Below are 139,579 nucleotides of genomic sequence, written 5' to 3'. Positions count from 1 at the left end.
CCAAGAGAGTGAAGCAAACATTAGGGATTATCAAGAAGGAAACAAAGAACACAACAACAGAAAGAAAAAAATATGGAAAGAAGAAACAAACCCCAAACATTCTGCTGTTGTATAAACCTCTGGTGAATCCTCCTTTCGGTTATTACCCTTGGTTTTGTTTCTCCCATCACAAAAGATAGAGAAGCAGCACATGCAGGGGCTGGCTGGGCACAGGAATGGCTTCTGCACAAGGAAGGAGCAAAGCAATATGAGACAAAGTCTATGGTCTTGGCATCACAGGTCATACAGGACCAGGGAGCCCAGAAGCACTGACTCCTTGGGTAGTGGATTTACAGCACTGTCAACCCATGTTGACTAGCAGGAAGTTTGAGACCAACCAGCAAAGTATCTGTTTGTAAACTGCAGCAGGGAATGGGGGAACTCCTTCAGCTGAGCGTGTAATTTGTGCCTGTACAAGAAGATATCAGACAAGTTGCTGGGCTCCTGGCACCACGGGTTCCTGCTCTCCCCTTTAGCAGGTGCCTTACCTTGCACCTGGGGTCTCTAGGGATGACCTGAAGGTGGGATCAGTGCACTCCCAACCTGCAGGTTTTATCCTGATTCACCTTGCTCCTATGAACACCAGATAAGCCGAACCATCAGATAGGAAGACATTTATTTGTCAAGGCTCAAGGAAACAAGACTGTGTGTGTGTGTGTGTGTAGGGGGGGAGGGGAGGGACAGAACATAAAATGCAACTCAGACAGCCTTTCCTGCTCACATTCCTGTAGGTTATCCTACAGGATAAAAAGGAAGAAGAGTCCTGGTCATTTTAATGAACAAAATGGAAGAAGAGGAAGAAGTCTGGTTATCTAGGAAGGACAGAATCAATCTATCCCTTTTCCGGCCAAGCCCTATGCAGTTCTCAGCTTACACCTGGGCATACTCCTTCTGTTCACTTGTCAGGTAGGTTGCCTTGTATTTGTTGTTTCTATTCTGCACAGCTGGAGTCACTCTGAGGCCATCAGCCTTGCTGCCCTGCCTTAGGTTTCACTGTCCTCCCTCTTCATTACTCTTCCAGGCTGCACGTATACTATCACAGAAGCTGTAATTGCACACGTCTCCTTTCCACCTCCTGTGCCTTGTCAGCTTTTTGTAGAGACGAAGATAACTGGCAGTCACAGACACTGGAGGACAAAAGGTGAATTTGTGGGCAAGCCACATTGGATGCGTAGTCAGGGAGTGCAGTGGGTTGTGGATCGTGGCCTCATCCAACAAGCCTGGCATGCAAGTTGGAAAAGCAGAGCAGTGTCTTCCTTCACCAGGTTTACACCAATGTGCCCTTTGTTGAAATGGGGCCTCTTGAAATATACAGCACCAAGCTTCTGCTCATCTTGGCATGCATTGAGTTCAAGGCACAAAACTCCAACTCTCCAGGGAGCTTTTTTCATCCTTGGTAGCACAAGACAGGGTGTGCTCAAGTGGATGTGCCTTAGGAAATGCTGTCCAGTCTTGGTTTAGCCACAATCCTCTGGGGAGGGATGATCTCTAAATGCCTGTGAAAGGATTTATTCTAAGGAAAAAAATATAATTCCTAAGAAAATTAGCTCGGATAAGGAAAGACTTGGATGCCCAGAAGAACTCTGTGACTCTGTTCCTTATTAAAATTGGAGCAGCAGTCCTTTCTCACAGGACATACAAGTGAATTTCTGAGATCTTGTGCAGTCTGACTTTTAATCTAACAGCAGCGGGCATCACTTCGTCAGCGCTGTTATGCCCCTTCATGACTTATGGGCTTGATGGATGACTTCTGCATGAAACCTACCTGTCTGTGTGAGTCCCATACACAGTATTTATTCTATTACTGACATTTGAGAAAATGAGCTCTCCAAAAATGGGAACCACCATCATAATGATAATGACCTGGTGACCTTCTTATTGTGTATGCTATTAAAACAAAACTACCTGAAGAGGTGCTCCAAGGAGGTACATTACCACCCAAGCCCTCTACTGCTGCAGTGCACGGCTTATCTCCAGCAAGTAACCAACATGCAGTGCTTAGGGGTAGGATGGTGAGGAAGACTTTGAGGTGAGAGTGATAATTAGTTTGTTGACATCCCCTGATTTTCTAGGATAATGCTTCCTGATTTCAGAGTAACCCCAGCATGCCCTTGTTACGGGGCTCTGGACCCAATGTGGCCAGTCCCTGGAGTGGTCTACTGCTCTGTCACTGGGTGGTAGGAAGAAGAGGAATTGTTTCCCCTGGCAGCTCCTGAACCAGGACTGTACCTGTGGTGCAGCTGCTGCTTTGGAATGATGAATTCCAACAACTCTAGCGGGGATTGTTTAAAAATATGTACTTATGTGTCTTAACAAACAGTTAAGATATTTACATGTCTATTGCTAACTGCTGGATAAAGCTAAAAAGAAACTGGAGTAAGGAGAAACTGAATTTGGTTTTAATTTTAAGGATTCACTCCCAAATCTGAGCTTCAAAATAGCAAAACTTTTGGGAACTATTAAGTCTGGCTTTGGGCAAGGTCTACATACAACTTGGCCCCTGTGTCAGAGTGTTTCAGGCAGGCAAGCATCCCAGAACATGCTGTCAAACAGCATGTATGGTCCCAGCAGGACAAAAATGTGGAGACTCACAGCTGGTGAGCACTTCCAAGAGCACTGAGCTGCAGCATGATCTCTCTCAAGCAGTGAGTAAGTCAATCTCTTTAATTACAGAAAGCAGAACAAGATTGTACCTATAGTTTTGTGCAAATCAGAGCTAGCATGGCTTGCCTGCTCACCGAGTCCTGTCCTACTTGTGGAAAAGCAGCTCTGTGACTTCCCTCGTGACTTGACTGAGCTGTGTGCGGAGAACAGGAGTGTGCCTCCTCCTCTGTTCTTCTCTGAGTTTATTACATAGGCTCAGTGCGTTTCTTTGATTTTTTTCCATTAAAATATATTTATTTGTTTCTAAGTAAGGCTGCCCTTTCGGTAGCATTTATTCTCTCATTTATTTATAGACAGCAATTCAATCCCTCCACAAACCATGTTTTGAAAGGTTAAGCAGAAGTCCACACCAGCTTAGCTTATCAGAAAACAAATGTCTCTGCTACTCCTGATCACATTAACCCTCTGCACCTCATGTTTTAATCAAACTTTCCTGTACATACACACACTAAATTATATGTTTACTTCATAAAGATGATACTTCTCCAGCTACATGTGAAACCACTCATTGTGAACACATGATCAAGTGCTTTGCCTGCTTGTTAATTCTTGTATACCATGAGTTCTCATTAGCAGCTCATCAGCACTCATAAGCATGAGGTTTTGTGCTCCTTCAGCTTTCACAACCCTTCTGTGGTGGCCTGATTTTCAGCTGCAGTGGCAGGACTTCCTACCTTCATCCTTTCACTTTGTAAAAATCCCTCCTGATATTTTTCAAGAAGGTAGGTCCCAAAGCCAACCTTTGAGGAATTTCAGTCTCATCTTTTTATGGAGCTTCATTTTGAGTGGGGTGGCCTGTAATTAAATTTGCTTTCTGTTGGGTCCCCTGCTTCTATTACTGCATCTAGCAACATGGAGGGAAACATCGTTCATTTCTGGAGTCACAGCTAAAGCTTATTTTTTTAATCTTCACATGTTAACCATCTCCCCTGTGCTGTTCCATCAGACTCTTAAAACTACTAAAGATCCTTCTGTATAGTAGTAGAGTTTCCTCTTTAGTGTCTTGACTGGTGGCAGTTCTCAAGTTTTCCACACACGTACTCACCACCAAGCTGCAAACTCCTTTCTCAGCTTTTACTGCTGCTGGCAAATTCTTTGTTCATTCTCAGTGCCACTCGCTGTAGTTACACAACCACTGAGGGATGGAGTCACCCTCTAAAAACTTTGCATGTTATTTGGGATACAAGTATCAAACATTTCCTGTACTAAATGAACAACAACAAAAAAAAATCCATGCCACTCTAACTGTTGTCCTTGGAATTAGGAATCTTCAATCTTTTTATCACTTGATGTAAGGTAATTTTCAGTAGCCACCTATTATGTGGTATTTTCCCATTACGTCCCATCTAAGAAAATTTGTCAGTCCGCTATGGGTGGTGCCTTGGGTGTTTAAGTTGAGCAAATAGTGCCTGCTGCAAGTAGGTGCTGTCAGAAGCTACCAGCAACTTCTGTAGTGTGTAGCCACGGGAAACTATGACGTTACTCTCACTTCTGCTGCCTCAGTGTGAAATGGCATAAGGGAAAAAGAAACTATGTCTCAATTAATAAGAAATGAGCATAGTTGGGGATCTTGCCTCTATTTTACAGAAAGTTGTGAAATACTTCCTTCTGAACATTTACCATAGCAAAGCAAACCAAACGTGATTCATTTCTTTGGAGATGTGTGGTGATTGGTGGTGATCAGGGTACTTTGTCCTACGTGATGAATTACTCCTCCTAAAGACCTCCTCCAAAAAGAGAGACTCACTAATGAAAACTCCCTGAGGACCACGCATCCAGGAGCCAGACATCTAAAGGAAGGGAAATGTGGCATTGCAAGTTAAAAACACCAACTCTAAATTCATGCAGCAGTGTCTTTTTTTTTTATGTAAACCAGCTTAAACAAAATCGAAAGCATCTGGGATGAGGGGCAGGATGCCCCTGTGGCAGAACAATTGGAGGAGTCTGTGGCTGTGGACTCGCAGCTGCAAGGAGCAATAGTCTCTGGAGTATTCTGTCTGGCTGTGCATCACTGCACGCAGTCACCCTGCTACAATGCTCAGCAGCCTGTGTGACTAAGTTGCTTGTGGGATGAGGAAACTTCAAATGACAGAGCTCCAAAAACTCAGAGGCATAAGGTTTCCCATAGGAATCTCCTCTCAAGCGCAGTCTCCCTCAGTGCTGGAATGTCAGAATTTGGATCCGTTTTTCTGTAACCAAGGCATTGGTTCCATCCACCTTGCTGTCAGTTCACCCCCAGTATTTTCCCATATCCTAACCAGGGATGTCTCAGCAGCCACCTTAAAAATTTCATCACCTGAAGCCCTTTAAATTTCTCTCTAGAGGGCACTTTCTCTGCCTTACAGCAGCCAGTAATTTTTTCCTGTGCGCTCTCCAATTTTCCACCAAAGTTTCTTCTAAATGTGTATACCAGAAGCAGATCTTTATGTCAGCCTCAGCATCATGAGAACTGCACACAAAAGAAATGTCTCTGCCCTGTTGCAGTCATTGGTGCAGGATTCTCAGCTCGAGAACTATCAGCTCATACTCACACATCATCCCGGTAGGAACTGTTACCATTCCTCTCTGAGCATCCAAAAACATTTTTCAGCACACAGATTTTCAAGAAAAACTCCCTCGATTCTCTCAGCCTGCTCCATGCCACATGCATGGCTTTCCTGAGTCACACTTTCAAAGAGGTCACTCAGGTCTTTTGGTTCACCACAACTTTGCAAGGTTTTGAGAACCAGAGGTCCTGTGTACTAAGCTCCAAAAGGGAGACTGCCCTCAGCCAGTACCATTCTCTGCAGAACAGCCAGCAGCAGCTCCCAGCGGTCAGCCCAGCAGTGCCTTTCCTATGGGGAGGTACATGCTCAGCCCCCCCATCATCCAAAGTCTGTCTGAACCAAGCAGAGGTGCTGCTTAGGTGGAAACCCATAGACAGAAAATAGGAAGCTTCTCTAGCACGTAGCAAGATGCTGTAGGGGAAGGGGAGATCCAGCACTGCTTCATCTCTGTTCTTAATCATCACTTTCAGAGATAAGATGGCAAAACTTAAGCTGGGGAAAAGGAAGTTAATCTCACAAATGATGAGTGTAGAGTTGTGACACGGGAAGAGACCAGGAGCACATCCAGCAAGCAGTACAGAAGTCATGAGGCTGTGCCATGTGCTGAACAGGCTGCCCTGAGGCAGCTTGAGCACAGCCCAGTGCTTGCCTTGGGGTGCTTGGCACCAGCCAGCTGCCCATTGCCTACCCTGCAAATAGTGCCAGCTGCAGATATGCAGCCATTGGACAAACACATTTCGCTGCAGGGTCAGATGCAGAGAGATGTGGTGCTTCAAATTAACAAGCTCTTATTCACTGCCACCCAGCTCGGTTGTCTGAGTCAGGTTTATAAAAAGCTAGTAGGTCTCAATTCCCATCAGCACGTGCTGGCCTTGATCTTTTGCAGATCAAGGAACGTCAGGCCCTCCTGCATGCCATGACAAGCAGTGGGAAAGCAGACAGGTTGTGATATCAGGAGGGATTTGCAGTCAAAGATCCCCCGGCAAGACTTGCTGCAACATGGCTTTAGCTGGGTGAAGCCCTTTCCCATGATGGCTGTGTGGCTGTGCAAAGAGAAAACATCTGCACATCACACCAGCTGAGCAGCTCTGCCCAGCACAGTGGGCTGGTTGGGGCAAAGTGCATCCCCTTATACAGCAGGATGAAACTTTTCTCATTTTGCTAGATTTGAGGGAGAATGCAGCATCTGATGTATGGACTCAGATGTGAACAATCCGAATCGTTCATTACAAGTTATCACATTACTTACTTGCCTTCACAAGTTTCCTTTTTCTATCTTTCCCATTCACCTCTACATCTTTCCTGTCCACCTTTACATGTCAACAAAGCATCCCACAAACACTCTTCAACTGTTCAAGCTTATCCAATCTGAGCCATGAGCCGTTCTTTCTTTTCCTAGAGGTGTCCTTGATTCTCATGCTATTTATCTTGCTCCACAGATGCTGCTCTGTACAGTCCTTCCTGTATTCTCATAGGAGAAGAGGAAGTGAGCCTGCTTATCACAGCCATGCAGCATTACCTGTCGGCCATCCTTCCCATTGAGGGCACTGTGGGTCTGCCATGTATGACACCTGCAGTCGGTGTCCATGCATAGATCAGCTGGAAACAGATTGTCGAGGAGAAGGGCTGGGAAGGAGCTCCAAGAGGCAGCAGATCCTGGGATCAGGCTGTCTTGATGAGTGGCTCTGGGATACTACTGAGCAACAGTGCTGCAGGGAGAGCCCTCAATGGAAACAAATTTCTTATAGCACAAGGAATATAACAACAACAACAACAACAAAAAGTCTCTTGGGCCAAAAGTAGCCTGTTCTGAAGACACTGTTCCCTTACTTCCCAACTCTTCAAACCATTAGACACTTCATAAAGACTTGGCTAAGGCTCTACAACAGACTTGTTCCACAACAGAAGGATTCCAAACATTTCCATCTTCTCTGTTTTCTATCTGCTGCTAATTATCGGCACATGGCAGTGCTTCACCTCTCACTCAAAGCAGTGCAGCTCTCTTAGGCTTTGGACGTGGGGGTCCTGTCCAAACCAGTCCCCAGCCTGAAGGCTGATGTCTGCTGGGAGCACAGCAGGGTTCCTTGTGCCTCCAGGGTGAACCCCTTGTACCCCTTGACATGCAAGCAGGTCTGTGTGGCCAGACCATATTTGTATCTGTTGCATGACACTGGGGTGCTGTTTTAATTTAAAATGGATTAGGCTTTGTTTTCTTTCTAGCTCAATAACATTGCACACATTGTTGGGCGATAAAACCCACAGATAACCATGCCAGCAGGCTGTTGGGGTGGACGTGATCAGCAGCACAGCGTGAGCTGAAATGGCAAAGAATAGGGGGAAAAACTGCATAGAAACATGCTGCTGGTAACACAGACTGCACAGTATGTGCTGCAGCTCCTGGAGACACTCTTGCACAACCTCAAAGGGGCATCTTCCTAAAAGAGAAGGGTGGAGGAGACAGAATGGGTGAGCAGCTCAAGCACAGCTTGGTGTTTGGTGTGGGATGCAGGACGTGAGGTGCAGGGCAGCAGGGAAGCAGATGAGCTTCTCTCAGTCATGAAATGCTGACGGTGATGATGACTCCCAGGAGAGGAGCTCCTCCCTAAGCAGTGAGGATGTCTCAATTCACCAACGTTGTACACTGCTGTTTTTCCCAAGCTGGTTCTGCCCCTCCCTGCTCTCCTCTGGCTTTCTGTGAGCTTAAGATTTGCTCCATGTCATACAAGGCAAGTACTGCCCTACCAACAGGCTCTGGCAAAATATTTATTTTTTTCCCCAGGTTTCTTAGCAGAGCTTCATTATCATATACACTAGGTTCCTTCACTACCCTAATCCATGCCTTCTGGCTGGCAGCAAACATGACCCTGAATGGATGGTACTGGGCAGCACTGACCATGAGCTGCAGGAAACACTCCCTGAGCACAAGGTCTTATGTTGTCCCAGAGTTTGATTTGGAACTCCCCAGTAAAAGCACGGGGTCTCTGCAGAGCTGAGTATGTGGACACCTACCTACACCCCACTATTGTGCTAGAGCAGAGCTAGAGCTAGACCAGCATGGCTCTCTCCTGCAGACTCAAAGAGCTCCCTAACAAATACTCCAACAACCACACTTGCACACTGAGCCATCACTACCAACCAGGCTGGCCCCTGTGGCCCTGCCTAGATCTTCATTCACATTGACTCCCTCCACAAGTGATGTCTGAGGAAGCTGATGCTGCCAGCAGAATGCACCAGGAGAGCTGTTAGGAAGGTCAGATAGCAGCTGGGGACCTGACCCCATACAGCTCTCTGTACACTATTTACCCAGAACTTTCTTACCTGAAACCCTTTATAACCTCTCATGACTTTTTTTTTAACGAGTTTTGCTGCTGTCATGCTCCAGACCAGGCATCGCTTACTTTGAAAGCTAACAGAAGGCACCAGGATCCCCTGGGATTCTTTGTCAGTGCATCTCTATGTGGACAAAGATGACAGCAGCTCACACAAGGTATGGTTTGATGCTCAGGTTGTGCAGCAGTACACCATGGTAAGCATTCAGAGCTGCTGCCCTGGGCAGGAACATGGAGGGAACCAGAGGCAGAAAGAGAAACAGCACAGCCCTGCATAACATCAGCATCCATCTGCCCTGATCTGCCAGGCAAACAGCAAAGCCCCAAAACAGGACTACAGATCTGTGCAGGTTTTGTAGCAACATGTTCAATGGGAAGAGAGGTGTATGGATGATAGGAACACAGCTGTCCCAGAGAGCAGGAGTAAGGCAGATGCTCTGCACTGCTCTCATAGGAGAAAAAGACAGCTCATAGTCACTAAGGCAAGACACTGGTGATCCACATCACCTGATATGGGATGCAGCACCACTGGGGGCTGGTTGGTGCTGCATAGAGAAAGACAGCAGGAACAGGAGTATCCCACACCTACACTACAGCTTCTGTGAACACCCTGGGCTCTGTGATTTGGTGTTAAACTCCTGCAAAACTTTCATTAACATGATAATTTTAAAGGTTGCAAGCAAACCTACCCACAAACCTTTGAGACCTGCAAGTCTGCAGCAATTGCTTGCCCCAGAGGGCCCTGCCAGTGGCCCAAGAAGCAGTCATAGACAGTCTGAGAAGCCAGAAAACTCAGCTGCTGTGAGCCATCAGGCAGCAACAGAGCTGACAAGCATGGCTCAGCCTCAAGGACAGGCTGGCCTTGCTCGATGTGGCAAGGATTGCCTGCAAGCTGTCCCCTCGGCCTTATGAGGGCTGGCCAAAGGATCCCGTATTCTCTTTTGGGCTTCTGGCACCATGTCCATCAGCAGGCAGAGGGGAGCGGAGGGCAGCTCTGAGCTCTGCTCTGTGTGACAGTGATGGGGCCCGAGGGAACGGCATGGAGCTGTGCCTGGGGAGGGCAGGGGGTTCGGGAAAGGCTCAGGGGGTGGGTGGTGGCCATAGAACAGGCTGCCCAGAGCAGCAGGTGCAGCCCTGAGCTGCCGGAGCTCACAGAGCATTTGGACCAAACTCTCAGTCATACAATTTTGGGGAGGTTCTGTTTGGAGCCAAGAGCTGGACTTGGTGATTCTTGTGGGTCCCTTCCAACTCAGGATATTCTATGATTCTGTGAACTGATATCTTCCTTCCTGGTGGCAGTATGAAGCTTTTTGTTACACAGAAACTCTTCTCTGTTAGGTGTAATTACAGCAGGAATGCAGAGAACGTGGATTTGCCTACATTAGGTGCTGGTAATTCTTTCCTCCCACAGTCAGTCTTCCAGTACTTCATGTGTCTGGCATGTCAGATCCCATTTTCTTAGATCCCATTTTATTTGCAACAACAAATTAAGTGTTATTAAAGCAGGCAATCACAGATCTTCACTTATCCAGCTCTTCCCTATGGAGAATTACTCAGTGCAATATCCAGCCACCCTGTTTGACGTACATATGCATCCAGCATTCAAGAGAAAGTGGGGCCCTCTGCATTTTGATCCAACCTAGCCCTTCCATTGCATCTGACAAGCCACCATCTCACTCTCAGTGCAGCAGAACCATGAGAGAAAAACGGGATCAAAGGAGCAGTGACAAGCCCTTGGAACTCGTCAGACAAATGTGTTTTTAGCAGAATCCTGAGTGAGCCGATGAAGGGCAGCATTAGTGCCGTCATGTGAAGCACATGATTTTGGAATTCACTAAGCCTTTGATGCAGTGTTAGCACTGCCGTCTCCATCTCAACCATTAACCATCTGACTGAGAAACAGCCAAATTCTCCCCATCCTGGGATCACAGAAATGGAAGGAGTTCGCCACATGTTGCAGGAGACATATGCTAGACAGGCTGATTGCACCAGCCTTGATGCTTCTGTAGACTTCCTTTCTTCATACTCTAAGTTAGGTTGGAAAAGAAAGGAAAAATATAGTTATGGAAAAGTGGAACTTGAGTTGGAAGTCCTGCACTTTGAACAAAAGCACCTCGATTTGGATAAAACCAGGAAAGAATTGCAATTGAAGGCCATTGGAAATTGTCACCAAATCTTGCTGGCCATGGCAAAGGCACAGAGTCTGATTTTGCAGCACTATCTCAAATACAAAGTCCCCTCTGAAACTCCAGCTCTCCCTTGTTTGAGGATGGTTTGCAAATTAACTGCACACTGCAGATGTGAAGATTCAGAGGTGGCCCCATCCACAGACAAGGCTAAGTAAACATCCTTATATTCTGTGTTCTAGGCTAGAAAAAACCCAGCTGCTTATTTACAAGAGCCCAAACTAAGAATCCACTGAGCAAGCCTACAAGCTGAAGCAATTCTATCTTAAATCCCCACCCACAGGTGCACCAAAATGCCCGTCCAGCTCTGTGCAAACATTCTGCCCCTTACTCCTGGCTGATGTGAGCAGTGTGTCAGAGCCAGAGCAGCACTCACACTGACACCTGCCCTGTGCAACTTCAGCATTATGGAGCACATCTCCCTGGTTTTCCCCCTTCTCCTCTCCTTTTTCCTTGCAGCAAGTTGTGCTGCTGGGTGAGTCTGACCAGCCCTTGCTGTATGGCTGCTGTCATTCCAGCTTGAACAGTATTTGGATGAGACTGACTTTGGCAGATAGTCAGCAGCTGAGATGATGCCTGCCACAGCAAGCATAGCAGGTACTGTTGATGGCAGACATCTCTGTGACACAAAAGCATGAGGAGAAGCCTATTGAAATGCTTTACCAGGTCCTATTGTGCTGTGAAGTGCTCTTTCTTCATAATTTGCCAGTTTTTTTTGTTTGTTTGTTTGCTTTACATGAAGACAAGTACAGCTTTGGGAACAAAATCCATGTTGCATGAGGTTCCCCAGGCTGTTAACCATTAGAATCTGTTGTACTCAGTGCTCACTCTGCACAAGGCAAGCTTGACACACAAACCAAAACATCAGCTGAGAACCCTCCAGCCCAGCCTGATAAGCCTGAGAAACACAACATTTCCTCCAGGGACTGGATAGGCTGCAAAGGGCTTATCCACAGATCTGTAGGCAGCAACATCCCAAAATGCAGTGACAGCAGGATCAGTAAATGCCCAGAGCTTCACTCAGGTGTGAAAGTAGGGGCAGAATGGGCTGAGGACTTTATGGATGGGACTCTGAGCAGCCTGATCTAGCTGTAGATGTCTCTGCTCTTTGCAGAAGAGTAGGACTAGATGCATATATATGTCAAGAGTAGGACTAGATGGCCTTTAAGGCTCCCTTTCAACTCAAATGATTCTATGGCTCCATGGTAATTTTTATTGTCCAGTGCAGGGCTACTGCAAAAAGATTTAATCCTGTTCCTTTTTGAATGCTTCACCTCCCACCTTCCTCTGAATATAAATTCAAGGTGAGACTACTGAACTTTTATATGGTATGTAGCCTGCCATGTAAAGCTGCCTTGAGGAGTCTGGAAGGTGTCAGGACTGGATTTCCTTCTGGGTTTCCAGTGAGCTCCAGGTTACTTCTAAAGAATCAAATTAGCATGCAAAAGGATAAATGAGACATATTTTGAGAAACAGTGTGCCCTTTGTTGTACCTTGAAACTTCCTGCAGTTCTATGAAGGAAACTAACCACAACAAAAATGGAAAGCCATAACAGAGCCCATTAGAATGACAAGTGACTGAAGATAAAAAACTGAAAAAAAGGGGCTCACTCAAAACCAACAGAAAATGAATTCACACTGGAAGCTTAGCAGAGAGTCAGTAGATAATAGGGTCATGAGAGTCATTCAGTGAAGATAGTGGCACAGCAGGAAAACACAGCGAGTTACCCACACTATCAAGCAGTTAAGGGAAGCTCCCATCCTGAAACCAGTTTCTACAGCACAACTTGCTTCAAGCGAAAGTGTAGTCAGATATGTTTCAAAACAAATTAATAATATAAACATTAGGTGACATAGAAGGCATTTGTCCAAGACCTTGGAGGAACCCAAACACAGATCTCTCAGCAGCTTTGGGGATGCAACCTATTGCTTAACTCAACCTGAAACCAGAGGAATGACAGGAGGCAAATGAGATGCCTGGGTTGGGCTTTTGTTTTTTGCTCAAAGGGGTTTGGGTAAGTCTGTGGATCTGCAGCTTCTGGGAATTGGGAACAGCACTCCTGGGCATGCAGGAAAATTGAACTAAGGGGGAGGAAACAAACTTGCACTGGAGACAAAGTCATAACAGTCGTTGAAGGAGTTAGGAGACCATTTCCATGGATGTGGCTGGGCAGATGTCTGATCCAGATATACTATCCCTGGATGCCTAAAATATTTTTAGCAAAGTCTTCCACCAAATGCCTTTAATCCTTTTTCTCTATAGCATGGTCATTCTCATGGTTAATAACAGGGCAGGAGATACTGAATGGATAGACTTGCCGCACCAGGATCTGTATCTGGGCTTGTGCTTCCTATTTGCTTCGTAAATGGTCAGGGGAAGGGTGTGTGCAGTGACGGGACGAGGCTTGCTGGTCAAAGTGAGGTACTAATCTGAACCGTCAAATGGCACAGTCAGTCCTGGTAGACATAAAGTAATTTACATGGAGAAGTTCTAAGTACATGAGGAGAGAGTTCAGACAAATTACCTCACTCAGGGAGGTGTCCTGGGGACTGGCTCCGTGTTTCCTGACTTTTTTATCAGGGAAGAAGCAGTAGAATTAAGAAAGGCCCCCAGCTGCCCCCCCCACTCCTTGCCCTCCAGAGCCTCAGCGCCGTGACTGCACTCCTTTGGGTGCTGTGTGACAGCTTTGTGTCCATATTTGTGGCACCCAGCCTGCACCTGCTGCTGGAGGTGAGGCTGCTCAGCACAGAGGGGACAACCCCTTCCTCACCTGGTGGCAGTGCTGGACCTGAGGCACCCAGGGTATGGTCAGCCCTCCGAGCTGCCAGGGCACACTGCTGACTCGTGTCCAGCTTCCTAGGAACCAGAACTCACAGATCCCTTCCTGTGGTGCTGCTCGCAGTTGGCCTCCCTTGGTCAGCCTAGGTGAATAACCTTGTCGTAAGAAGAAATCAATTTAATTAAACAGGACTTTCCCCTTGTGAACCCACGCTGGCTGTGACCAATGTCAGTGCTATTTCGAGGTGTTTTCAGTAACTCCCATAATAATCTTTTCCATAGGTCTCACTGAAGTGAGACTGACGGGCTTGTCATTATCACGTCCTCTTTCTTGCCCATCTTAAGAACTGGGACAGTGTTTCCAGCTTCCATCAAACAGGTTCTCTCAGTGGAGAGTTGCAAAATAATTGAGAGGGTTCTTGTGATGACATCAGCCAGATCTTTTGAGTTGCTAGCTGCGAATCCCATAGGACACCAGGGGTTGAGATGCATCCATCTGGAGCATCAAATCATACAAGTTGGGGGTTGTTTGGGAACTGGTTGTTACTGCAGCCCTGGTCCTCCAGCTCCAGGGGTCCCAGAGCCGATAATTGATGTTGAAGACAGGAACAAAGAATGCACTAAAGGTCTCTGCTTTGTCTGCATCCCTGTTTGTAAGGTGACCATCCTTGTCAAGTAACAGACTAATGTTATCTCTCTATATGTGTGCTGCTAACATATTTAACAAAGACCTTTCTGTTGTCCCAGTTTGGCATTCTTCAACTCTAATGGAGCTTTGGTTGCATGTGGGAATACGAGGAGGACTGTACAGAGCAGCAGCTGTGGAGCAAGACAAACAGCCTGAGAACCAAGGACACCTCTAGAAGGAGAAAGAACGGCTCACAGCTCGGACTGGATAAAAAGTGTGTGTGGAATACTCTCTTGACATGTAAAGGTGGGCAGGAAAGTTGTAGGGGTGAATGGTAAAGCTAGGAAAAGGAAACTTGTGAAGGTATGTAAGTGATGTGAGAACTTGTAATAAATGGTTTGGATTGTTCACATCTGAGTCCATGCATCAGATGCTGCAGTTACATGTATCCTAAACTCTCTAATCACAAGCAACAGACCTAGGAAAGCACCTTTTCTTGTCTGCTGCCCTACTACTGGCACCAAGATGTTATCATCAATGTATTTTAGGGATCTCCTGGGCCTGTTTGTACCAAATGTGTGGTGTTCCCAGTTAATGTCTGGCAAGCTGAAGTTTCTCATACACTGATAAGTACACCACTCATAAGGTGGTTGATCTAGAGATTCCTCTTAGTTCCTTAAAGAACAGCAGGCCTGGTGTTGTTCAGACCAACCCATAATCAAGAAACCTCAAAATTCTGCCAGCAACACCAGCCTTGGAGCCATATAATGACATCACAGGTTAAAACCCAAACAGGTCTAAGTACTTCACTATGTATCATAAATCTGAGGAATTAATTGCCTAGGGTTGCTATGGAGGCAGATAGCCTAGAATTGATCAAAAGCAATCAGATATTTTCATGGTTTGATCCCTATACACCAGATGGTGGTTTGCAGGATCTTATGATGCACCAGGATGAGCTAGCTGAGAAGCAAAGCTCTGGCGAGGTAGTCTGACCTAAATATTGCTGCAAAGCAGTGACATACCTTGCAAGCACTTGGTCTGCATGTTGGTGTTAAATAGAAGATGGGAAAGACTGTATCTCAGATGTGCTGTTACAACACTCCACAGTCACTTGACGTAATCCAGCATGATGCTAAGGACCATGCAGAGAGACTGGGCTGAGGGCCAAATGGGACCTTAAAACATATCTGAGGAAGGAAACATATCAACATACACCATGACGTTTTCCAGGAAGAAAGTAAGCAACACCAGACTTGCCAGTCTTGTGAAAACAGATTATGAGCCGTACTACTCTTCTACGAAACCAGTAGGGAAGTTCTCTAAAGGCTGCACTGAGGCACACACACAGTACCAAGCCTCAGCCAGGGACCCTCTAGTTCCTCCAGCTGTGGGATCTCTGCAATGGTGTTCTCCATACCACCATACAGGGAGACTGCTGTCGGAAACTGCCTCCAGCTGTGGATCTGACAAGAACAGAGGAGGGGCTGGAGAAGAGTATTGAGAAGGTTGTATGGGTTGGAAAGAACAGGCTCTGACATGAAAGAAAACAAAACGTGCATAGATTACTACAAAGAAGGGTGAACAGAAACTTTGCTGCAATACGTAAGCAAACACCTGTTTAATCACCAGGTATTTAACACAACTATTATACGGAACAGTGAAAAAATAAAAATGCAGCAGGCACTTTGTCTTCTCTTTTAAAGCAAGTACAGCCTTCTGTTTACCAGGTGGTGCTGTCATGCATTCTCCAGTTCTGCCATCACTTTTGCAATGCTGCATCCCAACAAGGGGCCACATATTATCCAAGCTACTGGCTCAGACCACTCAAGCACTTTTTCCAGCTCAGATGATGCTCAACTTCATGGTCATTTAAGGTAGGCAAGGACCTTGCCTTACATCAGGATCAGGTCTTGATGCTGCACAAAGTACCAGCTCTTGCCCAGGCAAACATCTGAATTTATCTGAGGACATCATCATCTTTCTATTCACCTTCTCTTTTATGTTCAGGTGATTAAATTCCTCCTCTGCCTCCAAGCCTTCAGGTTCCTCCAGCACTCCCTGTTCTCATTCCCAGGGATGGCAGACCTTTCTCAATGCTCCCCCTACCTTCCCCGGGTGCAGTCCCTGCTCTGCTCCCCCCATTTGGGCATCTGTTCTCAGCCTTCCTCTCTGAGCTCAGCTCCAGTTCCCTGGGGCATGAAATGAAGTGTTTGGATGATCTGGGGGGCTGCCCCCATTTGCACAGCCTGGCACAGCCTGATATTTACCTTTTTATGTGAGTACATCCTGTGCAGCTCATCACGTCAGCTGAACTATAACATGATATGACATGAATGGCCTTCCCACTTTGGCTTACACAAGTTGCTCTTTGCTTATTGTAAGGTATAATTTCTCAAGTTCCACAAGACAAGCTGGTCCTGTAGGGAATGATATAGGGCTGCTGGTGCAGCTGCTCCTTTTCAACAGCAATCTTCTTGTTGAAGCACGTGAAAGAAATCCTCAGCCTACGTCACCTTGCAGAGTGCTGAAACTCCATTGCCGACTTTGGTTCTGAGCTAAAAGCATGGAGGTGAAGACCATGCTAGAGATGTCTAATTTATATTTTCTGCACCAGTAACCAACTGTATTTCCATCTCTTCTCCCAGCTTTTTCCCCATTTCTGGCACACATTTCTCCCCACAACCTTATTTCGTTCTTGGGTTTCGCTGAGTTCACTTTAACACTCCTTCAAACCAAAGCCTCATAGAAACCACCACAGCGCTTCCAGTGCTGCATAGCCTCCTCAGCACGGCAGCTTCTCACCCTTATCCTCCTTTGGTTTCCTCCCACCATGCCACAGAAGGAGCAGATGTGGAAGAAATCCATCCTGCCAGCCCAGGCGTGCTGCTTGGGTCTGTGTCAGGTCCCCGGCTGCCCATGTTGTGATTCCACTTTCCACCCACCACACCAAGGGCAAAATAAATCTGTGATCCATCCACTCTGGTTTTGGGAAGCTTTCCATCCAGACATGCCACTGGATCTCAGCCCTGGGTTTACACAGTGTTCTGTGGCACAGGAACTAGGAAAGTTACACAGCAGCTTGGTTCCTGAAGTGCACTTCTCGTACGTCCCATTTCTGTGTACGAGCAAGTTCTTAGAAATGCCTGGGTTGTGCGGCAGCTCTACGTGCTGCCCAGAAGGAAGGCACTGAAGCTGCCCAGTGGTGGAGGAAGCCAAGGAGAACATTGGTGTAGGGGCCAAGGCTGCCCAGAAAACGCCCCTGGGCTTAGTCAGGAGGACTCTGCAAACAGCAGCCTTGGACTGCCTGGACTGGTTCTGTCCTGAACAACCTCAAAGCAGCTGCCAAAACCCAGCATGAGGAAGAGAAAAGGTGTGTTAATGCTGTAAGGCAGAGCTGGGAAGAGCCAGGACACCAGGCTGAAAGAACCACCGCTTCCCTCACGTTCCCAGCAGCGCTCCCTTGTGACCATCGCTCCATAGAGCTAAAAGCTGCTGAGAGCACAAGGAACTGAGGAGAAAAAGCCCGGCGGTTAAAGGCAGAGCCACTACACCCTGCAACACATAAACAAGCTTCTCTGGCTGCAGCTTAAGCCTGTGTAACAGCAATGAGGCAGCACTCGTGACCCAGTGAGGCCGCACCAGGCTGCACAGCTCAGCTGTCCTCCTGAGCACAGGGGTCTGCAGGGTGTTCTTGCTGGAGGGACTCATGAGATGTGACATGGTGGGAGAGCATTATTACTGCTGGCAGTTTTGCACCAGCATTACTGGCCAACCAGCCTTTATCTTCTCCTGCTTTGCTTGTTCAGAAGATGCCCTGTGTCTCAGCAACTATGCATGTCCTTATGCAGGCATGGGCAGGCTAACTAAGCAATTCAGGGGCAAAGCCCTGATGCCAATTACTCTCCCGTTTAGAAGGTCCTGTACCTGCCATTCACAAGAGCTGTGAGCTGATCTTCCTTTGCAGTTCATGGTGAAACTGACTGTAGGTAACTGCCATGAAGAAAACACGGAGCTTTTTGTAATAACATTAAGAGATATATATATTTTTAAGGTAGAAAACACATAACAAGCAGCATTGTCCTAAATCTTCGCAAACTCTTTTCCCACAGCGTGAAAAAGCATATTCTGCAGCCCAGACTTGCAATGCTTCCCAGATTCACAGATGAACATGAAGGTTTCACCTATGATTCCCTAATTTGAGCTCTGGAGGAGGGATGGAAAGCAGCAGGCCAGGGGCAGGAAATTCCATGTGCAGGAAGAGCTGGTCTTGTGTCTGTTCCTATTCAAATACTGCTGCATTCAACAAATTGGACAAAGCACTTTCACTCCTTACCACTCAAGCCCAACTTCCCTTAGCACCCAGTGCAGCAGAGAGATAGAACCATAAGAAAAGACAGAAGACCTGAACAGAAACAGGTAGCAAATCAGTAGAGGTAGCTGTAAGTGAACACATTATTGCAATATCCAGTCTGTGACTGTTAACAGTTGAGGGGTCCCCAGGCATGTCAAGTAATGACATACAGGCTGTCAGGCACCGTGAATCTGTGCAGTGTGTGACTGTTCCCATCTTATCCCCTTTGCCAGGATGGTCCATGTACTGCAGTCTCAGCCACTGAGACCATCCGAGTGTTGAAGAACATTCACTTCTGCAGGAGTCCTGTCCAAAGTTGAAGTCCCAGCTGAGTGCAGCAAAAAACGTGTAATAGAAAAGGCTGCTGTATGTCTGGATACATTCACCCAGCTCTGCAAGGCCCAGCAACACAGGGAGAGGATACGGCTGAGCCATTCTGACCTGCAAAAAGTCAGGAAACACAACTCAGTGGAGGACACAGGGACACCCCAATCCAACATGCTTGCATGTCTCTGCATCTGCACTTTCCTGTTTTCCACCTTATCTCAGGCCCTTCTGGGTACATTAATACCCATATAAAGGAATGAAGCAATTGAGTCAAATACTTCAGGGATTTGCCTTTCTCAGACACCAAGAGAAAGACAAGATAGATCCCAGCTAAAACTCATTGCTGTGACCAGCTCATGAATTTCTGTGGGCTGAAGCACACAGGAAGCTCTAGCAAACCTGTGCAGTGCTGAGTCCCACATTGTGTCTGTAGCCAGTAGCACATTTGTTTGACCTCTTTCACAATGATCTGTTATAAACCTCCCTTTCTTCAGAAGTGTATAATAGCATCAAGACTGCTTCCTCTGGGCTTCAGCAAACAAACAGGACAGGGGCAGAGGACCTTCCTGAACCTCTTTTATATACTTCTTTAACCTGCTCAGATTATCAGAGTCTCAGTAACCAGCTGTGTCTACAGCTGCAGAGACCTCCTTTAAAACCCTTACTTAAAGTCTCTGTGGATTGCTGCCTTCTCTCATGTTCTCAGCCTTCCCTTTGGTTCACTGCCTCTGCTACCCCCAGGGCTCTCCATCCAGCATCTGCTTCTGACACGTGCTGCTCTCCAAAACATTAAGCCATTGCAGATGATTACCACAGTGTGCAGATATGCTTTCTGATAGTACCCCATCCAGCCCCAACCCTTTTAACCACAGCCTCTATCAAACTGCGGTCTCCCTCCAGCAGCTTTGTTACTGTGCTGCAAGTACACCATGTACCAGAGGTGCTGGGAGCCCAAACTGATTCTGATTGTTTCCATTTTTTCTGGTCTCCCTGTGCCATTGGTCTCTGCAGCTCTGGGACAGAAGATAGCAGTTCCCCTGTTTTTCCTGCTCTGCTTTTAGATAGTTGGTGGTCAAGAGATCCTCTAAGTGGACTTTGTAGGACAGGAAAGAGTCCCTTAGCTCTCCATTTCCTAGGGAAGCTGCAGGTGCTGTCTGTCCTTCTGTGCGTGGTCCCCTCTTACCTTGTCACTCGGGCTGTACATCCTCAATGCGGAGCGCTTGACTGCAGCTCTGTACAGGAGCCATTCAAGGAAGCAGAAGAGGACTGCAGTAAGAAGAAGAGAAGGTATTATGGGAACACGAAGTGTTCTTAGCCCCCTGTGTTGTGGGCTTCTCTTAGGGCACATCAATAAGCCAGGCTCTCCTTCAGCCTAGCACTTTCAGTGAACACAGTTGTTATCTCAAGACCACTGAATAAAACCCATGACCCAGGAGCACAATTTGTGGAAGTCTCCTCTTTCCTTCTACCAGACAGGTCAGCTTCACACATCCCACAGTGGCTGTAGGTGCTGGAGCTATGACACCCCTGCTCACCTTCTGGATTTCTTGCATTGCCATGCGTATGGAAGAGTGAAGGCGAGGAAAAGCCCGCTGGCTGTCTCCCTCCTTGCCTGACTTTTGCTTTTTTCTGCTTGTGTCCAGGCTCTGTTGCTCTTGGTAATTATTTGTCCTCCTGAACCACAGTGGTCTAAAAACTGTAGCTGCTTCTGCCTGCGGAGTGGACTTGCCAGTGGGATGTCCTGGATGCTCCTTGGGAAGGCTCTCCTCTGTGCTCGTGGAGTGTGTCAACGTGAGGCACTCCAGGTCTTTGTAATCCAGACTCTCGCTGCTTTTCTGAGGGAAAGAAGAGTGGATTCAGCAGCAGCTTGCAGATGTTCCACACAGCCCAAGCAGCACAGTTCTGATGAGAACTCATCTGTGGACAGCTGTGATCAGCATGAGGCAGAGGGTATCATCCATCCCCCAGGAACTGCTTCAGATACCCCAGGACTCCTCAGCACCCGGCTGCTTACATTTGCTGGTGTATATGGAAGAGGCCGAGCTGCTTGGCTAGCATTGGATACCCCCATCAGGATCTCAGAGCAGAGACAGTGCTGCTGTGACTTTCTTAGCTCAGCACATGGTCCATGCCCCTTTTCCTGCTGGAGATCCTCACCACTCACCTGTTCACAGGGAACAGTCAGTATCTCCATGAAGGGCTGGATGCCTACAGACTGATGATACCGAACCAGTTCAGTGAGTGAGGCATGAGCCCGGTCTTCCCCCAGGATCACATAGCGCGCATTGGGCTGCATCTCTATCATGTAGTGTCTGCAGCGGCCTTCTCCTCTGGGCAGACAGACAGGCAGAAATTGTCATGGCATGGAGCAACAATCTCTAAGAGCCAGTCATCACTTTCTGCACTTGTCTTTAGAGCCTACGTGTGACCAGAATCTACAGTAACAAATACTGCAAAGATGCAGGAGATCCTCTATGCAGGAGTGTCATGCACTCTGCTAACAGTTGCTGGAGAAGCAGCAATTTCCCTGAAGTCAGTGATGGGCTGAAGAACCCAGGCAGCAGAATCCAAACCCCAGCAGACCCTGCTGCTTCCCACGCTCATTGCCCACATTACACTCCACACCACCCCTTGCCTGTGGCTGTATTACCATTCTGACCTTGCAGCATATTCTGACTGCTTCTCTCATGACCTTCCCTAGTCTTCTGTGCTCCAGTCACTGTTTCTTCTAACCTGGTTTCCCCTCTCACCCACAGCAGGACCTGCACTCTGCATGCTTTGGAGAAGTGACAGTGCACCCACAGTTTCTGGCAAAAGACAAGACTGCAAGCCTCCTGTCTGCTACTCCATACTGAGGCACCCACAACAGGAGATACTGAGCACCATGCCAAGTGGATTCTTCTCCACAGAATGCTAACTCCTCTATCTGTGAATAGCTCAGTTTAGAGCTTTCATATTCCTTCTCCACAAGGTTCATTACCTGTATGTCAGGGTGTAGCCTGGTCGGCTCTGGCTGATCCGAACAAGGAAGCAACCCAAAGGCTTGTCAATCAGCAAGTTTTCAGCTTCCCTGGAAGCAAGAAAGAATTTTTCAGCAGGAAGTGCACAGCTGCCTCTGTGCAGACATTCCCATTCTATCTTATTTGCTACCATTGTATGTAGTGTTCCTTGTCCACAGGGCAGCCGGCATCTGCCCAGGAGTTGTCAGCTAGAGGTTTCCAAACTCAGGCTTGCTGGTACAGGGATACGCTAGCAAGCTCATAGGATGCAACACTCAGACAAAGCCTTTCCAAGCAGTGCTGCTCCAAACCTGCTCCAGCAGCATGCTATAGCAACAACTGCTTTCCAGCACAGAGCATATAACAAAGCATCGCTGAGATGAGGAGGTTAGGCACACGGGCATTTATGAGGTTTGAGGGTCAGTGGAAGAAGTCATGGGTTAGTGGTGCCCAGCACAAGGTAAACTCAGTGCCTTGGAAAAATACCAATTGGGATTACAGTACTGGCTCTCCACTTCCGGCTGGAAAGAAGTCTTCTCCCTCTCTGCCCAAAGGACAAAGCACTACTTTGTGCTTGCTGTGTGCCTTGCTCTGGGTTAAAGGTGACTGCAAATCACCAATGCAATTTGAGACTGCTCTGATTGCTCTGTTACGTGTTATACTACTGCACAGAGATTTAAATCCAGCACCAGGAAGCATCAGTTAGTAAGAATTTAAAACCTCAGTGTTTTTGGGAAGGATTTGCAGGCAAAGAACCTGCTATGTCTTCCATTGTGAAGTACTTGTTGCTAGCCTGTAGATGAGCTATGACAATTTAGTCTCTCATGTGCTAATTGTTTTTGTGCATTCTTGAATCTGTGGACAAAAGCAGTTACACAGATGAGAGCCTTGTTAATTAACTATTAAAAAAAAGGCAGATACTAAAGAGCTGTCAGCTACTGCCAGTGTCCTCACTCAGCTAATAAGCTATGTTACTTTACGCTTCCTTTTGATGGCCTGAAGCTCACAGTCTAGAAGTGAAAGGTTTTGCATGCCGTTCCCATTCCTTAAGGAAACAAATCTAGGGGAACCCAACCTACACATTCTTCCTAAGGAAAGGGCAGCTTCTACCTGCCTGCCACAGCCCAAACCATGGCCAGAGCATCCAACATACTCACCTCCGGCTGATCATCCCATGCAGCCAGCTGGGAAAAGCCCCATCATCCTGCATGACTTTCCGGGCTTGTGTCTCTCTGAACCAGCGAAGAGTTGCTCCTCTCTTGAACTGTTTCATTTTTGCCTCTTCTCCTGCCTGTTCCTCTGTCCCCATAGCAGGACGAGGCCCAGGAGGGTGCAGGAAGTTATCAAAAGGAGTGAACTGAAAATGAGAAGGGGAAAGAAGTAATGAAAGCAAGATAAGAGGCAGGGGCTCTCTGAAGGGATCACTGCAGTAGATCCCATCCTATGATCCCTTAAGACAAAACCAGTCACAAATTAAGACACCACTCTCAGTTCCTCAAAGGTCACAGCATTGGAAAATCAGGTAGGGGTTGGAAGGGATCTCAGCAGATCATCCATTCCATCCCACTGCTAAAGTAGGCTCCCTAGAGTACACTGCACACAAAAATGTCCATATAGGTGCTGAGTATCTCCAGAGAAGGGAACTCCACAACTTCTCTGGGCAGCCTGTGTTTTTTGTCACCCTCACTACAAAGAGGATTTCTCTCATGTCTGTATGGAACTTCCTGTGCACAGTTTGTACCTATTACCCTTTGCTTTGTCACTGGGTACCACTGAAAAGAGCCTGGTGCCAACCACTTGACTCATATCCTTATTCATGTCCTCACCAAGCTTTTAAACTAATGATACTAGAAAAGGACTCTGACTTCTGATAACCAGCAAGACAACATTCTCCTAATAGAACAGGTGTGTGCAGAAGGTGGAAGCAGCAGGGAACCAGCACACCTGGATAAGAGACCACCAAGCACAGCCTGTAATACCTCTGTTAGCTTGCTGCGTGGCCGGGGCACGGGTGGCTGCGATGGCGTATCAGGTGCAGTCTGAGGACGGGGGTTAGGGAGAGGGCGTCTCTTCCGCGGCACAGGGACTGGGGGGGAGATTCTTTCTGCAAAACAGGAAAGAAGTAGATGAAATCTACAATGAAAGATCTGCGAGATCAGCCTGCCCAGGTATGCTGTTAACCTTGGAGGAAAGAATTCTCTGCACAGACAACAGAAACGTTAGGAAGAGAAAGAATCAAGAACATGAGTTTGTGAAGCTCAGTCCTTTCCTGTCTCTCTACAGCCAAGGAATCTGGGAAGGGACAAAAAGAGGCAAAGAGCCTGATAATCACTGTCAGCTCCCACACTCTGCATGCCACTAGGAAGCCTACATCCAGGCATACAGCCATGATCAAAGTTCTCCTGTACAGAGTGGAAGGGAAGGACACAGATTGGCATTCCTCCCAGCACAGCTAGGCAAATGACTTTCCCCCATGCAATTTCAGCTCCCCAGAAAGTCTCATTTTCAAGAGGCAAGAACGTCAGCACCTTTCTGCCCACTGCATCAGCTCCACAAGAGCCAAAGGCAGACCATCATCACCTGGAGCTTACAACATCTCTAAGTGGCCATGCAGGTGATGGTGGGAAGGGGAGGAGACTCACTCTGGGCCTCTGCTTCCATTGCCAGTTGTCGACATCTTTCTCTTTCTGCCTCCTCCTGTTGCCTCTGTGCCTGAGCTCTCAGCTCAGCCAGCAGATTCAGATAGCTTTTCCTGCATCGGAATCGCCTGAAAACTGTTCAAAGAAGAGCAGTGGTTAGAAAAAAAAGCCAGCAATAGTAAAGTTTCTTCCACACCCTGGCGGAAGCACACTTGGAAATACTCCTTCATTCAGCACAAAGCCCTCAACAGTTGAAGCAGAGAAACAAAGAGCAGTGTAGCCTGTTTGCTGTAAGTACTCAAAACCACGTGAGAACTGTCTTCTAATCTTTTAAGCAGCCAGATCACAGATTTAAAAAACAAACAAGTCACAAATCTAAGCTCTCACCTCTAATGTCAAAGCACAAGATACCTAAAAACAGTCACACAGAAGAGCCACAGACATCATATTATATTGCCTATTTTACCAGGTACTGAGGAACACTAACTGAAAGAAGCAACCTTCTCATTCTGCTATGGACGCTACCCACCCATCTCCCTGAGAGTCAACAGGGAACAGCAGGTGACAGTCAGACTGGATCAACGACTGGACAAAAATTCCTCTTGGCCCTGATATGAGACCAGAGTTGAGGGACTCTCCTGCTCCAGTGCTCACCTTTCTGTATGACAACTGCTGCTCTTTCCAGTTGCTCCACATATTTTGCCAGCTGATCCTGGTGCCAGTATTTAAAGAAAAGCCGTGACTTTCTGTGAGGTTGGAAAGAGAGAAAAGCACAGAAATATACTGTTTGTTAAACTTGCATCCAGTCATCCTTTGGACAGCCTAAAGCCATAAATTTCTCTCTGAAGGCAACCAGGTAACAGTTTACAGGTATAAAGTCTCTGCAGTTCAGGACTGGGCTGCCAGCAAGAATGATTCATACTTACCCACACAGCCAGCCTGTCAGGTCTGTACTTTGCAGTATCTCCAGGCAGCTGAAAGAAGGAAAGAAAGTGGAAAAAAAAATCATTTTCCACACATAGTGAACGCTAGGTGGCCTGTGTTTTTAGACATATCAAAGGGGAGAAAAGCGCCTCAATGTTCCTGCACTGCATTCTCTGTTCCCTGCTGCTTGATCACACTCAGTAACCCGCTGCCAATATGTAGAGCTACTTTGGGTAAAGCTAGAAGGTCCCATTCAGGAACATCAAAGCGGGGCCCAGAAATAGACTTCGTTCTGCTCCCTCAGGGGCAATTTTGCAGAACCTGTCTTATTCTCAGAACTACTCTTCCTCATTCCATTTCTATCTAATTCTGAAGTACAGAAGTAACAGGCTCAACAAGGCAAGACTTCCTAGATAAAGTCTGTTTTTCAATTTCAGTTTCATTTTGCAAGGTTTGGTGATAAGACTTGGGTCACACAGAAAGATTCCACACATAACTCCAGCTCTGTCAAGCAGCCTCCTCCCTCTGCCTGCAAATCTAGGCTGTGAAACTGCAGTGATGCCTTTTTGCAAGTGTCGTGCACAGCAAAACAGAAATACTTACCCTGCAATTTCAGCCAACTTCTGCTAAGCTACATGCAGGAGAACAAGGAACTACAATCAAGGTAATTTTGCTGGCTGCTTAGTCACCATTGCCTTTATTTTCATTCCCTTGTGAGACAATCAGAAAAAACCTAGAAAGGCAACTGACAGCTGTGCTGAGTCTTCTCATACTGAGTCCAATGGACACCAATACTGTAACTTCCCACTTCGAGCCCATTAGCCAGTCCTCCTTCTACAGCACTTCAACATTGGATTGAATTGCTACAGAGTAATTGAAGAAACATTTCATTTATCACTGTACCAAACTTTTAAACATTGTTTTGGTCTAGGAATTTGTGTTCCCTGCCACCACAAAAATGCTTCCTGGCTTTGGTGCTTCTAGTCAGTTTGCTTTCTCTCCTAAGAAGCAGCCTCTGTAGAACAAACTGGATAACACATAACAAAGGAAGGATTCTTACCTTCCTTTCGTCAAGGGAACATCTGGTTTAACTAAAAGAATTCCATATCTGTGAAAAACAAATGAATTCAGCGAGATAAGAGCCACATCTTTGATGTGCTGAGCTTACCCATGTCAGCCCCACAGCAAACAGTAACAAATCAGTCTTTCCCACTAGGGTTCCCACAGCAAACAACCTCATGGTCTCAGGTATGCAGACTTCACAGAAGTAGTTTTATTCCCTGCCCATTTCTGTTTAACAGTGTTGTTCCCCTCTATATCTAACTAGGAACATTCATAGGCTTTAAGATACCTTTCAGCAAATTCCTCAAACAACGGTCTCCAAGAGAAACCATTTCTTCGGATCCGGATAGTCTCCAGCAGTCCATTGTACCGGAGCTGGAGCAGCACCACAAAGACAAGATTAGAGAAACAAACATACGCAGGCCAGAACAGTCACTGGGACGTGAGTTTGTCCCTCTGCTGCACAAACTTCTTTAGGTTAAAAAAACAAACAAAAAAAAACTTTCTTTCTGAAAGTGTTTCCTTGATTAAAGTCTGAATTTACCACATCCTGAAACTCTGGTGATTAACCACCCCTAGCTGAAAGCTGGAAACCACAACATCCAAATAACTTCACCTGCCAGCCATGGGCACTACTTTGCACATGGACTCTGCTTACTTGTCCTCCAGAGGATAGCCTTCTACTTCCAAACCTGTACAAAGCAGTATTTGATGCACACATCTGCTTCCCTCTTCATCCTGATTTTTCTTATATGACCATATATCAAACAGGCCACAGATCTTTCTGAACGAACTAACCATTTTCAGTGTTTTTAAGGGCCTGGTCATCAGATCTGACACAGTATTCAGAGACAGATGTATCAGTACACATTAGCTCCCATCAAAGCCATCCCATCTTGGCTCCTGTACAGAGCTGCCCTGGAGAGGTACTGCATAGGAGATGCGAAGATGAATGCTACTACATGGCAAGCAGCTCTCTTACATTCATGAATATATGTAAAACTTGGACATAGCAATCTGTTTGACAAGAAAAACCTCAAATGTCCAGAACTTTCACATCCATAGAAGGTGTGCTTACTCTTACTCCTGCAAGGGAAGAGTCAGACCAGCAAGCTTCCAATGACCTGCACTGCTTTTCAGTAGGGTCTGTCTTTCCCCACCCTTCCATTCCTTCCCTGGACTTAGATCCACTTCCTACTGAGACCTGGCAGAAGTACCTGCAAATAAAACTGCTTTTCCTTACCTGCTGCAGCAACATTTGGCTGTCCACAACACTGGGCTGCTTCTGGCTGTTGGGCTTTATACAGCGCACAAAATGTGGGTTGGCAGAATACATCCTCTCCATGAGCACCATCAGGGAATGCTGGTTAGGGCAGAGAAAGATCAATAACCCAGCAAACCCAAGCACTGCCAGACTTCCAAGTGCGATACCCTGCAGCTAAGAGCTACTTTTCTTCACCTACTAACTCAGACTCCTGAAACAGCATCAGTTCAGGCTACAGCAACAGCCAAATCACTATTACAAGCTGCACCTGGCACCCCAGCTATGCTCAGTGACTGGTAAGCTCTCAAGTAAACAGTGCAGCATATACCTCAAGGGGTAACACAGGGCATCAATACTTTACCCGGAACTGAGTTCCAGCAGACTGTTTTCTTGTGCTGTTGAACTTATCCGCTCCCGGTACAATCTGAAACCAAACGCAAACAAAAGGATCACCTCTAGAAGACATGCTTGATTGCTACTCAGAGATCTCTGCCAGAAAGCAGATGAAGGGAGAATAAATTTCAGAGGGTGGGGTGGTAAAAGAATCACTATATTGCAATAGAGGCAAGCAGAAAACTGTGTACAAAACAGGGAAATTCTTGCAATCAGATCGCTGTCTGCTCCTACTATCAGCCAATTGCTGCCTGCTCTTGTTTTCAACCACTTTTTCCAACAGTAAACATCAGGTGCCTACGTCTTAATTTATCAGCTGCCACACAGGACTCAAGCACCATACCTTGGTTTTCTTATGAGGCATCAGCGTCCCCGTTCTGGAGATAGAGGCTGTAAGAACAGAGACAAGAGTTAATTTTGTATCCATCTTGCTCACAGTCAACCATTCCAAAACATTCCAGCCTTACTTCAAGCACAAATTTCCCCATGCATACTAAATCACAGACATTACTTTAGGTTTCAACATTCAGAAATGCAAGGGAAGAGCTAAAGACTGAGAGAAGAAAATGCAAGCATATTAAGCATATAATCCAAGTAACATTATTTTCTGTCATGGAAAAGACAAGGCATGTGGGTTACTAAGCAACCTTAAGTGAACTTTAAAGATCATCCAGAGTGGGCACTTAACAGTGCAGAAAAAGGTACAGGTAGAGAGCGGAAAGCTCACTAATGCACAATCAGTGTGGGAGGTTACAGTTATACAAAGCTAAGAAACTCAAAATTAATTCAGTGATAAGATGAAAAATTCAGGGAAGCTGAGTTTTCTGAAGGATCAAATGACAGCCTGGCATTCTGTTCATGCCATGATGTCGTGTAAATCACTGAATGATTGAAATCGGAAGGGACCGCGGCAGGTCAGCTTGTCCAACCCCAATGTTCCGCAGTGCCACCTACAGTCCCTTGATGGGAACTAAACAACCGAAGAACAGGAAAGCGCTAAGCAGATTCTCTCTGATGTTTATCAGTTTTCAGAAAGAGCTGAGACTACACTGTGTGTAAGCAACAGTGTGGGGGTGGCAACAGAGAAATGTACTCATGAAAGGCAGCCAGCTGCAACACGTGAAAGATGTGGAGCTGTTGGAGTAGTCCAGAGGAGGGCCACAAAGATGGTCATAAGGCTTGAGCACCTCTCCTATGTAGAAAGGCTAGTGGAGGTGGGAGTGCTCAGCCTGGAGAAAAGAAGGTTCCAGGGAGACCTCACTGCAGCCATCCTGTACTTGAAGGGAGCTAATAAAGAGGAAGACTGATTTTTTTACATGGTCTAATACTGATAGGGCAAGGGGGAAGTGGTTTTAAACTAAAAGAGAGGAGACTTAAGTTAGACTTGAGGAGAGAATTCTTTGCTCAGTGAGGTGCTGGCACTGCTGCCCAGAGAGCTGTGCTGCCCCATCCCTGGAGGTGCTCATGGCTGAGTTGGATGGGCCCTGGGCAGCCTGAGCTGGTGGGGGCAACCAGCCCATGGCAGGGGTTGGGGCTGGGTGGGCTTTAAGGTCCATTCCAACTTAAGTCATTCATGGATCCTATGAAACATGAGCAGAAGAACTGCAAAAACCAGTGCAGAATAGATATGGAATTCATCAGTTACTTGTAAACCCCAGAAAGTGTATTGGATTAATAATAATATTAAACAGAGAGAGCCCAAACAAGGGCTGCAAACGTGGAGAGTCTGGAGGGCAAGTTGTGTGCAGGGCGGCCAAGGGCTCTGGATGTGCTGGGTCCAGGACAGAGGAGCTGAGGGGAGCCTCATGGCAGCTCACAGGGAGCGGAGGGCAGCACACTGTATATCCTGGCAGCCCCACTCCAGGCTGCAGCCCTCTCAGAGGCTGTCAAGTTGAAAAAACATAGTACATGAGCCTTATCTCCACCCTTTGCTTTTGCTGAGGAGGGCTCCAGTTCACATGGGATGCCCTGACTTAACAGAGGGACTTGCCTGCAAACAGTAGGCTGAGCAGGGGGGTGACGCTGTTGATGAAGAGCCCACGGATGTTGGCTGGCAACGTGTCTCTGTTCTTCTCTAGGAAGCCCCCAGCAGTGTATTGTACCTAGGAGAAAAGGCAGAAAATCACAAAGTGCTCACAAGCTTGCTGTGAAAGCCATCTCCACAGCCTGACAGGAACAACTGTAAATCTGAAGGCACAGTGTCTTGGAGGTGAGTTCTGTAAACACACAGTGTTTATAATAAAACTGAAACTGTGGTACTCTGGACCTTGATAGGTAAAGGCAAAGCCATCAGGTTCCCTTCTGGGGCTGTGGATATAGGACTTTTATTTTATAAAGGACTATTTTAAGATCAGTGCTCTGAAGGGCCACTGATCAGTGTGACAGATTCCTCTAATACCATATATTTCCCAGAGGAAGTCCCACTTTCTTCATAGGTCCTTTTCCTATACCTTCTAATGAGATCCCAGGAAGTCTTAAAAGGCAGCTCCCAGGGAACACATTTCTGTTTTATAACTGTTGGAACACACATTCCTTAACATCAAAGCTTCATCTGTCAAGCAACACATTTTCCCTCTCCAACAAACATTACAACAACATTCTTTCAACAAATAGTACATACCTTCCCAGCATAGTGAATGATGCTAAAGCCCAAAACACATCCTCTGCTTGGCTGGAAGTGTGGGTTCCCTTTAAAACTGCTGTTTAGTTTATCCACAAAAGTCTTATCAGTTGCCTGCAAGAAAGCAGATTTTATAATCAAATTACAGGGCTGCAACAGAGACATGATCAGAGCACACAGGAGGAAAACCCAGTATTGGAAGTGGCTTTGGCTGTGCAACAGCTTCAAGCTGTAACCCCTGACACTCTGCAGGGGTCCCACTATAATCAGTCTGTCTGTGATTTGTCTGTCCTTCCTCATGAGTCACATGGGGACTCCTTTGTTCATCCCGCTTTTTACAGTCACACATCAACATAACAGTTTTCTCTGCAGACTACAGATTTATTGCTACTTCCCGCACATTATTCTCTCTGTTCCATTTCTCACACCTGAGGGAATGCACTCTGTTCATCCAGAAGAGACATCAGCCCAAGTGGCTTGGCCAGGAGCAGATTCTGTAGGGAAAGGAGAAACATTACATGTATCCAAAGCAGAATAGGGTACCCCGCTGATTTGTACCAAACTTTAAGCAGATTTTTCCCAATGCACCTCCCCCCAGTCATAGAAATAGCAACACTGCTCCCTTGGCTGAATGGAGCACCTCTTCTCTCAACTCTCACTCACCAGAACAGGTTCATTATTGGTGAAGGTGATAGTTTCCCAGGGCAGTTCTTCTACTCTATAGGCATCCTGCTCCATCTGGAAAATGTGCTGAGACAGAGAAAGCAGAGGCTTAAGCCCACAGCAAACTTGGTTAGACAAGTCTGAAAATCTCTCTGACCCTAAGCTGAGGGGACAGGCATGACTCTCTCACAGCATCCCTAAAAATGAAGCTGCTGTTCTGCATGCTCTGCCATAGCTTGTACGTAGCTGGTACATAGAGCAGGAATGCTTCTCAGACTATTAGTGTCCCTACTCTGCCAACTCAGGTCATTACTTGACCCTTCTACTTTCACTGATGGCTCTTTTGCCATGGCAGTGAAGGTTGCCACTTTTTATCCTGCTTTGCCCATCACTATTTCTGTCCTTCCAGTCAACAGATCTGTTTTCCAACAAGTTTTCCACCATAATCTAGGTAGCTTAGTGCTTTATTTTCCCTGACACACAAGGTGAGATAATCCATAACAGACTTACATGGTTGAAGAAGTGCTGAAGCTGCTCATTGGCCAAATTTATGCAGAGCTGTTCAAAACGATTCACTGCAAAGTTTTCAAACCCAAAAATATCCAAGATACCTAAAATAAGGGAAAATAAGCACAACAGAGCCCGAAGATCTCAGCACACAACTAAACATCCCATCACTCTGCTGTTACAGCACATGAACCCCTAGCCAATTAGCTACTGACTCCACTCCCATAACTTCTCTTGGAAGATCAATTCAGAAGATCAGTCCACTCCAATCTCCAGCCCCTCTGCAGAGCCAGCATGTCCTAGAGCTTCAGCCTCATTTGTTTCAGATCAGCCAATTGCCAGCACTTCTATACAAATTCCATGCTGCTCAATAGCATCTCCGGCATGATCATGTTCTGTATGAAACCTCCTTGACAACTCAAATTGTGCCTTTCCTTTGTCATGGCTGTGGGACATGCATTTGAGAACAGATGATGGAGCAATGCAGGTAGAACTCACCAATCTCCCTCAGCTCTACTTCAGGATCCACATTCTCAGCCAGCAGTTCATTGATCTTGCAAACGATCCAGCCGAATACTCGGCCATATGCCACCTTGGCAATGGAGTCCCGAGCATCTGCACAGAGAGAACAAGTGATGCACTGAAGGGCTGTGAGGAAGGTAGAGACCATAGCACCAAAGTTGCCTCAGTATATTAACCTCTAGCTACAATGTCATCAGTTGAGAGCTCACACAGAGCTCTTCCATTCAAAAGTTTTTACTATCTTTCTACAAGACCAAATATGGCATACTAGGGTATTTGTGAGACTAACACAGAAACAAAACTCCTAAAAAAGTCTCTCCACTTTTTAGAATACCCAGACTTGCTTCTCTGCCAGTTAACTGAGAACAGTCCTACTAAACAACCCAAAAGTTTGTTCTTAGAAAATCAGCGTGCAAGAGAAGGATGCCATTGACGAAAAACTTGCTGATGGTATAAAGAGGAGGGAGACCAAATCCATCTGATTGGCACCTACTGATGGGATATATTTATGTTACTGTCTAGATATAAGCAAGAGAAGATATTTGAGAAGCAGAACTGAATAACTCTGTTTCCAGATTTTCTTTTCCATCTTGTTTTAAGCAATAACCTGAAGTGCTGGCATTTTATGGTTGTTTTCTACTGAAAAGGAAAATAACCCCTTGCACTTAGTTCTTTAGCACACTTCCCTTTCTGTCCTTCTCTGACACTGTGCTGTCTTACTGATTCTCTGTATTACATCTCCAACAACTCCTAAAGCTCTGCACAGTGCCAGAACTGTGTAGCAGTAGCTTTTCCCTCTTTTGTACAAACACCTACATTTCTCTTCTAGCTTGGATTTTAGGGAGAAAGTAATGATGATTCCTTGGTCCCTCATTTAATCTCCGTGGTCTCCTAGAGGTCAAACAAAACCAGCATTCATGATCCCAGGTGTCAGTAAGAGACCAAGCAAATACGCTTGTCTCTGTGCAAGCAGAAGAAGGAAGTGGCACAGACAGGCATCCTTGTTCCTAAGAAGTTGCACATGTGTAGAGACACCCATCAAACAACTCTGGGTCAGTCTTTCAAGCCAGCACATCTGCAATTCATTATGTTTCTTACCTTCTGCCTGCTGCTGGGTGTGAAAACGCTGAATCTGCTCTCCCCGGGTCACTGACATTGTGCAAACAAGGCAATTCAACAGTTCATCCTCCTGCACTCCAAACTGACCCTGGGAAAGGGAAAACAGATGAGGAGGATTAATCCTTATTCTATATGTGAGCAACGTCCAATGTAATGGGGATGCATCTTGCAGAACCAGAGTCAGATGCATGCTCCGAGATGAGCATTATCCTATGCAGTGTGCAAGATCATTTTCTGAATAGTGGATCTCCCAGTGGTGCCACCTGTCACCTTGTTTGGGAGCCACATCAGTCTCAGCTGAATGATTTAATGACTTACAGAACAGCACCACACCAAGGTGACTGTGCACAGACACTGGTCACATGAACCCACAAGAAAACAGGAAACAAAGGGAAATCAGATGCAGTTGAACTCTCCAGTAATTACTTTAACAGGAATTCCCCCTTCGGTAGGCAAAAACCAAGGAGCAGATTTTAAAAACAAAGACAAAAAGAAGTTGGCTGCTGAACAGATGTATGTGGTTAATTCAGGTATGCTGTAGGAGGGACACAGATGAAGAGATGAAACACAAAACCAAGGGTGCCGGGATTCCTAACAGATCAAAATAAAAAGACACAGAAAAAGCAGAAATATGCTGCGTTTTCCTGTACTGTGCTGTTAGCAAAGCAGTATAATGCATCCATCCCACACACTACAGGTCAGATAGGCCTAGGGAATATATGCTTTTTAGTCTGAAAATTTCATGTAAAAATAGTAGAAAATTTAATTCAAGATTATCAACAAAAGTGACTGCAGCCAAGGTGTTACCCTGGGACAGGATTTACATGGTTACACAAAGCTGGTGTTCAGATACCACATATCCACATTTCTCCACGGTATCACACATAGTGAAACATAGAATATGACTTTAAAATATTTGCGTTATATGAAGTCATCAAGGCATGTATAATAACTCCAGATGAAAGGCACTGGTCCTAGCTAAGCAAGAAAGAGAGCCTGGGGTGTCTCTGGGGGTACCAATAGCAGTGAACACAAGGGCAACCATGGGAACATACATATGAGAACTGTGACTCACCGCTGCAGCCTTCAGCCATCCCTGTGAGCCTTCACTCACTTTTAGAGACCCATCACTGTCCTGAGGCTCAAAGGTCACATTGCCCAGTGACAACACACCAGCCAGGATTGCCTGCATGTCCACTTGTTCCTAAAACACACATGATGGGTGACTGAAAATCTCTTAGTATGTAATATACAAAACAGGGAGACCCCAGAAGAAAAAAAGGTGAAGGAAAGGCACCGGCAGGCTGTGGGAAAAGGCTCTACACAAAGCGTAACAAGTGGTTTGGAAACAAGATGGAAAATTCAGATATAAACAAAGCAGTCCCAGAACTGACCTGCTCTTGGAAGCCCACCATGTCAAGGGCATTGCACACCTCTTGGTATTTCTGCTTCCAGCGGTGAGCTACATCCTCTGTACCAAACCATTTGCTTATGTACCTGAGGAAGTGCATATCCCATATAAAATCATCACACAATCAGTGCAGCAAGTCTGTTCTGCTCCAAATGAACAAAGCAGATCAGCAACAGGTAAGATGTGAAAGAGTAAAAAAACTTTTCTGAGGCAATGCAACACAGATGAGACCCAGATCTATCAGCTTTCACCACAATTTGTAAGATCTCTTTATATACACCCATTCAGATTCCACTTCAGCTTCCATTAGTTTATTTACCTAAACCAGGCTCCATTCCCACTGGCAGAATTGTAGGTTCCATTTCACTACTTTCCCCTCCACCCCCCATTCATGGAGACTAAATTAAGGTCTGACTTTGAAGTACCTGTAGAGTAAAGGATCCAATAACCCATACATCTCCTTTTGCTCTGAAGATAGTCCAGCAAACATGTAGTAGAAGATATGAAAATTCCTCTCGCCAGTATCTTGTTGCACTACCCGTGACTTCTCCAACAGATACTCACTCAGCTTGGCACCTCGCACTGCACACAAGAAGGTAACAAGGTGTGTTTTGCACATAGGAACGTGAAGCTGACTGAGCTGCCCCACATCTCTGCACTACTGATAGAAGCATGGAGTTGCCTAATGCAAGTCCCACGTACAACGCCCAACACCCTGGAAACAGGCTCCTCCACACTTCCCGTGCTATCAAAGATGTCTGCTCACCTCCTTTAATCACAGCAAAGGCAAAAGGCACAACTGACCACTGGTGATATCTCCCCTGCATCATCACCCCAATATTATTCCCATAGTGCCATATAGTTCAAACCTAGGTCTCATCTCAAAGCTGTGGCTGCTATAGGATATTCTGTACATGCACACCCTTTTCACAGAGGATCAAGTAACAAAATTTTACCCTCCTTAAGTTCTGGGTACTCAGTCCACTCCCTCAAGTGCCTTTGAGTTTACCTGTATTATTCTGGAAACGCAGCTGTATGTATTTCCCAAAGCGGCTGCTGTTGTCATTCATCACAGTCTGTGCATTGCCAAAAGCTTCAAGCAATGGATTTACCTACAAGAGGTAAACAGGTAGGAAATGCATTCTTCAAATTAAGCGACCCAATCCAATGTGTTTGGAAAAGGTTTGCTTTAGCACTTGCTGTTTAACATTCTGATGGAATAAGAAACACTCCATGAACACTTGGAAATGACTTCCCCAGTAATCTGGTATGGTACCACCAGATTATTTGTCTGCTAACCAACAACAAGCAAATACACATGACACTCATTAAATGTAAGCATGATAAATTACCTAATGGCATCTGTAGAGAACATACAGATCAGAACAGTGAATTATGATGAAACTGAAAGAACAATCAGGCCAGATTGGGTCTGATTCCACCACAGATGTCTGAAACAGACTTTAAAATGGAGCAGTCCAAAAACTCGTTCTGCTTAATCTATCAGTTGGAGGGTTAGGATATGATTTGCTCAGAATAAAATGCCCCTGGGAGCGAGTCAAGACCAAAGAGCCACATTTCAAAATCAGCTAGCAAAAGTTAGGAAAATAGTGAAGATGAAGCCAGCGAGTGAGCAAGTATGTGCCTGACAGTAACAATGACAGTAACAACCAGCCAATGAAAGGTTACTGAAGGCTGCATAGATTCACCATCCCTGCCTTTCATTAAATCAAGATTTTATTTTTGTAATAAAAATATTGTTCCATCTCAAACAGGAAATGATTCAGAAAATAAGCCCCTACTCCCTTGTTACAGACATCATGCTGAACGATCACAATAGTTCTGCTCCATTTGGGAACCAAACCACCACATTCCCAGCAAACCTACCAACCCTTCTAACTTGTGGTCAGCTATTTCATCATCCTTCCCACTATTTTCCTAAAATGTGCCTTAATGTTTTGCTCTGCTGCTCAGTGGTGATGATTCACCAGAAGGCTCTCTGAGCTGCCTCACAGCAATGCTACTTCTGCATCTACAAGCAAGACCCCACCAGCACCTACCTGAAGGATCTGCTGCTCCAGCTGTGAGTTGCCTTTGCATAGGTTCATTATGTGCTGCAGCAGTAGCTTGGTACTCTCTGTTTTCCCTGCGCCACTCTCTCCACTGCAAAGAAAAAGTGAGGAAACTCCAGCTGCTCCAAAGTCTAACTGCTGTGACCCTCATGTCTCAGCGTCCTATTCCTTGAGAGTGCACTCCAGCAGTTTCACACCTCTTTTCAGCTTTACACAGTGGGTTCCACAATGTACTGATCCCCATGCAGGGGAATTTTTCCCCATCCACCTGCAAGCACATACATACTCCACGCTGTCATTACTAGATGGGACACACAGAAGAGTCCATTTGACCTGCTTCTTAACAGAATTACACTTAACAATCCCTTTCAAAAGTGCTCTGATTCACCAACTCTCTCATATACGCTGGGGTCTACAGGTTCTTGTTCCTACAGACATTTGTCCCATCTCACATCCAGAAGTGAGCAATTGATCTTGTGATACTGCTTCAATCTCAAATCTCAATTTTTTTCCTTATGTGCAATCTAAACCTCTTCTGATACAACTTGTGCCCATTTCCTCAGGTCCTGTTTGTTGCCTGGGAGAAGAGGCCAAACCTTCCTCATCACAACCTCCTTTCAGGTAGTTACAGACTGCAATGAGGTCTCTGCTGAGCCTCCTCTTCTCCAGGCTAAACAATCCCAGCTCCCTCAGCTGCTCCTCATAAGACCCCTCACCAGTGTCATTGCCCTTCTCTGGACACATTCCCCAGTGTCTTTCTTGTAGTGAGGGGCCCAAAGCTGTGCTGGACTGCAGAGCTGCCGTCACACCTACAGCAGCAATGCTGCACGTCATTTTGGCATCACACAGACTCAGCACTCCACCTCCAAGTTAAATAAGCAGTACTCGGAAAGCACAGCTTCCCAACCTATGGGAGGGGGAATGCCCAGTCAAGGACACGTTGCCTCATTGACCGATAGCATCACACCGGCTCACAGCTTCAGCATCTGCATAGTAAAATTAAAAGTGCAGGAAATGAGGCAAGCATACACGAGGGCAGGTCTCTGTTTATACATCTGACCTTTGAGCACCAGGTGTGGCTTCTCTGCTTCGCAACTCCCAGCACCTCTATGCTTGCACCTGTCACAGGCTGCTAAATACCTCAAGCTCTAAAATGAGTACCTGATCCCAGGCATGTAACAAGCCTCTATAAGGTCTCCCTGGAGCCTTCTCTTCTCCAGTCTGAAGAGTCCCAGTTCTCTCAGCCTGTCCTGTATAGGAGCTGCTCCAGCCCTCTGACCATCTTCACAGCCCTCCTCTAGACCTGCTCCAACAGCTCCATATCCCTGTTATGTTGGGGGCTACAGAACTGGATGCAGAGCTCTGGTGATTTCCTTCCTCCACAGAAGCACTGTCAAGCTTGCAAGCACTTGCCAAGCCCTGCAAGCATGCTCTCCAGCTGCAGATGTGTAAATGCCCCAGGCTGTGAAGAAAAGCAAAGTCATCTCCAGGAGACCCACGTGCTGTTCCACAGCATACTGAGGCTGTGACTAATACCAGCCGACCTGAGCCAGTGGAATCCGCAGCACAAGAACACTTGATTGCAATGAGCTTTTGCCACCGGAGGGCAGCTGCTGTGCTCAGCACCAGTTGAATGTCGTGCATCTCTACACTGTTCTGATAAACTCTGGTGTGACAGGAGTGACATCCACCTCCCCACCCCAAGCTTTGCTCAAACCAGGTAATCTTGCTACTGAGTGTTTTACCACTTGCAGATAGTAAAACCATCAACTTCCTGTTACAACAACACACTCAACAGGATTGCAAGGTGCATGGCAGTAGCTCAAGCTGTCATTTCTGAGACCACAAACTGCTCTCAGAAAATAATAAGACCACCACCTTACTGGGAAACTCCTACAGGTCTCTCATGTCGTCTTCTACCTCCTTAACTCTGTGACTTTTCTCAAATCCTACTAACTCTACCAGCAGAACCTTCCCCACCTGCAGACTCACAGCCACATCTTTCTGCTTTGTAACAGCACTTCAAGGTGATGTTGGCCTGCAGGCTGACCCTGAGTGCTCACAGTCCCTTCACCCTGACCTGGGGTGCCTCCACGGATGGGGCATCCACCACCTCTCAGGGCAACCTGTGCTGAGCACTCCAGCTGTGGACGCAGTGCTCCAGGTGAGGTGTCACAGCGCAGAGCACAGGGGCAGGATCCCATCCCTCACCCTGCTGGTTGTGCTGCTTTGAATGCAGCCAAGGAATGGTTTGATTTTATGATTTTTTTTTTTTTCCTGATCAGATTTTCTCACAGCAAAATAGTTCCTTCTCTTCCCCTTCCTCTTTGGTTACTAAGGGAAATGATAGAATCATAGAATGGCTTACGTTGGAAGTGAACTTCAAGGTCATCTAGTTCCACCCCCGTGCTGTGGGCTGGCTGTTCCCCCAACCAGCTCAGGCTGCTCAGGACCCCATCCAGCCCAGCCCTGAGCACCTCCAGGGATGGGGCACTCACAGAAATTGGTCCACTCCACCTCTCCTATGAAATCAGGCTGAGAGAGCTGGGCTTGTTCAGTCTGGAGAAGAGAATGCTCTGGGGAGATCTCATTGCAGCCTTCCAGTATTTAAAGGGATGTTATAAAAAGGAGAAATCAGCTTTTTACATGGGTATATAAGTGAGAGGACATGGGGAAATGGTTTTAAACTTAAGGAAGAGAGATTAAGATTAGATACCAAGGGGAAGTTTCTCAGTGAAATAGCAGTGAGAGAGCTGTGGTGCCCCTTTCCTGGAGGTACTTAAGGCTGTGCTCAATGAGGCCCCAGGCAGCCTGGTCTGCTGCCTGATTTAATGGATGGCAGCCCTACCTCTGGTGGGGGAGGGAGGGAACGTGGAACCTGATGATATCCAAGGTCCCTTCTAACCCAAGCAATTTTATAGTTGCATGATTTACAAGATTCAACACACAAATTACAGTGGAAGCTGTCTAGCCAACAAAAAGCAACGTACAGAGCTGGTTAACCTTCCCAGCATTACAACCCAACAGAAGCAACCCCTTTAGATCCCACATAGTTGCACTACCAGTAAAGGCTGGCAAGTGGCCGCATGAAACCAAACATCTTTCATAGCACCTCTCTCTTCACCATCTGTCTGCTTATCTGCCTGGAAAGCAGTGATGTGCAGCCAATGAAGGTGGGTTTGGACCCACCAGGGGCTTGGATACGTGAAGGTTTGAAGGGGAGTACAACACATAAGCCCATCAGCAGCTCCCTGGCCCCACGAGGTCCCAGAGGGCTCCGTCGTGCTAACCTAACCCTAACCCTAACCCTAACCCTCCTCACCTGATGACGATGCACTGGCTCTGCGGCCGGGCGCCGCGGCGGCCCAGCATGGCTTGGTAGGCACGGTCCGCCACGGCGAAGATGTGCGGAGGCAGCGTGCCCTTCTCATGGCACCGGTACTGCTCGGAGACCTGTAGGGTGAGACCGGATCTTGAGGACGAGCTGGGGGACACAGCACCGGCACCCGATGCTTCGTGGGCACGCGACGGGGCAGCCCGAGCGCGGTACTCACCTCTCTCCCGTAGAGCTGCAGGGGCTGGAAGGGGTTCACGGCCACGAGGATGTCCCCCACGTCGGTCTGGAGGAGGGGAGGGGAGAGAGGTGAGGGGAGAGCCGGGAGTTTGGAGCCCGAGCCCCGCGCCCGCACTCACGTAGATCTGCTGCCGCAAGAAGCGATCCCGCAGCGCGCCCAGCAGCGTCGCCTCGTCCAGCTCCGCCAGCGCAGCCAGGTCCCCCTCCGTCTCTACCCCACGCCGCTCCCCTGACGACCCCATGCTGCCCGCTCCGGCCCGGCCCGCAGCCCGGCTCGCCTTACCGCAGCCCCTCCCCGGGACCGCCCCGACGGGCGGAGCTCGGTTTGAACGCGGAGCGGCGACCGCGGAGCTGGAGCAGGTAACGGGCGGCGGTGCCATTGGACGAGGGGAGAGCCGAGGGGTGGCTGTACTGTACTGTACTGTTCTTTACTCTTCTCTACTTTGCTGTACTGTGCTGTACTGTGCGGTGCGGTGCCTGGCCGCCCCGGGAGCGCCAACATGGCTCCAGGACAGCCCGGGGGTCGGGGCAGCAGCAAACCGGGTCACGGTGCGGGGCGGCGGGCAGAAGGAAGGAGATGATGAGGGGAAGCCTTGCGGGTACGCTGGGGCCTCCTCAGGAAGGAGGGAGCTGGAGCAGGGCTGCTACGGAGCAGCACGTTCAGTGTGTGTGCATCAACTCCTGCTCGCTGTGTGAGCAGCCCATGGTAAGCAATGTAGTGAGTCTGCCATGTGCTCCAGCATGCTGGCCTCACAATTAGTCCTGATTGCTGGTTGTTTTTCCAGGATACCCCAAACTCTTTCACAAGTTTAAAGAAAAAAAAAACAGCAACAAAGAAAACCCTGAAAATTTCATAGGACGGTTTGGGGAGACCCTTGAAAATCACCTGGCTGAGCTCCCCTGTAGTGAACAGGGGTACCCACAGCTCCATCAGATGCTCACAGTCCCTTCGCCCTGACCTGGGGTACTTCTACAGATGGGGCATCCACCGCCTCCATGGGCAACCTGTGCTGAGCACTCCAGCTGTGGGCACAGTGCTCCAGGTGAGGTGTCACAGCGCAGAGCAGAGGGGCAGGATCCCCTCCCTCCAAATGCTTTGGATGCAGCCCAGGATCCGGCTGGCTGGTTGAGCCACAGGGCACACTGCTGGCTCACACCCAGCTGTATCCACCAGTACCCCCAGGTCAGAGGTGTCACTTGGAATATTGGCAGACCATCTTGAAGTCGTTAGTTATACAAGCTTTGACCAATAGATTTTATACTGAGTCTGAGAAGGAAGAAATGAGCTGGTGTGCTTTTGTGTTTTCTATTCTGCCCAGAGGTTCCAGGCAACTCATTACATGTAGGCTTGAAATAGTGAGATTTCATTAGATTTAAATTGAGATGGTATAGCCTGGTGGTCATTCGTTACCTCATTTGGTTTTGTTTTAAACAAATTGTGCAACCTGCCCTGGGTAAAGATACTCTCTGGATGGTCGCCTCTCAGAATGTAATTTGTGTGCTGATGCTAAACCATTGGTTAGCGTTACTGCAGAGCTGCCTCTCCAGCTCCCAGCCGCATCTCGTAGTGAGAAAGACTTGACCTTAGTAAGTCTTGTGGCTGTTTCATGAATAAGTGTGAGGAAAAAACCCAGAAGAAATGCCTGGTGCTACGAAACAATGCGCACGTCCCTCAGCCATCTGGACTTCTGCTAAGCTAAGGAGGCCATACTCTTTGCGTGACTTTTGATATCTGAAATGTCTGGAAGGCTGTATTTGACAAACGCTCTTCTCTGAGACAACATAAATTTCTATGCTAGCATAGCTTAAATGTTTGTGAGGCAGAACTTCTGTGGGGGCAGCCCAAGATAGAGCGGCAAGCTTACCCTGAAACCACAGCCTTAGCATCATGGCAAGCATGCAACAAGCCGCTCTTCCTCTTCATAAAAAGAAAGCTAGACGTAATGAACGCTGTGCTGGCGTCTGTTTCATTCTCTGGGAGAGGGTGGTGAGAATGTTTTTCTGTGTAAGAAAGCTGTGATGCTCTTGAAGAAGAGCAGCAGCAAAGCCTGCTAATAAGTGCACAGGGTGGTTCATGATGGTTGCTTGGGCTCTCACCTCTGAAATGACAAACTACTGTTAAAAAATAGCTGTGCAAAACACTCACTTTTAGGGGATTCTCCATGGGGGGGGGGGGGGGGGGAACAATCTCACTTGTAGCACAAATCTTAGGACTGTTTTCTGTTTTTATATGCTGTACCTCTTCAACCTGCCGATGTCTGTGCTGTTAGTGAGATGTCTGCATGAAGGATGGCCTAAAGCACAGGAAGCAGCAGCATGTGGGCTAGTAAAGCAGGTGGAACTGTGTGCATGAGTTTTGCTTAGGGCTGCATTGTAATGTGTTACTTCTCTTGCTTTCACTGTTGGGTCTTACTGTCATTTTTCCTCTGGTTGATGCAAGGTTCGTGTCCCCACAAGTCAGAATGCAGAAGAAAACTGAGGAAGCTGTTGTTGAATGTTGCTGTTAACTGACTTCCTGTCTTCCACAGAAACCATAGAGTTTGTGCCCTTTGGCTCACGTTGTGCATTTGTTGTGTGCCCATCTCTCCTGGCTCTCAGGAGTGGTTACCTTTCAGTTTATCAGCTACCATGAGCTACTCACCCCTTCTACGGATGCCTGGAGCAAACACAGTGGAAGAGCAGAGGGCTCGCTGGGAGAGAAAGCGCTGCCGCACAGCCAAGGAGCTGCTGGAAACGGAGCACAGATACCTTGAGCAGCTGTATCTGGTGGTAACGGTGTGTATTTAGGCCCTTCTGATACATGGCTGTCCCCAGGAAGCACGTGTTTATTTCTGTTGTCATGAGGTCGCAGGACATGAATTCAATGCATCTATGCAATATGCGACAAATCACAGCTCTTTATGTTGCTGAACCTGAAAGCTGGTGTTTTTTTTCTGTCTTCCTGTCTTTTACATCTTGTTATGCATCTGATGGCTTGTGGTTTTGGCCCTTTGACTTTGGTTCATACCTAGCCATAAGTTTTGACCATACAGGGGACTTGGCTTAAGCTGCTTGATAGGGACATAGAAAACACACAGATAGATGAAGAAGTAGGCAGTTAAAAACAGATGCATCTTGGAATACTGAAATAGACTCAGTCACGTGCTTCTAGCTATGGTCAAGGTTACCGAAAATACTTAATGTGACGATAGATATTTTAGATAGGTGCTCATGATACCTGCTGTCCTTCTGAGCTCGACTGTGCAGGCTGCAAATTCTTGCCTGTGTTCAGTGCTAAGAATGATCTTTGAATTACCTGTGATTTTTAACTCTTTCCTATTTAGTTCTTTGTGACAATTTTAAAGGCCAAAGGGACACTGAAACCTGCTGTAATGGAAACCATATTTGGAAGCCTGGAATCCATATATTCTGCCAGCCAGTAAGTGAACAAACTAATGGAAAAAAGCATCTTTACTGTGAGGGTGATGGAGCACTAGAACGGGCTGCCTAGTGAGGTGGGGGAGTCTCCTTCTCTGGAGATACTCAAGACCCATCTGGATGCTTTCCTGTGCAATGAACTCCAGGGAACCTGCTTTAGCAAAGGGTTGCACTAGATTATTTCCAGAGATCCATTCCAACCCCTACAGTTCTGTGATTCTGTAATGGTATGAAGAGAACAGTGTGTCAATGAGAAAGTAGGACTTGAGGAAATAAAGCTAATATCTTGTAAAATAGGCATTCATTTCTACCACCACTAGAAGTATGACAGTTGCAGATGTACCCATGCTGATCTGTGTCCACATATCTGGATGCCTCGTTGTTTGGGTGGAAACCTTGCCCACAACAGGGGGATGGATCTAGGTGGTCTTTAGGGTCCCTTCCGTTTGACGATTGTTTTCTGGATAGTAGCTTAAACCCAGAAAAACTACTCTGTACTATTTTTAAGGGTTGTTTTCTGCAGCTTGTTCTATGACCATGAAGCATAAGTTCTGGATAGAAAGTGAATGTGAGATGGAGGCTGGCAAATGAAAGTAAGCATAGGAATGAACCAGAAGGAGCTCAGGAAACGGTATCAGTAATGTACCCTTGCCTAATTATCTTTCCTCCCTGTGCACAGAGTTCTGTCATTTCACCTGGAGAGAGGCAATTTAGGACTAGGATTGGAGAATTTCTGTCAGAAATTGGAGCTTTATGGTTACTATGCTGAGAATTTCGAACAGGCAAATAAAACCTTGATGGTACGTATCTCCTTTACTCTTCCCATTGTCTTTTCCCTCTCCTCCATTCTTTGAAGCATTCTTTTGCTTTTGCTTCTGATTCTTGAGTGGTTGGTTTTTTTCCTTTTACTGGGCTGTTTCCTGTCCTTCTGACAGAATTCCCTTCTGACAGAAATGTACTGGGATATCTGTTCTTTTTTGCTTGCTCACATATAATCATATTTTGACTTTGGAGAGGTGCCTTGAGGTGATGGGAATGTGGGTCTGCATTGCTTTGTCTTGGAATGAATGGCAAAAAGCCACAGGTGGTGATACTAACTTGTGGTTTAACCCCACAGCAGTTCAGCACCACGCTGTTCTGTCCTTTGTTCACTCTTCCACTCCTACTGGGAAAGAACCAAACACGTGCCCAGCTGGTCCATGAGCAGTGTCAAGAGCATAGCAAACACCTGTCAGTTTTATAGTTTTGATGCCTTATGGTATGGAATATTCCTGTGGCCTGCTTAGGTCAGCTGTCCTGAATCTATCCCTTTCCAGCTCCCTCCTCAGCCCCTTTGCTGTGAGGACAGTAGACAGTACAAGAAATTGAAATAACCTTGGCTCTGTGCAGCACTGCTCAGCAACAACTAAAGCTTCACTGTGTTATCAACATTGTTTTTCTCCCATAGCCAAAATACAGCATCATACCAGACGCTACTAAGAAAAGGTTAACTCTGTCTCAGCTGGAACCAGGGCACTAGATTAGTACTGCTGTGCATGTATGAAGGGGGGATATAATTTAAACTACTCGCTGGGAGATAGTGGTCAGAAGAAAGGAAATGGCTTGTCCGTGGCCACAAAATAAGCTGCTGATGCTTGTATTTAGTACTGAAGTTCCATTTTCTAATTGCTGGTGCAAACTAGCATGTGTATTTCTTTTATACTCTCAAAACAATGTACCTTCTCTGCTGCATGCAGGAACAATTGAGGAAAAATAAATCATTCCGACGTTTTAAAAAGCTCCAAGAAACTCGACCTCAGTTTCAAGGGATGAAGCTCGAGGATTTGCTTCCTTTGCCTCTGCAGAGGGTGCACCAGTAAGTGAGCTGTTCTGAGTCCTCATGGTGTTAGTATGAGAAAGCCAAAATTCATGTATAGTGTCTTGCTAATAGTAATACCATGTGTCTCCAAATTGGAGCATGTAGTGAAATGGTCCTCAGGATGTGCTTGTAAAGCAGAATCAGTGTATCTGGATGGTGACTGATTCCTTTGTTTAGCCCTGGATCCTAAACCCTTTATTTAGCTCCAAGATAGAATTGGAGTCATCTCAGTAGGTGGCTTAAGTTAGGCTCTCAACAAAAGCAAGCTGTGTGAAGCACTGCAGAGGTGCTGCTCCCAGCTAGGGACTGTTGTGCTCTGCATTTGTGCAGGTTGCTGGTCTGGAGCACAACTCCCTTCTTGTAAATGGTCACTTTTGGAGAGAGGTGAGATGAAGTCAGGGGAGCTTTTCTCCTGTGTGTGATTATCAGGACCATGTGCTTTTCTTGTATTTGGTGCCTGCCACAGTTGTATGAGACCAGACAGATCCCATTGCTGCCCTCTCCTTGAGGTGTCCTTTGAGAAGGCAGGCTGACTGCATGAGTAGAGTGCTGTATGCACTCAGTGGCTGCCTGGTTTGGAGAAGGGTATGAAGGTAATACAGAACCTGGGTAATACTCTAGGAGCCCGTTTGCAGCTGCTGTAGGACAAGTAGCTGCTCTTTAGCCGTACAGTGCTACTACAGTGCATTTAAGAGATTAGAGCCTTGTTTATTTGAAAATAAAGGGTTGAGCATACCACTGTCTTACAGATACCATTTTTAATCAACTAGGTAAATGTAAGCAGTCTTTTTTACTGTAATCTTTTGGGTCATTCCTTTGAATTTTGAAGACAGTATATTTGTTAGAAAAATTAGGCTTTTTTAACAGAAGGTCTAACTTTTTCATTAATCATCTCTTTTCTATTCACTTTTCACTTACATGTACTGCAAGTGAGATGACTTCTACCATTTAATGAATCTGCTTAGAATTTATTCTGTCAGTTCAGACTGAAAATCGTTTGATTTTACTGGGAGAAACTAGTTGAAGAGATCTGATTCTTTTTGTTAAGACTGGACAGGAATGACTTTATTTTCCTGTGTAGACACGTGGCATGAATGCTTCTATTCAGACATAAAGAAGAAACAAAAAAACCCCAGTTGTTTAAGGAGAAATGTCTGTAATTGAAGGCATTTTTATGAATCTTGAAGTTGTCTCGGTGTCTCAAGAAACAATCTGTGAAGTTGTTCTTAACAGCACTCCAGGAAATTCCAAAGGCTTGCAAATGTATAAAAAATACAGGGTAATATAACTGATACATCTGAAGATAAAGTGAATGTGAGCAATGAATTATGACCCAAAGCCACATGGTTAGATTTAGAGGTGTGTACTCTGTGTGCTGATGGTGTACTGTTAATGGTTTTTACAATAAAGGTGATGTTTCTGTTCCTGGTATTGTGCAATAAAACTTCTCCTATCTTAGGTACAAGCATTTCCTCAGAGACATACTGGAGAACACCAGCACAGGCAATGCTGAGTACCAGAAACTTGCAAGTATGATACCATCTCTAAACACCACTGCTTCCATTTCCCCTATAAATACTAGCATTCTTATTAGTGTTAGTTTTCTTGCTAACATTTTCTAGTTTTTGGTCTATTTCCACAAGAAGAAAAATCTTCATCTGTTTGGATTTCTAACACAATCACCATCTTGATTGATACATATTCCTGACAAAGAATAGGGAATTGCAATGTAGAGTGACCTACTGGGAAACTGGCATAGGGGTTAGATTGGAAAAATGCCAGTTGTGTTGGTCACAGACCTCAGTTTTCTAGGATAATACGACATTATCTTCCTGAAGCCAATATCAATTGAAATTAAGGAATAAATTTGTTATCGATACTTGGTTTAAAACATTCGCTTCCTTAATTTCACCTTATGTTTTCACAGCTTGATAGTATACACACTCAATTGTGATAACCTGAAAATATGCTGATGTAATTTCAGAGGCTGCTAAATCTGTTTCTGAGGTGTCTCAGTGGGTCCAGGACATCGTTCGTAAGAGAGAGAACTTACTGGAGCTACACAGGGTTCAGAAACTCCTCAAAGGACAGAAGATCCAGGTGGTGGCTCCAGGTAGGTCTTATAGTCAGCTCTGTTTTCCTTCTGCCAAGCTGAGATAACTGGAGGTAGTTTTGCCTTCATCTCTGACCCTACCCATGTCAGTCAGACTTCCTCTTCTGACCTGAATTTCATAGGTAGTGAAGTAATGTAATTAGTAAGTTATTTAGGCACCTTTTTAATTTTTAAGTAAAGATAAGCAGCATATTAAGTGTCTGGCATTCAGATAAAAGGAGCTGATGACATGCATTCAGAAACTTAGTTCACAGGAGCCCAAGGAGGTCTGGAATAGAAGTCCTTGATGAGAATGAGAGAAAGAAACTGAATTATTTTGGAGCTCCAGCTCAATCTGTATGAGTCTGATCACAGCATGGCATGAGGGAAACGATGCCCAGATCCACACCAACACCTTCTTTCCATTTGTTTTTTAAACTCAGACTGATCCCTGCCCCATTCCATTCTGTTCTTCAGTTTCCTGTTCTGGTAGGATACACCATTTCTGTAGATTAAGCTAAGCAGCAGCTCTCTTGTCTCTGTGTTTTATAAGTGTTGTATACTAAGACACACAATCCGTACTTAAAATAGTGCTGTTCTCTAAAAATACACTTACAAGTGCAGCCAGAATCTGTGGCACAAAAAACAGTGGCTGAAGTTCTCTGGCAACTGTTTCCCAGACCAGGACAGGTGGTGGTATCATAATAAGGCTTTGGATTGTTATAAATAATATTCTTACAGGCAAGTGTCTTCACTAAGAGTTAATGGCTATTGTCTACAATCATGCTGGTTAGAGACATGGCCTTAATCATTCCATTTTTTAATGTGTTTTTTTAAAACATCATTGCCCACATCTAGGCTTTTTGATTATTATTATTATTATTTTTTTTCCAGCTGATTTCTCTAATTTTAACTTTGCTGTTCATTTTGTGGGTAAGAATACGCTGGACCCTCTCTGTAATCTAATAAAGCTGCCTATTGAAGCCCTCTTCTCAGTGTGTTATTTTTGTTTCCCTTTGCTGATTTTCATTACAGCAGCAATCTCTATTCTGTAATTTGTTAACTAGTAGAGGTTTGTATGCAGTTAGATGACCTGTGAAATAGTTTTTATCAGCACACACAAGCAGAAAAAAAAACCAAACAGGGGTAATAGAATAAATTTTATAACTTTAGGCTAACTTCTGCTTTGCTGTTAATGGCAATCAAATTGAGTAACCCCGTTTAAGACAGCTTGTGGAATCTGAAGGTTTGTTAGTGAAAAGCCATGTGTGGGTGTTGGTGCCTTCTAGTGGCTGGGATTGGTACAGAGCCCGGCAGTTCACAAGGGTAATGCCTGTATTCTTTTTTGTAAATTAAGATCCTTTCTTGTGCCAGTGATTGACAACTGTCTTTATTTTTCTTGCATGCTTAGGGCGCTGGTATATCCGGGAAGGCTGGCTTTCGGTTGTGCCTTCAAAGGGTGACGAACTGAAGCGCAGGATGTTCTTCCTTTTTTCTGATATCTTTATCTCAACAAAGCCCTGCCACCCGCTGCATCTGCTAAACTCCGATAAACTGGACTGCACAGCTGTCTACCCTCTTCATGAGTGTGTAGTGAATAAAGTGTTTGGCCACACTCAGGGCGATGGAGGACTCCTCAGTGTAAGTCTTCTTGCTTCTGCCTGGCAGAAATATCAGTGGGTGAAATTGCAAAGCAAGTCTTTAACTGTCTCAGCAGCAGCATGGCTGAGTTGTTAAGTGGTGACTATGGTAAATGCAAAGAACTAGTCTGAGTTAGGGCAGCTCTTCTCTTTTGGGGTGATGCAGGCTGTCATTTTCCCTTCAGTGTGGGCCCTGCTGAACCCTGGAATACAGGCTGCTGCTTGTTCCACATAGGTCAGCTGAGGAGAGTCTGATCACACTCTGACATGCCATCAGCTGAGCACATGCTTGTGGGATAGCCCCACAGCCTCATGTCAAGCATGTCAAGCTGTGACTGTGGAATTACTTGAGAGAGAATCCTGAAAAACAGAGAATGTAGAAGTAGGATGGTACTATCACAATGGGTATTTATTGTGCTTACAACTCTTTGAGGACTACACGAGCTCTGTCTGGGAGTAATGCCTTAGGTGAATGTTTTAAATTCAGGTTTTTCTAGACTGCAGCACCTGGGAGGCTTTGTTGACTCATTGCTTGAGCGTAAGCTATAAAAACGAATTATTTGTTAAACAGTGTGTCTGTAGTTGGTGGTAGTGGAAGGACCTCTAGAGGCAGCTTGAAATAACAGAAAACTGAAAGACCAGCGTATTCAGACTGGCACTGCTGACTTCCTAACACTGTTAAATGAAAGCAAGCTGACATCTCTATCTAGAAGTCTGGCACTTGCTGAGTACTTTCCAGCCCGTCCGTGTGCCAATGCAAAATGTTTCTAACTATCTGGAAAAAAAAAAAAAGGCAGAAATCAACATGCGGGGCTGAGTCTCTCCTGTTTGTTTTTCAGCTTTCCTTCCCATACAAGACACTGTTGTTGATGTCCACTGACCAGCAGGATATTAATGACTGGTACCAGTGCCTCACAACTGCAGTCAGGTAGGCCTTCATCTTCCAGAGGGAAGGGCAGAGGAAGAACAGAAGAATTATGTGGACAATCATATAGATGTGTATATTTGAATCTATTATAAGGTTGTAAGACTGATAGAGAAGATCTTAGTGACAGCAAGAATGCAAGAAAGTAAAAAGAAGAGACTTAAATTTCCCTTTATTTTCCTCTACAGGCAGCTGAAAGCTTGACCCATCCGAGTTGAAGACAACTTAGATCCATGGCTGCCTCTCTTGATAGAAGTCAACATAACTTCAGGAAACATTCAGGGACGTTCAGTAGGAGAGTTGTGTTTAGAGGAACTACACACTGAGCTTGTGAGGTTAGGAATGTGTTTTCAGCTCTTTTAAACACCCATGGCAAAAAATGGGTATGCACACTCAATTTGTACATTAAGAATCTGTATCAGGACTTTCCCCCTACTTACCTTAGTACCTTCTAGCTTTTCTACCCTTTTTCTTTTGAGATTATTAAATCTAAGCACCACTAGAAGAAACCTTCACTTGCTTGCCCTCATTAAATACTTTTTTACCCAATTGTATCTCTAAGTTACCACTGGCACATTTGTATGTCTAGCTTCTCTTCTGACTTATTCTTTGAATAAAATGGATGTTTTGGCAACCAATAACATAGACATAACAATCTTTTCAGCTAGTGCCAAAGGGCCACAGTCTTCCTCCCCTGACATATTTATTTTTCATCATTCATACCCTTCATTTTTTTTACCAAAATGTTTTGAATAGTTTGCCTTTCCTCCTCCAAGAAAGTGGCAAATGGGCAGATAAGGGAAAAAAAAAATGTTGTGCTTAAACTTCTACCTCTCATCAAATACCACACAAAAATTAATCTGCCGAGCTAACTGAGATGAACTGGTGGGCAACAGAGTCACACTTATCAAACATGGTTCACATTTCTGATATGAATCATAAGAAACAGCACTCTTCTTTGCCTTTGGAGTGTGCAGTTGCCTTATCACATTGAAACTACAGTGAAAAAACTGGGCAGTACTTCTGCTCCTAAAGCACAGTGGGAATGTGCAGAGGGATAGAGTCAGCATTCTGGGGCATTAGACTGCAGGTGTTGTGCTACAGTTCAGTTTGCTAGGACAAAAGACCAATTTAAGTATGTAGTAGTCTATTATTCGTGAATTAAAGCCTCAATATTAAATTTTAATATGGGGAACCTATGCAGCAACAGTTCATTCATTTCTTCTGTTATGGAGAAAATAGCTATAGATCACACTAGGTCATACATATATCTATATACATATAGATTACATTAAGTCATCTGTGCAAGGCATGCAATTTCTTATTTCTAATGACCTTACAACTGGACACCCTGAAGGTGATGACCTAACCTAACATCACCTTCCACCAGATTAAGGTCTCTGCAACATTCACTTCTCCTTTCCTTACGCACTATCTCATCCTTCCTATATTTCTCAGTGGATTTCATTAAAGCAGAAGTGAGTCTGTGGGAGAGTTCTGAAGAAAGCATGACTGAATTGTCATGAACTTTCCTATGATTGGATTTTTTCTTCCATACAGCTAACACTTCACTACTTAAGATTACTGGGTAGTCTTAGCTTGTAGACCCTGACAGGGAGAAAAGAACACAATGTGTCTGTTTCTTTTCCCCAGCCCAAAAGCTACAGCTAGGACCATACAAATCAAGTGCAAAGCCAGCAATTCCAAGTTTCACATCTCCAAGTTGTTACTATTGCCTGTAAAAGTAATACTGTTGCCTCCTAGTAATACACGTTGCTACAGTACTGCTGGTTTTATCAATTTCAGTGCTACTGTGTTTGTTTGCAGTCAGCACTGCTGGAACAGTGAAGCTAACTTGATTCTTTGAATTTCCAGAGCTGAAAGTCTGCAAGTGGCTTCTAAAGAATATGAAGTTATGTGGAGTCATTATGCTAGAGTACAGGGCTACAGAATAAGAAATTGTTTGGAATAAATGATTAACTCCTGCACACAATAACATAATCCAAACAGAAACAAATTCATTTTTCAAAGTAGTTTATTTACACAGAGAATATCAACCACTAGGGCGTATAGCTCGACTTCCTCCTTTTGCAAAGTTGCTACTAAATCACAAGAAGAGGAAGGTAAATCTTGAGCCTGTACCCGTTATGATCATTTAAGGAGAGGAATAAACCCTAGGCCCCCCTGGGACACCTTCCACCCCTGTGCTCCAGAAGAGCAGCAGGTGTGAGCTCTCTGCCTAGTGCACAGGCAGCTCACCCACACGGGACACACCAGGGGCAGAGCAGGATCCCTGCACGATGCTCTCAGGGGCCAGCAGCCCGCTGGGCATCCTCCCGGCAGCCCTTCAGCAGCTGGTTGAGCAGCGTCTTCTCACTGTCCCGACGCGGTTGTATGAGCGGTGGGAAGGGGTTCCCCTTCAGCTCGATCACAGCCATCTTGGCACGGTCCAAGTTGTCTCGGTTGGGGATGTGCAGCATGCGGGTGTAACTACCGGGGTGCGGCTGGTATCGGGGCGCCAGCACTTTGAACAGCTTATGGATCAGGTCCTTCTCCTGCGGGTCGGTGGGAACGCTCAGCCCGGGGTTCCACGGGCCGGGGGCGGTGCGGGGCCGGGGGTTACCTACCGTCAGCCAGAAGTCCGCCATGCGCATGGCGCGCTCGTCCGTGTCCCCGCGCTTGGCGTAGTCAATGAGCTGCGGGGGGAAGCGGGGCAGCCCCGTCAGCGGCCCAAGGCCGCCGCTCCCGCCCCATCCCGGCCCGTCCCCGCCACTCACCCGTTCCGCGTAACCTCTCATCTCGTCGGCTCGGGCCCACGGTGCCTCGATACGCTCGTGCCGCACCAGCGCCGTCACCAGGTTGCGCAGCAGGTCGAGCCGCGAGCGCGGGCCGTGGCCCAGCCGCCGGTACACGCGGCCGTGAGAGATCGCGGCCCACACCGACAGCCGCATCCCGCCGCCCCGCCGCCACAACCGGAAGTAGGCCCGTCGCACTGTAGTGACGTCACATATGCGCAGGCGCGTTGTATGCCGGAAGTGTAGTCTTAGCGTGGGATGTGCCGCGCTGCATGCCGGGAGGCGCGGATCTTGGCGCCGGCCGCCATTTTGTCTGCCGCCATTTTGCCTGCCGGCGCCTCAACGCCTTCCAGGTGCTTCCCCACCGCCCTTTCTGTCTGTGCTGGATCCCCTCATTGCCAGGAAGACACTGAGGTGCGGGAGCATGGCCAGAGAACGGCAGTGAAGCTGTGAGAGCGCAGTTCTTATGGGCAGTGGCTATGAGAATTGGGATTGTTCAGTGTGGAGAAGAGGAGGCTCAGGGGAGACCTTATTGCTCTCTTCAGGAGGTCGTGGTGGCCTCTTGTCCCAGGTACCAGCGATAGAACAAGAGGGGATGTCCACAAATGGCGTGATAGGAGGCTCATGGTGGGTATAGGCTTCAAAAGAGTGGTGATGCTGTGACCTGGGCTGCCTGGTTGGGTGATAGAGTCACAATCCCCAAGAGGTGGAGATATGGCACTGAGAGATGTAGTTAGTGGGCATGGTGGGCGTTGGTTGGATTAGAAGACCTTAATGATTCTGTGGCTGTAAGCTGTGTGTGCCAGCAGTGTGGGTAAGACCAAGGCCAGTGCTCATGAGGCCATTGCAGTATCAAGGTGGGTATGTGCCTTATTGTCACAAACACAGAACGCCATATCCCCATAGCTGTGCTTGTGGCTGTGCATATCATCTAGTTCCAAGCAGAATGCTAAAAGGCAGTGTCAGGCGTCCTCCTTGTTTCTTCTAACCAGCGCTTTAAGTGCAAGCAAAAGTACATGGAACAGAAGCAGCTACCAACAGTGTAAGAAAAAATATCTTTGTTATTACGAATACATCTTAAAATCACCATCATTTTATACACATTTTAGTATTTTATATATAAATAAAGCGAACAGTATACTTACTGGAATGTGTAATAGGAACAAACATACAAATTTTAAGTGAAATTAACAAGTTCTTGCACCCCCATCTTTTGTTGCTTCTCTGGGGCTTAACATATTAACTCTGAAACACTTCTAGGAAGTATGTTATTCAAACTGTGGTACCAGAAATAACTCCAGGGATGGTAATAATTCTGTTCTCAATCCATTTTCCTCTCCTTTTCCTGCTTTAACCTGAACATGTAAGAATTGTTATGTGTCAGTATTCTAGTTTTGCAAGGAAGACTAATCCCATACGTCCCTGGAAGCTTTTTGCTTGTGTTAAGCCTTTTAACAATCAGTATTTCCCCATCACTACACACTCTTTAAAATGTTTCCATTAAATATATTTCCAATATCAATAAAATAACAAACTCTTTATTATCCTTCTGCTTATAACTTGATGTCTTAACATCAAAATAATATTTCTTTCTAATAAAATTATACATAGTATTTATATGAGACAAAGTTGTCATGTGCATGAGCCTAGTAATGAAACCGGACATGAGTATAGATGTTACTGCATCCTTCTTAGGTTATTACTTTTGGAGCTATAGAGAAATGAATAATTTATAAGCCAATGACTTTCTACTCTCTCTCTGGTATCTGCTTAAAACTGGAGGTGACTCCTCTGATCTGTGTTTATAAAAAATGGTGCATGCTTAAGAAATCTTCATTTTTGTGAGCTGCAGCATGTGTTTCTCTAGAAACTGAAGTGAAATGATTCTGATGCAGTGTATTATGAAAGCTACCATACAATTAATTACACAGAGGTGTCAGACACAAGGCTGAACCTTCCCAGCTTTGCTCAGAGGAACTCTCCCTGCTAGAGGTTCACTCTGCCCTGTGGAGCGAACATGTCATTACCGCAGCATCTTCTCCCTGCTGCTGCTCAGCCAACAGCACTTTGGGGCAAGGAGTCCGTGAAAAGGAGGTAGAGGCACAAGGACAAACCCAAGTTGCTCTTTCCTTCACCATTTTTATGGAGGAAGCATGTATGCTGGAAAGAAACAGCTCTGGACTGTGAAAAAAAAAACCATGATGCAGACTATGAAAGAGAAGATATTGAGAAAGGCATTCAGAAGGGCATGTGAAAATGTGCCCTATTTTATATTCTCAAGTCTGTGGGACAGCTTCAGCTTCCTGCACTTACAACAAGGCACATATTTTACCTACTTTTCTGGTGCAGTATCAGAGTTTCCCTTCCCTAAATACTTACACAAAGCAGGGCAAGTACTGCATTCCCTTGAATTCAGTTGTCAGACTGTAGGAACTGGTATTCATCTATATTCAGAAAAGCAGAACTCAATTTTAAGTGCCTTTTTTTTTGTGTGTGTGTGTGGTGTTTTTTTTTGGGCGGGGGGAAGGTACCTTCTTGAGTGCAGTGGGCAATAGAATTTAGTCAGTATGGAGGAAGTGACTCATTTAATTCATTGTTCAATATCTGGTGGTTCAAGCAATTGCAGCTTCTGATTCTGTAGTGGAAATCAACCTGGTCCAGCAGGTCATGGGTGGTGAACATATGCAAGGGTTACATAATTTGCAACAGTTACAAATACATAATTGGACATTTAACAATTGTACTTATTGCATATTCATAATTTATACCTAGTTGCCTCTTTGAAATTTAGACAATAATACATACATGCCTCAGTTAATGCTGCCTTTGATGTTTCTTTCAGTCTGATGTATGTAAGAACACCCTTCCTTTGGCCATAAGTTCCTTCCTCAGGTCTCACTGATATCCCCATTACCTCCTTCATAAGATTACTTGGATGTGTAGCTGCTGGGTGAGGTCCTTACAGAGAAAAAGCCCAAAGACCAGAGAGTGAGAGCACTCATTTTTCCTTAGCTATACCAGCGGCTTAGTCATTGCTTTGTAAATACTGATATGCATGTAGTGTGAAGAGGAATAAAGAACATTAACATTCTTAAGCCTAATGCCCATGCTTGTGGCATACTGATAGTGAAAAGCTGTGAAACAATTACAGGAATGAAGAAAATCCTCTTCAGATAATATACAAAAGATATGGCAGGTCTTGACAGCCAGCTGTTTATACAGCGTGACCTGTTCTGGTGGTGTAGGGATTACACCAACTATCTTTTGGCCTAGAGAGTATGGAAGGGGTTCCAGAAATCTACAGACTATCTGAAAAGGACCTCCTTATTTTTTTTTTTTTACCAGTAATTATTCTACTGGAACTTGCAAGCCATGGAAAACATGGCAAAATAATTTTTTCTTTGCATTTGTGATGTGGACAGGACCCAGCACTAAACATCTTGTAGCAGCTACACAGATAACAACATTGAAATTTGGTGCTTAATATACTCCTTTATCTTCTAAGCATGGCAAAGTCCTCAGCAGCTGAGAAAATCCCCATAAAAAAGTTAACATACATCATCCATGAGGTATGATCTAACTTGTGCATCCCATTTTCCAGTGTAAAAAAAAAAAGGGCACTGCCTTTCATCCCTCCTCACAAATACAGGATCCCATGTGCAGTACCTCACCTTAGCTATCCTTGTACCACGTGAAGTGTTTTGTCATGTGCACTCCTGCACCTACCCATTCTCCTCATATACCCAGCCATATACACTGCAACTCTTGTGTTCCAGTTCTGTGAATGCCATCTAGGTTGCTCTCATGCAGTAGAGGAATACAACAGATGTAAGCTCTTTGCAAACGAGGCCTCTCTCTGGTCTCAGTTTTACTTGGATCAAGTGAAACTGAGTCAGCATTTCACCAAGGAAGACAATCACCTGCAGGTCAGAATCTTGACTTTCTGCAAGGTTGAGATATTTGCTTGCCAATAAGCCAACCTGATTGACATATGCTTGCTTTTCCTGCTCTATCCCTGTTCTCTTGCTCATCTGTGTGAAAATGTACCCAGTATGAACCTGCTGAGAAAGAGAACTTGGTTTCACACTGAACAGTGAAAGAAACAGTAAGGAAAAAGTATTGTTAGTTTAGGACAAGACGTCTTCTTGACTGTCTTTGTACACTTCTCTGCTAACAGCAAGCCACATAATTTCTTAATCAATGAGCATCACTGCTTCATCATAATTTCTTTTCCTGTCATGGTGAAGCATAACAGAAGGAGACTCCTCACACTGAACTGGCCTCTGCTGTGAAATGGAGATCCACTTTTCATGCTCTCCTGAGCTTGGGGACACTAGCAGAAGACTTGTGTCCAGTGGAATAATTCATTTACGTGTATAAAGTAAATGTGAACCTCGGCTTTCATTACTGATGTCTTTTGGGGATGATGTTCAGCTACCTCTCCCACCTCTCTACCCCTCGCAAAATTTAGGCACTGGGTCATTTGGACGCAGAACCACAGGTAGGCAGATAAGATGCTGTTGTCTGCCCCATTAGCTAGCTCTTGCTTGATTCATGCTAGCCCTATACATTAAGAAGGTTTTCCTGATAAACTGCATACAATGCACAGTGCAGGCTTGAAGGTATAGAATTACTGCAAGGAGGCCATCGTGAACTGGGAAAGCTACAGTACAGGCAGCATGGTTAGGGAAAAGCAAAGATAAAGATGGAAAATAATCTATATATATTTTACATTGTCAGTGCATTTTTATAACAAAGAACTCTAGAGGGCTCTATTTTTCAGTAGGCATAGCTAAGGATGGGCTGCCTTCTGTATCCTGGAGTCTCTTGGTGCTGCCCGTGGTTTGTAGTCTTCTCCAGATCCAAAATCTACTGTGTCATGATAGTTTGTAAATTCCTGAGGTAATGGAAACTCCTCTGTTGATGAATGAGTCCTCCGTCCAAACACTCTCTCCTGCAGCTCTGCGATGTCATTTCTGATGTCTGCCATCATCAGCAATAGGAAGTCGAATGAACCTGGTGGGCCCTGCAGTTACAAGGCAGGGTCATATCATATTTAAGTTTTCAAACAGGTTGATATAATTACCCTTGTAGAAGTAATTCACTGAAATACTGCTTCATATCTATTGACAGGTTCTGGCAGAATTCTCAGCTCTGTGTTACAAAACAATTCCTTTGCTGTATCTGCCTTTAAAGTGCATCTCAACACCATGTGCAAAAAGAGGATAGAAGTACTGGTTCCTTGTATTCTTATTAAACTGATAGAATAACTAATTAACAATTGGTAATATTTCTTTTAGAAATTATTTGGGGAATGCTGATGTTTGGAAGATAGTTTTCAGTGTTAACCCCACTGTTGTCTAGTGCTTACTATGTTAGTTGGTAATTACAATGTAGAGAGTATCTACCTGTTTCTATCTAATTACAGAATATCATTGCTTCTTTTTAGCAGAATTAACACAGTAGACTGCATTGTTCAATACTGAGGATGCTCTGCTGCACTTTCCTAAAAATCCATTTCCTCAAAAGTGTAATTCACTGTAATTTTGGCAGAGGAGAAGTTTATCTTCCTTTTGTCTGGTCTGCTGATAGCCAGCATCACTCTGCTGTCGAAGCACTTGCTGTGAGTGATACTTACAGGTATCCCTTTTGGTCCTGGTGCACCTCGCTCCCCCTGTAATCAATACCAGCTCAGTTAAGTTGCTGTGACAAAAGGAAACCAGAAAAATCAAAGTTTACCTGTGCAGACTCCCTTACTGGCTACAGATGAAAAATCATCAGCTTACATCAACTTTGCTTGCTCAGAAAAATAAAAGCAAGTGAAGTGGGAACAAATATACCAAGAAGAACCAGGAATATACAAGAAAGAAGACAGGAAATTGCCACCAACTCTAGCAGGAGCAGAGATGGTTGCTACTGATGGAAACAGATCCTAGGTCGTAACAAACAAACAAATGAATTCACAGGAGAAAATCACAAAAGAACAGTGTAATGAAATGGACTATTGCACAAATATTGCTTCTGCTTAGAAAAGCCAAAATTGTTGCAGAGAAAGAAAAAGCAGCTGCCCGATAGCCTGACAGGGCTATTATTTTTAAGACTTCAGGAATGGGAAGGACAGAATTGTGCAAGAAAGATACAAAGGAATAGGACAATAGAGTATTTTCAGCTTAGGAAGTGAAATGAGAAGGTAAAAGTCTGCAAGTGCATAAAAGGTATCTAGCAAGCCTGCACTTTACAAGGTACATCTGCACTTTACAAGGTACATTGTACCTCTCCTCACCTTGCTGCCATCTCTCCCTGGTGCTCCAGGTGGGCCCTGCAACAGAAAAGAAAGTGTTCACAAGGACACAATTGGTTGCAGGGCTAAGGTCAATCATACAGTGCATGAGAGGAGGTGAGAATACTGACCACGGGGCCACGTCTGCCCTGCTTAATGTGAGATATATCTGGAGATGGGCCCATAGGTCCCATTGATCCCCGGGGGCCTGGCTGTCCAGGAGGTCCAGGTGACCCAGGAACTCCTTGACTTCCTTTCGGTCCTGGTGCCCCTGCAATTGACAGCAAAGGTTATCTGCCAGGGAAAGCCTTCAGCACACTTCATCAGCACCAGCAGTGGGGATGGGCTATTTTTTGAACCACCCAATTGACTAGTTACCTTAACACACCCAAATCCACAATGTAACCAACATAGAAGCAAATTTAGGTAACATCACTCCTTGCCACAGTAACTACAAACAGTCTTAACAAAGCAATGAAATCCTGTGTGTTCGAAAAAAAGCCCACAACGAACGAAACCCAAAGAGCAACAACAAAAACAACCAACCAACCAACAAACAAGCCCCCAATCAAACAACAACATCAAAACTCAACCAGAAAACAAAACAAGGTTACCACTTCCAAGTGTTGGGTGACACAGACCAGGGATGAAAACAAAAGCAGAAAAGTCATTTTCGCACAACAAAGAAAAGGGGAAAAGAACAAGTCACATCTCAGAATCATCTCTTAAAAAGAAAGCCTCAGAAAAAGTCATGGAAATGTTGGGTCAAAGCCATCTACATGACTGGCACAGAAGCAAACCCTTTTCAGCAGTGATTTGCAGGTCTCTTTTTCACACTACAGCAGTCAAGAAAGTAGGGCAAGAAAAGCTCCGTTCTTGGATTTTACTTTATAACCTTTTCAGCTTCTGCTGGCTCAGCAGAAAATGTTAGTTTTTAGGAGGCACGCAGACAACAAAGTAGAGGTTTAGATCAAGAGAACACTGTGGAAACCTAAAAAAACATCTGTAATGAATAAAAGTTAATTAAAGTATCATTGGCAGAATTGCTTTGCAATTAGAAGAGAAAGAACTTTCCTGCATACTGAAGTCATGTGAAAGACCCAAGAAATGAAAGGCAGTAAGAAAAAAAAAGAGTTCATAAGGACAGAATATTCACAACTATGGTTATCACAAGAAATAAATTTAGTGATGAACCACTCAGACTGCTGCTCGAGTCTTGGCCATGCTGTTGGTAATGGCAGAGCAGGAGAGAAGGTCAGCGGGGATGAGGAGAGAATTCTACAGTACCTTGGACAGCGCAGTGATGGGAACCAGATGGAAGACATGCAGAGCCAGCCTACGATAGAGAGATTGCAAGACAGTGTGCCATACATTTCAGAGGCAGACGTAGAATCTCTAACCACATTGTCCTGGCATTTATGTTATAGTGAAGACTGAAGATACTCATCCTCCAAGAAAATGAGATAAAAACTCAAATAAAATAAAATAAAATAAGAAATAGCAAGACTGCAGAAGTGGCGATAAATGGAGGGCAGTTCTGCATGTAAAGAATCAAACCTGGTAAGGAATATCAGCTAGTCCTTGGTAAAAGTATTCCACAAATTCAGAACAGTACTAAAATTCCCTGCATTTACTGCTAGCCCAAAATCAGATTTACATTCAACAGTTAGCAAAACTTTAAATATCACTGCAGGTTGCAGGATATCTGGCTTAAGTTAGAGTACTAGCAACTCTGCTTTTCTCATTGTTTCACTCTATACCTTATAAAAGTGAAGGTAAGAGTGTAGTTATACTTTTCAGTTTTCTTTGAATCCCAAGCACAATATAAAATCAAGAAATGAATCCTTGCAAAACCAGACAAGGAAAAACAAAACATTTGGCACAAACTCCAATAAACTGAAAGAAAATCTGCTCTATTAACAATCTAAATAATGAGTATTTCTGAAATGTAATGCAGGGTGCTTAGGACAGAGTTAAGAAATGGGGAATGACAAGTGAAGCAGGTGCAGTGTAGTAGGGAGAGGGAGAAAATTGACACATGCAGAACAAAACCAGCTTTGCCCATCAAGAAATACATGGAAAATAGGAAATACAAGGGACTGTTGTTAGACAGTTGACAGAGGATGATTGAATAATGACCAGCATGTTTTTCAGTTTACCACAAATGAAGATTTAATCACAGTAGTCACAGAACATTAAATCCTATCATACTGGAAGATGGAAGCTTATTATTTTTTCTCATGGCATTAATTCATACCTCTGGTCTGTGTCTTACCTGGAGGACCTTGTTGGCCAGGCTGTCCTGGGGGGCCGGGGATATATGCATTAGATGCAAGCACTTTTTCACCAGTGATTTGCTTGCTAAGATCTGCAGCATTATTTGGTAGCAAAGCAACCTGTCAAAAGCAAAAATCACTGTAAGCTCTCCATCCTTCATCTCGATAAGCTGCACTCTTGATTAAGCTTTCATGAGGACAAATAGCATATTTATGTACTTCAGAAAAATTGTAGAGATTGCTGAGGGAACTGGCAGAGGTGATATCCGAGCTGCTTTCCATCATCTATCAGTGCTCCTTGTTGACTGGTGGGGTCCCAGAAGACTGCAGGCTTGCCAGTGTGACTCCCATTTACAAGAAAGGTTGTAAGGATGATCAGGGGAACTACAGGCCTGTTAGCATGGCCTTGGTGCCAGGGCAGGTTGTGGAGCAGATTGTTTTAAGGTTATGGAGCAGATTGTCTTCAGGGAGATCATGCAGCATGTGAGGGACAACTGGGCGATCAGGCCCAGCCAGCATGAGTTCATGGAGGGCAGGTCCTGCTTGACCAACCTGATCTCCTTCTATGATCTACTGACCCATCTGGTGGATGAGGGAAAGGCTGTTGATGTGGTCTACCTAGACTTCAGCAAAGCCTTTGACACTGTATCCCACAGTATTCTCATGCAGAAGCTGACAGGCCATAGCTTGGACATGTACACCCTTGGCTGGGTAAGGAACTGGCTGGTCATGAATGGAATTAAATCCAGCAGGTGACTAGCCAGGAGTGGTGTTCCCCAGGGTTCAGTGCTGGGGCCTGTCCTCTTCGGTATCTTTATTGATGACATGGATAAGGACATTGTACTTACACCCACACCCCAGAGAAATACTAGTTCTCTGAAAGAATGGTCAGGGGCTGGAATGGGCTGCCCAGGGAAGTGTTGGAGTCACTGATCCTGGAGGTGTTCAAGGAACATTTGTACATTGTGTTGACGGATGTGGTTTAGTGAGAGCTATTGGTGATCGGTGGATGGTCTTGTAGGTCTTTTCCAACCTTGGTGATTCTGTGATTCTGTAAAGTGTTTATACATTCTGGTACTTTACATCACTTGGGTTGTGGAGCCAGCATTCTGGTAGTAACCCTGACGTTACCTGTAAGGCTGTTCACCTTTCAAGTAATCACGGAAATATTCAAGTCTATCCAAATGGAGAACATGAGAAATTCAGGAGAGATATAGCAAAATCTGTGAAAAACTAAAGTAATAACTCCTTGGCATTTCTCAGAAAACTTTTTCCTTATTTGAGTTTTCTTTTGTTCATTTTCTATGCTTTTTCAGGCGAACATCTGCTCAGATATTTACATCTGAATTGCTGCACAAGCCCCTAACTTCTCAGTGGTTTCAATGGGAGACCAATATGCTTTGTGGATCTGGCCTTGTAATCACACTGTTTAACCCAGTGGAGCTTGCATCTGCTCTGAATAAAGACACAAGGCAAAAGCATGTAACAATGTAAGGAACTGCATACTGTGGTTTAAAATGTCATTAACCATTAAATATCAATTCCTGCTTGCCCAGACTGAATGCATTTAATAGTGAAACATATTTAAAAATATTCTGCAAATGCTTAGTGTCTCCAGAGGAAGCTGAGTGGAGATGACAAGCCAGAAGGCTGGTCTACAGCGAGTTTATTAGTGCTGAATGACTGCATGTGGAGTAGGGAATTCTGCTCTGCCAATCAAAACTGAGGAGCTGTTTTGGCAGAATCAGGATAGATCTATCCCTGCATCTCTGAATTAATTTGGCTCACTGGTTTCTGCAACATTTGCATAGGAGAGGAGCATCAACTAATATGTATAACTCCTGCTTTCAGTCATTTGAAATTTGCTGCACTGTTCTCAGGACTCCTCCCCGTTTCTGTAGTTATTTGATATATACCCTCCTGCCCTTTGCACAAGCTTCATGTTTCTAAAACACCAAAAAAATAGCAATGCTATGCACTTGAAATACCCGGTTTATACGGGCAAATTTATTTTGGCAAACAAGTTATTAGTGAATGAAAGCACATTAAAGAGCAGCCAGGGCTGCTTGCAGTTTAAGGCTGAATGCACCAGAACAATTCTGAAGGAAGAAAAAGTAAGGAAAGAATACTGGAAATGCTGAGCTCCCAGTGGCACTTCATAAACAATGGGATACAAAGTACGATGAGTGAAGTATAAGGTTACTTCTGACTTGTGCTTTGGAGAGCATTGCTGCTCCAAAGGCAAGGAGAATGCTCCGAATACAAATTAAGCAACAAGATGAAAGCCATATGGGAATCTCGTATGCTACCTCCTTCCCTCGGGAAATCAAGCACTTCACAGAAGCCCCACAGGGTGGTGATTCAGCATGCCTACTGCTCTGGTCTTGGCCTATTGCACTATCAGCTTGGATCTTCCAAAGAACATCTTCTTCATTTACCAGTGGCCCTGTCTGCTGATGAGTGTTGGTCAGCACTACAAATATGAGAACCTGACAGCATAGAAATTTCTGACTCAGTTTTTAAATGAGAATATTTACAGTGTCATCAGTGAGACTCAAACTCATCTCTCCCAGCCTTCCTCAGCAGGAACACTTATTCACATTAAAGAAAATGTGAGTATTTCTCCTTGAGAGCAGCCACCATTGAGTATCTTACTAATGGATCTCCTCTCCAGAGCCTAGACCCACCTGGGGGAGCTGTTAGTTACTGCATAGCCTCAGCTGTGAATAGCTCTTGATTATATTGCAAACAGCCAGTCTAGATTACAAAGATGCACTTAGTGGCAGCGACTCATCATGAAGAAGATTTGGAAGTGTATTCTTTTCTGTTGCGTAAATAAAATACTGAATTACTTCTGCCAGCAAGGCTGTTTTAACAATAACTTAGTTAAAAAAAGATCACATAGCTGCTGTGAAAGCATCTACACATGCTTCCCCACTGAGTCAGCTGGACTTCAGGCACACACTAGAAACGCCAAAATACCCAGGATCTGGTCTAGCTCATGCTCTTTGATACCTTCTGGACAGAACATGGCTGTTACATGCACTGCGGCCAAAACATGTGTTTTTGATATTGATTCACATCCTCTCAGGGGTTGACTATATACTCAACAGCCTAATTTGTGTTTCACCCTTTAACTGAACCAGGATCTTGATCCAGCGTGACTGTGGCTTTCTCCCTCCACAGCTCCAAATCTCAGTGGCCCTTGAAAAATATTTTTCCACGTGCGTGCAAATATTAGTGAGGGACTACTTTAAAGTAAGACAATGCTAGAGATAAGATCCTATGCATTGAGTGTTGAATATTTCATCTGGAGTCTGTGTGACTATGGAAGTGCTTCTTAGTAGAAATGTGGGATTTCTATCAGGGATTTCTAATTAAGATGTTTAAATATATCTGTGCCATAGGATCTAGCAATGCCCTGACTCCAAAAACTCAACTGCTTGATTTCTTAAAAAATGACTGTGTTCAGCATGTCAGCATATCCCCTGCTTTTCCAACTTTATGCTTTTCCTCCTTCCTAAAAGGCCTGAGGTCAGTGTAGATCTGCCCACAGCCCTCTGCCCTCTAGTAAATTAGGGAGACTGTGCAGTCCACTTGGTAACAACATAAGTTGAATTTCTGTACTTGGTCCATGAACTACTCTTATGTTAGATCTGGAATCAGTGGTGCAATGCTCTCAGAAGGTGCTGATGGCATCACCCACCTCCTTTAACCCAATAGTTTATGCACTCTCCAGAGGCAGCAGTGACATGCGTTCAATTCCCTCTTTTCCTAGGAAGACCCAGAACCAACCTCTGACTTCCAGAAGCACATTCCAGTTCCCAGTTGTAGCATTTGCTGTACTGAATTCTTCTGAGACTCTTCTGCTATACATAATTTGATGTGAAGTTTGTAAGCTCAAAATCTTTAACCACAAGAATAAAGTCTTAAAGACTTATTCCCATAAATTGTCTCTCTGGCAGCCAGTAATGAACTTTTATGTACAAAACAGAACAGCTTCAACTGCAGATATTGAGAGATGGCCACAGGGAGCTGTTAGTGAAACACAAAAGTTTTGTGTCTCCTTGGGCAGAAGAGCAGCATGAGTCCAGATCTCCTCTCTGCATGGGCAAAAGCTCTGTATTGTGCAGGGTAAGAGATGCTGAAGGCATGTAGGAATCATCTCTTCCAGCTCTGTATGAAATACAGCTCACTGGGCTTTCTCTGAGGATGCCAAATTGATCAAGTACCACAGGGAAAATACTCAGGTAAAATTTAGGCTGTGAGCTACTAAATTAGCATTAAGTGCAAAGGTGCAACAAGTGCACACAGGAACAGGTGGTGTCGGGCTCTTAGGACACAGGATTCTAACGCTGGAAGTCAGACACATAAAACTTTCCATTAATCCAGGCGATTCGTTTCCATGCATTCTTGCAGCAAACGAGTTGGCAACAGCGTGGACCGAGCACTCAGGCTGCTGCAAAGCCTCCAGCTGATGGACACGGGCACGCCGCAGTGCAGCTCCACTGTATCCCATTCACTGTCCGCTAGTGGGAGCTGTCTGAAAACCAGAATGTCTTCCACGTGCGAAATTCTATCACTTTTCACATTTGTCCTCATACAGATTCATAAGGAAAGCAAGTTTTTTTGTTGTTATTGTTTGCTTGTTTTCAAGATTTTTGAAATAGAGAATATGTCACACTTCAGTATATTTAATTTTAGTGAGGTAGATTTCCTTCTCCCTGATACAAATTACACAGAATTGAATAACATGGAATGCAGCAGGTGAACATACCAATTTATGTTTGATGCATTGAAATTAACTGATTGGCTTGGCTGAAATGATTACAGCCTGCCAACATGGACTGCTTACACTGTTCCTGCAGAGCATTTCCATTTCAGAGAACTTGAGTATTTGGAAGAAGTGTCACCAAAAAGGCATCTGCACCTGTGTACTTGGTTCTCCAAACCCTGAGTATCTGCATTCCTTAAATCCTACCAGAATACAGAAGGAGGTCACATATAGGAACAGATAAAGTTGAAGGTCAGGAGAAGTCTTTGTGTGCAATGTAATCAACTAAAAACTCATGGCTGAGGCTTTTTTTCTTTTTTCTTTTTCTTTTTAATAATCAAAGCTGATGTGTGTGCTAGTGATGCTTTTTGTCTAGCCACACACCTCCTATTTGGCAAGCACCCTGTATCAACAACTTGGTAATGCAAAATCATATTCTCCCACGTTCCCTCATCAGGAGAATGTCTTGCACTAATATATACTTGAGGTGGATCAAGTCCAAAATCCTGTGCATTCATAATGAATGAAAAGCTGAGGACAGTGCATTTTGCCAAGAAACCTGGGCTCACATTGCAATGGGTTTTTGCCAGATCCTGTTGCCATAAGCTTGGTTATCAATCTGTTCACAAGCAGCGCAGAAGCATATGGAAGAGTTGCTCTTCTTATGCAATTTTAAAACATCTTGCCATCATCTTCATGGGCAGAAGAGCCACTGGACAGTGACAGTTTCAAACACTTAAATTTATGCTTAGTTGTCATAAAACATGCAGGTCTGTTAACGTGACTGATCAATGTTCATACCTTTTGCTTCAGTTGTAAAACCGTCTGCTTTATTTGATGAAATTCCTTACAAGAGGCACAGCATGTCCCCGGTTTCGCCACGTTTTCAGATTTCTCAGAAAGTCCAGCTGAAAGAAAGCAGTTTCCAATACAAATATAAAGATCCAAGGAAAAGGTTCATAAAGTAATTGCAAAAGCAACTGGAGTCTGCATTCCCCCAGACTATGAAAAGAAGAGGCAATCTCACCATTATTAATGCCTTGACTCTGAGTTGCTATGTAAGGCTGAAAATTTTTTCAGGAACAGCTCTGAGCTCATTTTTAAAGCAGCTGTTTTCAGTTAACAGTCACTGAAGTATTTATTTTTTTAATACCTGAAAAAGTTTACACCCCTTCTTTTATCTTTGCATTTAGGGCAGACCATTCCTACAGGTCTGACCGGATTTACAGTGCCCTGAAGGGCAAATTTTCATGTGCTATAAATTACAGTAAAACTCCTCACAATGTGATCATTTCATTCACTTTGCATGTACTGCACTATCATCACTGCTTTTTCCCCACGTGATGGAATCAGCCTGATGTGAGACTGGGATTGAGAGCAGTGATAGGGATTTAAATCCACTTGAGAGAATGGGTCACAGCAGTTGATACGACATAAGAATGCAATCTTTTCAAGAATCCTTGAAATGATTCAAATTGTAAAAGATATTGCACATGCTTTTTTTTTATGCGTCCTTTTCCTGGTCCCATACACAGTGAATCACTTCTGCATCATAAACAAACAAGCGCTGTTTTGACAGATGTCCACTGAAAGAGAAACGTGGTTTCCAAAACACGTACTTGCAGACTCCAGATAAGCTCTTTTTTTTTTTACACACACAATTGCTGAGAAGTATGAAGTGCACAGAGACTGCATGTGATGTGTGGCCTTGTACAATGTCACCGGTACGGGTTATTGCACACGTTGGAACACTGATCCCTCAGAGTATGCTTTGCAATGGAAAAACTGCAGGTTCTCCTGGATAAAGCCAGTACGTCTTCACAAAGTATCAACTACAGTGTATTTAGTTATTGTGTTGTATTCCTCATGTCAGCTTTAATGCCCTTCATCTTTTCCTAACTGTGTACTGATTATGAAAAAGTCTACATTGTTTTTAATACAAACAGAATTTTCTAATACTAAACATGTCATGTACTACTTGACTTCAAATGTTTACAGTGTCCAGTAAGGGACACTGCACCCATCAGATGGTCATCTACAGACCATCAATGCACAAACTTATTTTCAGTAGTTTTAGTCCATTGAGCGTAATATTTTATCAGATAAGCCCTTCTCTTATCTCAGATAGCAAGTGGGACTGCAAGGGCAGGGTGCTGGAATGGCCACCAGCAGCATGGCCTTGGTGTTAGTTCTGAATCAGACAGATCATCAGGAAGCAAAGGTTGGGGGTTTTCCTGGTCACCACCTGCCTGCACCAACACTGCAGTCCTATGGCACTGTGGGAATGCACAGCTCTCCTCCCTGTTTCATTTAGCACATATAGGACAGTAAGCATCTTGCTTTTGGAGCTTCCCAGCCCTACTTGATAGCGCATGGCTGAACAGCTTTCACTGCAGTGCTTGGATTGCTCAAAGTTTATAGTCAAAAGGTACGTCAGGGACTTTTCTACTGACCTCCACGTAAAATAGTTTCACCAAATTACAGCTATTATGTCTCCAGGACCACTTGTTTGGCCACAGCATCTCTCAGAAGGACTCCATCATTGATTATATTGACTCTCACCAAAGCCTTTATGCCCATCTCTGATAGAGCTTGCAGCACATACAGTTTTTTCCATTTTTTTTTTCTCCCCCTCTCCCTTCCCCCCCCCAACAAGCAGCTGTTAAGCTGTTATCAGGACACCTCTTGATATTTCTATAAGGAAAATTTCCTCCCGACTGTAAGTCATTACTGTGGTTCTCCCATGGGCTCACCCTTCTCAAACTTTTTCAGCTGTCTTTAAAAAAAAGTGAGAGTGTTTTGACATATTTATCATCAGACCTTTGTAAGATTTACAGAGGCCCATATAGAGAGACGTTTGTAAAACGTCCTTTTTAAAAATTCCTCCTCAAAACTGGGTTTGATAATAGTCTTAACCAAATTTGTTTCAATAGGTATCTTACCAAATGAGTTCCCTCATACAGTGCACACACTGTGCTAAGAAATGTTGCTGACAGCAACATGTGGTCATAGAGAGAAACTGCCAGAGCCTCTGCTGTTTGAGACCCCCGGCAATCCCACTACAGTCAGTAGAATTATGTGCAGATTAAGAAGCAGTGAATTTGGCCTCTTGTTTCATCATAAACTGCGGTTTACCTTCCAGCAAGATGTGGTACATGGGGCTGATGACTGTAGATAAATAGGGCTGTAACGGCTTGTGGAGGTGAACAGTGCGGGGGTCAGCTAATGTTTGGAAAATATCACACCAGAGAGATTTCTGCAAACCCAGTTGGACTGATTTATCTGAGGAAGAAGTCCAACAGCGTCGCATAAGCGAGTGTGAGCTGTGTCCCAGGGGAGAGATGGAATCCCCTAACTCATACCAGACACGAGTGCTGATTTGCCCAAAGAAGGAGTCATCCATCAAACACTCGCTCTACCCCCATCTGATCCTGTATCAGGACCAAAATACCAGTAAAGCCAGACTAAAGCATGGACAAAGCCAAAAGCCACCTAGAATGGGCCAGAGGGACAGGCAGCAATCAGCCGCAGCCTCCCACACACGGTGCAGACGCTGAGGTCCCCCACCAGGGTCAGATTGGCCAGTGTTGAGCAAGACACTTACATAACCTGTTTATATTGTATAAGGAAACTAAAGTTACTGCAGAAAAGGCTTCAAGTAGCCGCATTTAGGGAGTGTTTCTGAAGCTCATGGGTGACACAGAGCCTTCCAGTGAAGCCAGGTACTGGTGAACCTTGCAGTGCCATCAGTAAGAGAGCAGCTCAGGGAGCAATGTGTTTTCTTTGCCCTGGCTCAAAGGGCTGATGCTGGATGAGAAGGAGATGCTGGCAGAGCAGAGCTCCGTGGGAGCTGTGCTGCGGGCGGTCTTTGCACAGAGGCTGCTTGGTGGATCATCTGTGTTGCATTATCTGGGCTCAGCCTGCTGGGATGGTTTAATGTGCCTGCTTCAGAGCGGGTGGCTAAATTGTGTCTGTCAAACACAGCATTACTGTGGATGCAGGAAAAACGTTCCTTGTTTTCTTGTCCCACTAACTAATCCAGAGCTTACTTGTCATAGCTCGGAGCCAAAAACAGTGCTCACATTGCAGCTTCCATGCATGGCAGGATGAGCACAAGTAGTGATCCCTTGGCAAACACACAGAAAATGTAAACCTGGAGAGAGGGACCCTGCATGTTTCTTGCATCATTAAACCTTAGAGCGCAGTTGTTTTTATAGCAATGTAAAATTGATGTTTTCAAATATTAGAATGATTTCCACAGCCCTGAATGTCTCCCATGGTCAGTTATCCCAAATGCTTCAGACATTACCCTGTCAGAAAATACGAATTAGCAAGAGGAAAGTTTAGCTAAAAATGCTATTTGCAAGGGGATTATTTATGCTATATGTATTTCCTTAATGACCCACACACACTTATAAAGGAAAAAAACCCAAACATTGAAAATGTAAAGGAAAAAAACCCAAACATTTGAAAATGACAAGGAACAACCAATGTTAATGGAGAGGCTCCAGCCACTGCATTTGATTTTCGGGGGAAAAATCAAAATTATAAATGGCTTTGGCCATCCAGTGGGATTTGGAGCACCCACTGCTATGTGTGCTCAGGCATTAACAGATGAACCTATGGTAAGAAGCCATTCATCAAAAGAGTGAAGTTTCCTTTTTCATTTCCCCCTGTTTTTCCTTTTTCTTTTCCAGAGTGCACACTGTTGTCTTCTTCTCTGCTTTTTAAACTGCCATATCAGTATTTAATCTTCAGTACTCTAAACGCTGTAATTTAATAACTGGGATGAGGTCAACAACTTTGAAGTCATTTACATTCAGTATACATTTATGCTCTGAAAACAGCAGTGAAAAGGAAGAGGAACAAGCCCTCACTCTCACCCCTTTTCCATCACAAATTACTTTCAATAGAAAAAAACAAACACCTAATCAAGCAGAGTCATGAAACACAGAGAACTCATTGCAGGTCAGCAGAATTCAGGTGTTATTCAACACAGTCTGGCCTTTGACTTAAATAATGCTTAAAAGTCCACAGAATTCCCAGGCACTCATTTTCTGAGTGCCTGAGCGCTAAGGGGCACCAGCCACCCAGCCCAGAGCCATGTGCAGATCTCAGACAAAGGCATGTAAACGCCAAGTAACCTCACTGAAGTCAATTTAATTATTGGATGAAATTAATGGAGGCTTCTAAGTGTCAGCATTTGGCAAATTTTCTTCTTATGTTTCTTGAGCTCTGGGCTGTTCATAATCTCTTTGGGCAAATAGTGCCAGTGCTCCATCATGCACACATACAGCAATGCTTCCTGATGGCCAGATGGAGCCTCGTGTGAAGCAGACCCTTTGAACCCAGACCTTTAACCCCAGTGGCACATACCTTTATCTCCCTTGGTGCATGTCCTGCCATCCTCCCCACGGGTGTAGCCTTCGTGGCACTCGCACCTGTAGCTGCCCATGGTGTTGATGCAGATCTGCGAGCACAGCGTCCCATTGCTGGCAGCGCACTCGTCAATGTCTGGAGAGGAGTGAGAGTAGAAAGCATCCTGAAGCTGGATGCTACAGACTTCAGTTAAATAAAAATCTTCCTTTTAAAGTACCAGGAGATTTGGGGTTTAAATAAATGAGTGGCTGCAGCATTGCTGCTGCTTCAGGCTGGAGCTCTGTGCAAACCAGCAATCATTAACGCACCTGTCATTTTATCAGTGACCACTGTGTGAGCATTCTGTGCACCAGGCAGCTCACTAAAAGCTCAGTCCTGCCGACCTTGGCTCCCTGGCATGGCAAACTAAGAGGACACAACTTGTGTCAGCCACATGAGCACAGCCATGTGAGCACCAATAGAAAACGAAATGTCCTGAACCAGGTCCTTGTCATCTGAATGGAACCCCAAGGATTGGTTGTCCTACTCAAGCATGGTTATAGTGCTTTGGGGGTTCCAGCTAGAACCATTCATCTCTTTTCAAACACTGCTCACAACCTGCAGGAGGAATTAATAAAGGGAAAATGCTTCAAAGCATTTGGGTGCATATGGATTTTTCTAGGTACTGCCCACCCATAATTTCAGGAGGATTTAGATATCTTAGTCATGGGGACCAACGCTTAGAAGAGTTAAAAGCAAAATTTAATGTGCAATCATAAAGAGAATAAGAAAGTTTTGAAATCTACACCGACCCCTAAAGAACCTGAAGAAGGAAAATACATCATGGACCAGAGAGAAGCACTTTTACCCACCGAGGCAATATGGCTTCTCCCTGTTTCTGTGCCTCTCCCGATCGTAGCGGTACCCGGGATAGCAAGTGCACAGCACCCGTCCGAAGTTATCTGTGCACTGCTGTTCACAAGGAGCTTCAGCACACACATCGTAGTCTAGGGAGAGAAATGCATGGTTAGGAGGCAGTATTCCAGCTGTGGCCTCAGCAGGGCAGAGGAGAGGGGGAAGATCACCTCCCCCAACCTGCTGGCCACACTCTTTTTAATGCACCTCATGGCAACTGGGCTATTTATTAAAATTGGCTTTTAAGCAAGGGATACTTGCTCAGTTTGCAGAATTCAAGGAGAATTTTCAGGAATTTTATGTTACCTAAAAGGTGTTTTTTTTGTTTTTTGTTTTTTTTCCTGTTTTCCCTCAGTCTTTTAAGTGCTGATATAAGCATTTTTCATACAAAGTACTGAGAAATACAGTAAAGTGAACTGCCAAATCCAGGCAGAAAATACATCACACACACAGAAAAAAAGTTAATTAAAATCATGCAGTAACTGTTCAGACTCAGCTATAAACCTCCTAGTGAAGAACACACTGCTGCAAAACCATCATCACCCCTAATGACAGCCATGTGAAAATCAGGGTACGTTCAGTCACTAGCCATGTTTGTCAGTGAGATCCCAGAAAGCTGCCTGAGGTCCCACTTCAAAACCCCAGGAAAAGGAAGGAGCAGGAGGAGCATCCAGCCTCCACACCAGCTCAGGTCACCCTGCTGAAGGCCGGGTTTTATGCCACAGCCACCCTCTGAGGTTATTTCAATGGAGTGTTGCCCTGCACACAGTGATTCACAGTTCTTGTGGCTGATAACCCTGCAGCAATGGGGCTCTGTGTGGCCAAGCAGAAGCATCCCACCTCTGCTCCAGACATAACACACAACACCCAAACCTACGTGTTTCAACTGAGTTCCCAGCAATGCGCTGTGTTTCCATATACACAGTATAAAATGATTAAAACCCCAACTCATTACTGACTCACGCTAATGACTAGCAGACATCTCTGCGTACGATGACTTTTCCAAACAATTAAAATGAACTAATAGATGGAAAAGCAAGTGAAACCACATTTGCTGTACGGAGTATTCAGAACACATGTGAAGCACCGTGGGCAGAAGTGACTGTGTGCATGGTTACAGAAGTGCTTCAAATGGGGCTTAATGGGCCATAGTGTGCCAGCTCCAGTACAGCACACCAGAGCTCCTTTGACTGAAAAATGCTGTGTCCCAGCGCCAAGCATTTCCTCTCTGGTGCTTGTTACCTTGTGAATAGCAGGCATCCTTTCTTTCCATTTGATTTCACAGTGGGTTGGCTTTAATGTACATGGTGCTGCGGTTGGGGTGGAATAGTGCAGATGCCCGAGTTTGGAAGGAAAACATGGCCACTGCCTTCAAACTTGGACAACCTTGTGGAATAGTTTGGGCTTTTTTGGTGATGCTGGGGATGTTTAGGACTAATAAACACTCACAAACATAAAGGGCTAGAGGCAATTCTTCTGCGCATGGCTGCAATTTCATTTTTCCACATAGATGTGGTTGACTTCAGCGACTGGCCCCAGTGCAGTAGCAAAGTTTGAGTGCTAGGTGCTGCATGGAGCTCCTGGCACTGCTGCCGGCTGCAAGTGAGGGATGGGGCTGTACAACATGAGAGTATGCCCTTGCTTAGCTGAGCCCACCTGTGCCCTAGCCAGTTGTTCCCACAGATGCTGTATTTAGCCTGTTCCAAAATTTGGCCTGTTCAGTCTATTCAGAGCTGAGGAAGAATGATCTCTGTCCTCACTGTGCTTCCATGAACAGATGTGCACTAAGAAGGTTAGAAAAAAATACTAAAAAAGAAAAGCAACAGAGCTGAACGGGGCCACCTTCCACCCCAAGCAGGATTAGATACATGCAAGACTTTCCTCAGATGTTCAAGTAACCCACACATAGGAAACCTTCAGGGATGGTGGCACCCCACATCCCAGAGATGAAATATCTTTGCAGGGGGTAAGATTTTTACTAATGCCTGTTCCAAATTCCCCTTAATACCATTAAAGCCCTTTTATTTTCCGTCTTACTCTCCCTGGCCATGAAGAAGTATTCACTTTCTCCTTTGCAGCATTTTCACACGAATACTGTTATCATATCTTCCTTCAGGCTCCTTTCCTCTGGAATAAGTAGGATCAGTCCTCACCCTGTGGGCAAAACTGGGCAAAAGGTGCTGTGGCTCTTGGATGTGCCACTCCACCAATGCATGCTCTGCAGTACTGAGAATACAGGCTCCCTCACATATCAACCCCTTGTCCATCAGCCCAGCCTCAGAAACATGGTTTGAGGATGATTCAAAGCCACATAGCAAGGATCAGGTTGTTTCAGACTTTAGGAAAATATGATGCACTGAAATAAAAAACATCTCTACACACACTTCAGTGAATTCAGGAATGACTGTGCAACACAGAAGGTTGCACCAAGTTTCTGAAATAGCATCAGTAAGGAAAGAGCAGATCTTATGAGTGTTTGTCTGCCATGGTGTCCTTTGCAGTGAGTTAGACTGAAGACAAGAAACTCAACTAACAAACCATTGGTAGGGAGTCTGCTCTCCAAAGAAGCTGTTTCAGACTACAGCTCTACTTTAACATCAGCAATGCTGTGAGACAGGACCTGCTTGGAGCTGTCAGTTTCTGAGGGAAAGAAGAGGAAAACTATTCTGGTCAAAGGGCAAGGAGCTCATTTTGACCTGATTTCTGGCCAAGTAGAGCACAAATTAGGCACACTGAGGAAACTCCTCTGTTTCCTAATGGTTGTGGCTCCCTGCTCTTGCAACTGAAACCTATAGAGAGACACTGAGTCCAAAGCCAACAAAACGCAGGACACAGCAGCATGGACTCATGTTCACTGGGCTGCACTGATATCTACTTTTCTTCAAAGATGAGGAAGAACAGGACAGAAATGAAAGACAGACATGGACAACCCTTTGGGGAAAGAGTATGTTCAGACAGCAACTGCCTAAAGGAAGGCTGGTGGACAAGGAAGGAGTTTAGCCCTTTTCCATCCCCCACTCTCCATAACCACTCCTAAACCACGGAGAAGATGAGGCTGGAACTATTTCTCTGAGCTTTACTTGCCAGCACTGGATTAAAAGGTGTAGATGTGCTTTAATATGCTCACATCTGCAATGTATTTATGTGTCTGTCTCAAGATATGCATTTCATGCAGCTCCCTCCTCCAAGACTGTGCCAAAACAATGTGCAAAGAGCCAAGTGATGTATTGTAACAGAATAAATGAAGGATGTGCTTCACTGAATCATGTGTCTCTTCACTACATCGAAGGCCCAGACTGTCTTGGATGTTAGAGCAACTGTTGTGGATACTGGAGTTCCAGGCAAAATATCTATTGAGCTGAAAAGGGTGTGAAGAGACAAAGGGAGAGCAGCCACAGCCAGCACAGAAATTCAGTGAATGGCAGAAACTCAGGTTACTGAGATACACTTAATAGGCAGGATGAAGTAAAGTCAGTGGGTACACAACAAAAGCTGCTTTCATAATCACCTAAAACCTCAAGAGATGAGAATTAAAACCCTCCTATAATTTATTGCCATGGCTTTCACTTTATTTTTGCTCTCATTACTTCTGCTGCATTCATTATATTTAATGAAAATAACAGCATATAGAAGTGTTACTATCAATATGAAAGCAGGAGGCCAGGCTGCAGAACCTTGTCTTTCATCCACCCTGAAAGGATTCAGGGCTTCTTCCTCCTACGCACAGACAGGGTTGAACAAGCCCAACACAACCATCTCCTCCAAGTGCCCATCTCACACTGAAGCCATCATCTCACATTGCTGAGACAAAGCTCTGCAAAACCACAGACCAAGGTCACAATGCCTTTGTGAGCACTGACAATACCCAACCCCTACCCATTTCCCTGAGCACTTGCTGGCACTGTGAGCCATTACTCCTCATGCAAGCAGCAAATGTAAAATTCCTATTTTTAGAATAAGTCTTTTAATAGTTTTTGCAAGCAGTCCACGAGCGTTTCCAGCCAACAGCAAAGATACAAAAGAAACAAACAAACAGAAAAAAGACAGCAGGACAGGAGTTTGGTTTATGATCCCTGTTGGATGGAGACTGAAACCCAAAATACAGCTGATATTCCAACATTGTTAATTTGCCACTTTTCTTTTTGAAACATCACCGTCTCAAACTGAGACAACACCACCCACTTAACCTGTATTTTTGGAGGAAATGAGGTTTAATGTCTTGTTGTTGCTGGCCATTTGCTTCTGCATGGCTGCTCCTCCTCTCCTACAACTTCAGAGCCAGTTTCACCCAAGATGAGCAAAATGTGAGGAGTGATGGCTGCTCCAGCTGGGCCAACCAGGCAGAGGTCTCTGCCATGGTTAAAGCAGGCAGACCTCAGCCTTCTTCTCAAAAGAGATGTGCAGTTAACCACTTCTGAGCACTGGAAGTGGGAAAAGCCTTTGGAAAGCCTCTGGGCAGCCTGGCAGGAGGGCAGATTTCCTCCTCAATGTGGCATGAACCACCCCAGGCAATTCCCAGTCCCCATGCCCATAGCCAGAAGAGGCATGGTATGGTGATGCTTTCTCCTTGCTGCCTCCAGATAACAGCTCATAAAAGCAGGACTAACTCACCTGGTAACCCCATGCATTTCCAAGCCAAATCTCCCCTGCAAGACCACAGAGGGAGCGTGAGCTCCTGGATGCGCAGACTGTTTCTGCACACACAGCCAAGAGCAGCATGCGGCTCTGTGTTTGCACCAGGTCCTGTTACAAGATGTGTGCAGCCACATGTACTCAGGGAGGATTAAGGCTTGGCATGCTGAACAAAACTTTTGGAAGACGCTGATTTTTTTTATTTTCATGACAATTTCTTGGAAACATTTCCCATGCTGATGCATGCGGCACAGCACAGGCTGTGGTTGTATTAGGACGCTCTCCCAGAAAGAGAGAACAGAGCACACAGGGAAAGACAAATGCACAAGGACAGGAAAGGTAAGAACAGCAAAACCACATACCTTCGGGGATGCACTGTCCAAGAACGAACTTATAACCCTTACAGCATTTTTTCCTGCAAAAATAAAACAAACAAATGAATAAACAACCATGTTCTCTAAGGGTTGATGTCTCTTCCAAAAACAGTGTTGGATAGGTTATTGTTACGGATGTGATGAACCAAACAGCAGAGAATGCTGAGCTTTTCTCAGTATAAAGGAACACAAGGTGGGAAGCCACAACTCAATCCACAGTATCTACGTAGCTCTGCATGGAGAACTGGAGAGGATCACAGACATCTGAAAATCCTGCTTTTCTGTGTTGAAAGGACACAGCACACCTCAGTGCTGTCCTCGCACACAAGCCAGGTTGTAATTTTCTTGATATGCTGAAGGGTGTTTTCAAACATCTGTCATTACAATGTAAACTTGCAGGAAGGGGTAAGGCTCAGCTCGGAGTTCAAACAAGATAAATATTATCAGTCATTTCTCATCTTTTAATAAAACTGGAAGGTGATAAGTGAAATATATAGAGTATTTCATTAGCAGTGAAGAAGTGCATTTTATATGGGCAGGGGGCCAAACCTATGGTGAAGATTCAGTAGGATCATACCCTTTTAGTATGCCTATGGTATGAACAAAGTCTAAGTGATGAGAAATTAAATGAATTTGTTTGCACCAAGCTGTGATGTCCTCTAGGTGTTCAGCTGGATCAGCCTGTTTTCTTTCTAGGCAGCACACTAGAGCAGGGTGTTGGTGTCCCTTATCACCCCAAGAGCTGCTGGTTGCAGGAGCTCAGTGACCTTCCAAGGGCCCCAAGTGGTGATGACTGGGACTTGCCAGAGAAGCAAGCTACCATTCAGTGTGCTATTCAATACATCAACATGAGATTCTGGAGGAAAAAGCCCACGTGCTTTACAAATTCACCATTTTTTATGCTCACGGATCTGCTGAAATATCTGAAAACATCCATTTGCTCTTGTCCTTTCACTCAATAACTTACGTCAAAGAGTGCTAAAGACATGGCAGTCAATGACACAACACTCCCCACGACAATCTGCAGCCATCACAAATCATCATTATGTTGAATATAAATCAACTGTCAGTTGCAACTGACCACTTAAAACAAACAACGCGTTACTCCAAACTATGTAAAAACAAACTTTGGCTCCATATTTTATCCGCTTCCAAAGATTAGATGGAATATAAATTATACTTAATGAAGGTTGAACATCTGAAGAGGAAGCCTCGCTTTGTTATGCAAACAGTGGTCCCTCATTAGACTTTTCTCCAAACACTGCTGTGAAGTTTTATCTGCAAGACAAACAAATGCAGGAGGAATGGGTTCAAAGGTGCACCGGGGAGGCTGCTCATACGCCACGAGCCATGCCGATGGTTTTCCAAGTGCACATTCATCTCCTTCTGTCTGCAGAAAGAAGGGAGGCTGATAAAGAAAGGGCTGGGAGATGGGAGATGAGGGACATGAGATTCCGGGCTGTGGGTTGTGACAACCAAAACAAAAGAAATAGGAGCAGCAGCTGTCACCATTTCTTCCCTTCTCCGTGGGAATTCCCATCTAATTTCCAGGCTTGGGTCCCTGAAAAACCATGGTGTGCCTTGGGTAGAACACACAGAGCTCAGCATGTGGCCTGCTCCTGGGGAGGGCTCCTGGCTGGGCACATTGCTGGAGTTGCCCCTCTCTTCTTGAATCACCCAGCTTTCAGTTTTCCTATTAGTAAATTGCTAAATTGATATGGAGACCTAGAAATATTTTCTACAAACACCTGATACTTTTCTCCACATAATGAAAGCTTTAAATCACACCAAAAGAAGTGTTACAGAGGATGGATGCCCTGTTTTCAGGCTTACGCTCCAGAAGACAATTCCCCATCACACTCAGTTCCCAGTTCAGGTCTATGGATCTCTTTGAGCACCGCCTGCACTCAGCAGCGAGTTTCAGCCATCAGCATGATTTTGCCAAGGAAACTGCCACTTTAGGGTTAACTCACAGGAAATACAATACACCAATACCCGTTTCCCCGAACACGACTTCGCAACCTTGGGATTCCTGCATGCTTTCCACATTCCTGAGGAGAAATCTGTCAAAATGATGGACACATGTGCTGATCATTAGCAAAGGCATTTTAATAGCAATACTCATTTTCAGACATCCAGCTGCAGGTTGACATGTCTAATCAACGTTGCACGGCAGCGATCTCATTACATAGATTGCGAGGGAAGAGAGGGTCCCCACTGATAATTTACCTACTGAATAACTTTCAGCTCAGCAGTTGCTACTCAGCCGTGCATGTGGGCATGCAGCAAACACCAACACACACACAGCTGGGCAGGAAGACCAGTCTCTGAAATACGGAACCATGGGGAAATTAAGTTGTTTAACATTAAGGCTGGTTTCTGAAAGGAGGAACTCAGGACTTTGACAGCTTTTAACAGGGAGCTTCGGCTGTTGGAAGGAGGAGAGTGGCCCAACAGGTTTTGGTTTAGGTTCAAGTGTTTTATACCAATAAACACATCTAAGGGGATATCACTCTCTTGAGCTTTCCACTTGTTCTTCCTTGACCAACACACCAATGCACTGGCACAGCCCCCAGCTCCATGTAGCGGGTTGATAGCATCGTCCCAGACAGGCAGGAATGTGACTTTATTATGCCACCGCTTTATTAAGTTAGCTTATCTGGGTGCTATCAGCAGTAATTCAAGCAGTGCAGACCAGGAACCCTTCCCATAATTGTTCCCACCTGGCGCAGGGCTGCCACCACCCGCAGCCCAGCTCTTATTCTGTGCTGGGACACCAGTGGCAGTGCCGTGGAGACTGGGGAACACTGAGCCAGGAAAACACAGCTGTGAAGAGAGAGGGGAAGGGTTCGGGCACTGTCACAGCTGGAATATATTGGAAGTGCAAATAATGTCAGGATAGCAATTGAAAGAATTGAGAATTACACTGTATCTGTCAATACTGGAGTGGCAGTGACTACAGAGCTTGACTTCAGCAGAAGAGGTTGAAAATAAGGGTGGGAGAAAAACAGACAGAAAGCTAGGGATGGGAAACCGAGAACTTTATACAATCTCATTTATTTATTTATCATTTAAAATGAAAATAACATGTCAAGGGAGTCCTTGCTAAAGATGTCAAAAGCATGGGTGCATTAATTGCAGTGCGTGGACTTTGCTAGAGCGTCCCCTTGTTGGGCCTGTCTTGGTGTTCTGTTTCATCATCCTGACTTGCAGAAATACACAATGCAGCAAAAATGCAAATAGAAATTACAACAGTTAACTTCCTGGAGATGATTAGCAGTGCAAGAAAGTCAACAAGGTATCTTAAAAAAACAAGGTATCTTAAAAAAACCCCTCTCCCCTCCCCCACCTTTTTTTCCTCTGTATGCTACACGGAATTTAAATGCCAGCCAGGTCTGTCTGCCAAAACATGTATGGACAAAACCCATCTGCAGTGTGGATGCATTAAGGCAGAAGCTCAGTAGCTGCATGTAGTTTTGCCATAATTCACACAGAGAGTAGATTTATGGCAAGATGGTGTAAAACTGAAGCAGCACACTTTATTTTTGTTTGCCTTTCCGTGGGATACATACCGAAATCTTGAGTAAGAGAGGATGGCCTTCCTGCAGACGCTCACTCAGCATTCACTTTGCCACGATTTCCAGACTTAGCCCTTTTTCATAGTTTTGTAAAGAGATTATTTATGTTCACCCTGAGTGCGAGGCAAGATCTGACTCCAGCCTTACCGCCCCCAGTGAACAGCACAGGGTACAGTGCACGTCTTGCACTGCCTAGGTGGTGCAGTATCGCCTGTGAGCACAGTAGGCATATATTTGCTGTTCTATTTCTCTAAATGAAGTGAATAAAGCAATATCTGCCCAACCAGCCACAGAGACCCACCTTCACCACCAAAGCTGACACTCAGACCTCTGGGTGCAAATCACCGCAGGCACGTAAGTGGTTTTTCTGAAGGTCAGATATCCAGTAATTGTGTGAATCTCGGTCATGTTTCTCACCAGCTCCTGCAGTCCAATAACTGTAATCATATAACACTGTTCTCTTCTTCTTAAAAAGAAAAAAAATCAACCCTGCAATCCTGCTATCTGCTTTTTGCTCAGCTCTGGTTATAAGGACAGACGCAAGAAACGGAGTTCCATTCTACTTATTTTTAATGGGCAATTCTTGATAAGATATACAATTCCTGGGCTCCTCTGTTGTGAACATGAGCCAGGAACCAGATCCTCCTCTGGCAGACACCTCTGCTGAATGACTCTGGGGACCTGTGCCAGGTCTTGCCCGGGGCAGCTCTGGTTGATGCTTTTGGATCTCAGACATGACCTCTGGCTGCTCTTTATTGTAATGCATTGTTTATGGACTCCTCTTGCAGCTGCTCCAAGTGCTGATGTATGTCATCCTTTTTATGGTCAAGGAGAGTTTTTATGGAGCAGAAACGGCGGTTCCTTTTTCTCAGAAGGGACCTTCCATATAGATGGGATGATCCATCATCTCTGCAGAGCACTCTGTGAAGCACGTTTCTTTCTGAAGCAGTGAAAAACAACTTGAAGGGGTGCAAGAAATGCTCCACCCTGTGTGGGTAACGGTGGGGCTTGGAGAGCTGCACGTAACTGGAGAATGCACACATTCAATGCACAGGCAGCCTGTTCCATGCCCATCACTTCCTGGGGCAGAGCATTTCCCTAACTCCTGGCCCCATTCCTCCACAGCTCCATGCTGTTCCCTTGGGCCCTGTTTCTGCCACTGATGACTTCAAAAGGCAATTACCTCTGTGAACACTGGAAAAACCATTTCTGATGCATTTTATATAGATGGGAACATCGTCCTCAACATCACACGCTGATTCCCTCAGCACTGAGATGCACCCTCCTCCCTTTTCTCGTGGATTTTGATTTTTTAATCTTTTCTTAATGCAGAGGAATGCTCATGTGGTTTGTTGCTAGACAGCATGTCAAAAATAGCAGAATGATTAAATAAAAGACTTCTGATGAGACTCATCTGCTTAGCCTCAGCTTTATATACATGCTGTCAGCATTGTCCTACACTCTTTTCTAACAAATTTCTTTTATTGTTTGGCGTTGACCCAAGAAAATGATTTTTGTTTAGTTTCAGGGATGAAACTGGAATGGATTTTGCAGAATCAAGTTAATGTTTGACAGGTGTGAAATTTGAAGGGAAGAAAAAAAAGTGAATTTAGTGCGAAGATGGCACGGTTTGCATGCAATGTATAGTCTGATGAACTGAAAGAGTAAATAATGCAGCAGTCTAATGAGCTGGAAGAGTATAACACATACTCACAAAAACATTTTATTTCCTGCTCAGCTTACTGTGGGGAACCTGCTTCAGCAGGAGTTGGATCAGATGATCTCCAGAAATGCCTTTCAACCTCTACGATACTGTGATTCTACGCTTTTCATTTGTTAATACAAGCATTCTCCTGTATCTCAGCTAAAGTGATCTAAAATTAAGCCTGTGCTTTAAAACAACTCACCGCTTTGAGATTTAAAGCCAAAAAAAAGAGAGCAAGTGGCTTTTTTTTTTCCATCCACCTCTGATTTTCAATTGGAAGACTGTTTGCCAGACTTCCTCCCAGCCCCATAAACAGCACCTCCTGCAGACGGCTCATGCTCAGCAATGGACGGACACAAAGGTGAGTCAAAACATAGGAAGGTTGGACTAGATGATCTCAGTGGTCTTTTCCAACCTTAACACTTCTACGACTCTGATCATAGCAGATCTATCTTGCTCCTTGGATTCTTAAACTCCCACAGCGGTCATGTTGTGGCTCCAACTCCTGACCAAATGCCCCTGAGATAATGCAGAGCAATATAATAATTATTATAATAGAGCAAGATAATGAGTTAATGCAGAGCAATAACTTCCTTTAGAAGGAAGGCAAAGGTAGCACCGTGCCACAGGAACTGCGCTGGCTGGCGGCAGGGCTCGTGCTCAGTTGCCAGAGTCAAACAGCAATAAATTGTTGGCAAGCTCTCAGACTGAACGCAGTCCAACCCAGTCCCATTTATGTAGTATCTATCATCAACATGATCATGAAAATGCTGCATTAGCAATGTCTAATAAATGTGTTTTGATAAACAGTGGAAGGCAAGCACATTCTCTGCATGCATGCACAGAAAAGCTCATCACAGAAACTAATGCAAGGAGGTAGGTTTCTAAAACTAGTTCTCTGAACAGGACTCAGGCAAGCTAATAACTTGGTCTGTGTTTGGGTGGGTTCAGGGTTTGACTGAAGTCTGCTCACCCCATAGGTATGTCAGACACCTATGCCCATGGGCACACACAGATATATAACCACAGCTTTTCATGTGAAATACGTATCTGAGAAACAATTTTCAAGTATAAAGGGAAAATTTGTAATGTTTTTTGAAATTCAGCTCTGGGAAGAAAGCAAGCAAATAATCCCAGCTTGTGATTTTAATAGCCTAGGACTGCACGGAGCCAGGCACAAAGACATCAGTTTTTAGGAAAGTCAAATACCATGGAAAATAATTTAAGAAAGATGCAGTTGTGGACACCTTGTTCTCTACACTGGTTACCCATGTCGAGATGACGTCAACACAGCGTGGGTGTCATGATGACCACTAGGTATGGAAGCTCTACCTCATGCTGAAAGGACAGGGAAGGTTTAGATTGGATGTGAGGGGAAGTTCTTTATAGAGAGAGTGGTGAGGTGCTGGAACAGGCTGCCCAGAGAGTCTGAGGATGCTCCATCCCTGAAGGTGTTCAAGGCCAGGCTGGATGGAGCCCTGGGCAGCCTGGTCTTAAATGTGGAGGCTGGTGGCCCTGCCTGTTGCAAGTGGGTTGGATCTTGGTGATCCTTGGGGTCCCTTCCAATCCAAGCCATTCTATGATTCTAGGATGGCTCTTGCTATACAGTTAAATAGGATGGTGCCATTTTATGACAGATTAATGGGAAAAACACAGGCACAAAGGGTCACTACAGCACTTGCTTCCTCAAAGTGCAGAGGAGAAGCAGACCCATCATTCCACTGAGTGCTCTGGTCTTTCCCACCTGGTGATGAAAACAAAATCAAACAGGAAACTGCTGTGCATGATCTGAAATCTGACAGGTAAATCTTCTCCAGTTTGACTTCAGAGATGCACTCGAGCCTGTCTCTGTTTTTCTCTGACCACCTCAGTGCCTGAAAGTTAAGGGGCAATAAACTTTCACTTCTCTGCTTTTATCAAAGCCAAAAAGCTGACAAATCAAATGGCTGCAATCCAAAAGTCTGTTTTGCCTTGACAATAAACACTTTTTTAAAAGGAAATCACAGTAATTAGCAACAACCTTTCTGTTTCAATGCAAGAAAAAGGTTGCAAATCATTTCCTGGATGCTCTCTATACCATCTAACAACAAGGGTTATTAAATGTCTCCTGTCTTCAACACACACGCTTTGTAAGACTGAAAAAGAATAGCCATCTAATTTCATACGCCATGAATCACATAAGGGTGCTTAACAACCACTTATGGAAAAGGGTTTTTATCCTTCCAGTACTGGCTTAGAGTCACAAAGGGCATGACCCTGCTTCAGCTTCAGCCAAGGGGATTTTTCAAGTCAAGACTTAAGCCATCTTATAGGAAGCAGACAGAAATCCAAGGGAAAAGAAGCAGCATAACATTAGAAGAATAGATTCACAGCATAAAAAGGAACCCTCAGAGAGCACCTGATTCAAGGAGGGTTTGATGCTCAGAAGTCCTTCCAGATGGACGTCATCAAGTGTGGAGACCGTCTCACCTCCCCGGGAGCTTCTTCCAGCACACAGCCACTAATTGTGCATCTTTTCCTTTTTACCTACCTAAAACACCTCCTGCTGCACTCACAGCTCTGGTCACATGTCGTTTTGTTGTGCACTTCTGACAAAGGCTTGGCTTTACTTTCCCTACAGCACTTCATTAGGTAGCCCCAGCACTTCAGCTGGGCTCCTCTCCAGCATGATGTGCTCCATGCCCTGCTCCACTTTTCTGGTCGGTATACAGAACTGTAGGTGACCAAATAAAACGCCACCACAAGCAGGTATTTGTTAAAACAGAGTAAAGACGCGGGAAAACAGACAAGTCTGAACAAGAAGAAAAGAGGATTAAAAAAAAAAACCAAAAAAACAAAAAAAAAAAACAACGAAGAGGAATGAAGTGATTTGCAAAATTATGATGGAATTGTAGCTTCAGTCCCTCCCACTGTCTTATCTTTCTCTTCATTTTCACAGTAAAATTTTAAAGGGGAAAAAAATAAGAGAGAAAGTAGTAGAACTTGAACGAAAAACAAACAACGCTATTCGTCACGAATGTACTTTCAGGCAAAAGAGTGTGCCAACTCTGATTTCCATCTAGGCAACAGGACCAAGTCTAAACTGTACTTCTAATATGCTTTCAACATCATCAGCAGCAATGGAATTAACTTCTTAATGTAAGCCCTTGGAAATCTCTGTAAGACACTAAAAAAGATACTATTTCAAGAGCATTTCATGGATCCAGATGTTTCTCTCCTTTTCTCCTCTCTTTTATTGTTCCCACAGAAGACCTTGTAAAAGCTGAAACTGCTTATTAAGTACACAGACTTAATGAATTGGACAAGGAAAGGAATAGTTCTTAACATAACATGATCGTAAGCCAGATCTGTTTGTTGTCCACAGATATGATAGCAAAATGCTATGTACAGAGCAGCCTCAGTTAGGATAGGATCTGTTTCCATCAGCTGCTTCTAGTGTGCGGAAAAGATTTGTTTCTAAAAGAACACAGTATGAAACTGCTGAATTATGCAGTGACACTGCACCACGGCCACAGCACCAAGAATTATTTTTAGAGGCACACATCTGCAGGTTATTTTTTGCAAGGCAGGGAAGATGGAGCAAATCCTGAAGCAATTCACTCAGCAGACAAGCGTCGCTGGAGCGAGCTGTTATTTATGTGGTGTCACGAGAGCATTTGGTATCTGCTGCTGCTGCTGGGATGCAGTATGATGCCTGCACTGCTCTTGTCTCACTCAGGGCTTGGAATGTTCATGAAGCAGTGTTTTGATGTGGCACTTTGGTTAGCTTCTCTGTTAAAAATGGCAGGAGCTGGGATGTAATCCAGCACTTCTTCCTGCCAACAACAGGGCTGCGGGGACCTCAGTGTGGCGCGTACAATTTGTGCCATACCCTCCACCCAATGGTGCATCCCACACTTGTGTAATTCATGAGCAGGCTGGTGGCATGAGCCCATTCTTAAAAATAAAAGCAGAATGTTCTGAAACTTCTTTCCACTTCTTCACTACGCTCCGCCCCACGCTCGGCTCAGCCTGTGAGACAGAGGCTGAACTTGGTGTCTATTACCCATCAGCCACATACTAATTGTATGAGCAACCATGCCGTCTCCTAACCCAGCAAACCACAGCCCAAGCACACTTCCTATTGCCTAATTTAACTGTGACACCAGCTGCTGCTTCCCCCCATGCATTCCGCATATGAATGCTAGAAGAGGATCTCAGCCCCAGAATAACCTACTGAGGTTGAACTTTTTATGATGACATGCAACAAATTTATTTTGCCATGTGTTTCACTGGAGGTTGCAGCCACCCACCCTTCCCGCTTGCTGTTTGCATGCTCAGCTCATCACGGCCATCCTCAGACCTCCAGCCCCAGCCTTCCCTCCAATCCACTGCACCAAAACTGGGGATGGGCTCTCATGTGATGCCTGATGGTCTGAGATGGGACAAAGAGGCACTCTTCTTTGCTCATTTAGGAAATATGCAATGGATGAAATGAGCCTGAGGAAAAGCAGAGATACAGGAGGGCTGCTGGAATGGAGACCTGAAGGCAAGAAAGAAACACCTCTGGGACACACAGAGGACAGAGGGGCAATGCCACAAATCCAAGGCATCATCAGGCAGGCAGTGAAGAAATCCTGAAGTGGTGGGGGAGCACTTGTGATCGGGGGGTCTTAAGGCTTCTGGCTTCTGGGAAGAAACTTGCATAACTTCTCACTGCTTGATACTGGAAAACAACAGCCAGCCACCATGCCACCCAGCTTTAAAAACATTACATCCTTTACTCATCTAAACAGACCAGCACTGTGAAGTGAAAACTGCGTGGTCAGGATCTGTGACCTTGCCAGACTCGCATTGCCTGGAAAGAAAGAAGTGGTGTTAGGTAAATTAGCCTGAATGAGAGAAAGCAAACCGTAAGGACTTGGCCCAGAGTGCAGTGTGTGGTGAAGGTATGTGCTTCAGCTGGAAAATGTATTTTCCTACTGCTTGGTACCAATAAAAACTGATGAACTGATAAGCTTTAATTTCACTTTACGTATTAAGAAATAAATGATGACATGTAAAGAAATAGAGCTTGGCATTCTCCTAACAAGTTGTCCAATTTTAACATTCTAGATGTATGCAAAGTAGCAAGTGATGCTTCTAGCTGTCATTTTGATATCACTGGTGCAAGAACAGACCCCTTTAAATGTATTTTTAAAATTAATGAGTAGATTAATTAATTTGCTGTTGGCTTGCAGTATTTTTATCTATCCTCATGTCAATTAGGCATCACAAGTGAAATATGGTCATATCTTCATGTCTAATTATACTGATATTCCCTGTTTCAAATCTGGGGCAAACCAGGGCTGGGGCTGGCAGACTGGTTTCAATTACAGGCAGATATGATGGGATCATTGGAACAACCCTGGCATTTCAAGCACCCAAACTGGCTCAAAAGTTGGACTCAGAAGCAAGACAGTAGGACTGGTGTTTTCAGCATTTCAGCACAACATCCATTTTTGCTGGCTGAATTTCATGCATTTCAGAAAAACCCTTTTCTGAATAGCTTATAGACCTGACCAAGTGTGGAAGCTGTGGTCATGGCCTTGGCAGAGTCACCATTCACAAGCAGTGGCAGATTCCACATGGATGGATTGCTTAAATCCATTAGACAATCACAACCCCGATGACAGAAGAAAGATGTCATCTCCACCTACAGCAAGCAGCTGCGGAAAGTCTGGGTGGTTTCTTTCTATTAATCCATGATCTTCTGAAGTTTTCTTTGCTATGACCATTGTTACCAAGACATTTTCAAGTCAAAGCTTTACTTCAGTAAATATAATGTAGACCAACTGCAAAAGAAGTCTATGAGACAAGGGGGTAATGAACTTTTTCATCTGATTTGCCCTGACGAGCATGATGTTGGGTGACAGTCACTTTAGCCCTCCCCAAGTTAATTTTAGCTCTCCCTCATAAGCACTTCAAAAAGAGCTATCCCCAGTGAAGGCCATGGTACTGGTCTGCGTTAGTCTTCAGAGACAACATTAAATTCAGACCTGAGGTTAAAACAGTATCAGCAAAGACAGCATTAGTATTACGGGCTTCCCATATCCTTTCCTCTTAGAATACACAAATTACGTCAGTTCATACTGCTGCTGAATTCCCTCCAGTTCATGTCTATGCAGCACCTGTGAGATGCCTCTGAGCCACAGTTCACACCAATGCATTCATTGGAAGTAATATTTCATGCAGAATAAGAGGAACTGTTTTGTTCCCTACACTGTTCACAAGTTGGTTTTTATTCCCAAAGCACTCAAAGGAAGAAAACCGAACATTTTTACAGCCTGAGATATCAATCTGATTCTACAAAGTTGTCTGAAAGTGTTATATTATATCTGGCATACTCTGTTTGGAATAAAAGTTTGGCTCGTGGTGTAAAGCAGACTCCCCCAGACGCATACATGGAAGGCCTCATAGTCCAAACTGAAATGAATATCACCCACATTCCTCAGGAAAATTCACCTCTTTGTTCTGACTTTCCCCCTTTTTTCTACCTAATGAAGTGCATTTATCACTACTACAACCCAACAGGCACAGTGTGTATTGCATTCTCACCATCTGCACCACTTACATTCCTAAACGTGGAATCTCAGCCAGATGTCTGACTTATCTCCAAGGCTCTGGCTTTGGGCATATGGTTCTTATTTAAATTAATTGCAATACTAGCAGAAATCCAGTATCTATTACCCATCATGACGGCAGATAATGACTCAGAATAAATTTGTCGAGCCTTCTATCATTGCTCACACAGTCCCTTCTGTGGATGAACTGCAATAACTGAAGTCAAATGAAAGGCAGGTAAGATATTATGTAGATTAATCACCCCAGATTAAGTTTGCAATTGCATTATGAGCAGAAGAGAAGAGTGAGCCCTGCTCAGCAGGAACCAATGTCATCACGCACAGGAAGTCAAGAAATGGAAAGGAATCTTACTCGCTTCTACTTACACGTGGAGCTGTGGCCCTTTCTGAGAACTCGTGGTGCTTTCTGGCCCTGAACCCTGTGCTTTCCCTTCAAGTAAAACATATACCTTCATTTAGAAATGTGTAGTTTTACATGTTTTTCTCTGACTGTGATTTCTGGAGCTCTCCACATGCCTAATTATTACTGGTAGTAGTAATAATACGTTTTCACTTCCATGATGTTAACCACTGGAGTATGAGGGCTGAAAATAGAAGCTAAGTTCAACATCAAGAGATGTCCAAGAAAACTGATTGCTCCTTTCTTAGCTTTCTCAGTCTCTTCAGTTAAATCCTTAAATTTACCACCAAATGAGCACTTGTTCTTCAACTTTCACGGCAGAAACGTGTCATGATTTTCACTAGACTGACACCAAAGTGTCTCTTGCAAGGACCAGAATCCCAAATCTTTATGCAAACCATGGCCAAAAGAACAATCCCCAATCCAAATATATTTTCAAGCCAGAGCTAAGAGAGGACATGGAAGGGAGATACACGTGGACTGGGACAGAGTTTCCCACATCAGCATATTGTCATCAGGATAATCAATGCCATCTCATCCTTCATTACAGAATTAATTTCATTACACCTAAAATTCATCCTTGCTTGCATTCTCCGACTGGGTTGAAGTTGCATCAGCAGAACATCACAGCATTTGGGCCTCCATGGAAACAACTCCAGAATCAGACCCAGAAAAATAACAAACCAGACTGCCATATGTTATTAAAGGCTGAGTTGTAGCAGATACCCATCACATATGCATGCGTTAACACTGGTTTTGCTTAACTGGCGAGTGATGAACCTATCATGTGTTTATAAGTTTACTGTTGTGTGACTTCATATGGATCACCATTCCCATTCACCATGTTCCCTTTCACAGCTCCTTGAAGCTCTCAGGGACATTTTCCCCCTGTGTTTTTCCAACGTCTGAGCCAGTGATTAATGTGCTAACATGGACCCGTCAATGGGATGAGTGCCTGCATCCCCTGCTGTGCCCAGACATTGCCCAGCCTTGCTCTGTATGGCCTTGGGGATAACGTGGGAATGATGGGACTCGTATCTCCCAATGGGATGCTGCAGAAATGCAGTGAAGAGGTGACTGATCCCACCACCGCTGTCACCCACAAGGGTGGGCAAGGGCTCCCTGCCCCTCCACAAGCAATGAAGCCGGTAAGGGAATATCTGAGATCTTATAAAGGTGATGAATTCACTTCCCACAGATAAAGCCCAGAAGTTTTACACCACCACTTACAAAACCATCAGCTTTTCTGAGCTGATGTTTCTGAGGAGATTTCACTGTTGCGTTTTGACAGCGGTGGCACAGAAGAGCGAAATAGTCACGACAGCTCTCTTTAGAGCTGGGCAGTAAATTACACGCTCTACTCCATCCACTAAGAAATGTTTATCATCTGTTGCCAAAAACCACAGCGCCCTGGTGTTTCCTTGGGCTTGCTTTTCATTTCTCCAGTCACCGAGGAGGCTATTCCCCTTGGGAAGTCTCATTTAGAATAAACAGTGTTTTATGTTCATTATCATAATTCCTAGCTAATTAGCAATTAAGTGTGACTGACCAGGCAGCCCAGGAGCACCATGCAGGACCCAGCTGATGTGTGAGCACATCTTCCAGCTGCAGTGAACCCATGACTTGTCCTGTGGCCTCAAGGACAACCAAGCTTTAAGCTGCAGAATTTCTTCTTATTATTTTTATTTTTCCTTTTCTTTTTTATTTTTGGTGAAAAACATTCCGCTGTGTGTGGGGGAAAAGCTAACAATAGCACTGTTTCAGGAAATAACTAACTGAGAGGAAAAAAGTAGAAAGAAGGGTTTCAGTTCTGCACTGAGAAGCAGTGTTCCTGCATCAGGAGTGACCAATCCCAGAAACCCAAGCACAGGTGTTTGGGGTTGGGGGGCACCTAAACTACGTCCCTTGACTTTATTTTTCCATTTCATCCTCTGAGCCTTGTAAAGCACACAGGGATGCTTGTGGCATCCTTAGCTGCACAGACCCAGCAATCTGGATGACAACCACAGCATGGCACAGTAGGGGTGCTGGACCTGATGGCTCTGGTCCATCACTCAGCCAGGAAGGGAAAAGCAGCAGAGATAAGGGACCCTCCTCAGAGCAGGCCTGGTTTAGATCTGAGCACAACTAAACACTTCACACATTCAGGAGTTACTCCTGGACTTCTCCAGCAGCACAGATTTTTGGTTCGGTTTAATGCCTTCACCCTGGATTTAACTCATAATAATAGGGGTTAATCTCCTCTCATTAACACGGCTTGTTAACAGATCACAGCAATCCCTCTATGGATTTTAAATCCACAAGTTGAGACCATATTGACCTGCTCAAGGCAGGTTGACAAAAATCACACTGCTGCTCCAGCCCTTCTGCAAGCCGGGTTTGGTTCTGCTGGGTGCACTACCTAAAATAGCTTCTCACTAGGATACAACTTGACTGCTGCCTGAGGTTTTGTGACAGGCTCAGGGATTGCCTCACTTTGGAAATTTCTAAGATTTCCAAGTCCCACGAAGACAGTTTTCCAATTCCCACTGGCCTGCAGGAAATGCTCGTAAGCCGTGAGATGGAAATCAAAACAGCATTTTTATCAAATCTTGCTCAAGTTATTTTTTCTATTACTGATCCCTTCCCAGGTTATAATTTACTTATACATTCTTTGCTACTTAGAAATGCAGAGGGAGGGAACAAATGCCATCAGCCAGCAATGCACTGAGGATCATCTCTGGAATTGCTGATGGCTTCTCGCTCAGCAAGGAGAGGTTGATGTAGAGTGTCTAATTCAGAAAGGCAAGCAAGAGAAGTGCATCATTTCACAGAAAAGCACAGAGGTGGCCAAAACTCTTATACAACACAGAGGGATCTACAGCGTGGTTCAAAACTAATTCATCTCTGCATGTCAGACTGTACCATGTGTATGGTGCCCCAGAGATCTGCCTGTCCTGGATTCAGCAGGATGTTCCTAAAGAGGTGAGGAATTGCATCCAGAACCCTCTGTCTACAGAGCTGGGGCTGGATGACGTACATAGGACACAACAGGAGCTTGGCAGCTGCACCAAGCAGTGTGTGAGGGATCACCTGCTGCTCCCAGCTCAACCTCCCTGCATTCATCTCTGTGGGCCAGTAGGCAAAAAGACGGTCTGGCATGAGATCCACAAAGGAAGGGCTTGTGGAAGAAATAAAAAAAATAAAGGCAACATTCAACTGAAAGCAAGGGAGCACAGTCAGGATGAGCTGAAAGGGCAGAACTTGGTCTGCACAGAGCTTCAGCATCTCCCTCCTGCATGACTGCACAGGGCTCCTGAGGTGCTGACCTGTTGTTGGTGCTCCCAGGTGACCGTCTTGTAAATGTGGAACACACTGTGGCAGCTCTCATGGGGTGGCATTGCAGAGCTGATCCCTTCTGCCATGACCAAGACCATGACTATGACCACGACCCCAACCACCCAAATACATCAATCTGCTAACATTTCATCCGGGCTTGTGTTAAGTCACCTGTCACCACACTATCTCAGTCCCTTAGAAATTGGTATCAGACTACTGATGGTGGCCTAGAGTGATGTAATCCACTTTGATTTACTTCAAAGCCATTGATGCAGATGGGACCGCCGAGCAAGGGCAGCTTGCTCCCAGTCTGCCCAGCTACCTGGGCTGGTTGGGAGGAAGATAAAGCAGCCCTCCGAGTGTTATGACAAGAAGCCTTTTAGCAAAAATGAAGCAGAGAGGCTCTGTTTACAAGAACTGCTTGTAAATGGAAACCAAAACCTGAATTTGAAAGGAAAACCACATGGCCATAATCTCTCTCGCATGAAAGGAGTAATAATTCCAATGTCACCCTGCAAGCTAAATGGTCTCCCCTATCCAAAAAGGATTACAACCACATTCCTGGGCCATACCTGACCTCCACAGTTTTCTGCAGTGGCTGGTGGGAGGGCCTCCCCCCTCTCTGCAGTGCATTTCCCTGGCACAACTGAACCCAAGGTTATGGAACAGCTCAGTTTTCAGTTACAGAACAACCCAAGCTATTATTTTCTGGTATGAAACCTTTTTGTGAGCATTCCCAGCAGGGATGAATGCAGACACTAGGGCTGACTTCCTCCAAAAACCCTCCCACCTCCAGGCATGGCATCAGTGGGCTGGAAAGTCTCAGACTGCTACCTTGGACTTCCAAAGGGCAGACTTTGAATCGTTCAGAAGACTGATATGGGGGGGTCCCCTGGGATTCAGTCTTAGAGAGTAAAGGGCTCCAAGACAGCTGGTTGCCCTTCAAGAAGGAAGTCTTAAGGGCGCAGAAGCAGGTGGTCCCCTGAGCGACAGAATGAGCTGGTAGGGAAGAAGAGTGGTGTTGATAAATAGGGAGCTGTTCTTGAGGCTCTGGGAGAAAAAGAGTACAGAGAAGTTGTTAAGATGTGTAAAGAGAAAATCAGAAAGGCAAAAGCCCAGTTTGAACTCAACCTGGCTGCTCGGGTAAAAAAGGAACAAGAAACTATTTTACAAATACATTAACAGTAAGAGGAGGACTAAGGAGAATCTCCATCATTACTGGATGAGGCTGGGAATGTAACCACTGAGGATAAGGAAAAGGCAGAGGTTCTGAATCCCTTCTGTACGTCTGTCTTTAAAGGTCAGACCAGTTATCTTCAGGGTACTCCACTCTCTGACTTGGTAGTCTTGGCTGGGATGCAGACTAAGCCCCCATGATTCAGGAGGATGCAGTCAGAGACCTACTACTCCAACTGGACTGCCATAAGTCCATATGGGGCCGGATGAGATTCACCCAAGAGTGCTGAGGGAACTGGCGGAGGTGACAGCTGAGCTGCTTTCCATCTTTTATTGCTTTCCATTTATCAACACTCCTTGTTGACTGGTGAGGTCCCAGAAGACTGGAGGCTTGCCTGTGTGACTCCCATTTTCAAGAAGAGTTGTAAGGAGGATCTGGAGAACTACAGGCCTGTTAGCATGGCCTTGCTGCCAGGAAAGGTTATGGAGCAGATTGGATGGGTAAGGAACTGGCTGGAGGGCTGGGCCCAGAAAGTGGTGGTGAATGGAGTTAAATCAAGCTGGCGACTGGCCAGGAGTGGTGTTCCCCAGGGGTCGGTGCTGGGGCCTGTCCTCTTCAGTATCTTTACTGATGACCTGGATGAGGGCATTGAGTGCACCCTCAGTAAGTTTGCAGATGACGCCAAATCGGCTTGAATTGTTGATCTGCATGGGGGTAGTGAGGAATCTGGACAAGCTGGAGAGCTGGGGTGCAGCACGTGCTTCCCAGCCTCACAGACCAGCCAGCTCACATCCCAAACTGCAGATCATCTTCCCAACTGATATCCAGACTTCAGCTTGCACTGTAAGTGCTGTAAATCCTGGGAAAAGCATGGATGCTTAACTGCATCAGACATGGGAGTCAAAACCAAGAAACAATCTTTCAAGCATAACCTAAATGTAAATCACCCAAGCATCAGAGCTGTGCCAAAGCCCCTTTTTTTTTGGTGAGCAATGGTTATACTCCAGTACACTTCTGCTAATTTGATGGAGGTATGCAGCATCATTTCTCTCCACCAGAAACACAACAGTCAATTTACAAGAGCTGAGATGTTGCCAGTGCCTCTTGGTTGCTGTGCTAACCATTATGATATGCTGGCTGGTTGCAAAAGGGAGTTGCTTTCTTAGTCAATTATACCATTATTTCCAAAAACATGCTTGAAATGACAAGAGAGAAATCTCCATGCGTCTCTCTTGAGCACACTGTGCTCCACAGAAATATCAGCTGTGGAGAGCCATGTAAAAATGGGCTGGACCCAAAAGACCTGGGGGGGCTGGACTGTGGGAGAACGCTGGCAAACAGTGCAGCCCTGTGATAACACATCAGCCAAGGAAAACAGTGCTGTGCTGGGGCTGTCCTTCATGAGATGGAAAAACAGATGAAAAGTGATAACCCCACAGGTAGCAGCCTGGCCATAACCATCACGTTTCTATTTCCAAGTGAATTTGTTGTTTCTCTTCTTTTAGAGCATCTCTAGATACTCTCGCACTGTGCAGGAGATGCAGCGATAGCCACATCACAACGCTTTGAACTCTCCAGTAAAGCACCAAAATCCATCCCACAAGTGTTCAGAGATGCACCTACTGGGAGATCACTGACACTGAACAATTCACTTTTCTTTTCTTTTCTTTTCTTTTCTTTTCTTTTCTTTTCTTTTCTTTTCTTTTCTTTTCTTTTCTTTTCTTTTCTTTTCTTTTCTTTTCTTTTCTTTTCTTTTCTTTTCTTTTCTTTCTTTCTTTCTTTCTTTCTTTCTTTCTTTCTTTCTTTCTTTCTTTCTTTCTTTCTTTCTTTCTTTCTTTCTTTCTTTCTTTCTTTCTTTCTTTCTTTCTTTCTTTCTTTCTTTCTTTCTTTCTTTCTTTCTTTCTTTCTTTCTTTCTTTCTTTCTTTCTTTCTTTCTTTCTTTCTTTCTTTCTTTCTTTCTTCCTCCCTCCCTTCCTCCCTTCCTCCCTTCCTCCCTTCCTCCCCTCCTTCCCTTCCTTCCCTTCCTTCCCTTCCTTCCCCTTCCAGTTCAAGCCCACACATCAGCTAAGGACAGATTCATGTGCAGCACGTTCTTGTCTGTGCTATGGAGTTTTTTTAAAGTATTACTGCTATGAGAGACAAAGGAAAGTCACCAGCATGCATACATCTCCAGTAATGTGCCTTCACTTCCAAAAAGCATTTTACAGGGTTCAGCTTGGAGATCAGAAACTGAAGCAAAGAGGAAAGATTATGGGATTAAAAGCACCACATGCAGTCCAAGACACAAAACACTTAGAATCAGGACATGACCAGCGGGATGGGAAAGATGAATGAGTTGTCCCAGGACTGTTTTTCAATGACTGGCTATTTCTTTTCACATAGCTCTATTTCTGTAGAGAGCTAAGTATGCTGATTCTGGGTTTTCAGGGCTTTCACACCACTGTGTCAACTTACTGAATGTTTATGGAGCCCAAGCTGTGGCTGTGAGCACAGTGAGGTGGGCTTTCTTTCACCAGTAGTGAAAAGGCACAGCTAATGGTGGTGATGGTGGTGAAGTGTTGTGTTGCACAGCTGAGAGTCTGCTCTACCAGATAATGTTACTGTGCTTTTTGTATCTGTTGTAGTTTCCATGGAATTAAACAGGAAGCATTACTTCTGGAGCATCCAACGTATTTTTCATTCCTGCTTTAAAAGCTCAGTAGAACAAGCAGTGTGCCAAAATGAGTTTAAATAAGGTCCTGCTTTGAAGTCTAGCAGTTTCCTCTGTGCTAGAATATTGTTTGGTTTCATCATTTCTTCAGTCTTTGGCACAGTCAGAATGCCAGCCGTGCTATTGCATTTCTCTTTATTTTTCAACACACAATGCTAAGCAAACCCAGCAACCCTAATGAACTCTCTTTCTAATGCAAAACATGCTTTGTAGCTCTTAAAAATCAATCAAGCTGCCAGAGATTGCTAAACTAAGTGGTATTTTCTATGTGTGAAGGTGACGCCGGGGAGATGAGCAGGCTCTCAGAGTTTGCAGACTGACTCCATTTGTTACGCATTAAGTTCAGTTCTGGCAGTGAAAACACTGGAAAGAGGGTAAAAAAAAGATTAGAAACATCTTATTGTCTGTGTTTACTAATGGCAGTGCCTGATCTTGTGAGGAGCTTTGATGTTGAAGGATGCATGGAGGACTGACACCTCTGCTTTTGTGACCTGGGCTTCCCTTCAGCCGCCATACCAGCCAGTAGAGCTGCAGAGCGTGCTGAACTGTAGCAGTGCTCACTGCCTGCCCTGTGGAGGGATGGTGCTGCCGGCCACAGCTGCACCCTGTCTGCAGACAGTGATAAAGAGGGAGTCGTGTTTTTAATACCAGAAGGCGAGAAGACCTCATATCAGCAAGGACATGAGAAAGGGAACTGCATAACAGCTCCCTCCCCAGCATTCCTCACCAGCCACGATTAACGAGCACCAACCATCAGCCAAAATGAAGCACGACATGGCTGCGAAGGCATGTGTTTGTGCAATGCTGGAGACTCCACTCCATGTGCAACAGGACACACGTCCTTCCCATCACAGCCAGGCTGCATCCTTCTACTCAGTTTAGGTCATGACTGTGGAATTGCACGATGGAAGCCATCTGCCTTCTGACTTTTTTGCTATTTCATAGAATCAAAGAATTGCTTGAAGTGGATGGGGTCTGCTAAAGATAATCTAGTCCAGCTCTCTTGCAGTGAGCAGGGACATGTACAATTCTACCAGGTGCTCAGAGCCCCTCCACCTTGACCTTCAGTGTCTCCATGCATGGGGTTTGTCTCATAGCCATTGCTACCAAAGTTACCTGAGCTACTGGGCAGTGCTGAGCATCCTGTCTGTGCTTTCGTGGTGCATTCATGGTGCTTTGGGGAGTAGGGCACATGCTCATCCCAGCAGGAGCAAATGCAGGTGATTCGGGATTGGTTGTGCATCAAACTTCAGGAGCACAGGCAGTTACATACAAGAGTTCACACAGCAATGTGCTGGAGGTAACAAACCTTTGGGAATGTTTTCTCCTTGTCAGGAACTGCTTTGTTAAGAAAATTTGATAGCTCCTTAAAAGATCTGTGCTTCCTTCTGAAGAAAGACTCATCAAAACAGACACAGCCATACAAAATATTTAAATGATGATTAATCAGCATTTCCTAACAGTGGGGAATTACCACATTCAGTCACATTCAGTTCAAGCAACAGAGTGGTGCTGGTGAGAGGAAAATGGTGTTCAAGATGGTGTGAGAGGGTGGGTTGGAGGAAAGCACACCAGAGGCATCACTGAGCAGTGCCTGGGGCAGAAGCCATGATGGTGGCTATGAATGTCCCGTGTGGAACTGTCCCCCATCTCAGCATCAACAAAGCACCACTGTTCTGCATAATGAAAGGAAAAGTAAATACAATAACTTCAATTGCAGCTATTTTTAAATGCTCAATCTGTGGAACGCTGCTTTTCAAAAATATTCTGGCTTGTTTTCCCCCCTCCATGTGGACTGACTCTGGCAATTATATAGTCAGTGTTCAACAGTCAAAAATGCAGTGTTTAGAGTATAGGAGTAATATAGGTAAGCCCTGACCTGCTGCAGTTGCAGTGACAGCAATGGAATAAGCATAGCTGTGGAATTTAATTTTTTTTTTTTTCAACTGATGCATAGGTAATGAGAGATTCATCAGTCCTTGCAGGTCTTGCTGGGCTGTGGACTTGCAGAGGGTGCTTAGGTGCTTTTTTTAACCTCTTTTTGGTGACACTTCATGCTTAAAAGCAGCTGCAGATCTGATGCCCGTGTCAAGACTTCTTCAGATGAGATAAGGAGATGTTAAAAATGCACCCAAAACTTCTCTTAAAAAAACAAAACAAAAAAAAGAATATACGTAGCAGCATAGAATTGGAAAGGACCGATAAAGGACAACTGGCCCAACTCCTCTGCAGCAAACAGGGACACCCACAGCTCCATCAGGTGCTCAGAGCCTTTCCAGCCTGACCTTGAGTGTCTCCAGGAATGGGGCATCCACCACCTGCCTGGGCAACCTGCTGACTCAGCATGATTTATGTATACCATAATTCTTAGTCTCAGGTGTGCACGAAGCAGTATGTAGCTGACAGCTACTGCAGGATGAGAAAGCAGCATTTTATTTATTTATTTATTTATTTATTTTGCAATCTCCGAATTATGAGCACTCACCAGAAGTCCAATCCTTTTTTATTTACTATTTTTATCCTGATATTTATAAAACATCACGGCAACATAAATATCCTACATGAAAAACTTACTGCATCCTGTTTAAAATAGTTGTTTTATTGCATTCAGGCCATATTTCCTGGACACTTAAAACCAAATCTGCTGGCCAACGCTCCCTAGTGCTTGTAGGAAGATTTATACCAGTGAATGCATGTCTGTTAAGTGCCTGTAGTGCTCAATGGCAAAGTATCTTTGCACAGAATTTCCACTGGAATGCTGCTCTATGGGACTTCTGATTGACTTTGTTGGGTTTTGCCAAATTGTATTATCATGAATGGTGCAAGAAAGCTGCCCATTGGTGTGAGATACTAAGCGGGTTTCCAAAGAGCCTTTCTGCTCGTTGCTTGCCTACCTCTTGGAAACAAGCACGAGAACATTTTTCTGTGGGGGAAAAAGAACAGAGTGTTTTCAGAGACATATCATAATTTGTCCCCTAAGGGGTCATTGAAGAATATTCTTTATAGAGTAATGATTTTTCATTAGGATAAGAGAGCCTGTACGATTTTAGATGTTGTGCGGGCTCTGGAACAATCCCAGATAGTGAACAAACTTTCTTTTCTCTTTGTGGTAAAAGCTTATTATTCACAGCAAAGAATTCAGCTCGACAAGAAACTCAGATCTGGCTTCCATTTTAACAGTCCTCCTCCGCTCTCCTCTCCTCCATCAGACTTTTGTGTTGGTTGCAAAGGTTTTCATTTTACCACAAGCATAATTACAAGATGCAATAACATTGTTCCCTTTATTAGGTTATTCAGTTGTTGCTTAGCTGGTAAGGCAGCTGGCTCCCTTCTCTGTGCTATGACTCAGCTCAGAGGAATGCCCATGTTTAGCTTCACCCATCACAGGCAGAAGCTTTCCAGCCTGGCCAGGGCATTGCAATGCAGCTTTACCCTGCTGGGTCCTCAGGTTCACTTCATTTCATGGATAAAGGACATTCAAAGGAAATACCATCAGGGCTGGAGCCTGATCCATTCTATGAAAAATTTAAGGTCTTTGACAGAGTCCCCCTCAACATCCTTCTCTCTAAACTGGAAAGACATGGATTTGATGAGTGGGCTGTTCAATGGATGAGGAACTGGTTGTGAGTTAATTCTCAGAAGATGGTGGTCAATGGCTCAGTGTCTGGATGGAGATCAGTGACAAGTACTGTGCCTCAGGGCTCAGTTCTGGAACTGATACTCTTCATTATCATCATCAGTGACACAGACAGTGGGATGCAGTGCACCCTCAGCAGGTTGTGGGTGACACCAGCTGTGTGGTGCAGTTGCCACAGCCAAGGGATGGGATGCCATCCAGAGAGACCTGGACAGGCTGAGCAGTGAGTCCAGGTGAACCTCCTGAGGTTCAGCAAATCCAAGTGCGAGGTGCTGCACCTGGGTCGTGGCAACTCCCACTGCCAGTATGAGGTGGGGGCCCATGACATCAAAGGCAGATATTGGCTGTATGGCAATAGAGGCTGAACTTTCCCACAATATTCTGTTATGTTTTGTTGATGTGCTACAGATAGCTGCAGAAGGACAGACTGTCAAGATGGCATATGCACAAGGAAGTGCATATGAAGGAAAGAAAAAAAGATACCCATTGATATTTACCGATGCTTTCTGAACAGTTATGGAGACCAAACAGAGGATATCAGCACAGCAAGGCAATGGGTAGTGTGTTTCAGCAATGGCAACAGTGATGTGAGAGACAAGCCATTTCCTAAACAGCCACACAGAGTTGTTACACCATGAAGTGAAGAACATCTGAATCAGCTCATCCCCATGAACTAGCTAATGGTGGTGACTATGCTGAAAGATAATGCTTGATAGATGAGAATTTGCTCTTTCGAATAGTGTTCTTGTGTTCTTTGTATCTGCTGTATTTTCCATGGAAACAAACAGCAGTCACAACCTCCGGAGTGACCTACATACACTGTGTGTCTAGCAAGGTGTCACATGGTGCTGCCTTTTGCTTGCACCCCAGCACACAGATATCTGGGCACATAGGCTGTGGTTCAGCTCTGCATGGTAACTAATGCAGCAGTCCTCCTGCAGGGCTGGGGACACAGCTTGGGGAGCACAAACAGCTGCCAGCCTGACCTCACTTTGTATTTCCTTGGCTTATGTAAGCACAGGCATGCACAGGTTAAGGAAGGGAAGCATCAGCTCCTCGCTCACAGGATTTTTTCCAGTTTTTGCTGATCTCTGTGTTCATAACCAAAAAGTAGCACAGCATCACTGCATTCCAACCAGTCATCTCCATTGTTGTTTTAATTTCTGATTTACAGCACCAAATCAGACGTGCCATCAGAACATTGCTGTGTACAGTTCTGTGGAGGCAGTATTATTGTAGCTGTCAAGAATTAGACAGGTTTTAGAAGCTGGAACCAATTGCCAGTTACAAAGAAAGAGGAACCTTTACATACATGGCTCAGGATTTCCTGTTATTGCAGATTGATTTTTGTGATGCAAGGCAAGACTCATTTCCCCCCCCCCCAATAATTAAACACATCTGAAGTAGCATTCTTTCCAGTCCACAACAATGACTTTCCTGGAGATTGTTTTGACAGAGTTTTCAGCCGAAATATTTTTCATTAATATAAATAAGTTTGTTTCTCAAAGTCATGACTCTGCAGTGATATCATAGCACATAGCACACCAATCTACCTTTTGAGGAAAGATGTTATTTTAAGAACAGCATTCCCAAAGGAACTCCTTGGAGGAGTTGATCTTAATCCATCCCATTTGCTTGAATTTTTTGGGCTTGCATGAGCTTGGTGCAAAATGCTCCAGCAACAACAACAGATGAGTATTTATTAACACCAGTTTTTAAAGTACTTTGCTGTTTTATAAGAGAAAATGTAAACACGGCTGTGATTCGAGTCCCCTGATGTTTTTTTTTCTTATATGGCATTACTAAGGTAAACTTCTCAGCCAGTGAAATAGAGATGAAAAATTATTGTTTTTGATAGGAAAAATGTGGAATGCTTAATACTGCCTGGAAGCGGACTATGGCTCCAGTCCAAAGCCTGTTGACGTTAATGGGAATCCTTCCCTAGTATCTAAGTTAGCAGGAAATGCACTGTCAAGAAACTTGTTTTTTCTCAGTATCATGATCTAATCACTAGAGATAACACAACGGTTTCAATATGGAACTGAAATATTAGCAGGAGAAGCACAAATCACAAGTGGGTTGTTGAGCAATTCCAGAGAGGCCATGAACGGTAACTGGCCATGCACCCACATGTCCAAGGGAATGCACTTTGTTGCTCTTCATGTGAGGAGCACTGACTGTGCACAGTAAGTAGGGGGCATCAGATAACCAAAGCCTGAAATAAGCCCTTTGTATCTTCACTGTTGCTTTTTACTAAAAGTGGGATAACCTATCTCTTATTGCCTCCACTGAAGCAATTCCTTTGCCCCCACGGTGGCTCTGGGTAAAGACCCAACTCCGTGTTCACCTTGACTAAGCCCTCTCACCCCTTGCCCTCCCCTTCCCTGTTGCTTTTTGTGCCAGATGAATGAAGGATGCTCACTCAAGTACTGCTGTGCATGGCAGTTTGAAAGGACTGGTTTGTTCAGATCTCCCTGCCATCCGCGGGGGAATTCCTCACAAAAGCAGATCTCCCCTTAGGGATTACTGCGCTACCTTTGAAGACTGCATTGCTGCTTTTTATTTGAAGAGGTATTCCAGCCTTCTGAAACAGTGGTGCATGTAACGTCTTACAGACAGATTCCTTAAAACAGCTCTACAGACCAAGTATAGGGATGTTGGTTTATGACGATGTATCTTTTTTTTTTCTCCTTCTCTCTTTCGTTATACTTTTTATTTTTTTCCAGACAACCCTGTCCTTTACAAAGACATGGCCTAGTGAGCACAGTGCTGGTGGGCTGACAATTGGACTAGATGATTTTACAGGTCTTTCCCAACCTCACTGATTCTGTGACTCTATGAAACCCATTGAAAACAAAGGTGATTACATTGCCTTAAGCATCCCACTCCAGGAGAAGGCCATGACTATCCCACATTGTGCTGACTAACACATCCAGTAACACCCTAAATCCTACACATTCAAAGTACCCTAAATCCAACAGCTTCAATAGCTCCATAAATCCAACACGTTCAGTAACACCCTCAATCCAACACATTCAGAAGTACCCTAAATCCTTCACTGCTCCCTCCTGCAGGTCCTTACCTGACTTTTGGGTTTTTTGATCTGGACAGCATTAGGTGGTTGGGTTCCTTGAAGTCAGCCCTTGCAATACCCAAATCCCTTTGGACTTAGCCCAGAGAAATAGCCTGATGACACCCAGCAGCTGCAGCTATGCCAGGGAGGATTCAAGTTCTCCAGATGCAGCTGAACCAAAATGGCCTTCCTCCTCCTAAAGATGCACACAATGCTTTCCTGAACACAGAAACAGATGCATCCCATCTTCTAGACATTGAGCACACACTCCACTTTCTGGCTCCAAACAGGGATTTAGGAGTGCTGAGGAGTTCCAAAAACTGATACGCAACGTCTGATTGCTATAAAGCTCCCAAGCTGGCTGCTTTAAGCTCAAGAGCCTATAGCTGGGGGCCAGTACAGCACAAGTGGGGCAGCACATGGCACACCCTCAGAGTGCAGTCAACATGGGCATCCCAAACCCCTCTTTGCCAAATCTTCATGCGTTGGATAAATGCTCTCCATAGTACATACTGCACTGTCCTGTAGAAAAAGAGAGGGGATAGAAAAGATAAGAGAGAAGATAGGCAGTGGACGCGCTTCTGAATGATGGATTTGGTTGCAAGCAAGACAGCTCAATACTTATTTTTAAACCAGGGAGGTTAAGAAATAGTTCCAGGCATGTGCTGTGAAACAGCATATGCATGTTTTTCTCTATTTTTTCCCCCTGTAGCTGGGATAATGAAAAAGCTGCACAGAACAGCTATAACCAGACCACTGCTCATTAATCATTTGTCTAATCCATGCCCAAGTTGTCTTAACTTCATTTTTAGAAATTCACCAGCTAAACCAGAACATCGTTCTGAGGCCAAACTGGAATGAATTGGAGGAGTTCTCCCATGGGGTGATCTCATAGCGAAAGAGCGCTTCGTCCCATGTGCAGAGCCATTACCCAAATATCGCCAAGCTGAAGTTTTGGTTCAGATTATTTGTGCATGCTGAACTGGACAGGATGATGGGGATGAGCATGGGTTTGCAGTGCTTGGTGTGAACTGGGGGCAGCACACCACGATGCAAAAACTAAGGATTTATAACATGATGTTATGCCAACGAGTGAGAAATTAAAAAAAAACAAACACAAAAACAGAGAAAGAAATATCCAGAATAGAAAAACTGCCAGCTTCCCACGTGAAGAAAGAGAAATAGAAGGACAGAGACCTGACTGAGCTGCTAACAGAAATCAGTGCCTGTGAACTAACAGCTGCAGAAGGTGGCAGGACCCTTGGCTGACAAAGCATCTGGGAAGTTATGCTCACAAAAATCCAAGAGACACCAGAACGCCAACAGACATCCCTGGGAAACACACTGGGAAGAAATGCAGCACATCCCAGAAGGAGCTTCTACACATTCATAAATTCTAATTCAGTGTAAAACATCCAGGAAAGAGACCTCAGAGATGTGAGGAATCCAGTGAAAACATCTGCTTAGTGCACGGGAAGATGGGTTACGCAGCCAAGAAAATATTAAACTGCCTCAAGAAAGATAAAGCAGCAGTATTACTGTTCCAGCAATAGGCTCAAACTTCTAGAAATCTTAGAAGCTAATTCTTGTTTAGAGAGGACCCTGTTCAACTGCTTATAGTGAGACTTGCCCCTGAGCTGCTTGGAAGTCCTCATCTGCTGAGGGATATACGTCTGCTGTGGTATTAAGACAAAATAGGCACACAAATGATAGACTGAGATTTGCCATGCAGGCACAAGCCTTCTGTGTCAGTGGCACTCCTTAGAACTTGAACTGGAGTAACAACATACTGGCAAGGCCAGTAACGGATGTTAGCAGAACTTTAGAAGTACTTGATTTAGTCAAGATCTACAGACACTGGCATTTTATCTCTCTGACTTCAAATGGGCATAAGGAAGTGGCAGTCTGTGAGAGCAGAACTGGCTTAAGGGACAAAGCAAAAACAGCAGAGGAAGGAGCGCTGGTACAGCCAGTAGGTTCCATCATCTCAAAAACACCCATCCTGGCAATTCAGCATCCATGCTGACAGTGGGAAAACACCTGTGTGTAGCAGCTGCTGAACTTGCTAGCATCCAGCCTCATTGCTGCCCCCAGGACATCCCAGAGAGCACAGGAACCAGCCCATTCCTGAGTCTTCCCACATTTCATATTCAAATGGCACTCGAGGTTTACAGGTACTCAAGCTAATGGAGAAGTCATGTGCCAACAGCCTGGTTAAAAAGCAGCTGCTCACATGCTTCCCAGGCTTTACCTTTGCTTTCCAGGAACAGCCTCTCCATTAGCACTTGGTGAAAACTGTAATTTATGTCCCGCCTTGCATGCCACATCACACAGAGATAAGGAGCCTTCATTTCACCAGCTCTCCTGTTCCCACAGTTTATCAGCAAATCCCATGATCCCCATCCTGTTTGAAGAACTCATGTTAGGCAATGCCTGCAGCACAGCCCACATCTCTAGAGCAGGCGCAGCACCCATGGGCTTTCTTCATCTCTTCAAGCTGGAAAATCTCAGCTAAGGACGATTCAGGGTCTTACAGCAGCAGTCAGCTATTGCTGTGTTCATAGAAACAGCCCAATCCTGGAGATGTACAGCCACCTTGCAAGCTCTGTCACCATTCTTCCCCACTTTTACACATGGGCAATCTCCAGAATAGAAGTGAATTCCTCAAAAGTTTCTTCCTAATTGATTACAAATGAAGAACTCCATTTGCTTAATGGAAAATATATTTTAAGAGATGTTTAGGCATTAAATTAGATTTAAGAAGTATGTGGCATTAGAAACAAAATTAGAGATTAGAAGCAGGACTTTAAAAGAAGAACATTTGTGCTGAAATAACTTACAAAATATATGTCCATAAAACATGCCAGAGATTGCAAAGCTCAAAAATGTCAGTGTTACACAGCAGGACCACTATAAGAAGCAGGGAGCATCAGATGAAGCTAGCAAGCTTAAAATGATGTGTAAAAATAATGGTTGATTGAAATGTGTGGGTCAATGTCAAGGCATGATAAAACTATCATCTATTTAAAAGAAACAAATTCACAGAAGAGAAATTCTTTGCAAACACTGAATAGATAGAAATTAGAACTTGGTCAGTGAGTCCCTGAGTTGAGAACAGCTGGAAAGTGGAGAAAAGCAGCAGTATTGTGTGTTGAGTACTGACTACAGATTGTTGGGTACTGAGCATAGAGTACTGAGTGTTGACTACTAAATATAAAGTGTTGAGTACTGAGTGTTGAATATTGGGTGTTGAGTGTCTAGTATTGAGAACTGAGAGTTGGGTGTTGAGGTTGGGCACTCATGAAGGTGAGTTACTGGGACAGGTGGATTGCCATGGAGCAGCTTGTCTCCTTACTGCCATCATACCAATCTGACCAGAATTCAGAGTATGTCCCTGCACATGGCACACGGTATTAGCAACAACAACCACTGAGCTATGAACATTTGTCAAAACCAACAAAAATGTGCTTAGCTAAAAAGAGGTTAACAGTGCTAAAACTCACTAAGCATGAGGTAGAGCTCTTAGTGGTGTAATGTGAGCTAGCTTAATGTTGTTTTTATCTTAGAATAACAGAGTATCTAAGGTCTTCCATTTCTCTCACACCACAGGGAGCACAGGGTGGCTATTTGAGCTGCTAGTTATGATGGGGGTTGGTGGGGGGGAAGAAAGGTGACAAACAAAAATTGGGATGAATCTGATATTAATGGTTGCCTTTCCTTCCCTCTGCACCAGAATATGATATTTTGACAGCTGAATGCGCCTTGATCTCCTGAGAGATGCAAAGATACAGACTGAGATCTGACATCACCAATTGCATCAACAAGCAGCAGCAAACAGCTGTACACAAAGTGCTGCAGCAGCCACAGCCACAGAACTCCTGTACTACTGACAGTGGTGAAGCTCTTGAAGTACAGGTTACAATCAGAGTGGAAGCTGAGGCTGCAGATTTTGGTCTATTCAGAGAATCTCTTCCCAATAGTGTCTCCCTCTCTCCCTTCCTCCCTCCTTCCCTCTTTCTCTCCCAGCGCATGGCAGTTTTCTTATTATTTCAGAAGTCTGCTCCCCTGGAGAAGGGGAGGAACATGAAGATAATACCAGAGGAGGATGCAAACAATGGACACCCAGAGGACTCACACTCACAGAGGGAAATGCCCTTACACAATAGAAAAATGCACAAAGCACATTCAAATGCCCACCCAGGTTTGACAACACCATGGACTGTCTCCTACTCTTTATTCTCCAGAGTCAAGAACAAAACAAAGGCCTATTTTTTTAAGATTAAGACCAGAGACAGTGGGATTATAGGAGAGATTTGACAAGATGTATAATAGAGGGACTCGGCATGCAAAAGGGCCTGGAGGAATGCCAAAGGCTCAGGTCACAAAAACTACACTGTTTCTTCTTCTGCTCCTTTCTAAGTCTTCATAAATAAGCACTGTCAGGCACAAGCAATTGTTCTTCCTCTCTCTTTTTTTTCTTTCTTTTTTTTCATTTTTTTCATTTTTTTCTTTTTTTCTTTTAGAAACAACAACCATGCTTTAAACTTGGGAAGCATTCCAAATTCAACTTTAGCATGACAACCAGAAGTCTGAAACTGAACATGCCAACACTTCCGCTATTCAGGGGTGATGCAGAGCACCCCTTGTAATTAAATTCAGCAACACAAGCAGCATAAAGTTCATCCAGCTTGCTCAGTGTCTTCAGGAATTAGCATATAAAGTGCTATACAAATGTACACACACACATGGTTTCCCTGAATGCCTTAAGTTGCACCAGCGGGGGTTCAGGTTGGATATGAGGAAGAATTTCTTCTCAGGAAGAGCTGTGAAGCATTGACATGGGTTGCCCTGGGAAGAGGTGGAGTCAATGCTCCTGGGGTGTCCAAGAACCACAGAGATGTGGCAGTGAGGGAGGTGGGTTAGTGGGCATGGTGGGGGTGGGTTGGGGCTGGACTGGATCACTTTAGAGATCTCTTCCAACCTTAATGATTCTATACCATTATGATTCTATATTATTAACCTCAGTAGCTTCTGCAAAGAGATGTCCTTATTGCTTTGCCACACTAAATGTAACATCCACATTCATGCTAAGAAACACAGTGAAGCAAAATGGAGAAAGAAAGAGCAATGACAACAATAAGAAAGCAAGATCACTCCAGATACAGTTCTCAGCATCATCACTCCAGATACAGTTCTCAGCATCAGCCTGGAGGCACTGTGCAGGCAGAGCTGAGGCAGTGCACATTGGGATGAGCACAGGGGATGGAAAATACCACCAAAATGGGGGAAATCCTTTGCATTTGAATTGGCACCAAGTTCTCCACATCATGAAAGTGCAGGTGAAACTACTTGAAAACACCGGGCTGTTCAACCAAACAACATGGCACTTCTAATGGGGCACTCATGATGACATTGTCCACAATGCAGCCGTCTAGCAACAAGTGGGGCTATTGCATATGTTATTTAAACAGTTACAAGAACAACTACAGAGAGTGATTTTCAACCACAGTTTCGGACCCTAAAGCCAAAAGAGTTGATGTGGGCTCACATGGACATGACAGAAGAGCTCCAGAGGCTGAACGTGTCTTCAGAATGCCACAGGTGCCAGAGCACACGACCCCTTTACACAGTTAAACAAAGCCTCAGGTGTGGGATTCCCCAATGAAGACACAAAGCTGAACTACTGTTCTGAGTAACCAAGAGCCATTAGTACCTGCATGGGTTGAAGCACTATGCTGGCCTTTCTTTAGCAAGCAAGCCTACCAGTTGTTTGATTCAAAGCTTTTCTCATCTGCCAGGAATCCACATGCAACTTTCGGCCTGATCCCAGCTCAAACTATTTTTAAAGCCCCACTGACATGATAATTAAGATTAGAAAACAACAATCAGTCCAAACTTTCAGAATAACATACAACCTAAAAAAGAAAAATAAGGTTGGTTTTAATTGTGCAATCCTTCCCTACAATGAATTCGTTAAGACAATCTGGATAGCAACCTTTTAAGTAGGCCAAGAAGTTTAGAGGGATTAAAAGGAATGTGTTAGTGAATCCAAACTTTCAAAGCAAATTTCAGAGTCTTTTGCCATTTTTAAGTGTAGTGTTTTGGCTCTCCAAATATTTCACGATTTTAAGAGGTATATCTTATTTTCAAGTTACTGGAAAACTAAATCAAACCATCACCTCACTAAGTACAGCATGTGCACTCCAAATGCCCAGAAAGATGAAACACTGTAATACAAAACTACTCAGGAAATTAATAGACACAAGAGGAACATAAATAACCAGTGATGATAAGACCAGAAAACTGCCACAGGTAGGTTAAATAAGAAAAAGAAGACTGATTAACCCAGCCTTGACTGCAGCTGTAACTAAGGGAGAGAGCATTAGACACGGCCAAGCCTTACGTGGTTCTCCTCCAGCATCACTCTCTTCTTCCAGAAACAAACACATCCTGAGGAGGTGGAAGCCCAAAAGCCACCACCAGGGCCACCACCTGCCATACTGGTGCTTTGAGGCGACAGAAAATGGAGAACTGGGGCTCCCCAGAGGGTAATGTCTTTGAAAAGGCTGTCTCAACTGTGTAATTCTCTTAGCCAAGAATGCCAGTTTAAGGACTATGAAAAATAAATCATGCTGCAATTATTATTCAAAAAACAGTGGCATTACTGCTTTTTGATTAAACAATACTGCACTTGGGGATTACAGGAAAAGGTCAAACAAAGGCTTTGGTGCACTAACAAAGCTGTGCTGAAATCTTGGAAAGACCTCAAGTTTCATGGGGCTAAACTGCAGCTGTGAAGGTACAAGGAAGCAAAGTGCCTCTGCGGGACACTGCTCCCGAGATGGGAAATTGTATTCCCTCCCATCAGTTCTCCTGCCTCTCCTACTTCACACTGCGCTACTTCTTTATGCTTTTCTTTTTCAGAAGGCATTAATTTGGGCTTACTCATTACTGGAGGAGTAGTGAGACCCCGGGGTGGAAGGGAATGAAGGGGCTGAATGACTCTGAATGGAGCTGGGGGGGACCCCAGAGGAGCATCCTGCAGTGTCCCCTCCACTGGCTCTGCAGAGCCAAAAGAAGCAGACCTGGCACAAGAGCTGTGCTCTGCACTGCTATGGCTTTTAATGCATACAGTATTTCCTGGGTGAATTCTGAATTTTCTTTTTAAACTCCACAACAACTCAACAAACTCAACAACAGATTGCATTCTTGGCATGCTAAAAGCCGTTGTTAGAAAATCCTACAACAAAATATCTGCAGTAAATTAGCCAACATTCTTTATTCCTCAGTGATCCATCTCATCTGCAGGTCTGGCCATGCAGTTTGTTGAGCTCAGTCTCAACGGCACAAGACAGGATAATAAGGAGAACCTGAATAATTGGAACTTACATCCAGGTGCCATTGGCTGCTTCGGGCTCAGAACTCCATATTTTAAAACATAACCATTCATCTCTATATGCTTTTTTGCCTTCTTTCTTTTTTCCTTCTTATGGCCAGTGCCCCATGCCCACACCAGCAGCAGTGCTGGTGGCAAAACAGCCCCCACAGGGCTCACTGGTCACAGACATTTCACCACTGAGCTCCTGCAAAGGCAAAAACCGAAACGCTGCTGTCTCTGTTAAGCACAGCTCCTTAACTCCCATAGACACACCAGCAAACAGGCACTGCAAGGCATGGTCCAGACTGCCCATCCCATCCAGGCTCGAGTCAGGGCTCCAGAACCAATCTTATAGGACAAAATAGAAGAAATTGCCCATTTTCAGCTCTTGACACCTCACTTAGCACTCCCTATCCCAGCAAGGTTTGTGTTGTTTTTGTAAACACCTACATCATTTGTTATTCACTTGGCACATCACTGAAGATGAAATAAATAAGTGAATAACTGATCGATCAGTAGGACATGATTAACGGGTGAAACCAAGCATAACAGAAAAGCTCTGCAAATTGTTGCTTCCTCCTAAGAAATGTAGTAGCTGAAAACACAGCAGCACTAAGTCTTTCCTCAGGGATCTCACCTCCAGCTCCAAACCACAGCGTGATGCCGAGGAAACAGCTTCTGCAAAGCACAGCTTCCCATTAAAGATTTTGGGCAAAACACATGAGCAATTAGTATGCATGAGGGCTCCTTATGTCTTTGTTGTTGTTTGCCAGAAAGTACTTGGGAAACTCTGCAGTTGAGTTTTAAAGGGGAAAATAGGGATAACTGTAGCCTACTGAACCTTGACAAATGCTGTTCCCCAGCACTATCAGATGTGAACAGATTACATATCTACTTACAGGAAAATGCAAGTTTGCTATTACACTTCACAAGGCATTTCCATTAATAATTCCAAGTATTTGGAAACAGTTCATGTGCTCCTGCTGAGTTATTGTTGAGGAATTTTTGATTAGGTAAAAGATTTTATTTTTCCCTGAGCCAAATACGTACGTTTGGCAGAATGACATGCACCCAGTGCGCCACTGGAAGGGCATCAACCTTGGCGCAATATCCACTTGATTTTTCCTGCTATAAACACAGCTTGATGGAAGAAAAAAGAAAAGGAAAAAAAATGGAAAAAAAGAAAGAAAAAGGCAAGAACACAGCATATAAGTGCCCTTTTTTGTTGTTAGTTTCTGGGGAAGAAAATAAGTTTCCCTGAGGAGAATAAAACGTGTCTCTGACCCAGAGGGGGAGGTCATAGGGCAACAGGTGGAATGAAAGCCTCCAGCAAAAATGTCTTTAGAGCTTTCTTCAGAGAGGTTTAAATCACTCTGCTTTACATGAGGTTGGCCTTTGACTTGTGCTACTGCTTGCCCTGGGGCACTTTGCCACACAAGCTTTCTAAGGAGGGCTTATAAGGCATCTACAAGACTTGGCTGAAGCATGGTCTGACAGATGGACCCCAGGGCAGTAAGGGGCTGCAGATCTGGCCAGCTGAAAAGCTCGATTAGCAAAATGTGCATCCAAGAGGCAGCACGGATGGAGGGACACAAGAAGGGTCTTTTTGAAGACAGGCATCTTAAATCAGGGACAGAGCTAATTGGGCTTTTAGGAAATAGTTATGGATCATATGACTTATTCAAGAGTGAAGTACTAGTCAAACATAGCTTGGCTTTATTTAATCTTTTATGATTAAATCCCTTTTATAATTCCAAGCTTTGGAATGACTCCCTCATCACCAAAGAACAAATTAAACATTCTAAATGGAGTTAATTATACTCTAGTAGCTCCATCCAAATGACGACCAAAGCCTTTGGTACAGATGCTACCACCACTAAACCATCACCAAAGAGAAGACTCTGTTTTGTAGCAATTACTGATTTGCTGTCATTCTGATGCTATTATTATTATTATTATTATTATTACTACTACTACTATTATTATTATTATTATTTTAAATCAAATGTGAAACAGCTCTGTGTCACTGCATAGCTGATGAGCTACCCCACTATGAAGGGGGAAGCTATTACATGTCTAAGAGTATACGCTGATGCTTCAGGCTGGATATTAGGAAAAATGTCTTCTCACAGAGTGTGGTGATGTGTTGGCACAGGCTGCCCAGGGAGGTGGTGGAATCACCATCCCTGGGTGTCCAAGAAACTTGGAGATGTGGCACTGAGGGATGTGGTTGCAACCTCCACACCAATGCCTGCAAAAACTCAGCCCTACAGTAAATCAACTGGGAAAAAAAAAGTAAGTAAAACTTGGCTGATGTCAAACACACTGTGCTGCTAAGGCTTCTTCCAACCCTCCAAGTCACAGGTCTGCCATGAGCTGCCTTCATACCAAACCTTCCTCTTGTCTCCATGTGAAGCCTTGAGGAATTGGTTATGCCTGGTGGTGCAGATGAATCCTTTTGCCTTCAGTGAGTTGCAACAAACCACACTGCCCCATAAGATAGCTGAGGTCTGTCTCGGAGCTTCGAACCCGCAGGAGGTCAGTAATCAAGTGCAAATCTCATGGTCAGTTGAAAAAAAAATAATCTATATTTACTCCTGATAAGCCAACCGCAGGACTGATGCTTAACAGCAGAAGTGCTGAAAGCAGATTATTTTTAGTTTTGATTTACTCATGCAACCACTTTCCTATCCAAACTGTCAAAGGTTAAGACAAATATCTCAAAAACATACCAGGTTAATTAACTCACAGACCAAAGACATGCCTTGGGCTACAGAAGTATGTACAAATGGCTTGTAGGCATCCCTGTCGCCACAGAAGAGGCACAGCATGGGCTGTATTCCTCCTCACTGCAGTGTCCTTTACCAAACACCAGCAGCATTACAGGCTATAAACATCCTTAATTACCTGATCTGAGTCTGCATGAGAAATAGCACTCAAGGGGACACTGCTGTGTGAAGATTTGCCTTAAGTAGGAAAAGTGATTGTGTAAAGGACATAACCTCACCCCAGAATGGAAAGGCTAGCATCATTTACACAGGCAAAATTTAAAACAGCAGCACAGCTGGCAGGAGGACCGCGGATCTCCTTGTAGCCCAAATTAATTGTGTGGCATTAGCAAGGCCTCTGGGTAATAACGACAGAGCAGCTTGAAAGTGGATGCTGCAACTTCCAGTGTGCCCAAAGACCCCAGGACACAGCCCTGCGCCAGGCGCTAGGTAACGTTTGCAGCACAGGGGGTCCTCTCCAGTGTTCAGCTTGCACACTCATCGACTCTAAATTCGTTAATGATTGTTTCATTTCCTGTGGCTATATTCAAAACCACAAAGTACTTGCTCATGCAGAAATCTCCCAGCTCAGAGCTTAACTCTGCATTAGTTCAGCATTACCGGGAAGACCAGGCTCTTGGCTGAACTCAGCTATCCCTGAGGAGAGGATGTCCTGGCTTGTCCGTGGCACTGCCACATTTCTCATCACACAGGTCTGTCAGGCAGACGTTTATCACCACAAAACCTAAACCAGGTTTTGTGAGGCACCCAGAAATATATAATCATATCATAGAACCTCTGTGCAGCACTGTTCAGAACACTGCAGACAGAGGGACTGGGCCTCACTTAATATACACTTCTGTAGGAAAAAAACTCAAGTACGGCAGAGCTTATTTCTAACCTGGAGAAAACGTGGCTGAATTATTAACATGAGAAGCACAAATGCTGAGTATTAGACTTGCACCAGTACAAAGCTTTCGGCCTTGTTTTATTTACAGCCTGGCTGCAGGGCTGTCCGTGGAAGCACACAGTGCATTACAAGCAGAGAAACACGTTTTCTCCTGTTTCTGGACTAAGGCATCCTATGAGACTAGGAAATTACTTTAAACATTTCCTCACTTATAATGCCCTAGAATTCAAATCACAGTTTTAGAGCAAGCCTGTGCATACCAAAATGTTTGAGAAAGGTCGAAAGATGCTGATTTTAAGCATTTATTTTCATCATCATTAAGGAGTTAATGATTTTGATGTTTAATTACATTTACCTTTCTGCAATTTCAGCAGTTTTATTTTATTTTATTTTATTTTATTTTATTTTATTTTATTTTATTTTATTTTATTTTATTTTATATTTTATTTTATTTTATTTTATTTTATTTTATTTTATTTTATTTTATTTTATTTTATTTTATTTTTAGTAGCAGACATGTTTGGGGCAGTACTGGAAGGATACATAACATGATTTAATATCAGATATTGTATCAGAATGATAAGCAGTTACACAGACCTCTGATAGGATCGGTAAAATGCAGGCTGCACCAGGTGACTGCAGAATGACCTATTCACACCTCATTGTAAATATGAGGATAAAAGTAATCTGTAATTCCACATGACTTGGGTGATGCTCTTTTTCTATCTAATTTGATATCCCAATGCTTTTCCACAGTGTAGGTGTAAATGAACAGAAAAAAAATTAAGGATTTTTTGCATCCACGGACATAGCCACATGATCAGAATCCTTTCTTGCTGACGGCTATGTACAATGCAGACTTACAAAGACTGTAGATGGAAAAACATGTCCTGCATTTGTACTCTGCAAAAAGGGGAGAACAGTCAGCTCTGAGAAATTTTAATTCAGTGGATTCTGACTTTGATGAAACACATTCTTGTAGTTTTGTGTTTTTTGGAGCAGAGTTTTTCTTTAGTTAAAGTTAAAGCAGTTGCCTGAATATTTATTGAATATCTCATTTGTTCTTGATAAAGTCGGAGCTTGGGGAAATCTCTTCCCAAAGCACAACATTTTGGAACCACTTCTCCTCTGCTGGCAGTTACTGGGAGTCCCTACAAGGAAGTCACGCAGCCTTGAAAGGTAATTACCTCCTGCTGGGCATGTGCCATTAGCACAGAAATTACACCGCCAGCCACTCAGCATTACCTGGAGGCTCACGAGGAGAAATTGTCCTTCCTCTCTATTTTCTAAATCAGGTTCAAACAGTAAGAAGTTGTAATCTGGCATTTTTTAAACCTTTTACATTCCCTTACCCTACTCCTTACAGTTGCAGAGGATCTCAGAAGCATGTAGACATGGTGGAAGCTGAATAAAGTGGTGATCACATTATGAGAACCATGCTGGTTTCCCAGCAGATGCATGAACCTGATCAAATTAAGGAGCAAAGAGCAGTGCATGTGGATATCTATGGCTTTCCCAGGTGTGGGAAAATTTGCCCCCAAAAGTAGACACAAAGCTAGACCATGGGAATGGAAAACAGCTCAATGTCATCAAGGATCTGGATGTTTTAACACTTTATGATACGTATCATTTGAAGAGCATGGCACCACTAAATGCAAGTGGAGCCATAAACTGTTTCTAGCTCATGGTTTATCTCATGTTTCCCTGATTAAATGGTCATTAGGATTTCAAAAGCTGTGGCGAATGAGCCAAGCAGCCCTCGTGATGCCACGGGCCATTTACAATAAGTGCGTGCTAGGCTGTTTTGGAGCATAAATAGCGAGCCACATAGGGAACATGCAAGTCATGGCTGGGCTCCCATGGTCTGCCAGCTCCAGATCACATCAGGAATGTCTTTATCCTTCGCATTCGTGTCTCCAAAATGGACACATGGATTGCAGCTGAATCATGCAACGTACTGAATTGCTAAAAACTGACAATGATACAGGTGTTAAAGCTGTTAAAAACACAGCCCAACACACGCATATATACGTATTTAAGTGCACGATCTATTATTTACTAAGTGTTTACCGAAACTCCTGACGTGCATTAAGTGCAATGTCCCAACCACAGTGCACTCCTGGGGCTGAGTGAACGAAGACGAGCAAAGTCAGCCAAAAGGAAAAACAGAACAAACCCAATAAAAACAGTGATCCTAACCCCTCGGCTAGCTCCATCTGCACGCAAGCAGAAAGCTGCATAAATCTGCCTAGAAGCTGCCCTTTGGGCAGCACCTTCCAGCCCAGGTCTCCAGCAATGGCCCTGTGGATGTCTTTGCAGTTTCTGGGTCAGCAGGATTTACACACACAAATGAACAAAGGCAGATATAAAAGCAAGATGTTGCTTGTGAAACTTTCATGCTTTATAGCAGGAGGGATCGTAATTTTGGCAGATTACTACCCATAGTATGATCTCTTAGGTATTCGTTCGCAGATGAGTTTACTGAAAGAACACACTTCCATTTCCCTCTTTATTAAGGAACAGAAAAGAAAATAACATCGTCATGCCTTAAAAACAATATGTAACCAAGAGAGGATAAAGCAGCACAAAGCAAAACTAGATAGAAAGTCAAAGAGATATTCCTGCTCTTTGGTATCTCCAATTTCCAGTTGCAATTATGTTTTTACATTCCCCTCCTTTCACAGATTCTTTTTCCAGGATGCAGGAACACTGAAATGGAGCAAGGGAGCAAGAGCTAGGAAAAATCCTGAACATTAAGTATAGCCAAAAATGAAAACAATAAATCCTTTTGAAAGGGGGGGGAAAAAAAAAAAAAGAATTATTTCATATTCTTTCTTGAGCCAATGAAGATGTACCAATAAGATACAACTAATATGTAGAAACCGATGTGTTTCATCTGCAACAAAGGAGGTCTTCCAGGATTTTCCAGACTGGCACTGATTGCCTTTCCACTTATCATGCAGAATAGGAAAGTTTCAGCTGGAGGCGCAGAAATCTGATTTAAAAAATAATTTTCAAGATGCCACAGACTTCAATCTATAATCTCATGTAAAGAAACTGTTTCTGCACGCACGCAAATGCAATGCTCTGAAATAGCTCTTCAGGGAAGAACAAGAGATTTCATTTTTAAGTACGTATGTATGCAAAATGTACAGAGATAAGGATATATATAATGTTTAGCTTACAATACACTGTTTAAAGATTTAATTGTAGATATAGTAGTATATTTTATATATGCATGTTAAAAAGTAAAGCTTGCCTTACGAGCTTTCTCTAAAACCAAAACTTCTGTGGAGTAGTCCACAATGCAAGCTTTCATATCTGAATACGGAAATTCTCACCGTATACAGTGGTGCCATCAGTGTTTCTATCAGTTTCCAAGCACACTGCATTTCCCCAGCCATTAATGAGGACAAGAAAATGTAAATGAGGATTAAAAACCCATTATAAAATCTTTTCATCTTCCTCTCTGTGCAGAGCTTACCTACAGAGTCAACAACGTCCAGCGTATTATTAATTTCCTTTCTCCTGATGAAATGCACCAGCCATTTGGTTTTGTTTAGCTGTTTGTGCTCCACCAGCACACTAATCACACCAGTGATAAATGAAGTCACTTGGGAATTTTGAATTTCCAATTGACTCTCAATAACGTACCATTATAAACATTAGGTCATAGTCTCAGGGTCTCTCTTGAACCAAGCAATGTATCCTGGAAAACCATTTTCCTTGTGTGGTCTGTGCTCTAAAACACCACTGGCAAAATGTCAGTGAAAACGCAAGCAGTTTAGGATTTTATCCCACAGTAAATATCGCTTTGTTCCTCAAAACAAATCTCTGCTGAGGCTCTGAGGGCACTCAGCATAACCTCCTACCCATTTCTTCCCCACACAACAAGTTTTAATGCCAGCTGATGGGAGACACTGATATTAGCCAGGGTTGGGTCCCGTTACCAGGCACAGTATGTTTTTAAGCACAGGTATTGTCTAGGCATGTTGCTTGAGAAATAAAAACACAGAGGCCCATCCAGTTGCCTTCAATGCCTGCACAGAAAGTTTGAGGATGAAGGGTGGGTTCTTCCCACCCGGGATAAAGCTCACTGGTAGGGACAGTTTTCCCTAAACTACAGGTTCCTGTGTTCACAATGTTGTACTTACAGGATTTGCAGACCCTGGAACAGGGATCTTAATTACTCATTTCACAGCCTTTAGTAAACCTTCTCTGGCACAGCAGAGTTTGGATTTGATGATTTTTTTGTTTGTTTGTTCATTCCAGGTTTTACAGCCCCGTTTCATAGCACAAAGTAGCCCATTACTAACTCGTTATCTGGATACACTCTAAGTCCAAGGACACTGGCCTCAAAATGTGGCCAGCAACCAACCCCAACAAGACTTTTTAATGAACAATCCATAAATCTTACCACCGGGCAGATAAATATTGTCAAGGTTAACTGAATAAGTCAGTCAAACATTCGTCAACAATCTGATTTTTTTTTTCTTTTTTTTTTTTCTTTCTTTTTTTTCTTCTTTTAGAAGGAAAGAGTATCAATAGTGTGCTGGCAAACTGAGTTTGCAGGGTCCTCACAGCTGGTACTGTGCCATTAAGCCAACAGCTGTGCACATCAGCAGCACTGCTCTGACTGCCAGGTGGCATTTGTTGTGAGGAAGGCCTCTCAAACATAATAAATAAGTGAGGAATAAAAATCCCAACAGCAACAAACAAAAGCATGCCGTAGGAGTGTCTTAAAGACATTTATATGGACTAGCTTGTGAGCTGCTAAAAGCTAGTATGGAGTTTGCAATAGGGTGATCTCTTTCCGTTGCCCAAATCCCGCAGTCCTGAAGGTCTTAATGAAACTTACCTGGTTTCAATCACGAGTGCTGGGCTCACTGTGCTGATGCCATTCAGTGATCTGCAGCGAGACGGTGTTCAAAACAAGTGGAACAGAAAGCCTAAAACTCAATAAAATCATGGCCAAAATTCCTCCCTATATTTTCCTCAAATTTACAGGAAGCTTACGGCTGTCACAGCTTAAAATACTGTTTTGCATTTCCTTGTATCCCAGGTATAAATTATGGATACTAGGGCTGCCATGTTCTACAAAGTGCTTCCCAACACTCATCATACATTTGAATTTTTTATTTCAGTTGACAGATATAAGCGACCATACATGGCCTGCAAGCACCCTACTTCTCGTACCTCTCAAGAAATTACAGAATTTCAGTTCTTCCAATCTTTCTCATAACAGTGGTAATTTCAGACTTTTTCCAATAGAGTTAAGGTTTCCTGGGATCTCCACCCATTTTCAAACCATTGTAATCCTTATGGAGATCCCAGATCAAATAGCAGCATGAGATACAATCATTGGCTTTAGGGTTACAACTTCGTTTTCAGATCTTGAAAGTAGAGTAACTGCTTTTAACCCATACCAAGCAATTCTAAGAAATGATGTGCCTTATTTCCAGCTTTCTTAGCAGATGCCACATTTATGTGTGGAATATATATATTTCCTTTGTATTGGGAAAGAGAAGGGGAGGCGAGAGGAAGGTAAAATTGGAGGATCAGGTAGGATACAACCATGGAAAGCGTTTCTAGCCACTTCACCCATCTGGAAAGGTGGGCACGTCATCTGATGGTAGCTCACATTCCCATGAGCTGCAAGACACTCCTATTGAATCTCAAGGATTTACTGCATAGCGTTTAGGCATGAGATTGGATTTAGTTTGGCATCACAGTTGGGAACACATTGACCCAGAGCAAATAGCTTCATCATGTCAGTATCCTAATTTTTAGGGGAAAAAAAAAGCGTGTGAACAAAAAATATCCCCACAGCTAAACTCCATTGGTTTACCTTCCTGTAAAATCATAGAATTACAGAATGGTTGGAAAGGACCTCAAAGCTCACCCAGCCCCAACTCCTGCCATAGGCTGGTTGCCCCCACCAGCTCAGGCTGCTCAGGGCCCCATCCAACCTGGCCTTGAGCACCTCCAGGAATGGGGCATCACAGCTCTCTGGGCAGCAGAGCCAGCAACTCACTGCTCTCTGAGTCAAGAATTTCTTTACAATATCCAGTCTAAACTTCCCCTCATTTAATTTAAAGCTGCTCCCCCTCAATGTATCACTACATTGTTTGGGATTGCCCCAACCCAGGTTTAACTTGCACTTCCCCTACATGAGGTTGGCATGGACCATCCTTCCCTCCAACATGTCAACCACACCACACAGCTCAGTGTCATTCACAAATGTGAAAAGGGTGCACTTAGTCCCACTGTCCATGTCACTGACAAAGATGTTAAATAGTTCCAGTACATACCCCTGAAGAATGCCACTTGTCATCAGTTTCCCATCTGGAGATTAAGCTATTGACAAAAGTCTGAGTGACACTGTCCAGCCAACTCCTTATCCACCAGTGATCTATCCTTCAAACTCATGTCTCTCCAGTTGAGAAACAAGGATGTCAAGGAGAACAGTGTCAAGCATTTCTGCTCATTTTACCTTCTGACCTCAGGTTTGTAGGAAATTAGTATGGTTAGGTTGAGGTTGAACTTGATTATCTTGAGGGTCTTTTACAACCTGAGCAATTCTATGATTCTGTGACTCTATGACACAGAATTAAATTTCACTTAGCTTCCATCACAGTCTAGAAAAATGCCATGGTATTGTTTGCTTGTATATTTTCTATTCTATTTATTTGTTCATATATTAAAAAAAAAACAAACAGAACTGTCACCATGTGGCACATATTTAAACCAAGTGTCCATGTGACTGTGTTACCCTGAAATTATCTGTCAGTACCTCTGAGCCCTCCTCACAGTTAGTTACCACTCATCAGCTCTGGTGGTGGCTATTTCTAAAGAGCTGTTACTGACCATATCTCACATTAAATGTGTCAGTAACTCAAATATTTGGCAAGCTTGGACTTCTCTCTGTTAAGCGATTAGATGGCCTTTTTGGAATGGTCTGTTGCTGTGACTCACAACTGAGCCGTCCTTCACTCCAGTCACAAGCACTTAAAAATAATTTAAAAAGGCAGAATATGACAATAAACAAATAAACAACAACCAAAAAAACCCACCACCCTCTGGTATACGTAACAATGGCCCTTCAATAGAGAATATCAGGAGAAAGTTGCTGTAGATGTTAGGCTGGATATGAAGTGGATGGTTGGGATATGACTGACTTGACTTCATCTAGTAAATCTTCATAGAAAGACCCTACTCACAACTTCACAAAGTACTCACAAAGTAAAAATCATGAAAACTGGGTTATTTTTACACACAGTGGAAAGCACAGCCATATCCACTCTCTGGCCATTGAGTCATTTTAAACTTGCTGCAGATTACTTTTTTTTTTCAAAGACTTTTCTGTTCTTCTTGGCTGAGATATATGTGAGAGGTTCCATGAAGCAGAGAGCTCATTCTAATAATGGTGATTATCTTGTTTAGGATCCCTGTTTACAGTAGTATAGAAAGGATGTGTTTTGTCTTCATGTGCCCTTATGCAAACCCAGGGACTGACCTTGCAGACTCTGGAACAGAGTCACGTCTGTTCGGGAGATGATATCACTCATGTCACTCTTGTATCAGCTTTCTGCTGGCATCAGTTCAGTTCTTCTAAGCAACAATCTCCCTCTCCTCAGCCCTCAGCTCACTTGAAGTTTTTATTGGTATAACTGCTGTCTTCTCAGTTATTCCAAATTTAAAGGTCACTGGAGAGTCACACTTCACTCCTTGCCCTGTTACTATTCCATAACAAGTATCTGCGAAAGTCACCGAAACTCAAAGATAGCTCAGCTCTTCACTCTCCTTGCAAAAGAAAATAGAGCCAAAATATCCCAATGTGTTCATCAGCAGCCTCTGGACTGCATTAGAATGGGTGGCACACAGACAAAAACTCTTTTATTTTTTTAAAATGTATCTTGAGCCATCTAATCTGAAAACTGCCACTTTGAACAACATAATAAAGCACAAACTGTCTGTTTTTCAAACACCATAGGATATCCCCCAGAAATGCATCCCTGGAGATACTATGAGACTGATTCTCAGATCTGAGCACCCTCAAAAAATGAATGCAATGATTTCTTCAAGAATTTCCCATGTTTGTAGCATTAATGCTCTAACTCCATTTCAACTTTTAAATCATTCTGTCCAGAAGGGTTATAGTGACTTAGGTCCACGAAAGAGACTCTGATATTAAAAAAAATACACAAACAACCCTAGAGGGATTCAGAAGGAAAAGTCAACATTCAGGGCTAGACAAAGTGTGCACTGCTCTAAGCATGTACTAGTAAATTCCCTGAGAAAACCTTAAAATCAAACACCATTCTGTTTCATCACAAATATTTTCTATATTTCCTTGTTTTGTTTGTTTCCAGGGATATTTGTTCCACGTTAACAATGATGAGAGGGGACAATCAAAAAGAGACGGCACCATCACAGGATGTTGAGCATAGCCATGGAAGTCATTCAGACAAGAGATAAGATTTCCCACGTTCACTGCTTTCAATAACAAAGCTGAAAGCCCAGCCAGAGAGGAAAGAGTACCCAGCACTAAGGTACTAGTTTATGATTTGTGAGACTGCTGATTTCAAGCCTACAGTAGAAATCAGTTGCAAAACTACACATGCAAGGGGTAGAGCTCATATCTTTAACAGCCAGCTTATCTGGAAAAGTTGTACCTGAATGAACACAGCCTGGGGACTGCTGACTTCTTTGAGGCTGAGGTAGCACTAGCTTTAGCCCACACTACCAACCAGACACCTTTGTGCATGACATACATAAGGAAGAAAATTAATGTGCACCAAGTTTTGCAAGCTGGAAAGAATGCAGAAGAGAAGAGCAAACTTCTCCAAGGTTGGTGTTTGCAATCAGATGCCTGCAGGACCCCATGACCCTGCTCTGGCTTCCCAGAGCAGATCAGTTCCAAAATCTTCCTCTCACACTTCCACAAGAATATGGCACCATGCTTCACTTATCAAGACTAGTGGCAAAACTTGGTACTTCAGATCCATCATCACTGAAATCACTGTACAACTTATAAGCGCGAATATCTTGTAGCTTCCCATTAGGGACACTGCTTATTTCCAGATCTGAACCACCTCTTTCCATTCACTTCACTTTACAAGTGAATCAGAAAGAAAATGTTTGAGGCAACTTTGCCTTTATGTCTTTAAAGTCACATGTGAAGGTTACAGTCACATACTGAGAAAGGAAGAACACAGCCCTGGTGACATACCGGGATAACTAACAAGGGGAAAGAGAGTATGTACTGCTTTACATTTGAAAACAGCACCCAGGACCCTGAACTTCAGCATCTTTTCTGCTCTGTACTTTCTGTACTTTGGGGATGTTGAGAAACAACGGAGAATGCAAAGAACTGGCCTGAGGGTGAGAAAACACAGAGGATCAGACTAAATGGCTGGTCAAAGACTTGACTGCATTCTAAAATGAGATTTATGATTTTTTTTCATGCCCCTACATTACAAATTGCTATCACAGAGGATTAACCAATGCTTACCAGATCTGTATTACATATGTCCTCTGCTTCAACACAGACCCTCAAAGGACTCGTACCCTCCTGCCTCCCAGCAACATCAATGGAATCATACATCCAAGAATCTCTGATGACCTGTGCCTTGGGGCATCAGTAGGCTGAGAATAACCTTAGCTGATCTTGAAAATGGAGGGCTTAAAAAATGCAAAGCATTTCTTGCAGTGAGTGAAGACACACCAGACCACTGCAGATTTCCAAGACTTTCTTGAATGGCACACCTTTTGTTTATTTACAAGCAGACAAGAACCACTGACTGTTCAAAAAACTTATGAAAGAATCAAACTGTTTTTGTTCAAATAGTAATACAATAACAACGCATTACCCAGAACTAGAAATCTTAACAATAAAAATAGTGAGACAGAAAAGTGCTAGAAAAACCCAGAACTTAAATGTTCATATGCAACAACTGAGTTAGTTGTTCCACTGTAAAACACAAATTACTTCATCAAAAAGGAGAGTTTGAGCCCTTGCTCAAAAGCTGAATTCCGTACACTAAAACCCATTTTTACCATCACTTAAAGCAGAATAAACTGGGAGAAGTCAAAACCAAACGGAGCTATAACCAAACTGCAAAGCTGCTGCAAAACAGATTGTGATTCCAGCTAGCTTCTTTGCTCACAAGCAGTAGAAAACCAAAAAGAATTATTCTTGCTGTCTTGGATAAGACTGATTTATTTTTGCATCTACTTTTTATTCCATATATTATTTTTGCATATATTTTGCATATATGCTGTTGTATTTCAGCCCATATTTCATTTAAAAGAATCCATGCTTTACCCTCCCAGACACCTAGAGCATTTATAGAATATTCCTAACTTCAACAACTGATATCCCAAGTTGAAAAATATTTTTCTTTCTATATGAATTTCAGCTATATGCTGTAAATAGAAAAATAAAGGGCTCTGTGGCTCCCAAGCAAACACTGATCTTACAAAGGGAACAACCATCCAGCTGTAGATTATGAGTTATCTCAGGCCATTTGACAGAATAGGACATTGTGGAAAACTTACTTTTTGAAAAGGAAATTTTAAAGAGAGAGATTCTGGAAACAATAGCAAAGGCTTACCATAATCAGTGCAAGCAAAGAACAGGAGCTGATTGGGTCCCTCAAAGCCTTTTACGGATTATTTATATATTCAGAGTGAAGGAAGCAAAATAGGCTGCCATGCTGAATGCCTTGTTATTTCTGCAGCTGTTACCAGGTAATAATAGCAATAAAAAAATAATTATCTTGTCAGATTCATGCTTTGGGAAGAAGGGGAGCCAAAAATATAGTTCCAGTACTTTAACAGTTGGACTTTATAAAGATGTTGCAGCAGGTGTCAGGGAGGTAAGGAATGTGGAAGCCTTCCAGTTCAGGGGTAAAAATGGACAGGTGTCTTCAAAGACAATCAGCTTTATTTTGTATCCAGTAATAAGGGCAATCTTGAAAGCATTTTAAATCTTCAGTTTAGACATCTTTTAAACAACAAGAATACATTTCTAACAATTTAGAACCTACTTTAACCATGCTCCTCAAAGAAACCTTCCTCATAAACAGGCTTTTTTCATGCCCACATAAGTGAATGATGGTTTTCCCATGCAATTTAAGGTCTAAAAAGTGGCCTTTCTTCATTTTATTGAGATCCAGCTGCACTGTGCTCCTTTGATGCTTGACTGGTTGTTCAAAACCCAAATTCTAGAAGCCTCTACTTTTCTCTGTCCCAACTACCAGGAAGTTTGGGCTGACATAAGGACATAGCCCAGGTCTTCCCCATCACAGCATTAGACTGGGACCACTCCTTAAACTCATCTTCTCGAGTATTTCCCACAAACACCAATCATGTGGGTCCAGAGCAAGACCCAACAGATTTTCCCCCTCTTTGACACTTCTTTGCAATGTTTTCTCTGCATGGATCCCATTGTAACAAGGAGGATATTGAATCTTTTGAAACAGTTAATTTTCTCCCAACTGAGCCTGGATTTAAGTAATAAATGTTCCTTGTAATTTTTCATTCTCTCAGCCTTCATACTTTCTTGAACAAAGGTCAAGCTGGCATTTAATAAAAAGATTGCTATGTTTGTTTTGATTCTTTCTTCTTCCACCCCCCCCCCCCCCAAAAAAAAAAAAAAAGAAAAAAAAAAGAAAAAAGTACTATGGAGCAAAGCATCAAACTGGACTACACAGAGTATAGCCAGAGCCTGCAGCCTTAGTATACAACTAAGAGGAATCTGAATAAAGGAAAGTTTCCTCTCTATTTCCATACTGCAGATATATTTGTCCTGCATTAAGTCTTCAAGTCCTGAAGGAAAAATTCTTGGAACAACTTTCTTTTTATTGGAACAATTTAGAACTGTAATGGCTCTAAGGTCAATGCAAATGTTTGAAATCACTTCGTTCTGGTACTTAAAAATATCTAATAGTCCACACTGCAAACTAGGATGTGTAAATAAATGCATGTGTATGTTAGCCATCCTTGCTACTGACTCCTTGTTTTCTACTGCTCTTTCTACTCCACCACAGCTATTTTCACTGGAGATGTTCCAGTGATGTACCATTAACTTATTCCCACTGTGGAAATACTCTGGATATTTTTGCAACATAAGAAAACATCACAAAAATCTAATTTGTCTCTCAGTAGATATGAAAAAATATACTTTAAAAGAGACTTTTTTTTTTTTTTTTCCTTATCTCAAACGGTAGCATTGTGTTAAACAGGAATGACAACAAATCATCCTAAGAAAACAAAGACCAACAAGTTATTTGAAGACTCAATTTACAGCAATCTTCTTTGTGCAAACAGGAACACTATGTCTTCAGGATAAATTACCAACTGTTTTTTTTTTTTGTTTTTTTTTTTTTTTTTTTCCCCTACATTTTATAGCTGGAGACATATGCAACAATGAAATCCCCTAGTAAACCTTAGAGAGTAGCTGAAGGCAGAGTTTGGCATGCTATGGATCATTGAGGAGCATAAAAACGTAGCCCGGCATCTAAGAAAACAGTTAGGCTCATGGCAAACATCTGAAGGTTAAACCATCCTGCCTCCCAGGGTCACAGAGCCTTCCACTGATGTAAATCTGGAGGAGTGCAGAAAGGCCCTTTCCAGCCATGTTCAACAAGACCACTACTCAACCATGGGTCAGCACGAGGACAAGAAACAGCACAAACAAGAGCACAGCCAACAAGCGCTGCTTGGAAAGTCAAGCAGAGAACTTGCTTCTTTGGTAAGATGTGTTCAATTTGCTTTAACAACTTTTAGTGTTCTTTCTTTCATGGAATGCTAACACGAGTTATGAAGAGGAATTCCAAAACTGATGCTACCTGGCATGAGCCCTGCGAAGTTGGAAGACCTATGGATACACAAACCTCAGTACTGGTGCCAATCAGGGGACCTAAGAGCAACATCATAGCACAGGTGAGCTTCCAAGAAAAATCAAGGAGGATCCAGACCTGCAAACGCATTTTATATTAAATACATTTACTATATATTTATACACATTTACTGCATTTACCCACGTTAAGGATTTTTCTTGAGCTCCTGAGTCATATTGTAACATTTCCTCAGGAAAAGAACTTGATTTAAGATCAGTGCAAGGAGAGGGTTTGAATGTACTTTGAATCTACTTTGAAACTCCAAGAGTAGCCAGGAATGCGAGTCTGTGTTTAGAAAAATGTCTGTAGGAAAAGTTCATCACTAAAGTTTTATCACAGTGAAACTCAGCTCTCTACAAGTCTTAAAACTAAAAGGAAATAGGATGTGTTAACTTCATCCAAAGGATAACTCTTACCCTCTTTCTCCACTGAACTGTACAGAGGGAGATGGCTGAACCTGGTCTCTTGGAAGACAGGTTTAAGGATTAGGAATCAGAGTCATAGAATGGCTTGGTTTGGAAGGACTTATTACCTTCTGTTTTCCTATTGAACAAACTAGAAGACCAGCAGGACAGTGTAGAATAAGAATGTATTCCACATTCTCCATTATTAAACACAATCTGCTTTGTATTTCTATATTTTAAAATCAGAAAGCCTTGAAATGAGAATTTTCTGTGAAAATTCTTGGAAAGAATAACTCCTTTTCTACAAGCCCCCCCAGTCTGAGATTGAAAGGAGTTTCACCAACTGCTGTTCTCTGGATGTGTGCTTTCTATTGTCCAGGGAATTCTGGAGTAGACTTAAGGAGTTTCTTCAGGGAGAAAAAAAAAAAAGCCTTATTAGCTTTTCATCCAAATAGATTACACATCAAGACAGTGTTTCTCTATCTGCCTAAACAAAATGCCTATTTTTATATAACCAGCACATTATGTAATATCTTGAAAAGTCAACATCTGAGGCACCACAGAAGTCTGAGACAACAGTTTCTGTAGACTGTCTGGGCCACCACTGTGCAGACAACCAACCCAACCACACATGGGACCATCAAGTGAACAGTTCCCAAGCAGATATCAGCCCAGACTGCAAGCATGCATGGCTGCTTCTGCTCCTTGCTCTTGCCTTAGTTGAAAGCAGTTGAAAGCAACTATTCCAGGCAGGATCAAGAGTTCACCAAAAGTAGTTCCAGTGGCCTCTGGTCCTTCACATCTCTTACACTTCACTTCCAAACCACTAACATGCACTAAAGACCCCCCACCCCATTTTCAGCCAGTTATTCTCTTCTCACAAGTGCTATTGAAAAGATTAAATAATTTTTCCTTTTGCTATTTGTGTTTCAATTACAACTCATTTGAACTCTCAAAGGCAATAATCTCTAAGCTAAGGGTTTTGTCAGAATTCCAGACAGCACTGCTTAGAAAACAACACTGCTTTTTGATGCAGCTAAGATGATATATTCCATAATGAAAATTGTGTCTGATAATAGTATCTTGTTGAACAGGCAAGATGTCAGATTTACAACATATTAGATGTGTTGAATGCGATCATAAAGATATTAACATTCCAGGGAGACATTAGAGGTCTGGGCAGGAAGTTATTTACAGTGAAATGACGCATCCAATGAAGTTATGTGCTCTCTCATATAAAAAGAGTTCTAAGCATACTTTTTCTTTGACTGTTTTGACAATTTTCTATGCTGTCAGCATTTACCCATCACTCGTAAAATACTACTATAATACTTTGTGTACTTCTTTACCCATTTTGCAATCTGACTTTTTGGACTTGGTGTTAGCTGTCAGCCTTCCCCTCAAGGGAGAGCAATGAGATGATTAAGCCAATATAAAGACTGCTGTTTTACACTGGAAGCTTTGCACTGCTAATTTCTCCGTAGAAAGACTTTTGTTCTTCATACACTTGCTAGCCCAGATGAATATCATTCAATACTTCTCCAAGCTCCCTCTGTAGTGTAACTTGCCCTTGACTTATAATAAGCCCATTCATTCTCCAAGAACAACCCTTTACATATTCAGACAATACCTTTGATTTTGCCTCTCTTGCCCACTTAAAACACCGTGTATGCTCTGCCTTAGTCCCCAGCCCATTTGCAAAGGAAGGAGGAAAAACTCTGTTTGATGTGTTTACTACTGAATAGCTGCTCATCTTAATACAGTGAATATACACTGAGTGTTTCATCTTATTTTCATCCAGTACAGATCACCAATTTAAATGGTTGTGGTTAGAACTGAAGTTTAAAACAAATCAAAACAAAAAACAGAAATACATGCTTTTAATAGCTGCATGTAAGCTAAATGCTTTATGGACTTGTGCTTCATTTTTTGAACCGGGATCAACAACGAAATCAACACATGATGGAAAACACTCTTCAAGCAAGAAGGATTTTCCAAACACAGCTGAACTCTGGGACTACTGTCTGCAGCTGAAATTGTTTTTCTCTTCAATTGTTAATCAGTGCTACCCTCAAGGAGATTCAGATGGATTGCTTTCTTCTCCTAGCCCAAAAAGAAACTGAGTCAGCACTGTATGGATTCGGTTCTCCATTGTTTCTGCATGTAATTGGAACAACATAGAAGAAAAGGCAAAGTATACCAGCAGAATGACATTTGCTACTGTTAGTTTACAAAAGAAGCCACCATCATCTTGGAAACTGAAACCAAGCAACAGAAAAAAGATTCTAAGCAGAACAGTGGGGTAGCATTTTTACTGTAAATCAAATGTCAGCTCTGTTTACTTGGATATAGGCACAAGCTTCTGCCTCTTAGCAAGTGTGAATTTAAAGACAGGAGTGACCAAGAGGACAGAAGTGATGCAATAGGAAGGCACCAGCAAAGGTCTTTTCCATGTCCCCACCTTAGCACAAACTAAAGCCACTTCAATCCCTCCAGCCCATCTGCTCCCCATGCAGTGACAGGGATACCAGACACCCAGCAATGATTCACACATCAAGAAAAGAGTCATCTCAGGACTCAGGGCACCATAGCAGAGACATAAACGAAAGATTAAACTCAAACATAGAAGAATTCAGCATGGCATCAATCAAAAATGAAAATAAACCAAGAAAGAAATATCATGCACACATCCCTTCAGCACTGCACGAGGGCAGTCTGAAATGTGATATAGCCAGGTAACGTTTCTCTGCACATCTGTAAATCAGCAGTATGGGTGACGCAAGGCATCGTTCACACATCTGCTTTGTGTGATCCTGATGCACAGCAACTGCTCTCTGAACACGCAATGTCACCACACCAGGGAGGCTCAGCTAACAGATCTAGATAACTTGTCCCCTGAATGCTGGTCCTGTTAGGCAGGGGCTTTCTCAGCAGTCTATGGACTGTCCCGTCCCATCTGCAGTGCCTGGCGAGTTTTACCTATTTCTCTGAATGTAGTTTAAATGTTTTCTTTTCAACTACTGTGCCATGGTACTATAGTGAGGGAAGGCAACCTGAGACAATGAACAGTTAAACATCTGCCTGCATCATGTTCCTCTGCCCTCCTGCAGACCTGCATGTTTCAGGAGGGGACAGATACCTCAAGGCAAGGCAGAAGAAGAGCAGAGAGGCGGTCGGGGGAAGCAGCCACGGCTCTGACACTGCGCTCCAAGCAGTCGGGAGAACTGGCATTTCCCCAGGGTGCGTGTGTGTGTTTTTGTCTGCTTTCAGCTGATGCTTTGTTTGTCTGGGTTCTACTTAAGCAGATGAAGTCTGGAAGTGTTTAAATTATGCTTCTTTAGGATGTGATTGCCTCCCATCACTCACATCTCTGTTGCGGCAAGCTGGAATTTCTCTTCTCATTTCTTTACCTTTTATCTTGTTTCCTGTCTGTTCTTAGCCCCTATTTTTACTGCTTTCCCTTTCTCACCCTGTTGCTTCATCCCTCAATCTCTTCCCTTCCTCCTCCATCCCTCCTGATGCAGAGCAACCCCCTCTCCAGGGGTCTCTGCAACCCATGCCACCCTGCTGCCAGCAAGAGTGGCAAAGCAGCCTGACCTTAGGAAGCATACACAATGCTTAGGATAATTACCAAAGTCGTATTCCCTTTAGCTGCCTATTTTTATTACATATTTTGTATCAACCACGGGAGGCCCTGGAGCTACTATTTTTTTTTGTCTGGAGCCTCTGTGCTAGACGCCATGCCCAGGAAAGTCAGTTCATATTTAACCCTATATTAAGCAGATGAAAACCATAATGCAACGCACCTGGTTCTCGTTATTGATCAAGCCACCAAGGAGGGCACTTATCACACAGCTCGCTCTCTCCTTCCAGTTTTAAACATCTCCCAACTGCTTTGATGTGAACATCAAAAACTTCCGGACCGCATGAGTAGCTAGCTGCCAGACCCCATCCTTTAATTGTACCAATTTCTACCTTAGTGCGGCACTCACCATCATTATGCAGTGTTCTGAAGGACCATTAGTTATACTGGCTCATGTGGGAGTGAACCGTCTGCACAGAGGAGACACTGCCTGGTAAATCCCCAGCACTACGTGCTTTGCTGCTACAGACTCTCTAATTCACCAAAATTCAGATAGAGTTAAGATACCTGGTGCCAAAAGGAGGAGAGACCCTAAAGTCATGGCCACCCAACTGCTATAACCTGCAGATAGGAGCACACCTGTGGTGATGCTCTCAAACAGCTGATACTCACACTAGCTGAGAGCTGCCTTGGTGCTCACAGCCAAGGAATTAAAACTAAGCAGAGGACTTACTGCATTCAAAGCTGCAACACTTTCATGTGCTCCTTTCTATGCAACAAGGAGAGGAATATTGTAGGAGAGTGATACATATTGTAGGAGAGTGATGTGATACCATCATCACAGGACGTGGTGTTTTGTGGAAAAGCAATGTGCCAAATTTTAGTTATTATTATGTGAAAAAGTCTACCTGTGGCAGTGATTAAAAGAACATTACTTTTATATATATATATATGTATGTATATATGTATATGTATATATACACACACACACACACACACACACACATATATATGTATACATATATACACGTATACATAAACAATGGACACATGTAATTCAATCATAGAATCATAAGGTTGGAAAAGACCTCCAAGATCATCTAATCCAACCATCAACACCTCCCCACTGTGCCCGTTGACCATGTCCTTCCTTGCCACATTTCCATGGTCCATGGACACCCCCAGGGATGCTGATTCCACCACCTGCCATCTATGTTATCACACACACAAACACATATATACAAAGCATAAAGAACGCTTGTGCTGGTTGCATCACTTCATGTGCAGAACATGGGTAAACTTGGAGGACAGCGCACATCGTGGAGACATGCTTGATACAGAGTTCAAAGCTCTGCACTTGGCACATCATGGGCAGTTTCAAAGGATGAATAAATTAACATAATAAATTCTGACCCTTGTCTTCAATCCAACCACCAGGTACCTTATCTCAGCAGCTCTAAAAGGGTACCCTGGCATGTTTCAGATGCTGATGTTACCCTGAGTGATGCAGCTACGTGCAAAAGAAGAACTCATAGTTTATGGAAACATAAGGAAACTCGTTTGGCAGCCACAGAATTACAGCTGTTGTGTATGTTTGGTTTTCTGCAACAAAAACAAAAATGAAAACCTTATCCTCTCTTAAAATTTTCAGCAAAATTTTGTTACAGAGTGCATTACCCTGAAAGATAATTGGAGATTAAGCAGCCTTTGCTCTAATCGGATAAACTTCTTGTTTACAATGCTATATTGTAATGTAAATCAGGGCTCTTTCAACGCAATTAAAACTAAACTGATGAGCAAAACTCCAGGGGGAAACACAACAGCACCAACGAGAAAACAAACCTCTAAAAAGAAAAGTCAAGAGATAAGATGACAAGATCTCAAGTCTGCTTACTCCAGCTGAGAGGTTCAGAACTGCATACAGCATTTTTTCCTGTTTGGAGGCTCATGGAGTATCTGGGAACAAGAAATAGTGAGTGGTCCATAAGGGTGTAATAGTGAAAGTGCTGCTCTTTGGGAAGCAGCTACACCCCAGTATATTTGCAGTCACTTTTATCTTTTAAGAATGTGCAAAATGGTGTGGTCTATAAAAAGTGGAGGCTCCACTAGCAGTATCAGTGTTCAAGAGAGGGTAAAGAAAAGCTTTTGAAGGCGTGCTGTTTCTGGTTAGCATCAGGACTGAGTAGGGTATCCATATATGAGTATTCTCTTGTGCTGCATAAAAGACATTTTGCTCCCCAAACACCACTTCCCAGCTAAATTTTAAGCCCCACAACATGGCCTCATTTGCGCATACAACGATGTCATCTAATCCAGCAGCATCTCCTCCTTGTTTGTCCAGCAGAAGGACACTAATTGCATGCAGAACTACAGGATCGTGTGAGTTGGAAGGGACCTTTTGGCGTCATCTGATCCAAGTCCTCTACAATGAACAGGGACACCTACAACTCCATCAGGTGCTCACAGCCCCTCCAGCCTGATCTTCAATATAGAATCAGACAATTCCTTGAGCCAGCATGGACATTTACACTGGGGTATGATCAGGTACCTGTATCCTTCACTTCTAGCAAAAGAAGCAGGAAATGGAGAGAACTCACCGTGATTTCCAAGAAAGATGGATAATTTTTCTCACCAGATCAGCTGTCTGTTTAAAAGCATCAGTTTTGTCAACTTGATTTGCGAGCTGAGAGGGGCCTAAACAAGTGTCTTAAGCTTCATAAAAGAAACACCTCTGTGTGCCTTGGAAGTATTCTTCCACAGTACACAGACCCAGGTTGAAATTTCCACCTGTCTGATTCAGGGCAAAGACCAGACAAGTATAGGGTCCTATCCTGCTCTGCTCACTGCCTTCATTAAATCAGGCCTTCATTTTTATCCACACCTTCTGAAAAAAAGTGAAACTATTTCTCTCAAGTCTACTTATAGCAATATTTAAGTGTCTAGCAGACAGCAGGTGACTGACAAATAATTTGCTACCAACAAATATTAAATCTGTATACTGTCATTTGGAAACATGTTCCCTGCTCTCACTAAGCATAATATTCAGATCTCCTTCTATACAACAGTTAATGAAGTGATCAAGTTTTGATAGCTCTTAAAAAAAGAGATGCCTTTAATTAATAAGCTGTTGAGTTTCCTGTACTTGGAAGCATCATCATCTTCTTGCAAGAAAACACTGCTAGGATAAAGCAAGAACTCCAACTGCCAACTCCACAGACGCTGTTTTTACACAATGACACATCCCTTGGTTATAACAGATGGGACAGACAGACAAAGCCCCTATAGAATCAGTAAGGTTGGAAAAGACCTCTAAGATCATCCAGTCCAACCCCAACACATCTCCACCATGCCAACTGACCACGTCCCTCAGTGCCACATCTCCATGGTTCTTGAACACCCCCAGTGATGGCAACTCCACCACCTCCCTGGGCAGCCTATGCCACTGCATCACCACTCTTTCAGAAAAGAAATGTTTCCTAACATCCAACCAAGCACTGGAGTTTTCACCCAACATTTCACTTTTCGTCCAGCACTGGAGTGTTACCACCACACCCTGTATGCCCACCTGGAGGGGCCATCAGTACTGGGTACTTTATGCAAGGGTTTAAATGAGATTCGTGATGAAAGGATGCTGTACGAGCTCCAACTGCTTGTTACATCTGTTCCTCTGTACTCTTATGAAAATAAATACAGGGAACATCTAAAAAAATACAACTCAATCCAAGCCAATGGCCAGACAGCACACTTTCAAAAATGAAAAATACATCTAATTATGTACAAGGTTGCTATGACCACTGGGAGAAATGCCAACATACTCTCAGTGCTTGGCCCTGCTTTTGGCTTGGCCCTGTATTTGGCTCATTTATATTCATGAGTAAATCTGGTAAAAGAAATTTTCAAGAAATATTTCTTTTGTGATGAGAAGATGCTATTTTTTACCGAAGTGCTCCACAAAACACGCTGATTTTCATGAAAAAAAAAGAAGAAAAATCCAACAGGAGGAAAAAACGAAGAAGAAACGGTGTTCACTCAAGTATTTGTGCTTTGGAAAACCAACTTTGCTCAGGATTTTTGACATCTGACTTCAAATGTACTCTTTTTTTTAACCTAAATTCTTGTTGAGCAGATTGCAATGAGCAGTGTGTGCTGCCTTGTGCCTGGTGTGGGATAGCATGAAATAGAGCTTGTGTCAATGTGGTTAATTTAATTTGACTTACGAAATGAATTAGATGGGTATGATAATAGCAAACAGCTTTAAAAGGCAGAATGTCAGCTCCTACCTCTAAACATTTTTGAAACCATGACACGATGCATAATTACTGTCATTGTGAAATCGCGGAAATAAAAGTCTTGGAAGACAAAAATAACAAATTTTAAGGTTGAATACCAGAATATCAAAGTTAAGCTCTTCAGGAACCTGGACTGAAAATTTCTGACAGCAAAAGATGAGCTTCACTTCCAGCTGAATTTTTTTAAATGTTCAGTATTGTGCCCAGAAGAACATTTTAAGGCCCCCAAAAGTCCATAAAAATCATAGAATCATTAAGACTGGGATGACCGCTAAGATCATCTAGTCCAACCACCAGTACATCCCTGCCATGCCCACTGTGATGAAGCCCACCTGGGCAGCACTGGCTTGTCCAATGATTGCATGTTCCCTCTCATCTCACTACCAGCTCCAACTTAAAGTACCAATTGACATGAAATTAAAACATCCTCCATGCAGTGCTGCTCTTCTGAGCCACACATCTTCATGCAGAAGATGCTGCCCTGCAACAGGAGGAGAGCCCAGAGAAAGGGAGCCCCAATGCCAGACCCAGCATACAGGTCACTGCGTGGAAATTGACCTTTTTCCCTTTTTTCCCCTTATTTTTTAAAGATGAAGCAGTCCTAGCAGCCACAGACACAGACAAACTTCAGAAACACGAACCACGACAACACAAAGTGCAGTGCAGTGATTTGGAAAGGCTCATCCAGGTCTGTGCAGGCTCGGGACGGTGAATACTGTCTGGGAGTGCAGGGGGGAAGGAAGGGAGGACTCAGCAGAGCCCAAAGGTCAGCAGCACCTCAGTGAGGATGAAAGACAGCATGAGTTGACCTGGCAGCCAGACACAGCCCTGCTTTCTTTGCACGGGGAGCTCAGCAGCCGGTGAAGTCCTCCTCTGCTGTGCACAAAGCAGCCCCACCTCACTCACAGGGATGTAGGGATATGCAGCAGCAAGGATGCAAGTAGCAGGATGTACTCTGTATTTTTGCAGTTCCTACTCCAGAACTTCAAACCTTTTCCAGGATGGAGCCCTGGGCAGCCTGATCTGGTAGGGGGCAATCAGCCCGTGGCATGGCATTGGGCTGGAAGGGCTTTATGGTCCCTCCCAACTCAGCCACTCTATGGTTCTAAGTTTGGTGCTATGAAAGCAGGTGCTGCCACTCCTTCATAGGGAGAGAAGATGAGGGAAGCAGCGAGATGTGGGCTTCAAGGATTCTAATGCTGTTCAGACCCAGACAGTGGTGTGGTACCTTCCCAGGTGCACAAACAGTACAGCAATGATGTATCATGAATCTGCAGTTCTCAGATACCTGCACCAAAGAGAAGATACCAGGACCCTGGGAATAAATGAGGGTAACACTTCTTGTGAACACCGATGTGCCTTACCACATTTTTGGTATCCACAAGTGGCTCTGGGTCATGCAGACATATACACATAAGCAGAGCACAGCTGACTTCACAAAGCAAAACTTCTCACAAGAAGCAGCCTTCCTGGATGAGAAGTCTCATCTGCAGGATGGAGCTAATCAGAGAACATCAGAAAAAGGATATGTGTATGCTCATGCTCTGTGTATATTTCTCTGTATCGTCAAGTGTTCTGAGACATTTATCATCTTTACAACAGCTTTAAAATAATTCTATAAAGCAGATGATATTTCTCAAATACAGAGCTTAAAAAAAGGGAAGGGAAAGGGAGTGAAAGAGGAGAGGAGAGGAGAGGAGAGGAGAGGAGAGGAGAGGAGAGGAGAGGAGAGGAGAGGAGAGGAGAGGAGAGGAGAGGAGAGGAGAGGAGAGGAGAGGAGAGGAGAGGAGAGGAGAGGAGAGGAGAGGAGAGGAGAGGAGAGGAGAGGAGAGGACTTGGGGTTGCATTAAATTCATTTAATTACAGAGGCCTCAGATGTCTTCTCCCTCAGAGCTGAAGCACTCAGTCATTCTGAACGCCTGATTCATCCACCTAAACTCATACGGCTTCCCTCTGGGGTGAGCCTAGTACATTTCCCTGGTCATCCTGTGACTGATGCAGCCCTCCTGACTGCACCCATCCGCATCGACGACTGACAGCAGGGGTCCAGCAGCCAAACTCCACGCACTCTCTCCAGCGCTGCCCTGGAGGTGACACTGGCAGCGTTTCCCAACCTTTTCCCCGGACAGCAGGGGAGCTGCCAGCGGAGATGCCACATGCCGTGACCGAGCTCCCTGACTCGCAGTGCCAGGGGTTCGGAACGCCGGGTGATGGCGTGGGGCAGGGGAGAGGCGAGCAGCTCGAGACGGACACGCTGTGCCCCCGGGGTTAACGCCGCACACACGCGTGTCCCGCGGCTCCGCGCTCACCTGAAGCAGGTGGTGAGCTCGCCCGTGGGCTTCAGGCATGGGTAGCGGGTGGTGGCGATTTTGTTCTCCGAGCAGACCTCCCTGCAAGACAGGGAGCCGGGTGGAAAATGAGAATACTAATAGGAAAGGAAAAAAAAGAAAAGGAGCGCGGGGGTACCCGCGGCCGGGGGACACTCACCTGTCGCCGTCCTGCGGCTCCTCCCGGTAAGTCCAGGCGTGCCCCAGCGCCAGGAGCAGCAGCAGCCGGAGCGTGGCCAGGCTACGGGCCGGCCGCCCCATCGGGCCGCCTCTCCCCTGCGCGCCGCGCCGGCTCTGCCCGCCCCGACCGGCGGCGGGGCTGCGCCGAGAGCCGCTCCTCCCGCCCCGGCGGAGGGCCGCCCCCCGCGGCCGCCAGATGTGCCCGCGGGGAGGGGCCGCTCCCGCCCAGATGTGCCGGCAGATGCGGCCCCGCTGCGGGGCGGGACCCCTGCAGATGTGCGGAGGGGGTCGGGGGGATCTCGCGGACCCAACTCGTACCTTTCGAGGCCCCACGGCTGCGGGGAGCGTGGAGTAAGTGGTGGATAAAAAGTGATGGAAGGGGAAGGTCCGGAATCCCAGCGGTGATGAGCGGCCCGCGGTACACCATCACTGATGCTTTCCAGATTCGGCTTTATCTCACATCTCTTTCCCAAAGGAGCAGAGCAGTTCAAAGCATCTCTGCTGGGACTGCTGTTTATCCCTGTGAATGGCTGCTACTTCCCCACCATTCATAAAAAGGAGATTAGCAGCGACAGACTTTGATAAAATACTTCATCGGTTCTGGCTGCTGTACTGTATCCTGCTTTCACCCTTAAACTCACAAAATAGTGATGGCTTTGCAAAGCCTTTGTCAGATAT

At 44.3% G+C, this 139,579-nt stretch overlaps 3 protein-coding genes, 1 long non-coding RNA gene and 1 pseudogene across 11 annotated transcripts; 2 read left to right on the top strand and 3 right to left on the bottom strand.

Moving 5' to 3' along the window:
* The first annotated feature begins 770 nt into the window (after nt 1-770).
* On the top strand, nt 771-14,581 carry LOC116652552 (uncharacterized). The gene is made up of 2 exons (XR_004305699.2): nt 771-945; nt 14,291-14,581. It is a non-coding gene; the product is annotated as an uncharacterized LOC116652552 (long non-coding RNA).
* Nucleotides 14,582-20,035: 5,454 nt separating this feature from the next.
* On the bottom strand, nt 20,036-40,935 carry LOC107305786 (myosin-IIIb-like; annotated as a pseudogene). The gene is made up of 29 exons (XR_014939264.1): nt 40,741-40,935; nt 40,602-40,667; nt 40,370-40,500; nt 37,036-37,138; nt 35,985-36,087; nt 35,401-35,557; nt 34,959-35,061; nt 34,640-34,768; nt 33,544-33,652; nt 32,422-32,538; nt 31,927-32,027; nt 31,417-31,503; nt 31,182-31,247; nt 30,754-30,867; nt 30,124-30,235; nt 28,477-28,523; nt 28,102-28,164; nt 27,720-27,839; nt 26,766-26,851; nt 26,475-26,522; nt 25,417-25,464; nt 25,145-25,236; nt 24,494-24,625; nt 23,831-23,955; nt 23,009-23,208; nt 21,833-21,922; nt 21,017-21,182; nt 20,388-20,687; nt 20,036-20,118 (listed from the first exon to the last, which is right to left on the bottom strand). The product of XR_014939264.1 is annotated as a myosin-IIIb-like (transcript).
* Nucleotides 40,936-40,948: 13 nt separating this feature from the next.
* ARHGEF39 (Rho guanine nucleotide exchange factor 39) lies at nt 40,949-51,194 on the top strand. Of its 3 annotated transcripts, none has more exons than XM_015848339.3 (10): nt 40,949-40,981; nt 43,237-43,396; nt 43,945-44,039; nt 44,718-44,838; nt 45,775-45,893; nt 47,356-47,426; nt 47,881-48,009; nt 49,400-49,629; nt 50,468-50,556; nt 50,742-51,194. In XM_015848339.3, exons 2-10 carry the CDS (start codon nt 43,250-43,252, stop codon nt 50,755-50,757), a joined length of 1,017 nt encoding a protein of 338 aa, XP_015703825.1. In that variant the 5' UTR covers nt 40,949-40,981; nt 43,237-43,249; the 3' UTR covers nt 50,758-51,194. The 3 variants fall into 3 exon arrangements, with proteins under 3 accessions (XP_015703825.1, XP_015703823.1, XP_085384648.1); XM_015848337.2 differs by having other exon boundaries at nt 43,150-43,396; XM_085528522.1 differs by having other exon boundaries at nt 40,949-41,327.
* Nucleotides 51,195-52,570: 1,376 nt separating this feature from the next.
* On the bottom strand, nt 52,571-53,549 carry MRPL17 (mitochondrial ribosomal protein L17). Of its 2 annotated transcripts, XM_015848340.3 has the most exons (3): nt 53,331-53,549; nt 53,181-53,249; nt 52,571-53,108 (listed from the first exon to the last, which is right to left on the bottom strand). In XM_015848340.3, exons 1-3 carry the CDS (start codon nt 53,502-53,504, stop codon nt 52,860-52,862), a joined length of 492 nt encoding a protein of 163 aa, XP_015703826.1. In that variant the 5' UTR covers nt 53,505-53,549; the 3' UTR covers nt 52,571-52,859. The 2 variants fall into 2 exon arrangements, with proteins under 2 accessions (XP_015703826.1, XP_085384649.1); XM_085528523.1 differs by having other exon boundaries at nt 53,181-53,549.
* An 842-nt stretch (nt 53,550-54,391) lies between these two features.
* Nucleotides 54,392-139,078, bottom strand: CCBE1 (collagen and calcium binding EGF domains 1). 4 transcript variants are annotated; one of them, XR_014939265.1, is made up of 12 exons: nt 138,882-139,078; nt 138,704-138,784; nt 77,946-77,998; nt 72,909-73,043; nt 72,055-72,192; nt 67,480-67,586; nt 61,904-62,024; nt 60,916-60,964; nt 59,760-59,899; nt 59,632-59,667; nt 58,987-59,022; nt 58,049-58,374 (listed from the first exon to the last, which is right to left on the bottom strand). XR_014939265.1 is itself a non-coding variant. In XM_015848333.3 (11 exons), exons 1-11 carry the CDS (start codon nt 138,980-138,982, stop codon nt 58,141-58,143), a joined length of 1,182 nt encoding a protein of 393 aa, XP_015703819.1. In that variant the 5' UTR covers nt 138,983-139,062; the 3' UTR covers nt 54,392-58,140. The 4 variants fall into 4 exon arrangements, 2 of the variants coding, with proteins under 2 accessions (XP_015703819.1, XP_085384647.1); XM_015848333.3 differs by lacking the exon at nt 60,916-60,964 and having other exon boundaries at nt 54,392-58,374; nt 138,882-139,062; XR_014939266.1 differs by lacking the exon at nt 58,987-59,022 and having other exon boundaries at nt 58,271-58,374.
* Nucleotides 139,079-139,579: the final 501 nt, after the last annotated feature.

This window comes from Coturnix japonica, chromosome Z (assembly GCF_054131305.1).
Source record: "Coturnix japonica strain WE chromosome Z, WE-NBRP24, whole genome shotgun sequence".
Classification (NCBI taxonomy): Eukaryota; Metazoa; Chordata; class Aves; order Galliformes; family Phasianidae; genus Coturnix; species Coturnix japonica.
Note: the sequence above shows the minus strand (reverse complement) of the source record. Positions and strands in the feature narration are given on the sequence as shown.

What these genes read in the sequence shown, in the direction of transcription:
- CCBE1 (XM_015848333.3), bottom strand. Translation starts at nt 138,982, where the DNA reads ATGGGGCGGCCGGCCCGTAGCCTGGCCACGCTCCGGCTGCTGCTGCTC. An exon ending in GAGCCGCAGGACGGCGACAG is followed by an intron (nt 138,785 to 138,881) that starts GTGAGTGTCCCC and finishes CCTGTCTTGCAG; the next exon opens with GGAGGTCTGCTCGGAGAACA. An exon ending in GGAGAAGCCATATTGCCTCG is followed by an intron (nt 72,193 to 72,908) that starts GTGGGTAAAAGT and finishes ACTCCTCTCCAG; the next exon opens with ACATTGACGAGTGCGCTGCC.
- ARHGEF39 (XM_015848339.3), top strand. Translation starts at nt 43,250, where the DNA reads ATGAGCTACTCACCCCTTCTACGGATGCCTGGAGCAAACACAGTGGAA. An exon ending in TGAGTACCAGAAACTTGCAA is followed by an intron (nt 47,427 to 47,880) that starts GTATGATACCAT and finishes ATGTAATTTCAG; the next exon opens with AGGCTGCTAAATCTGTTTCT. An exon ending in GATCCAGGTGGTGGCTCCAG is followed by an intron (nt 48,010 to 49,399) that starts GTAGGTCTTATA and finishes TTGCATGCTTAG; the next exon opens with GGCGCTGGTATATCCGGGAA.
- MRPL17 (XM_085528523.1), bottom strand. Translation starts at nt 53,504, where the DNA reads ATGCGGCTGTCGGTGTGGGCCGCGATCTCTCACGGCCGCGTGTACCGG. An exon ending in TGGCGGACTTCTGGCTGACG is followed by an intron (nt 53,109 to 53,180) that starts GTAGGTAACCCC and finishes ACCGACCCGCAG; the next exon opens with GAGAAGGACCTGATCCATAA.